Source organism: Numida meleagris, chromosome 6, assembly GCF_002078875.1.
Source record: "Numida meleagris isolate 19003 breed g44 Domestic line chromosome 6, NumMel1.0, whole genome shotgun sequence".
NCBI classification, from domain to species: Eukaryota; Metazoa; Chordata; class Aves; order Galliformes; family Numididae; genus Numida; species Numida meleagris.
In genome coordinates, this window is record NC_034414.1 from 57,408,157 (window position 1) to 57,552,335 (window position 144,179).

The window sequence follows — 144,179 nt, forward strand, 5'->3', positions numbered from 1 at the left end:
TCGTTATTGGTGTTTCTATTTTTAAATAGTGCCTGGATATTATAGCAATAGGGTCATCTGCGTCCCTGGCTCCACTGAATCGTGACTCAAACTGCTGATGTATGGGCCTATAAGAGTGGTGCAACCTGAATGTGGAAATCCGGCACCAAAATAGCAGTAGGAAGAGCCATTTTCTGGTAACCAGCTGCACATGCTTAGGGTGGAACCCTGATGCTCCATCCCACAACTGCTTTATGGACAGAGTTGTTCCGCCCTGGCTTTTTCCTCATGCAGAAGCACAAACGTGGTTGGGATAAGGCAGCTGCTGTAATGCCCACGGGCATTTTCCAGTACAGAGCCCTGAGCCCCATTCCCATGCATACATACTCTGGGGCAGGGGACATCTCCAGGGATGCAGAATGAACCATTGCAGAAAAAGCCCCATATTGTTCTGTGATGTCCCCAAGTAGTAATGGCCTCAATGAGAGGATGAGAGGTAATGGCTTCAAGTTGCAACAGGGGATGTTCAGGTTGGATATGAGGAAAACAGATCTTCTCCAATAGAGCAGTGCTGCACTGGCACAGCTGCCCAGGGAGTGGGGGGGTCACCATCCCTGGAGGTGTTCCAGAACCATGGAGATGTGGCACTGAAGGACATGGGCAGTGGGCATGGTGGGGTTGGGTTGGGCTTGGGGATCTTGGAGGTCTTTCCCAACCTCAATGATTCTGTGATTCTATGAGTGCAGCCTCAGAGGGTGGTGCACAGAAACCAGGTTGACTCACAGGTCAGGAAGCTTTGTTCCAACAGGAGGTTTCATTTTGAGCAAAATATCTGTGCTCTTGGCTTTTCACCACGGGGACAGAACCGCAGCATTACAGAATAGCTTGGGTTGGAAGGGACCTTAAAGATCATCCCATTCCAACCCCCCCCAGCGAGGATTAAATGAATGGCGAACTTACACTGGCTGCTAAAACACGAGCACAGGGAGCTTCAGAAATCACGTTTCAGCGAGAGCAAGGTGCTGCTTGGGATTCAGGGGCAGCCGTGCGGGATTACTGTGCGACCGACGGGATTATCGACCCATTAGGATTTCCTGCCCCTCCGCTATCCAATTACTCAGCTCCAAATGCCTCTGCCTCCTGCCCACGCCTGTGCGAAACCGCTTCCCATTGTCCTGCAGGGGAGACGGCGAGCGTGACCCTTCAGGCTTATTGCCAGGCATTGCTGAAAGCAGCCTGGATTTATCAATTTGCAGCGAAGGCGGGGAGGGCACCGCTGCGAGGGATGGGGCAGCAGCTTTAGATGGAGCAGCGAACACCAGCGCGTTTCCCAGCCTAGATTAAGAGGTCTGCTCTCGCCGCGAGGCGCTCTGTTTATTGCGGTGACAGCTGCATGTGTTTGTGTTAATATTAAAAGGGAAAGGACCATCCAGCTACACTCATTCATTAGGAGGAGTATCGCAAAGAAGCCTGCTCGGGCTGAGATTACCTGTTTGCAAGGGATATCTATCGCTGAACCAAAAACTAATTACGTGGTTCGCTGGTTTTCCTCTCCCTTCCTCTCTGCCACAAGGCCCCCGAAAAGCCATGGCAGCACTTGGCGTTTGCAGCGCAGAGCTGGAACTCATTGGGATTCACACCGTGAGCACGAGGAATCAGGGCTGAGTGCAGGGCTTTGGGATGGGGAAAGCCCCGGGTGGCCCTTGGACCTCCTCCCCATCACTGGGGATGCTCTGGTGTGTCCCCCAGTGGGCATCACAAGGCTCAGCATCCCCTTGGCACCTCAGCCTTGGTGGGTGGGTGGGTGCGTGCTGATGGCTTTGGAGGAGTGAAAGTGAAATGGATGTTTGTAAAGGCTGGGAGAAGGTCACTGCAGGCATCCATCCCAGCACAGCGTGGCTGCGCATCTGCATTTTTTTAATGGCATGCTTTCATGTTCGGAAGTGTTTAAAAATGCAGATTTTGACCTAAAAAGGGCTGGAATGGCTCCTTGGGTGTGCATTCAGAGAATGTTTGTCTTTTGAGTCCAGAAGAGCTCACCCGGTGTGGCTGGGCAGGGGACTTGCATCAGAGATGGGGATTTGTAAGGGGAAGTCACAGCAAAGCCTGCAAAAAGGGAATGGGGAAAAAGGGGGGAAAGGGGAAGGAACGGGAAAGGGAAAAGGGAAAGAAAGGAAAGGAGAAAGGGAAGAGGAAAGGATAGGGGAAGAGGAAGGATAAAGGGGAGAAGAAGGAAAAAAAGAGAAAGATAAAAGAGGAAAGGAAAATAAAAAAAAGGCAAAAAAGGGGGAAACTAGGGGGAGAAGATCCCCAATGCCCACATCCCACTGCACAGCCCCTGCTCTGCTGAGCACGTGCAGAGCCAGCTCCGCCGAAGAGCTGGCAATGTAGGTCAGAGCCATGCTTTAAGCATCTTTCAATATTAAACAAAACTCAGGCACTGTGAGTAGCACATCTGCAGGGCTTCCTGCTCCCCTCCATTGGCTCAGCGTGGAAGGCAGCAGCCTTGAGATACACGAGTGAAAAGCTCCCATGGTACCGAGTCTCACATCTGGAGGAGCATGAAGCAATGGTAACCTGCTTGGCAAACAATTTAAATTGTTCACAAGGTGCAGCATCAGGTCATGTGGATGTGTTTTTGTGTTGATGCTGGAAAAACCAAAGTTCCCCTTCTACATAAACTATTTCATCAGTCTGAGGGTCTCATACCCTCCCCAGCTCTGCTGCTTTCATATTAAACCCAAGCCCGAAGGGTCAATCCTCCAGGAAGGATTAGCGTTCAGGGAGCACAGGGCAGCTGGGGAGTGATGCTGGCACCAAGATTTGGGTGGGAAAAGACCCAGATGTGAGTGGGACAAGACCTGGATGCATTTAGGATGAGACCCAGATGTGGACGGGACAAGACCTGGATGCATTTGGGACAAGACCCAGATGTGGATGAGACAAGACCTGGATGCATTTGGGACAAGACCCAGATGTGGACGGGACAAGACCTGGATGCATTTGGGACAAGACCTAGATGTGGATGGGACAAAACTTAGATGCCCTTGGGACAAGAGCTCTCCAGGGCTGCATGGCCAGGGGGGTGCATGGTATCTCCTCACTGCTCCCCACTCAGCATCCCCAGCTGGAATAGCTTGTCAGAAGGGGTTTCAGATCAGATAAATCCAGGCTCAATTTAGTGCCTGTTACACTCTGCAGGGAGAAGGATGCCCCTGCCCAGAAAAATGCACTCGCCGGTTTTCATCCTTTTGATTTATGGAGCTTCTGGTTTAAGAGATGTTCCTCTCCTCTCCAAACGAAGCCGGTGCTGACAGCTCCATCCATCACACAGGCTGTCAGAGGCCCAGTGCTTTAAATAAGCTATTAAAGTGAGATCTAGCTGGTTAACAGTCATAACAGACCAGAAATCAGAGAGTTTGCTTACTTCAGTGCTCGGCCAAATGAATTTCCTTTTAATGACCGGGACCAGAGGGCACAATGGCTGCGGTCTGGCAGTGGGAGATATTCCTGGCTATAGCCCTATAAACAACCATCCACAGTCAGGAATTCCTCTTTTTATTGATGGCAATGTCTAATTAAAGGGCTAATTAATGGGCTCCAACACCCATGGCGCTGACTTTGAGACCTTCCATGGTGGTGGGAGCAGCAGGGGAGGACACACTGCAGCCCTCACTGGGTAGGCATCCCTCTGGAATGCACTTTTAACAAAATGAAGTATTTTGGATATTTCCCCTTCCCCTAGAGCTCCAGTGTTTTGGCTTCAGTGATGGTTCCTGCTGTGTCACAGCTCAGCAAAGCCCACCACATCCAAAAAATGACCGACATCAGCAGCAATGTAGCATCTTCTCCGTTTTGTATTGTTTTTCTCTTAGCTCACCCCAGAAAAATCCAAGCACTTTGTTAGCAAGCTCACTGTCCTTGTCATCTTTTCCCTTTCAATTCCCACCAGCCCGTGTCACCCATTCCCACCCCACCATCCATCTTGCCCACCTCCTCTCCTCCATCAATGTCCCAGCTCACATCACTTTGCCTCCTTGCTGTACCCAATCCATTCCCAAGGTTGGAACACCTAGAAATCACTGGCATTTCATTGCCAGCAAGGGGACTTTGCTGGAGCCGTTCTGCAGGGAGAGGTCCCACCACCACAGAACACAAGGGGGAATTGGGACCCCAACCACAGCCCGATGGTTTTGCCTCTGGGTAGCTGATGCCTCGAGGGAAACCTGCCCTAAAACTCCTGTTCTGATGGCTCTAAGCCACCAAAACAAAGTGCTTTGCATCTACGAGCAGGTTTCTCTCACCATGCATGCAGCAGGAAGAGCACTGGGGCCATTTGGGGCACCTAGGTGTCTTGATATCTGAACTGGGGCCCTCCTCCCGGGTAACAGAGAAAGGATGAGAGGCAATGGTCTCATGTTGCACCAGGAAAGGTTCAGGTGGGATATTAGGAAACATTTCTGCTCCGAATGAGTGGTGATGCACTGGCACAGCTGCCCATGGAGTGTTGGGTCACTGTCCTTGGAGGTGCCCAAGAGCTGTGGGGATGTGGCACTGAGGGACGTGGTCAGTGGGCATGGTGGGGTGGGCTAGGGTTGGAGATCTTGGAGAGCTTTTCCAACCTGAATGATTCTGTGATTCTATAACGATTCTAATTGCCATCCCCTCGGCACTGATTACATCATTATCTGCCGCGTGCTTTGCTCGGCAGCCCTTGCAGGGAGTGAGGGAAGTCACATCCTCACCAGGATTCAGTGAGACACAAGGCCCTCACCCGCTTCAAAACTAGTTTGTAAACAGGGATTTTGCTGGCATTTGCTCTCAGCCAGGTAATGCTTCTGGGCAAGGAGTCAAGCATAGATCTGCTGTCTCACAGCATCGTCTCAGAGCCTTTAATCTGCACTGACACCAAAAAAAGCAGTTTTCCTCATTCTGCTCCTGCTGCCCAGGACTGGTACCACCCTGCATGCACACAGCCAGCAAGAAATGGGGAAAAGGCCGTTTTATGGGCTCCCAGCCCAGTGCTATGGCATGGGTTTTGCATGGGTTGGCAGCGGGGGGAGGCTTGGGGCTGACGTGGGGCAAAGCCATGGGATGAAGGCTGTATGGTTCATCCCCACACAGAATTTTGCCCAAGACTCAGGAAGAAATTCAGGATTTAGGATCATCACAGCCTGCCAATATCTCTTATTATAGCTATGGAAATCTAATTCCTGGCCAGCAGGAACATCCCCCTTTCCCACCTCCCTGGAACCATCCACCAGCAATTTCCAGGGGCTCCTCACCCCACTGTTGGCTGAACCCCCCCCCCCCCCCCGAAATGGACAAATACCCCAAATCATGGCACAAAACGAAGGCCATTGGCTCTTTTTGGGAAGGATGGGGCAAAGGGGATGAGTTGTGCCCAGCACCGAGGGAAGCTCCGCAGACAGTGACGAATGGGCAGCACGATAGGAAGACACAGCCGTATTTATTACCAGTGGTCATTTCTGACAGCAGCGTGCTAATAAGAATACTAATGGTCATTATTTCTTTAGGAGAGGCCTCATCCATTTTTAGCAGCTTGTTGGAGCACAGTGGATGGGTTTTGTAGGGGCTGTTCCTTGCAGCCTCCAACACAATGAAATCTGAGCTCCCCCAGCTCCGGCGCAGCGTTATTGGGTTCTCAGAAATCCAATTGTACCACGTCCAATATTGAGAGTTGATTAAACCTGATTTGAATCGACAAATGTCTTGGGAGGGTGAGTGGGAGCCGGCTGCGAAAGGAGGGGGAGCGTTTAATAAACAGGCTTCAGAGATAAAAATCTACTTTTATTCCAATAAAACACCCACGTCAGAACAGTGAAGGCTGTGTGGAGGGTCGAAGAGAGGGAGAAGGAAGTCTCCAAGACACAGAGAATTTGGAGCTATCAGGAGCACAGGAGATGAAAGACAAAAAGCAGGTGGGGAAGAAACTCCTTTGGTTCAAGCCAATGGACCACAGCAACTAAAGCACAGCCAATGCCATGGAATTGCCTGGAGGCACGAGGAGATGTCCCCACTCCTGTCCTATCCTAAAGAGGAACAAGCCTTCATCCAGGGCTTGGATACAGCTCTTGGGGTGCTGAAACCAAAGCCCCAACAGAAAATCGGGCATCAGTGTGATGTGATCCCCGAAGAGACAAAGGCACCCAACCACCCTCTGCAGCACCTCTATGCCCCTGCGCCAGCCCCACAGCCTCTGTCCTGCCCCTTTCCACCTTCTATTTGTGCTCCCCTTCTGATGAAGCTGAACACCCCTCCCACCTGCAGCCTCGCTGCGTGGTAGCGGTGCCGTAAATCCCCGCATCCCTCTGCTGTAGGGCTGCTCGGAGCTGTCAGAGCCGCCTATAAAACATCCCCCCGTGATTTAGGGAGCGGGACGATGCGAAACACAGACTGAGCGTGCCGCAGTGCCCGAACCCTGCGGCATCCACGGGGCCAGAAGGAAAGCTGTGCCCTGCAGGCATGAAACCAAGACCCACGCACCTGGCATCGATGGGGGAGCCCACGGGAGCCCCCAGCTCCAGCACGTCCCAATGCAGAAGGTTTTTATCACCCTAAAAAAGACACATTGTCATCTCCTGTGCAGCCGTGGGACTCCTTGTTATTCAGCCCGCGTCCGTGCCGATGGCTCTCTCCCAGGCAGAGAAAGATCACAGCAAGGGCTGCTCGACACACTCGTTGGGACTTTTTTTTTCATAAGGAGTGTGTTGTCAAAACCTACAGGCTTTTGTTCCTGCAAAAGGCTTAAAATGACTTTGACAGCAAGGGAGCGCTGGTTGAACTGTTATTCCCAGCCATCCTAAAGGGATAATGGTTGGGTACTGGGAAGAAATGCTTCCCTGAAAGAGCAGTGATGCACTGGCACAGGCTGCCCAGGGAGTGGGGGTGGCACTGTCCCTGGGGGTGTTCCAGAGCCATGGGGATGTGGCACTAAGGGACGTGGGGAGTGGGCACGGTGGGGTGGGCTGGGGTTGGGGATCTTGGAGGTCTTTGAGGGAGGTCATTATCATGGAGGTCATTACAGAATCTCAACCTTAGAGATTCTGTAATGATGCTGTGGTTCTATGCAAAAGGCGTTTTCAAACAAGCTTTCCAAACTGTAAGTGCTTTTTCTGTCAGCTGTTGTATCCACAGGGCAGAGATCTCCCAGCTGGACCCCCCATTTTCTATCGGATTGTGAAATGTAAGGCTTTGCTCAACCCCAGCAACAACATTCCATGTTAACATCACTTTGCAGCTTTAAGGGCAGGCTTTCAGAAAGCCCACACCAAAATCCCTGGGAGCGAAAGGGAAAATTAAAGGCATCTTCAAGGAATCCCAGCAAATGTTGAGCACAGAGCCCCAGGGCTCAGGCTTTGCACCTCATCCGAGGAGCACACCCCATCCCAGCGTGCCTTGTGGGAATGCTGCATGTTTCCACACAGTGCAGAGCCAGCACACTCGGTCCGACCCCAAATCCCTGCAGAACTCAGAGAGTTCGCTGCCAGGGGGAAGAAAGAGGGAGGCATCCCATGTCTGCATCCCATAACTGCAGCACCCGGTGCTCGCGGGATCCCACCCACACAGCTCATCGCTGTCTTCTGTTTACTCCATCCCATGATTCCATTTTCCAGTCTCCAACTGTCTCAGCATTTTTAAGCCAAAGCAAAGGCCCCCTTTTTATTATTTTTATTTTTTTTAATTACTCATAATTAAGTGATTCTTGGCAGGGAGGCCTATGGAAACAGCATTATCCCACAGACAGGCAGTCAGTTAGGAATTTCCTCTCGGCCTCCCGGCCCTAAATGCATCTGGAAAAACAGATAATTGCTTTATTTACTACTGCAAAGTATTTCCTTGCTCACACAGCCCCTCGCAGCACCCTGGGACCTCACTCAGCTGTGCTGGGCTTTGGTTCTTCATCACAGTCATGGAACACGTTGAGTTGGATGGCACCCTCCAAGGCCACCTGCTCCCATTCCCCTGCAGTGAACAGGGACCCATGAATGTGGGAAGGTTTTCTTGGTGTGGGTGCAGGACAAGACCCAGCAAGGGGCTGTCCTCATCTGCTCTGGGCAGAAAGTCACCTGAATTGGAGCAGGATTCAGCCAACAAAGAACAAAGAAATGCAAAAGCAACTGGTTCCATGGGGTGGTTACGCAGGAAATAAGCATTAAACAAACGTGCCCTCCTTCTTAACGGGACAGTGGGGTGGAAATCAGTCCCCAAACCTCTGCTGAGGGCAGTTTGAGCTGGTGGGAGGTGTCCCTGTCTATACCAGGGGCTGGCACAAGTTGGGACTTAAGGTCCCTTCCAACCCCAACCAGCCTATGGTTCTAAGAACAGGAAGTCTTGCAGCTGGTAATGGGAGAGGGTGATTGAAAAACAGAGCCAGACTTGACCGAAGAACAAGGCATGTATCATTCAGGACCTGTTACCCCACTAGCCACCAACACAAGTCCTCCATACTCAGCCATCAACTATCCATCGTCCCCATTCCCACCATTAGCAGCATCCCCCAGTGCTCAGCCACAGCCTTGTGTTTCCATACAGCCTCCAACACAGCACAGAGATTGGTTTTTGGGAAACCAGCACCTCACCAGAAAGAGGTAGAGCATATACTTTGGGTTTTCACCACGCAGGGACTCTGGCCAGCTCACAGGAGGCAGCTCAGCATGCATAGCCCGACAGCAATAGGCAGGCAAGAGGAAGAAGGCAGCAGGAAAAATTGAGTGGGGACCCAACAGAAACCCATGAGCCAAATTCAGGTGTCCACCAGCTTCTCTGTGCATTAAGAGATTTTCTTACTTCAAATCCAAGAAACACCTGGAGGTGTTCAAGAAACATTGAGATGTTGCACTAAGGGACATGGTTTAGTGGGGTAGTGGTGGTAGGTGGATGGTTGGACTGGATGATGTTGGAGGTCTTTTCCAACCTCGGTGATTTGGTGATTCTATGAACCACTTGGAAAAAACTCTGGGCTTTTGAGGAAACCTCTGGTGTTGGCTGGCACGCACCTCCCAGAAGCAGAGCCATAGCAGAACCATTTATGTGAAGATCTGGAGGGCTCTAGGAAGAGCACTGAGATGTTCTCAGTACTTTAATTCATTTGGTCATTCGAAACAAAGTTAAAAATGCCAAGGGCTGTTGCAGAACAAGATGTTCCCCAAACTTCTGCTCAGAAACATGGATGGAGGAGGGATGTCGGTTTGCAGAATCTACCAAAAACGCCGACATGCACAGGAGAGCAGGAGCAGAGCAGCAAGTTCCTGGAGCACACAGGCACAGAGCTCTTTTCTGCTGCTCAGTATTTCCTCATCCCGAGCCTGCATTCAGACATGAGATCTCAAAGTTAAAGTGTTAAAAGAATAAAGATGAATCAGGCTCAGACAGCTCCGACATCTCTGTCAAACTTCTGTCTGCCTTGCTTTTACATGAAAGAGATTTCTTGAGTTCCTCCTAAAAATATGCATCCGTGCAGCGATACCTTGAAAGGGAAAGAAAGGGAAGACATCACAGGTGCTCTGCAAACCTCTCACTAAGTGTACACCAATATCCCAAAGCTTTTTCTCTCCCATTCACCCAAGAGCATCTTCCCAGGGAAGCGCATAACGCTTCCATTTACAAGGAAGCCTGATAGCCAACTGGCAGGTCACACGTAGAGAAAGCTGCCGAAATCCTTATTCTCCTTTTATGATGCTCATGCCAGCGTTTTTTCCTACTTACTAAAAACGAAGCAGACCGTTCATTTTAGCTCACTTAAAAAAAAAATAATAATGAAGCTTGTGAATTCACAGCGACCGCATACAGAAAGGGGGACAGACACACAAATGTCAACGAAACACCCGATAACCATCATGGACATGAATTTCCGGAGTCACAAAGCACATTATTCCTGGAAATTGCTTTTATTTTGCCATTACGTGAACACCGCGAGAAGGCAGCTGGCATCGAAAACAAACAGCTCAATTTAAAAAATCAGGGACAGGAATAACTGAAATTTCAGGGCACTCACACCTGAATACGCTCTGTACCTTGGATGCTTAAGAATCCTCAGAGGTGCAGGGTTTTGTTTGCTGAGGAATAGAGGAAAGGGGATGAAAGAGCAGGAGAAGCGGTAGTATTTTCAACGCTTTCTTGTTAAAGTTCTTCATATGGTTTTGCAAATCCAAGTCAAGCTCTGACAACCAGTCAGCAGGGGGAAAAAAAAAACTGAAGGAGGCGATGAGAATACAGAGATAACATTTTAATTTTTTTTTTTTACTCCTTATTTTGAAGGTTCTCCCCTCCCCCCCCCTGTAAAATGGCTTGTACTTCCATGGGTACAACGGCAAAGAAATCATTTCAGTTCATTTCACACAGTGTCGAAAAGACCAGTTTTTACAAACACACCCAGAAGAGCTGCTAACGCTGCTGGAAGGTGAATGTAACTTCTCCATGCGTGGCTGAGGCTGTCCCTGTGGCTGTGTGACACGGAGAGGGAGCTTCCAGGGGCTCCTCACCACATGTTTGGCCCTAGAGAAAAACAACACCCATCCCCAAGCACCGTGATGGAAACAGAAGGGGCTTCAACAGCAAAGGGCCCTGCTGCAGTCAGTGGGGCCTAGTCAGCACGCTGCAACTTCTCAGCCTAGCAACTACGCCCTGCCCCCCAAATCTGCCCCAACCATCCGAGCTTGCCCTTTCAATTCACAATGCCGAGCGTGAAGACTAGTGAAGAGTGCTCATGAAATAAAAACACTGAGAAGAATCTCTGAAAGATGTTTGTAACTGCACTTTGTTTTCTTTGAAAAGAAGCAAGCCTGGAGGCATCTAGGTTCTCTTCCTTGCCTTCTTTTCAAGCTCCATTTACTGATTTACCTGCAGCTACGCAGGTTAGTAGAGAAGGAAAAGGAACCAGGAACTCACAAGAGGCTGAAAACTGAGTAAAGAAGTAGGAAGGATGAATCCTTGGTCAGAATACTCCAGAAGTTGGGCTGCCCACATTTACTCAGCTCCAACACAGGACTGCCCTCTGCTTCACACCTCCCTGGGTCAGTGTCCATTCTGTGGGAGCCACCCATCCACAGCCAGTGCAGAAAGTTAGCAACAACCATGGGGGGAACACGACTTGCCACCCACTGCACAACCATCCTTGACAAAAAAGGGACAAGCGCAGCTCATTTCAAAGCGGTATTTGCAGCTCACTGAGTCAAGCCAGGTCAGTTTTCCAAGCATGTTAGAAATGCTTTTAAATGACCACCAGTTGTAACGAGGGCCAGGAAAATGAAGTAGACGCGCAGGAACAGGACAGTCTGGGAGAAGCTCCTGCTTCAAGATATAAAACAGACAGCAGAAAAGTCAGTGAGCACCAAGGGGAGAGCTGTCACAGTTCAAACCAAGAGCTTATTTTTGGAGGTACACAGAGTTAAGAGTAAATCCTGGTCAGTTCTCCCTGGGACTCTCAGCTGCTCAGCCCAGCATCTCTACTCCCTGCTCAGGCTCTGAAGCAGAATCCTTCAATTCCAGGCACTGCCACGTTCACATCCAGCATTTTCCTGGGAGGACCACAGCCTTCCCAAGCCATCGTGGGACTTCCTAGCAAAAGAGACTGCTTTTTGGAGCATGAACCAGGTCTGAAAGCAGAGCAGTTACAGTCACAGCTCCTGGCACAGCAGCAGATGGAAGCAGTCCGACAGCAGCTTTCGTCTCCTTTGAGTCCCATTCCCATCCTCCCCAAGAAACACAATCCTCCTTTAATTGCTATGCCAGTACAGTACTACTACTGTACCAGAGGCACAAAGTGACCACACTTGAAAAACAATCTCGATTAAAATGCAGTATCATGCTAACTCTTTTGTACAAGCTGGACCACGGTTCAAAAAAGAACACCACTCACTACTGAGCTGCCTATTGAGACTTCAGCACTCTACCAAGAAGCTGCCAGGAAAAAGAGAAGTGTTACAGCTCCAGCATGCATGGATATGACAGACTTTTTCTGTTTTAAAGATCAGACTAGAAAAATACTTTCAACTTTAAGTTATGCAGTCAAAGCTGTTTTTGAAGCATTCCAATCGAATCAACAGCTAACAGGTTAAAAACAACTTTACAGAATATGCTGCCAGTACTTGAAATGGTATGTAAGAAACTCAACACTGAAATCATGAAATAAGCTTTCCAAACAAAGCTTGAGCGTGGTTCTCAAGATTCTCCAAACAGAATCAGTCTTACTTATCCAGAAACTACTGCTTCCAACTGAGTTAGCAGGATGGGAAGGTTACTGAGGCAAGGGAAGGAGAAATGGGATAAGCAACTGAGCAGTCCCTCATTTAATCAGAGCAGCACGCATGGCACTGGTGTGTGAGGAAAGAAACGCTACCAGCTCCTCTGCCTTCCCAGAAAACCCAGCTCTGTGGGACTCACCCTAGCTCTGAATACTGGTTAATGGCAAAGTACCTGGATTTACATACGGGGACTGTGGAATTTTATTTCCCAGATAGAAGTGTTCCCTCTTATAGTATTTTCATCAGATTGAAAGCAAAGAAATTCTGCTTAAAACAGTCTTTCAAAGGACAGTTCCCTCAGATACGAACCATTAACCTGCCTTTCACTGCACACCAGCCAAACACCGCGAGCAGACAGTGTGCTGGCACTTCCAACACATGCTCCTTTATCTCTGTGCATCCACTTTGCACAGGGTGCAGCTATACAAAGCCCTGAAGCAGCAATTAATCTGCAACAGAGAAGGAAGCAAGGGAAGGACGATGATGGAGGTGCCTTGGAACCTGTGCTTCACATCCATTTAGGCTCAAACTGAGACCATGCATGCGTGTCCTGATCAGCTAAAGCTCAAGAAAAAGCAGCTGCCACCCCGGGCTGGTGAAGCTGTTGTACATGGAACCCAAGACTTCTGCCCCCCAGCTCACAGCCATAATTCAACCGTCAGCATTTCCTGAAAGTGTGCTTTCATGGCAACTCTTGTGAGAAACAAATTTAAGTATTTCCCGAGTCCAGTAGGAAGGAGGTGGAGGTGAGACCGCCTCTCACAGATGAGGTATATGCTAAACAGAAACAACGCTGCAGTATGCATATGGAACCTGAGGAACTCGTACTGAATATAAACAGGGAAGAGGCACCTTCACATTTACGACAGAAACCAGGAGGAGGAACTGAAGGCCAAAGGCATTTCTTCCCCATCTGGTTGGATCGCCACTCTTGATGAAGATCAGCCACAAGGTTGTCTTGTGGGAGTAAGGACTGAGCACACGGAATCACAAGAGGATCTCATTGAGAAGGCACTAGGAAGAAGCACATCGTTTTCTGTTAACGAGATTCGACCTATTTCCAATCACTGAGTGGGACAAAACCGTGCAGTCCGATTTTTAGAGAAATGCTACACAACAAAACTTGTGGTTTTTTTTTAAAAGAACAGCAAAAAGCAGTAAAAAGAAAAGTAAAGCTATTTTCAAATTATTAAAATGCTGAACATTTATACAGCAAAATTACACTAAAACCAGCAGCAGACAAAGCATGTCCCACCACCGCCGGCAAGGGACATGTTAAATGTTTATAAGGTTAACTATAAAATAATTTTACAACCAAAATATGAACAGGCCAATTCAAGTATATATACAGAATATATTAAAATCATATAAATTATCTATTTATACAAAGGGCGCAAATATAGCAAAAAGCTACAGTTGATTAAACAGAACTGAGTTTGAATGATCAATTTCATCTGGAGATGTTGCAACTTTCTCCCATTTTTTCTTTTTAGACTGGATAGATTGATACCTCAGATACCAAGAGTACAGAAAGCAAAAGGTAAAAACCAAATCAGAGCTCTCATTCTGTATGAAGTGATGCTAACAGTGGGCAGGGTACATCTCCTATGAAATTCTGATTTAATTATCTCCGTAGTAAATATTTATCAGCTCCCTTAAAAAGTCAGGAATTTCAAGTGATGCACTTCAGATGTACCACCCCGATACATGTATTTGATTACATTTGAATGCTGTTTGATTTGCAAACATTTAAAAAAAAACGATACAAACACATCTCAATCTGCATATAAGGGTGACAGATGGCAGCGTGTTGAGAACTGAACAAAAATACTCAGCTGAATGAGAAAGGATGTTCTCCTCACAGCATTCTGGCTACTAAGTGAGCTTACATAACTTATTTTTAATTGTTTGTTTTTTTTTTAAATTTCAAACCGTAACAGCAGATAACCACAATCCATTGGAGCACTTCGATTCTTAAGTCCCATCCATGGGATTATACTCATATATCAAGTAAGTGCTTTCCTGAACGCAGGTCTACGTAAATACGTTCTGTATAAATTGCACCTGAACCTTCTGTTTTGCTGTAGCACTACACCCCTTACTTAAATTCAATTTTTCAAGGCTTGCTACATCTCAACCCAATGGCTCTGGGCACGCGTGGCGCAGTTAGGGCAAGCTAAGCTAAGCAGAAATAAACAGATCAGACTACACATATACAGAACACTGGCTTAAAACCAGATCTACATACGTAAAAAAGAGGTTTCGCCATATGCAAGTTAAACGGGGAAGAAAAAGCAAAACAAAAACCAGCCATATACTACACATCATGAATAGTGGACATCTATTACACTGAAAAGAAATCAATGCAAACAGGATTTCCTCAGTTTCAAGTAATCCTTGATGCCTTGTTGGCCAGCTGTGTTATACCGTAATAGGTATTTTAATTACATTTATACTCTACAATTTAGGCAGCTAATTTTTCTCTTACATATCCAATTATCTCTAGTGAACATTCACCTATGGCTGTCCACACATTCTGTTTTAGCTCCTTGAGAAACTATTCAAGTTAAATTATACTGCAAATTAAAGACAGTTACATTCTGTATGTTCCTTCTAGGTTTGAAAAATAGGATTTAAAGGCTTGTCAAAGTTTAGAAGAAAAACCTTTCCATTAGAAAAATCTCAGCTTAAAAAAATCATTAAGACATCTTTTTCTGGTCCAGGGTACTAATAAAAAGATTACAAATATACTACGATTTGACCAAGACGACTTTGTGAATATGCTGCTTTTGAGCATGCAACCCCACTGATATCTGTCGAGTTCCAGGTATCAATGTATCCCGTTCCACCACAGTTCCTCACCACTTCCTTGTCAGCTCCCCATCCCCACCCTACCACCCTATTAATAACGTTATAAAAAAAGGTAAAATCTAGAGTTAGTGGCAAAATTTTTTCACAGTAAGTTGTTAAACAAAATGTTATCGTGGTCATCGCAAAGTGATATCAGTCAATTGGGCCCTGAAAAATAAGCTTGACGCAGTTGTGTTCCCCGGACAGTTGTGTTGCACAAAAAGGGCAGGCAGCATGAAATGCATGAGTACCGTGAGGCAGAGGGATTTGGGACCAGTATTTCGCAGATTTCTCAGAGCACACGTGTCCACAAGGGGTGAAAGCGTGAGTTGGAGGACCAGCATCCACGTAAAAGCCTGCTTCGCAACCGAGCCAAAGAGGCACATAGGGGCCAATGGTTCTGCACATCGGACATTCCCGCTCGTTAGCTTCTGTGTCACTGCGATGTCCCCAGTTGTGATAGCCGTGAACATGACCGCAGCTGAGGTAGGCCCAGGGCTGCTTCTCTTCCACCACATCTTTACGGTTGATACTGGGAAACGCTAAAGTGTTTAACCCGACGGGGCACTGCGGCCTAGCAGCGTTGATCTCCTGCCGCAGAGCTTCAATGTGTTTCTGAGTCGGAGTGTGAAACAGTCCGTCTGCTGTTCTCCACAGAAGGGTGGCTCCACACAGGTCAATGAGGGAGCCATCTTGGAGGACGTTGGTCTCGTTTTCTACCTAGTGGTGGAACACAAAGATAAGCGGTCAGGTCTGAGATACCACTTATACAGAACCAACTCTGTCTGTAGATACGCCCTCTCTCTCAAGAAGTAGTTACTTTCCCCAGCATGCTAAATCATTGTGTCTTGTTATTTTGTTATGGTCCTCCATTTGTCTAAATTCATCTCTCATCTCTTTCCCTGTATTTAAGGTAACAGTAAGCACAGGTCATCTTTATTCTACACTTGCAGATGAGATCTTAAATTTCCAACTATTACATGCTATGGGAATACTAGTTACCATGCAGTAATTCCTGTAATTCTTTGTGAAGGTATCACATTATACTAACTTCTTGATAAGGTGCCCCTTCCCATGGCAGGGGCTGGAACCAGATGGTCTTCAAGGTCTCCTCCAGTCCACACCACTCTGTGATTCTATAAACACTCTCACCTCTGAGCACAGCGTTTTTTTTTTTGTCTGGTACTGACTGTCTGTATGCTTTTTATGTTTTTGGTAAGTCATCACAGATTGAAGAGGAAACCTGCCATTCCCTCAGGGCTGTCTCAGCAGGGCAGCCAGCTAGCTCCCCTGTAACTCCTTGCCCATGTGGACTGGCAGAGGGTTGCTCACACATAAGATCCTCTTTGGACCAGAAATAGCTACTACCCAGTACTGTCCTGCTACTCAAATACCATTTTTTGGCTTGTGGTAAGAGCAAAGCATTTTGCAGTAGCACGAACTCCCACAGCATACCTTATTAACAGCGAAATGCTCCTCTGCAAATACATTATGAATAAATGACAAATGCAATACCAGCTGCATGCACAGGTACATTCAAAGACATCATTAGAGTGAATTACAAGTCACATTTCACAAGTTCTGCAACCAAAGCCACACAGCCTCAGCTTCTGAGCAGTGAATCACCCCCAGCCTCCAGATTAGTTAGCCCTCTATTCAATGAGGTGTTCCATGTAAATACGGCCCAATGAGCACCGCCTAAGGGGTTCTCTTATCTGAATAAAAGCAGGTAATGATACATTTTCAAGGGATTATGCTAAGCACCTTGTATTTCAGTGAAATATTCTGATTTATTTTAATTTCAAAAGTATATAGGCCATTGCTCCCAGTTTAGTTACGAAGAATATATATTAAATGAAACTAAGAGAGACAGCATACCTACTGCCTAGGTTTACACATTGAAAATGAGTAGAAAATGCTACTAAGAAAATAAATACCCTGAACATTAAGTAGGTCACATGAAGTCATCACGCTGGCCTAAGAATTCCATGAATGACAACCAATTTGGCATTCACATTTTAATCCAGTTTAAATTCAGATTAACTGTGGATCATCCTTGCACAAAACACCTAGATGGCACAATACAGACTACAGATAAAAAGTCACCGTCACAAAGTACTACCAGCAGGAAAAAATAAAATACAGAAAACTCAGTGGTTCAAATACAGAATCCTGTATTTAATGCACTTCAGATAATGCCTTCCCAAACAGGAAAGAAAAAAGCTCTCATATGCAATGTGTTCAATTCATTATACGCTGCATTTGGTTTTATGAACCAAATCAACGAATACTGATCACATCAATACCAGCGTGCCATGTAATTTTATTGAAATGAGAATTCAAATCATTTTAGATGCAGGAAAAGGAGTTTGTTTTGGTACTGCCTGTCTCCAGGAGCGCTAACAAGGTATTTTGCTAACCATGTACAAAGGGCACAAGGTAAGCAATGGAAGTCTGATGGCAGCATTCTCCTTCCCAGACTCTCCAGACCTTGAAGAGGAAAGAACAAGAGTGCTGCAGAACCTCACCTTGTGTGAAGAAGTGGACGTTTGGTTTTATGGGCACCTCTGCCATGGTTACATATGGCACAAGTTGGCAGCTGAAGCCTTCCACTGTTGGTAAAGGCAAAGCTACCCTGCTCCATAGGAGAATACAGGAATATACTTAGCAGGGCTCCTTTCATCTTCCCAATAGCAGGTAAATCAAACAGAAGCTGCTCTATTCAAACTCGTTTTGCATACAAGCAGACTCTTTCAAGGTTTTAAGTGCATGGGGAGCTGTCTTCCGCAGTACAAACTTCCAGATCTTCCCGTGCCTCAGAAGGACACTTAACAGGTGAAAATTCAAGAGCAAAGTTTGTTTAGCATTTACACTCAGTGCTGTTTCAGGTGGAAAGAAATGACATTAGCAGAAAACCAAAGAGAATTCCGTGCAAGTAGAAACAGAACAGCAACAAGAACGTACTGCAGCACACATGTACTTCAATGATACGGGTACTCTCTACCCTTGTTCTGTTTTAATCACCAGCTGCTTTCCACTTACCAGTTTCCCTCTTTGCTGAGCAGATCTGGTCTCCCGGAGAGTGTATACATCCCCACAGACAGAGATCTCCCGCCAAACTCCAGGCTTCGACTCCTCAGTGAACCCTCCTTTCGGATGCATGACCAACACCCCATTTGTTGTTAACCCATCCATGTGGCCATCAGGATTTTTCCATTTTGCTGCTTTTTCCTGCATGCGACAACCACCCCCAGAAAGAAAGTTTATCTGTAAACTTACAGATTGACATTTCCAGATGAATTCCTCAGTCTTCAGCACCCAAAGCCACAACAGCATCTCACTCCCAGTGAGCATCAAGAACGTAACAGGCAAACCCAGAGAAAAACTCTTAACAGCCACTGAAGTAAACTTCATCAGTAAAGACAATTATCACCAAGAGTCCATGCTGGTAATAAAACTGGCACATAAAACTACAGTTACTGCTTAATACTGTGGCTGGTACACTGCAGTAATAAAAGTCTAATGACAGGATAAGTTACTAACTAATAACAAGAGAAACTGGGGGCTTGAAAATGAAAGAGGCCAAAAATTGAGTTTGCTCACATATAACATAATTAGTAGTAGTACTTACGCCGAGAAATATGTTTTTAGAAGAGTCAAATCCAGCTGCAAAAATCCTTGCTGTATACGGTGGGCTCCTGTCGCAAACAATCCTGCATGCGAAGCGGGATATGGTGCTTTGTGTAATCTGAGTTTCGTCATTGTTTTGACTCCCAGAAATAGTATCTGTTACTACAAAGTCTATGGGGCTTTCTGTTGACCTCCCAACCTGCAAATTGAAATAAGATGGTTATATAATTAGGAAGAATCACAGGAACATCACGCATTAATGAACGACAGGAACAGTGCAGGATCTTTCCCGTGCTCCTGTTCTACTTGCAGCTCTGCTTTGCAGTGTTACTCTCAAATGCAAGCTGTAAGTCATGTCTCAAGGAACACATCCCATTCCTTCCTCTGTATCACAGCTTGAAGTAGAAAAAAATATGATGAGCTTCTCACAGAAAAACCACCAAGGCAATACTAACAGAGACCTAATCAAAAGTTTGCACTTCAATTTTTCAGTGGAAGTAATGTGATTGCCAGAATACCCAACAGATAGAGTTTAGAAAAACACTTAATATACGAAATTCTGATTTATGAAACTTGACAGGTTCAATCTAATAAACTATAAAGCTGTTTTCCTTCCTTCTACAATATTACCACCAACAGGCTCCTATTTCCCACCCAGCGTAGCTCCTGCTAAGAGCCAGCACTGACCAGCAGCAGGAAGCTGATTCATAACTTTTGACTCTAATCTGCATGCAAAGTCTCTCAAAGGGTAATCAATAATGAACATGAAATTGATGTTCTTAACAAGCTCCTGCCTGTCGCAGTCTCTCCAACAGATCACTCAAAGCTTTTAAGATGCAATTAGAAAACCCTGGCTTATTTTCTTGTAAAAGATGCAAGCGTTCGTGCTTAGTCTTCCTCCTACTTTACTCATCTGTCAACATGAAATCCAAATACATCCAGATATAAGCATGAAAACACATATCCCAAGATTTTGCATTTTTAAGAAGCTGAGATTTAAAGTAAATTTTGAGCAACAAAGTAAGGCTGCGCTTCAGGACTCTGCACAGTGCCATATTTCTCCCAGCTACTTCCAACAGCACACTATGAATCTTGCGGTTGATGCATCAGACAGCTCCTGTTGTCTGCACTATAGGTTGTTGTTAAAAGGTGTACGAGCCAGGCCATCAATCTGCTAGTAACTACTGTCAGTCAAACCAAGTGCTATCAAAAAGCCCTCGCTCCTGAGACAAGGCAAACCCGGACAACCTGCCAGCAGACAATGCAACCGCTGTAGATTCTCTGACTCAGTAGAACACTGCTCTGATTATAAGGAGAAGCAGACCATGCATTTTATGTTGTCTGCAAGAGAAATACAATATTCATATGCAATATACCTGCTTCCTATATAGACCTGTAGATATTTAGGCTACTGGCTGCACACTGTGATCCTTATGGTGGTACTAGCAGCTATAATTGATCCACTCTTGTCCAAACAGACCCTGAAGGAGCAGCTTCTACTCCAACTTGATGCATCACCAACAGATTGCACCAACTCTTAAAAACCTTTTTTTTTTGCAACATATAGCTGATAAAAGGTACAACTTGCCTTTGAGAGACAGAAAATGAAATGTCAGCACATCCTTCCTTTTAACCAAATGAATATACTTCATCTAGATGTCACTAATACAACAGTTCCACAGTAGCATTTGTGCTCAAAATTCACTATGCAATTACATAAAGGAAAAAACATACAACAGAAAAATAAATGTAAATGTAATCTGCATGGCTAACAAATAATGTGTGCATGCACAGGGGATGGGGCTGGAGTATGTGCGTAGTGTTATAAACTAGTTTTCAACTAATAGGTTATACAGAAAATTCTACGGAAATTTCAATGTCACTACTGAAAGTATCAAGAAATTGCATGATTAGCCTAAGATAGTACACGTAATCAGGGGCCTGAGGAGGGGCCCCGAGCCTTAAAACAATCCTACATCTTGCATTATACTTCCCTTTCCAGCTTCTGTATCCTTACCACTGCTCCACAGAGGCCAGGAAAACAAACTCCAGAAGAAAACAGCAAACTCAGAACTATCTACTCAAGCAAGGATTGATCAGCAGTAAAGTTTTATCCTACAGATCAACACAGACAACTATGAATTTGCCACCGTGTGAGACAGAGCAGTGTAAAACAGCCCTCCAGCAGCTACTCTGACAACCCACAGCCTGAATATTGAGAATAATTAAAGCCTAGTGGCTTGCCCAAGTAACTGAAGCCTCTTCAGCTGCTGTCTGAGAATACCTCGAGCAGCACAACATTGTCACAGTCTACCAGACTATTCCATTTCCCCCCTACATGGCTATCAGACCCTTTAGGCCCATGTTTGCAGCGCACTGAAGGAGGCTACAGGCAGAGGAAACATGAACCAGCATGCAGAGCTCAAGGTAAAGCTGAGATCAAGCCACAGCATGACAGCCTGCACATCATGGCTGCGCTGAGAAGACAAATTTGAACAACACAGAAACCATGACCCTGACACATGAGCCATCATCCAAGGGGGCACCAGGAGGACTGAGACGCTCTACAAACACAAGACTCATCTCAATACGTTTTGTTAATAAGATGGGACGGGTTGGCTTGTAACAGGTCAAACTAGTCACGTAACTACAAAGGTACGACCGACAATGGCATGAACCGCAGGCAGCGTCTCAGAGGTGAATGCGTAGGGAAGCAGAAATGAGAGCTTTTGTGACATTCCACTAGGCATCTGAGAGCTGATCCAGGCCTGCAAACTGCAGTGAGAAGTGCACTGCAGTGCCAGCTGGTGCAGTAGGTCTCTAGGTCAGTTCAAGCTGTCTCACTGCATCACTCTGTGCAAGTTCCTGCTCTGCTGAGCATCAATGGATCCCAACAGGCACCAGAGGAAGCTATGTTAGCTAGGCTGTCCTACGCTGAAGCAGACAATTCCTCTCCAAGCTAAAATCCTGGTTGAGGTTTGAAGTATCCTTAATTAGCTTCCTTGCCCTACTGCCTTAGACAAGCATCACCTGGACTGCTGTCTGTTGAGCAGGGCTTTACTTCAGAATGCTAGATTTCATTCGTGACAGCTGATCCCTCCAGGTAATTCTTTACTGACATCCTTCCCCAAAGTAAAAGCTGCAGATACCACTACATTAATACACAACCGAGGGAAGAGCTATCTATACAATACAACCAAAAAAGCAGCTGTTCTGCTACTCTTCACTAGCACGAAGAATTCTTTTATTTGCGTTAGTGTACACAAGAAGTAGAAAAACTCCAGCTTTCCAAACGGGCTTTTCAGAATTACTGAAATGTGGAAAAGCTTTACTGGAGCTACGCAAAGCACAGAAGCCACTACGCAGAAATAAACGTCAACCAGAAACTCAAAAGCATGGGTTATAATTTCCTTTTACCAAAGTTCTTCAGATCACCCCCAAGCAATCTTTTTTTTTAAATCACGCAGCAGCACATGAAGAACGCTGTTTCTTCAGTCTCTCTTCGGACCAAACCATTCCCAAAAAAACACCAGGAAAACGTTACACAGAGCAAAGAACAGAAGCCCCAGGAGGAAAGAACCTTTTCATCTTGACAGAGCCATTTCCTCTTCTGTCAACAGCACTCAGTTGCTGACCCTTCTGAATTTGAAAGACTCAATGAGCAGGGATAACAATCCATGCTAAGATGCTCTAATTACAGAGGTCACTGGCAAGACAGACCCAATTAGTCTAGATTGGAAAAGGTTGTGCATCTTTGTTTTTTCCTCCAAGCTTGAAGTTTCCACTGAATTGATGCTCATGTACAGAAATAAGCATCACATAATAGCTAGCTTAGGTTACCCGAATATTAGATGGAGACAAATATCCATATGTGGGTAAGTGAAAACACACTGGATATTAAGGTACTTAGCTTAGTGGAACTCAGCACAGGTTCCATTCCTTCTTTCTCACCCCACGTTCTACTCTCACCCACTTCTTAATGCAGTTACTTGATGAACTGGAAGCTGGAGTGGGCAGGAGGGTACATGATTTTTGCTTATTCATGAATTCAAATGGACGCCTCATTCCTTTCTGGTACTATTTGTACAATCACTAGTGCCCTTGCAGAAAAAGCAGAGTACAATGACAGCAGTGAGGCAACAGAGATATTAACAGATGCTGGCACTGGTCTGAGAAGAACGGACAATGCAAAATTTCAAAGGGCTCTCATATTAGGGCAACTGCATTCGGCCACAAAAATTCCACTCAACAGACAAGATGCCCCGAAGAATACAAAGCAGAACTGTGGTTTCTTACATTGCTTTCAAAAAATAAAAAGGACTGAGTTGCATAGAGACTTACCTGAAACATGTCTGTATCTTTATCGTGCGTGTACTCCACTACAACCGTCTGATTTCTGGATAAAGTGTAAGAGATACTGTGCTGACCTTTACAGCTGACAGCCTGTTGAATTAAAAAAGAAATTATATAGTTTCCACAGAAATATCATAACCAAATTCATTTTGCTATGTAAAAATCTTTGACTATCATAGTTTTAATACAATGCTTGGTAAATAAATACAGGACTTTTTGTTTTAATAGAAAATCACACGCTGCACTCATCTGCTTTTAGTTTTAAAGTACTCCCACCTACCATTTTCATGGTTCAGACTCCAAACGCATGATTTTAACTCAGAAATTACACCAAGTTCCTAGGCTTCAGAGGAACTTAGCCCCAAAGATTGGGCTTCTAGGGTTCTCCACTTCTTTTGCTTTTTAAGCAAGTGAGCAATTTAATTGGTTTCCCATTAAAAGTGCCAGGACTTTGGAGGTAGGAGTGTCGTTACAGTTGAGTAGACTTAGCACTTACATAAATCATGAGGAAGAGTGCGCACTTCCAACATGTTTTTCCTCATTCTAGTATTTCTTATTCCCTGCCGAAACTCATCTCTACAGATATGAATGCAGCAAAGACAAAGCAGTACTCCAGCATTTAAAACAAGTCTACGAGAGGGCACCTCCTGCTACTTTGCTCCATTTGGCTAAATCTGAATTCTTGTTAAGCCTTCCTGGGTTTACATCTGTACAGAAAAACTGTACCAGTCCAGCAAGTACTTCCAGAACAGAGACATCACTCCAACACAGGAGCGCTCATAGCTCTGAAAAACACCCACAAACCACAAAGCAAACAGTAAGAAACCCATTTCCTAGCTAAATAAAAGCACAGTTGTCACAGTAAGCAGGGGTGGGACACAGCAATCTTTTCGGAACCTCTGAGACTCGCACAACATTTCTGTGCCACTAATGATTGGTTCTCAAGCATCGGATTAATACCTTATTATGCAATGTCAAAGTGTAATTGCACTCTGTGTACAATGCAAATGCATTAAAAAAAAGCTTCAGGACAGTGGAAACCCCACTGAGAAACGGTGCTTATTGGCTAACAAGGGAACACACGTAAATATAAAGTCCCTATAACGGCACGTAATTAGGAAAAAGGTAATGATTTACTACTCAGAAAACACTTGCAGAATACTTAAGTACTGAATTAATAAGTAAATTAAAGCTTTCTCCAGAGTCCTGCTGAAGGGGGTTCATTTTCTAGAAGACATTCTCTCAGTAGCTTTGATCCCTTATGGGGCTCTTCACCTACAAGATCACAGCTGGGGTGGGTAAGCAAAGCAACCAGATGCATTCTGCTCATCTGTCATCTCACAGAAGTCCTAAAGTTCCTAATGCTACAAGTGCTGAACAAATCATTAGAAGCATTACTGAATGTTAGAGGTATCTAAAAACATCGACACGTGCACTGAAAGCCTAGTAAGGGAGAGCAAAATTATTGATGCGTGCATTAATAATAATGCTGCCAGTGTTTTTTTTATTTTTTTTGCAAACATGCATCTGTGGCAACAGATGAGAGACTGCTTTACAACATGCCTCTGCTGAAAGCTCTCAGCAGCTTCGTCACCTGCTACAGCTTTAGGCTTAGGTGCTACTACCTGGAGGCAAAGGATTGGGCAAGACGGCCTCACCTAGTCCCACCCAATCGTTTGTCTGCAAGCAGGCTTTTCACACTTCAGAGGTTCTGTGACTCCGAGCAATAGAGTCTAGTTCCCCTGTTTTAGTTCCAGCAGGGATAACGACCGCTGAAAAGTGAGGTAAACACGTTTGGTGATCGGCGGTGCGCTAACAGATTCTAGATGTCTCGCGTTAAATGGACGGTCTGTTTGGTAATAACCATTACGCTGACGCACAGTGTGTTGCAAGGACTCGCAGCATCTGGAGATGCAATGCAAATGAAGTCACCACCACTTTGAGACCCGCCAGGAGCAAAGCATGCAGCAAGAGCGTCTCCTCTTTGCTGTCAAATAGGCAAACAGTGGGATCCCATGCCCCAAGCTGGTCTCAGATGCCTAGAGAGTAAAAATGAAACACAAGAGCAAGAAGAGACCCTTACACTTTGTATTTTAAGCATAATGCTGTAGTGATAAACTTATACTCACATTATCAGACATTTCAAGTATCAGAAAGTAATAACTTTCAGACAAAATTCATTTGTTTCTAAGAAAACTGGGTGGCAGCTGAAGCCATCACAGGGCACAGCCCCATCAGCTGCTCACCTGATGGTCCTGCCTTAAGCTCTAGCCAGCTCATGAGCACAGACCACCACCAGCATGCTGAAATTACCAGGCAAGGATGCGTGCCCTAAGCTTATGTTCTTCTCAGACTGCAATTTTTAAGGTGCAATGAAAACAAAACAGGAAAAGTGGGAAAGTAAGAAGCTCCAGAAATACTTAAGGTCATGTCCTCATCAATAAAACGTAGGGCTCAGATGTGCTAATAACTCCCATTAGGTCACCCATGGTTCAGCATCTTCTCTGAAATATTAGGGTAGGACGTAAGAGGGAAAAAGAAAGAATACAGATTATCTTTTCTTCATTTTATTTCCCCCCCTCTTTGCCTTCCACTGTTCAAACCCAGTCATTTCCAGTGCAAAAAGCCACGCTTTGTTTCCTGGAGTTGTGTAATCGTTTCTCAAAAAGCTGAGACTATTACAAGCAATGTTCCAACCCATGTCCTTTCAGGCTACTCAGCACCAACAGTTGCTTCAATTCGAAGGACGTTTTACAAGTATTTTAATTGCTTGTTTCAAAGCAGTTGAGTAATTGACCACTTCTAGCTAAAAAGAAAAGTAGCAGTATTTCAGGAACAAAACTCAAGAACTGGCACAATGAATTACAAGCACAGGGCAAATATCTTAATAAAGCAGCACTGTGAGTGGAATGCATCCACAGGCAAAATCATGAAGGATCTCGATAGCTTAAGGAGCTGTAGAACCACAGTACTACCAGTCCCAAAAGAGCCTGCAGATTGATTGCTCCAACCCCTTTATAATTCTTAGGTTGCCACTAATCACACAGCTCTGGTAAGTTGTGCTGGAATAAAACCCCACCTCACAAATGTCCATAGCCTGTGCTTGCCAAATAGCTCACAAACACGCAGCTCCAGGCTGGCCATTGCATATACCACCTCTCATCCAGCCAGAATGCTGCTGGGGAGATGCAGGCTAGATTCATCCTGCTGCCAACACAGCTGGTTTCATGTGGCTAGCTGTCTCAAGCTGCTGAATTCAAGTAAACCCTTCAGAGGAAGGGGACGGAGTGGGGACTATTTGACAAAAACTCCACAGAGGAAGAAAGGGAATAAGTAATAGCAGCAGGACATTTTCCACAGTAATCCCACTGCCAGCAGCTCCGTGCCCACAGTGGGAATGAGGGATTTAAGAAGTCCAGCTGCCAAATGAAAGGAAGGGGAAGACTGGGGTGCCATACTCCAGATGGCATGAAGGCTTCCCCAGCATCTCTCCAAGCTGGAGGAGATGTTTGTGAGAAGACACTCACTTCCATGAGACTTTCAGCTGCAGGACAGCAGGCAATAGCTCCAAGCTCCTGCATGATGAAGCAGCTTATCTTAAGAGGAAACCTGCTCCCTGCTGCTCAAAGGAAAGCCTGCAGTTAGCTCGGTTGTGCAGTGCTCCCACAGCCTCAAAATTTGCATTCCAGTGATTTAAGGACATAAAAACTACCATATATTAACAGAGACTGAAGAGAGGTGCCTATTAGGAACCTCACTATCCCACCCTCACTCTTAATGTGACCAAAGTAATTGAACTTAAATCAGAACTTGGCAAACTACTTTGCAGCAGCTCCTCAAGCTTTCTGTTACTTCCCCCTCCCATGAGCTAAAATTATGCTTGGCCTTGGTTTTTCCCCTGCTTCCATATCCACAGTTTCCATCCTTGCTCCCTTCTCTCCAGCTGGAGAACAAAACCTCATCACAGCACTCTGCCCTCACAAGCAAAGCAGCAGCTAAAGGCTACAGCTTACAGACCTGCCAGGTCTCAGAGGAACCAACATCCAACAGTGCTTCCACAGCAGCAGTGCAACACCTCAGCCCACCCAGAAGGTCCCAGCCCACCCGAATGCTTTGCTCTCCCTCCGGATCCCCAGACACGCAGCTGCTATCAGTTCTATCATCATTTTGTGAACTGAGAAAGTCAAATGCCCTCAGCCTACACAGAAAAACACCTAGCAGGTAAGGGGAATAAGAAGACACAAAGGTTTCATTTAAAAAACAGTACTGCTCAGAACTCTCCTTTTGCTAGCCAAATAGAGAAAAAGGAGGGAAAGCACCAATAAAAAAGCCTTCAGCAGACAATACATGTGCCCAATTAACAGTAGCCATGCACACCGCCACCTCCTCTGCAGACATACAGCATTACTCAGGAGCGAGACACTGCTGCAAGTGTCACTCCTCCCCTAACCACGGATGGGGCACGCGGCCTATGTCCCAGCAATTAGCAGAGGGCAGTACCTCTGTAAACAAGCTTTAACCAGTTCCTGTTGTGCAAGGACAGGCTGATGTCAACACCACTCCAGAAATACCTGTATGGACCAACAGGACACCATAGGTATACTATACTGCACATACAGTAGATACCCTGCACTAAGGATCAACCCCAAAGAAAGGCTTGCAAAGTGCAGGTGTTTTCCCCCCCCCCAGATTTAAATGTAGATCTCCTAGCAATATACCTACAAAATTATCCCAGAGGGGTGAAATTGCATGGGTTTATCACTCACCATCAGGCAGATGTTCCTTATCTGGGAGCATGTGCTGGTGTGCCACAGCCCCCCCCAGCACTGACATGATGAAGTTGCTCATTTTCCATAGGCACTTTCAGCCCAGCAGTTCAAGAACAGGTCAGAAACTCACAGCATTAAGTTAACGCTGCCATGCAATGAGGTCAAACCTTCTGCATAAGGAGTATGTCTATGAATCAACTGGAGCAGCAGATCCTGATATTCTCACAGCCTTTAGGCAGCTGCTGCTTACAGGCAGCGGGTCTAATCCACTGCCAGCAATGGATATTTTGCTGCTTTCTTTGCTCTGCAGACAGTATTTTCAGGAAGAAGAATACATGATCTCTGCATTTGGAACTTGAAGCTTCACAGTTCACTTGTGCCTAGCCAGCTCCCCAAAGATCAGACGAAAGGCACAGCATTATGGTTACCAACTCTCCTGCACCTCAGCAGAAGGGAAGCTGAAATCCATTAAGAAAAGAGGCAGCTGTCTCGCAGGAAGGGCTGCTCCATTAGAACAGGAATCCTAGTTGAGTTAATTAGGTTGGATTAGGACAATAAAATGAGTTATGGGAACGCTTTAGTTTTCTTTGTTGGTAGTCAAGCTGACCGACACCACACTGACGCGTGTAAAATTAATGACAGCAGTGCCTTCATGAGTTAAACGCTTTCTTCCTTGGCTGCCAGCCTTCAATTTCTTTCCTAAAAGAACACAAACACTCAGGGACATCAGACAGAAGTTCTTGCAACTGAAAAGGAAAAAAAGGAATCATTTTTAAAGGGAGGAACCCAGCGCACTTCCACTGGATTTCTAGAGGAGCCAACAGCCATTGGGTTATCATGAAAAAAAAACACACCGAGGGCCCCTGATCATGACACCAAGGATTTTGCCCATATCAGAAAATTGTATCCACTTCAGAAGCTTCCCAGCAAATTGGGACCATTTTCAATTCATGTAACGTTAACTAAAGACTGTCTGCAGTTTTATTCAGTCTCAATGTAAAGCCACCGGTAATTGTCCAGAATTACTGCTTCTGTAGCACTGTATTTCAATAACTCTGGAAATTTACACTGACCTCTAGCTACTGATACAGCTATTATATATAATTGTCCCCCAGCCTTTTGCAGAGAAAATAAGAGACATTATCATGGAAATCTCCCCGTGCCTGCATCTGCTCCCTGCAAAGCTCCGCACAAACCCAGCTTTCAGCATTCCCCTTTCCTTGGCAATAAGTGCCTGAAGTACAACTGCAACATCTACGGCCACTTCTGAACACCAACATTAACACCTCCTCTCGCTCACCAACATGAGTCTCAAAGGCCGAGTGTCACGAAATGGTTAAAAAGAGCCAAATGCAGGTGAAGAAAAAGCTTGTCACCACGAAGAAATGAACCGAGTTCTGCACATAGCTTCCATACACAGCACTTAGCACTTACTGCCAACAATGATTTCAAACACATACAGGTGCTGCAGCTACCTACAGGAAAACTGTTCCTTCAGCACACACTAAACCGAATACAGCAATGCTCATCTTCTGAGAAGCACCAAAAACATCAAACTCCGTATCAGTTTCAGGCAGTTGTGTTTATTCAGTGATCTAACAGCCACGAACAACCCAAACTGGGATTTCTGCCAGTTAAAGGAACAGTTTAAACCTCTGCATGTGCGGCACTGTTTGCAATCCCACTGCGAGCAAATAAATCTCCACACAACGCGCAGGCCGCTGCTGCTCAATTCACTAAGTGCAAGTCAGTCCCTCCAAAACTCCAAGCACCCAGGCTCAGCGCCTAGGAAGAAACAAATTCCACTTGGTTACTTACACTGAAAGCTTTTGTGGCTTCCAAACGCTCACATTTGTTTCCTATGAACCCTTTCATGCTGAGCTTGTACATTTGAGGGGGAGGGGGGAGAAGGGACAACACATTTGTATACACGGAAGCCATCTGCTCCATGTGCACATGCAGGGCTGTGCTGCTGCTGAATTGCCATTTATCAGCTCAAGAGGCAGACGTTACATGACCTCATCCTCCATTTGTTGAATTCAGGCTTGCGTACAATTCTGAAGTTTCAGACAACAGTGCAGATCGCCCTTTCTCCAGAAGGGGCATGGAAGTATCCCACTGGAGCAGTTCTCTAGTTTGGGTGCTGCAACAAGCAAGGAGGTGGTGATCGAAGAGCATCTCCAGGTGAGTTTGTTGTAAAGGTTGTCGGTGGGTGTTGACAGACAGCTGATCACACAGAGTCCAGCACCTCTGTGCACACTGTTATTCCAGGCAATACCACAGGGCAGGCTATTCCTATGAAAGCAGGTATTCAAAATGCATTGCTAGGGCATTCACTAATCACACAGACTGATGCCAGATGGCCAAAACCATCCTTACTGCAGACCAAGTCCTACCTTGACTCCTAGGACTCCTGAGCACATCTGGTAAAGCAACACAAGTTCTGCTTTGTCTGTCAGTGCATTAGAAGCAGCTTGAAGGAGGAGGAGCTTTATACTAACAGATGCAGCTATGCTATGTAGTGCCCCAGGAGCTGTTTGAAAGTCACAGGTTTCTTCTGATTGTTGTGAATCAACACCTCACCTGCCTAACCTAGGAAACATTTTCCTCCCATCTGGCCTTTTTAGCTTTCTCTACCCCTTACAGACCTTTATTTTTTCCCCTTCCATCTTCCTTTAAGTGTAGATTAAGTAATACTATATTGCAGTGATCTTTCACACATCTTTGAAATCAAGTCTGTAAACACTCCTCCCTTAGTCAGCTTGCTCCATCTCCCCTCCTCCATCAACACCAAGCAGACAGCTCAGATGCACACACAGTAAGGTGCAGCAGTGCCAGATCACCCACTCACAGCATCATCACTTACCCCGAACTCCAGAATGCTCCTTTGAGCAAATTCCTGCCTGCACATTGCTCCTACACTCTCTATTGCAACTTCTTCAGAACTGCCTGCTGTATCCTGCACTGACTACAGCATACCTGCTTTGGAAGCCCAGGAAAAGGCACGTGTTTATCACTGCCCTCTACTGAGTTTTGTCTATTTGATGTATATATCACCTGGCTACCAAAAAATGGTCCCTGTCTTCCAGGACAGATATGCACACTCCTTTAAATTTTGCAGTTCTTATACTGGTAGTCAACAGTAATTATTCACAGTTAGAAACAGTCACCTCACAGTTTCTCATTTACTCTATCACACTGCCTTTTCCTTACCTTAACTGTTCACTACAGGGTATATGAGACATGGCTTCATGACAGGACTGGGGAGGTGAAGCCGATGGCTGAACTTTGTGATCTTGGAAGTCTGCTCCAACCTTGATGATTCTATGATTATGTCTGCAAATCCACCTGCTACATCACAGGTCAGATTCCCTGCATCTTCTTTCTTCCAGTTTTGAGGAATGGTTAAGATACTTTTTGGAACACACATCTGTTCCCATTTCAGCTTCAAGCGACCATGCAGTTGTGTCACTGTCTTAAAGGAAAATGCATGGATTTGCAATGTTGTAGGTTTGTTTTTTTTTTGCAGGATATTTCACAGTCATTTGTGACAAGGAAACAAAACAGCCCAGAGAAGCGGGACTAAAGTGTTGAGCATATTATTGTCAAGACATTGCTTTTGGAACAAGGCCTCGTTTTTCATACTGAGCATTCAAGGTCCTCTATCTGCAACAAACAGGACAAGATGAGCTGCTATGATCTCAGTAGAAATAAAAGTTCACCGCCATAGGCAATAATACTGACCCCAAAAATCACTGGCTACTCTAACTAAGGGTAGGACTTCTGAAAGTCTTCAAGCCTGTAGATTTAAACACGAAGGCATAAATATATTTTGCTACAGCAGCTGGAGCACATCCCCCAAAACTCTTGATACACCCACAAAAGTGTTGGTAATTAGAGAAGGATGCAACAGTGTTTGTAGCTGAACATTCTGATGCCAGCAGTTTACAATTCATTTATATACACCAGAAACAAAAGCAGCAGATGCTTGGCTACACTTATGTATTTGGATATGCCAAGCGCACAAAATAGTCAGAAATTAGAATCTTTAACTAAAAACCACAAGAAACAGTGATAAAGTCCCCTCAAGGGCTTCTATCAATACATAGACTGAAAGATTTGTACACTTAGCACATCGGCAGTGAATGCTTCTATGAATCAAAGCACCCATGAGCACCAATCTAAGCCTGCCTGCCAAAGGAGAGCACATAATAACAAGATGAGAAGCTGCATATCATTCTGTAGCTTCCAGAAACCATAAATTCAATCTGACACAAATCAATTTTACATTAAGACAGCCAAAGGCTCTCCAGACAGTTACCTTAACAGACCTGTTAAGCAGCTGCACAAAAATCTCTCAGGAGAAAAAAAAGAAGTTAACTCTCGCCAAAAGGCCATTTAGTGCTTATAGAAAGCAGTTATGTTTTATAGAGCCCAACAAAGGACAGAAGTTGCTTTCTAGACTTCACACCACAGCTTGAGTTTTGTTGTGAGAGAAAGCACTCTTTGTGCTTTCTGATAGAAAAAAAATCTGACTGCTTTTGGGTCAGCTTGATACTCCTACAGAAACTGCTGTGATCTGGACTCTGTAGTGTTTCTCCTACCACCAAAAAACCCACAGAACACCCCAGCTGGTACTTGATCCAAGCTGGGCAAACACCACTGACAGCAGCCCTCCGAGGAAAAGCAGATTATCCCAGCCTTCAACCCATGCATCCTTGCTGCAACACGCTTTGGGGGCAGCAGGCACAGAAGGGGTATGCCCTTCAGATCTGCCCCAGCTTCAGAGGTGGCTCAGACCAGCAGGCTCTTAGTGTATGTTCAGATCCTAATGCTCAAGCAGAGGAAATAGCACACCAGTTAACAACATGCATCTTGTATGCAGGAAAGGGCTGCATTTCTTTTTTTTTTTAAATCCCTATGATCTTACAGTAAGAAAAAGTAATCCTAACCTTTACAGTTATCAGTTATACACATTACCAAGCATCTTCCTGTGTAAAGTTCAGAACTTGCATTCCTTATATGCAACTCAGTACATTTAGAGAGCCCACATACTTGCACTGCTTGCCCAAGCTGCTGATGTGATTGAAGCCATGAAGTTAACACACCAGGAGAGCAGTGAAAACACAACTCCGATCGATGCTGCTCCGCAGGAGCTGCAAAACTAACCCCCTAACAAGTGGGAAGCAAGGAGCTTTCCTCACTGTTTGTGCAGCTGCCAAGCTCACATCAAACTGTAAGTGGCTGTAAGCCCCTCCAGATACATACAGAAAGGACAAGCCTGGCCCTTGGCCTAAGACTTTGTATTCAAAAAGAGTTACCTCAGGAAAGAAAGCCCCTCACTGCACACAGGAGATGGCTCAACACTGGTAGCATGGAGCAGCACTGCCTCTGCAGCTGCTAACTAACGATGGTCAGAAGGTAACAGGTGCTCACAGCATCCTCAGGTACCAGACCCATCCTCAGCCACTCACCCGAGCTCTGAGAAGGTGTTAGCAACCAATCTGGGATTCATTTATCAATGTTTTGTCACTGGATGTCATGCAAGAGTCCTACAGTCCAGGCTAACAGATTCACAAAATAGACTCAGTGCTTGTGCAGGGAGGTTCAGCTGAATGCCAGTTAAAAAGCTTACACACCTTGGCCTATTTACCAACTTCAGCATGAAACACGAAGTGGGGAACAATCCAAGTATCAACAGTAAGCGAGAGAGTAAAGCAAGTACAAAGGAACCGTCTGAGAGCACGTGAGCCAATGTTTGCCATGGAAGAGCTTTGATATCAGAGCAGAACCAAAGGACTTGCACAGGTCAGTGCAATGCAACCAACCTCTGCCACTCAAACAACACACACCCAGCCCACCAAAGCACATCACTGCACTGACCTGAGCTTTCAGCTCCATTTCATAACCTCGGATGTGAAAGAGTAATCAGGGGGCAATCAGCACCCAGGAAAAAAAATCAAGCCTGAAGACAGATTGTTAGCAGAGTAGCCACATCTGTTTCACTGCTGTCAGATAAAGACCACCACAGCCCATTACTATTCTGAGCTGGCAGCAAAATCCCTCCCTCTATAGCTCTGGAAAGGAATAAATTGAGATTACTCGAGATTGTACTGAAGGATGTTCTGCAGCACGACTCCCAGTATTCACAGAAAGTAATTAGAGGATTAGTAGCCTCTATTGGTCTCAGTTCCTGTTATTTTCATTGTGTTCTCAAATCCACATTTTCTATCATTTTCCAGTAAAATTGATTCAGACGAGGAGGGAGGAAAATTTATGCCCCCATAACATTTAAATACATCATCCCAGCTTAAAACAAATCTTTCCAGCTTCAGCACTGAGGAGAAGTAACGTTGGAATCTGGTTTCAGTCGGCTGTGCTGGATGCACTCATGTCAACGGTTTACGGGCGTTAGGCCCGATTCCGTGACAAAGGGGACGGGGGACCCAAAGGCCCACGTCCCGGGAAAAGGGGAAAGGGGAAAAGGGTAGGGAGATGGCCCTGAGAGCAAAGAACAGCGGCAACAATCTGAGGAGAAACAAACTAATTTACTAAATAAAATATCGGAATGCAAAACAACACACTATAATACAATATAATTACAATTTAAGCTGATAAATCCAACACAGAGAGAGAGAATGTCCCAAAATCAAGGTAGGCCTTACTCTACTACCGACGATAAGACGGCTGGAGAGCGAGGTGCTGCCAAGACGAGAGACGGCGGAAAAAGGGATGAGGTCTCGTGATCTGCAAGTTTTTATACTGCGAGCTTTTATCTTTTCCCTCCGGCTGGAAAATGGTAACAAAGGAGCAAAGTGCCGTGGGGACTGTAGTAGTCCTTCTCTTCTGAGAACTAGGTATGTCCACTACATGATGTTATGATGTGGAATACCAATAACCGAAAATCACAAAACCATGACAACTCACAAGCAGGAGTTACCACTTACCTCTTCCGCAATTTATTAAAATTTAAAGCAAGCTTTACAGGCAACTTGCTTTATATTCCTATGTAACATTAGATAAGAGAATGTCTCATCAAATGTCTCATGCAGTTCACTCAGCATGGTTTTACCACTGATAAGACCCACGTCCCTCCCTCCTCAAACACACACACACACAGCCGTCCTTAGAAATAGGAGAGACAGAATTCTGTCTGGTACAAACACATTTCTCCACGTGTACGCTTAGTGATAAAGCTCAAGTCATTCTGACCCTATGCTCAGATAACATCTCAACCCTCCAGGGCTGGAAGTAATAAAACATTAAATACATGAAAAGGCACAGCACAGAATTGAAGCTGCAGTAACCAAGTTATGGTATACCTCACTAGTTCTATGGGAAATGGCAGCTAGGTATACTGGATTTCAGGATTTTTTTTTTTTTTAAACACTGAATGGAACAAATGCTGAGTAGAAGATACTGCACTACAAAACACTCTAGAGGCCTAGAGTGTAAAAAAAGGCACTGGATATGATTAGGGCTATAGAACAGCAAGTGCTTCTGTACTTAACACACAATACTGTCTGACTGCCTGGAAGAAAGATGATAAATGACAACAACTCTCTCATATTTAAGAATTCATACATCTGAATATTTAAGCCACCGTCAAGCAGTTTTAGTAGCAGCATTTGACACATTTCAGAGTTAAGCCATGCCCTCATCCACAGTTTTCCAAGTTTACTGATAGGCAGATAATGGGGAAAAAAAAAACATAACCCCACCCAGCTCCCTCATCTCCAAGCTCTTCCTGCACCGTAGCACAACACATGCAGTGTGGGGTGCAAGCAAGACTTGACCGTGTCCCAACCTCAGTGCATTTAACCTGCAGCTCTGAACTTGCAAGAGATTTTGCTCCAAGTTTAGTAGCTTTGGTACCCACCACCTCACACATCCCTGAGGAACTGAAGGGTTTGGAGGGTGATCAACTTCGTCCACACAGTCTGATATGAAGCTCAGTCTGTCACCCGCTCGCATTGCAGAGGCTTTCAAGCTCTTCTGGCACATTGCATGAATACATATTCAACTACAGACCAACATTTGCAGAAGTTGGAGCTTTGATGACTCCAGCATAAAAACTACAGTGTTCTGAATCACACAATCAATGACTAAGTGTGTCTGCTGCAGATAAGAACAGAAGATTCCTTTCTGCGTGCCCTCTGCCAAAAAGCCACATCCCTGCCTTCCTAAAACTGGTGCCTAAAAGCATTCCCAGCAGTGCACAAGTTATCTGCACCGCTCCTTTCTTCCGCTCCCTCTTCCAGACTTACCTGCCCTTTTTGTGCCACTAGGCCAACCACCTAGTAACACTGGACTTGGAAAACATGTGTAATAACATGTAATTTATGTCTTTCGTATACATTAAATATAAAGAAAAATATTGAAATCGCACTGTCTTGGATTGAATTTCATCACACATTTGGAACATCTGGATGCTATCCAAAGGAATCCTGAAGGACACTGAATGAAGTCAGCTGGGTGGACTAGGAAGCAGCTACAGGGGCTCCTTGGAGCAAATGTTATCTGCAATAATTGATCACATTATCTACCGCAGACAGTAGAAAAATAATGAATCGGCTTTAAGTCAGCAGTGGCAGCGAAGATCAAATTGCTGAAGTGAACAGCCACCTCTTATCTGAGCGAAAGAAGCAATTTAAAAACAGTTAACATGGGAAATCTGCACTGAAACCAAGCGATTCTTTCACCAAGTATGAACTTAAAGCTACAGAAAACAGCGGGACAACAGATAAAACAGCAATCCAGATCAAATGCCAGATTATAACTAAACACAATACATTTTTAGAGCAAAGATAAGAGAGAAATCCAAAGGAAAACATAAGCTCTTCGAAGTCAGTATTACTGAAGGACGCACTGAAATTTGCATTTAATAAAATGAGAACTGAAGGCAGGTTATCAGTTTTCATAACAAGCGCCCAACAAGCTCGCACAGATTCACCATTCCCTGAAAAACACAGACCTTAATAACATCGTATTGTTGGAAAAACACAGACCACACAGACTGCAACGCCAAGAAATTCTTTTCATGTACAGCTCGTACACAAGCAGTTCGCTTTCTTTAAATGACTGGTTCAGAAAACTAGAGCAATAACCCTCACCCAGTTCAGCTCTACACACATAAGGAGGGATGTCATTGTCTCAGTAAATGAATGCACTCCCAATCGATGTTACTTATGGCCTCAATGTCTTGTCCAGCAGATGGAAATAACAACGTATGTATTGATTCTCCTATATTGAATCTGTGATCATTTCATTCCAGAACTGAGTTTTTCCTCCAACTATCTTATTTTCCACATAGGAACCTCAATCATTATTTTAGTCATCCTGTATTAAGTAATTAAGAACAGTTTATCACAGTATCTCATTCTGGCCTCTTTGTTACTGCACATGGCAACTGATTTAACATTTGCTATTCAAGAGATTCATTCTCTTGAGTTAGGTGAGCCAGGAGGGAAAACAGGGATTTAAAGCAATTGGCAGATGGTAGAGCCAAAGATTTACGGCAGATAAACCATCTCTTTACACTACATACAGCATCGTTCCAACTTTTACTCTTCCACAGATTAAAAAAAACAAACTTCAGTTCGAAGATGTTTTCGGCACGGGGAATTGTTAATGAGCCTCTACAACAGTAGCCGATAATCACTTCAATCGCAGCTTTGTTGAGGATGCACTGCATCTGCTTTGCCTAACGAAGCACCAGAAAGAAGAATCTGACAGCTGAGACTTGCTCTTCATCCCTGAAGGCGCGGGCTGGTACCTCCTGCCCCGCAGTACGATGCCTCTGGAGGCAGAGCTGAGCTGACAAGTCACACGCGGGCAATAAAGCCAGCATCTTCCTTTCATCTTCCAAGACGAATGCTTCCCAGGTTTTCCACCCACACTGTGGTGTGTGTGCGCAGATATTAAGTCTCTTCTCCCTCTCTCCCCAAAAGCACTATCATTTTCTACGCCTGAGAAGAAAGGGCCCTCTGTTTTGATGCTCGCTCATGCCTTCATTTGTTTTTACACCATCCATTACCCTCCACATCCAGTTTCACACGCTGCAAGCAGTGACTGCTTTAACACACAGGAGCATCTTCCACCATTGAAGGCAACACTACAGTTACTGCACTACAGCTTCACCCTCCGCCAACAGACTTGGAAGGAAACAGTGCACTCCTGCTTCAAAGTAACCAAAAACCTTGGAGCAGGTAGGTTTCTCCAAAAAAGCCCTCTATTTTCATTAACTCAGTTTTAAAAACCAATTATTTTTAATCAAGCCCAATTTTCCCCATAGCAGGTATCTCCCAATTCCATCCTGCAGTCCTCGTAGTGGTTTCTAAGCGCACTGCTTGGTTCATATCTTTCACAAAGCTGCTCCAGGCCAATTTGTTCACGTCAAGATATTTTAAGTCATCTTCCTCGGGAGCTTGTTCCAATAGTTGACTCTCCTCTTAAAAAGCTTCCCATTTGTCTTCAGCACGTAGCTCTGGTTATCTACCCCCCCCGCTAGAGCAGAATGCCTTTCAGCCTCTCCTGTGCTCGTGGCTGCAGGACGTGTGCTAACAGAGCTCAATACTCTTTGATACAGAAAGCAAACCGTGCTGCAAGGAGCAGCGGCAGCAAGCTGGAACTGGTAGGTAGTTCTGCAGTTTAGAAGCAAATCTGCGAGCCGCTTTCTGCCATGGAAACTGCAGTTTCTCCAGTAGCTGTGGTTAGTAACTTCTCAGGCAGCTCGCTTCAGCTGCCAATTTTCATTTGATGCCACGCAAGTCAGAGTCTCTCCATTCCCTCCTTCAAATCATTTTTTCAACTCCTGTTTGCATCCTCCCCAGTTGGTATTTTTTCATCTTTTCAAAAAAATTGACATCACAACAGATACAGTCTTTCTTGAGCAGCCTCATCACCACACAGTGTGATGCCACCATTCCCTTGCTCCCACTTCCCTTCGTATCCAAGCCTAGAACTGGATCACCTTCTTGACTGCAGCTCCAGCTTCCAGGATACAGTCCCTATCACAATAGATACAGACCCTACTGAAAGCTTTACCTGTTCAGCTTTGCTAGTAGTTTGGTTACTGATTTTGTCAGATTAGAGATGGGGTTTATGCTTTTTTTTTCCCCTCTTCAATTTCATATGGTACATTCCAAGCAGCAAATTGCTTATCTCTATGGAATCCTATTAGTAACCGGCTCAGGAAATTAAGTTTCCCTGATTATTCCTTGGGATTAAAATGAATTAATAGTCATCTGAAAATGGTTAAGATATTAAAACCACACAGTGCTCCTTCCTATTTCTCTCCTCTTCGTTTCCCATAGCAGAACACAATTAACTAAAGTTAAAGAGAAAGGCCAATGTAATACATAGTTAACAATCAATCAACCTACCATTCCTTTGCACAGCCCTTACTTCAGTGTCACATAATACTGTGTAACAGAGACAGTTATTCTCTCTGTTAAAAATAAGGAAGTTTCTTCACATTTCCCCCGTAACAGCATAGTTACTGCTACCACAAGGTAGGTGAACCACAATAACTGCCTTAATCCTATGTGCAATAGGGCATTGATGCAGTCAACCATACAAGTGTGCATGCTGAGGTCCTGCAGAAATCAGGATGTTACTGATAAAGAAACAGAACTGTGTTGACCAACAGCACGCCTGTCCTGGATGCAGAGCTCTAATTCAAGCTCTGGTCCCTAATCACCCAGTTTATCTTTTCATACTCTTAGCAGGACATCAGAACTCTACAGAAATCCCCCACTGCAACTCCCCCAGCACTGGCTCCCTTTGGCCACTTGGGATTCCTAGCATCCCATTACAGGTGTTTTCCTATTACTTACTCAGTAGACTAGGATTCATTTTACAACCCTCCTGTGAATGCAGACTGTGTTCTGCCTTTTTTCCCCTCCCCCCAGATAAAAGCAACACACACTTGTGAACAGGGATAAAAAGATGCTGAAGAGTTGCTGTGCAAGCTTTACCATTCTTACTTTCACTTGGGAAAAGGAAACAGCCAAGCTCTCACCTGTTTCTAATAAAGTTAACGCCCAATTACTTGACTATAGGAAAGATGCTTCAACAGGGAACAGCTAAACAGATGAGGAACCAGACTATGGCATTCCTGCTATGCTCCTGACCCCTTCCCCAACGAAGGATGAAGGCAGAGTATTTTAGGATATCGCACTCCTTTCTCTTCCCCAATGCCCTTTCTGAAAGTTCTTTTGTATATCAACATTTCACTTATGCAAGTTACAGAAATGCCACAGCAAGTTTCTTCTCAGGAGGTGACTTGCAGAGATTCCTTGCATTATTCTGTAGGCAAGGAAGGAATTTCTTTGGACTAGAATCTGCTGTATAAATTTCTCACATACGCTACTTAACACACCATGAACTGCTAACCCAGGTGCTTCAAGGTGTCTTCAGCCTAGATGACAATCCCACACGCCAATAAAATTCGGGTCATCCTTCACACAGGAACAGAACCATTGAGGTTGAAAAGACCTCTAAGATCCCCAAGCCCAGCCCTAACCCATCCCCATGTCCCTCAGTGCCACATCTCCACAGTTCTTGAGCTCCTCCAGGGATGGTGACTCCACCACTTCCCATTGAAATTGAACAGGAAAAGCATGCAGCACCAAAACATTTAGTCCTCACTTGTCAGAGTACATCTTTTTTCTTCCTTCCTCCTTGCCAGGAGAGCCTAGAAAGCAGGCATTCGCATAGTACCAGATCCATATATTGACATATTCAATGCAAAACAAGCTCTTTGAAGAAAAAGATTTTGGATAGAGCTCCTTAATCACCGCTACGTCTAAAAATAAGTATTGAACAATAGCTACATTTATTTTTCAGACATAGACAAAGAACTGTAAATTGCAGATTGCTACTTCAGTAAATTCTTCCGAAAAGACCAGGCATTCCTTCCAAGTTGCTACAAATGTATATATGAATCAAGTAGCTGTTTGCTTGATTTGTTCTCAACCCTTAACTGCTGGCAAAGATACCACCATACACACTGCGGAAAAAGCCTCACAAAAATATGCAAGCAAAAAAGAACATTTCAGAGTCACCAAAATCATAAAATGAAATTCTAGTATGGGTTATATGCAGTTTAATCATTTAAAGGGTCTTGAAACATCAGGTATCCAGCTGACTTACGATCTTATGCAGTGGAAAGTACAATCATCCGACCGTTTTGGTTACATCATGAAATACAATACAATACATCACTGAAGTCTCGTGCTGAGACTCAAAGTTTGATTCAATAGCTAAAATGTCTCATTAGAAAAGGTTTACAAAGTACCATAAAAAAAACAATGCACTGGAAACACCACAGCCACAATGCATAAATACTTGCCTGAAAGCTCTGAAGTAACTTGCCCTTGGGGGAGCAGGTTATCAAATCGAACTTCAGGTGAGCCTGCTTAAAGACACTACCCCATCACAAAGTTGTCTTTAAAGCTTAAGTTTTCAAGGGTTAAAGCACAAAGTACCTGTCAAACTGTATTAATCAATGGTAGAAATACACCAGTCTGAAGCCATTTCAGATATGCACTTGTCCCCATCTTTTCTTGGTAGTGGTGAATTGATGCAGCAATACAGTTGATACTGTTGCTACACTGCTATAAAACAAGTTGATTTAAAGACTAGAAGCTCTGCTAGAACTTGCAGATTCTCTGTTGTAAGAACAGCAAAAATAGATGGCTTGATGTCCGATCTGTAGGTATTAAACACTGCATTTCTGCTGAATAAGTCCCACAGCACTTATGGAAAAGTATGCTTAGAACAACAACGCATTTAAATCGTAAGACTGAGAATACAGATATTCCTCCCGGAGGAAGAAAGCTGGGCTGTTACTATGAAGCTTTTCCAGTGCACATGCTACAGGAGAAACAAGATGAAATTCTGTCCAGATTTGGAAGGACTCGTTTTATTTGTGACACGAGGAGATCACAACTCAGCACGCTGCCATTAGACACACAGCTGACTGACACTTCCTGCTCAGACAGCCTTCCAAGCAAAATAACAGCCTCGAGAAAATGATAGCTATGAAGGAGCTGCATGGATCCTACATTTTTCCCTTCGGTAGCAAAAGGCCCCAGTACCAAGAAAAATATCAAGACAGCAGAAGAGCTTGAAGTCAACTGCAACGTGTAATTTTTAATGCTTGCCTCCGTGCATCTCACACAGCAAAGCACATGCAGTAGTGATTTTCACTACGAAACAGTCAAATGATGAGATAATCCAGTGCAACTAATACTCTAATTAGAGATGTAATTACAGAAATATGTTTACAGCTCCAAGATCCTTCTTCAGCCTCCACAGGAGGGCGAAGCAGCAGCAGGGCAACCAAGTCACCTTCCAGCCTGCAGCTTCTTGCTTTACAAAGTTCACGTCTACTTATTTACAAAGATTGAAACCCAGAAATTCTGTGAAGGTTTTTGGATTTAAGCCAGAACTGGCAGCATTCTGAGCTACCTTCACACACGCGGGCATTGAAAACAAGCAAGTAAGAAAACAATTTGTAGAGAGGCGTCATTACCTTCCAAATTATTTTTCTGTACATGCTATTTTATGCAAGTACTCTGCCAACACACACCCTTCCCTTTCCGTTGCTACGTTGCCATATTTTGTGTTGAAAGACAAAGGAAGAAACTTGCCATGGCACAAACTAGTTTTTAGTTTTGCCAGCTCTAGACAGGGGGTAAAAATAAGACTCAAATGCTAGAATCACAGAGTGATGGATTGACATGGTGCTATCAGTGGTACAAATGATCACAGGGACACATCAAGCCTCCAATCCTGCGCATCCCAGATAGTTTTTCACCCATGTACTCCAGTAGGAAGAAGGTTCTAAAACAGCAGCGGGTGCTAAGCACAGTGCAAGTATGTTTTATGGATTAAATGCAAAGCAAGAAGGAAAATTCTCTTTAAGAACCTCCAAGTGCAGTTTTAACATTTTTCTTTCCCAGAAGGAAACGTTCAGTGGCGTTTTTCTAAAGAGCTCAGCAAAAGCACCTCAGAACAAGAACCACATCCTCAGGACTCCTGGTGCCCCTTGCTGTGACAGCAGGGCACTGAGCAAAGCAGCTCCACAGGTAATGGGCAGAGAGGGGAGCAGGGAGGGACAGTGACCGCAGAACGCTTCCATCCATCCTTTCAAACCAACTCATTAAATCAGAGGGCACTTGACCTACATATTTTCATAATATGCACAGCAGATTATGTGGAAAGGGAAACAACATGCTGCAAGCTTATTTTTTCACTTTATTCCTGCATCATATGTAATCTGGTCATAAAAAAAAAGTTACTGGAGCGCATTCTTCTAAAGCTGCCGCTGTCAGATCCTGAATGCCAGTTATTTAAGGGTTTAATGCAACAGCCACCCCAAACGTTAAATGCTTTATAACCCTGGCAACTGAAAATCTTGGAACTCTCTTCCAACCCAGCAGCTGCACAGCAATTCACGCAGAGGCCACATCAGACACCCTGCCCTTGCCCTCCTTACACATAACTGCACACCCCACAAGCAGACACCCTGCCCCAGATGGGTATCGATTGCAGTTTCTGCGAAAAGCACTTTATTATAACCACATTCCCTGTTTTATAAGGTTTCCCCACCCCCACAGAGTGCGTAGCATACACTCAATGTATGAAACTATTAATAGAATGACTGCAGCAAGGCGCAAGCATCACTCAGAGCCAGACCGTGCTGACCATGCCAAGACACCGAGCACACTTTGGGCCTTTCTGCTCAACATGCAACTGTTTGCACAAAGTTATGTCAGCCTCGTATCAAGGAACCATCTCATTCCACTTCAAGTCTTCTGCTGGTCTTCATAAAAAAGCATTTCAAGACCACACCAGCTCATTAACTGGCACTAAACGAGCAGGTTTAAATGCAGAGATGCTTCATGAGAAAAGGTTACAACTGCTTGCCTTCCTCCCTCTGGCTGTGAGTTTCCTACTGTAGGAACAAGGTGGGTGTGGTATTTAAGACTAATGCAGAAACAGAACAAAAGTGCATAAGCAGCAAACCATCACAACAAAGAAACACAAACACTGGTCAGTCATTGAAATGGGACTAACCATCCTTACTGTAAAATGAAAGCTTCCTCATTTGGAAAGAAAAAGCTACCTTTTAATCTTAATTGTCCTTCAAATACATTTTGATACATAATCTGAGAAGTTACACAAATAATATATGAAGTTATGTACCTGCATCAAGCATTACCAAGCACTCTCTCCTTCCTGATAGTGAAGCCCAAGAAACCCAAAGCTGAGGCAAATCCTGAAGCAGAGAACAGACTGACTCAGTAGCTCGGGTTTGTGAACTTTCACTACTGCTAACAGCTCAATTAGCAAAGCCAGCCCTAAATCCAGACAGAGCTATGCACAATCCACAAACAGTTCTGGCTATGACATTTCCTTGCGGAAGACTTCCTAGACTTCAAAGCAAGGAGTATGTGAATCATTGCAGCAGTACAGAAAACGACTCTGCAGATGTTCCCCGAGTGTTTGGCAGAAAAATTACTGCGGGACAACAGATGACATGAGGCTCCCCAAAATGCCAAGCAGCCACTGCTTCAGTTCCTGCTTCAGCTGGAGGAAGATCTGCTATGGGAGCAGCTGGGTTGCTACAACCCACCCTACACACCTGATCTCCACTGTTTCTATCTCTGAGCACAGTGTATGTTGTTTTAACCAGGGCACAGGGGCTTATCCAGAGCAGAGCTAGGCAGGACTGTTAGACTTACAGCTGCAAGCAAGTCTCTCTGGGTATCAGATCTAATACACTAACCATCCACCATCAACACAGTAGCTAAGCACAAGCTAAAACTGAAAGTATTACTGCTTCATGAAAGCGGTAGTGTTTGCTTGTTGAGGCAAAACCATCATTTCTCAGCATTTGCATAGCCCGCAATCCTACCTGAGGCAAATGTACTGCTTGCTACATACCAAAGCTTTTTTTTCTCCCCTCCGAGATTTGTTTGAAGCCATCCAATCCTTCGGCCTAGGAAGCTGCCTCTGCACTCCTGCTTTAAAGTATGTGTTTGAGTGCTTCTAAGGCTAAATACGGTTAGCTCCACTGTCACGAAATAGAACAGCTACCACCCGAGTCTATAAAAACCTCAGCACATTCATTCATCCCTCTCGTCATCCGCACCTGGTAGTCATACACACCTACCTATATGCACACTCATTATGCTTCATGTTTAATCAGACCATTTTCTACGCTGAATTCCTGAGCGTTAACTCACAGTCTAGAAGAATAAAAAATAAAATTGGGGCACTACCTCTTAGCAAGAAAATCTTCATCTAGGAAAAAGTGACCGCGGGAAGGGGAAATTCCTCCTTGAGGTGAGGGAATCAAGCGATGCAATGCCACTGCTTTACCCCTGCTATCATGCAAACGTTGATTTTTCAAAGCACTGGATGGTGTTTCACAACAGAATTTTATAACTGGCAGGCAGAGGCACAAAATGAGGCAAACTGGAATCGAAGCAACAACAGAAAGAGGACGTCCACAGACTGATACAGAGAGAGTAATCCCAGAGCACTGGGGATTAGCAATAAAGCTCGAACGCTGCAGAGTTTGTATGGGAGGGGCAGACTGATCTATGAGGGTTTTGTGATGCTCCTCACACCCACTCCTTGAGAAAAAGCCTTCTGAACTTGAACATCTGGAATTAAACCCCCACAGCAAACAGGAAGAAGGGCGTTCTGCCAAAGGATTTAACTATCAGATCGTAAAGGAGTTTTGTTCAACATCCAGTATCAGAACTGAATGCACCGTAGGTCAAATAAAGAGTGTGCGCTCCTGTTTAAAGAGCCATCTATCCAAATTTTAACATTGCCATTTTTATATCCATTGATTTTAAGCCACAGATCTTTTCTGTCAAGAAATCCAATATTCTTTAGGAAATGACTGAAGTGCTTTCATTTTTTCCCCCCTCCAAAAATCCTTAAAAATGCTTCCACAGCACAAGCCATAAAAGCAGCTTACTAAAGAATCTATGAAACATACATCGCGCAATCTAAAAGCGGTACATTGCATACATATTGACAAAAAACACTCCTGGAGCGAGGTCTTCAATGACTGAACGGGGCTACCGTGACTCAGGCAGAGTTTTCACCATCTATCTGAGACCCTACACAAACGTACACATCCAAAGGAACTTAGATGCACAGCTTCTCTCAAAAACCCTTTTCTCTTATTTCCCACGGAGAGTTTATTTTTTTCCTGGAACTTTTGTGTTTTTATATGCAGCACAATGACACAGTAATACTCTCAACTCCAGTAATGTGTTAGTATAGTACAAAGAGACTAAAATTTAACATTAAAGGACAGATAGTTAACAAGGAAAATGTATTGAGACCTTCTCAGTTGCAGTTAAGACCGTAACTGTGACATTTTAAGAGAACAGTGCTGTCTCCAGCAATAAATTGCAAACATTGTTTTGACTTGTATTTTTATTTATTACACTACAACAGCAACCGAGTCATTTTTTGTAATTAAACACCAAAGAAGAGCATTTGAGAAAGCTTTGAGGAGGAGGGAGAAGTTAGGAAGAACATTAAGGGCTATTACAAGTTTTGCAATCCAGCTTTCCAAAGCTGGTTTTTCATTTGGAACAAAACAAGAGCAGCTGCCCATGCTGAAGCAAGGTCAGCTTTGTTCCTGCCTGCCTCCCACCTGGACCACCAAGGCACTGCCTCATTGCTGACCCTCAGCAGCGGAAGATTCTTTGGTGGGCTGAAGCAGAGAGAAAATGGTGTGCAAGCCTAAATGTTAGCATATGGAAACAGGGAGGAAAGGAGGAAAGCGGTTCTGTGCTCCTCCATTGATTGGATGAAGTTTTTAATGTCGTATTTACTATGAGCCACAAACTCCCACCCAAAGTTGACTGGGGCATCCTGCAAGTTTGTATGGGTTTGCAAGTTTTTACTGGTTTGCAGTCATCATCTTGTTTAGTATTTCCTCCAAACCTACTCTGGTAGAAGAAAATTAAAGAACTGTAAGGTTTGAATATATTAAGTACATCACTATCAAAAGCACACCCTAAAGAAATCCCATCTACATTAGTTAACCATTATTATTCAAGATTTTTTGACTATTCACACGCTTCATTGGCAAATAGAAAAACTTTTGTTTTAGTAACACTCACTGAGCATTCCCAAACCTCAAGCTCAAAAGCCACACCCTCTCCCTCACCTTCTCTCAACCACATTATCTCCTTAATTACTACTACTTCTTAATAACCTCTTCTGGAACTCTGGATTCTGAAGGAGACTGTACGTCAAGCAGATGGATAGCCAAAATACCGGGAAGGAAAGACCTTCAAAGAGAGGTCAGTTGTTTACCTGTGCGATCAGCTTATGTCCATCCAACTGTCCACCCAGGGAGAGACTCCAAGCAAAACTACCCAGAGAACCAGCTGTGGGGAAAAGGCTCCCAGGCTCAACACTCAAGCAAAGTACTGAAGGACGGCTTTCCCCAAGTACGGCATCAAGACTGAAATGTGAACAGAACGTCTAGAATTGAACATGAGCCGCCAGCAGTGTGCCCCTGTGGCTGAGAAGGCCAATGGCATCCTGGCCTGCAGGACTGAGGAAGTGATTGTCCTCTTGTATGGGACACCGGTGAGACTGAACCTCAAGTTTTGTGTTCAGTTTTCGGCCCCTCACTACAAGAAGGGCATGGAGTTGCTTGAGTGTGTGAAGAGAAAAGCACTGAAGCTGATGAATAAATTATAAAACAAGCTATGAAGAGTAGCTGAGGGAACAGGGGCAGTTTCATCTGGAGAACAGGAGGCTGACAGGAGACTGCTCTGTAGAGCTGCAAAGAGGTTGCAGAAAGGAGGGTGTTGGTCTTCCCTCAGATGACAACTGATGAGATGTGAGGAAACAACCTTAAGTTGTGCCAGGGAAGTTTTAGATTGGACATTAGGAAGAATTTCTTCACAGAGAGGGTGGTCAACCACTAGAACGGGCTGCCCAGGGAAATGGCGGAGACTTCATCCTTGGAGGTATTTAAGAGGTGTGTGAGCATGGTTTAAGAGGCTCATGGACATGGTTTAGTGATTGGACTTGGTTAGGTTGATGGTTGGATTTCCCAGGGAAGTCTTGCTCCCAAAGGCAGCATGCAAGGCCAACAAAGCAGCACTTCAGGGCAAGCCCAGACCAAGGAAAATCCCAGTTCAGACACTGGTCCCATTCTCCTGAGCAAACAGTCAAGCCAGGCTAGTAGAGTTAGATTTCTAGGGGGAAAATGAAAACTCAGCTTCAGTGAACCAAAGCCAGGTTTTCAGCTTGACAGGGAGCAACACCCCTCCTTGCTTGCTGATATCAAAGAACAGTGAAGAAACCATTTATCATTCCCTGACTACAGTGAACTCAGCATAGGACAGATCACTCAGAGCTCACACTGATGTATATAGTCGGAGGAAAACTCAGTACTGTACAACTAAGCAAGCTGGCAGTGTTAGGCCTATAATTAGCTTCCTCAAGTCAAAGTGATAGGCATCTGCTGTTACTGAATTAGAAGGCCAAAGTATATATTACCACGAGCATTATCTCACACGAGGCATCTGCAGAGTCCTGAACTTCCTGAAGTACTGGCAGAATCACAATGGACAGGAGACATGTGCAAAATTTAAAAGACAAGTCTGTACACAACACATGGTCTTGCAGGGAGGTCATGTCAGTACAACTATGACGCAGAGTCAATGGTTAGACAAGCTTGTTTTCACAGAAGAGCAGCTCATGGGACAATCCCAAAAAGATCACAACCATGTGGAAGCAAATCTTTCATGCTAAGGAGTTCTGAATTGTTCCTATGAAATCCAAACACAGATAACACCTTCTTTGCAAAAAAGCTCTGAAGTGCTGAGAGCATCCAGTGAACAAAGCATCACTAAAGCACTTTGCTATAGCTACATCCCTTCAAAAGAGGTTATCCAAATAAAGTAGTCCATTTTCTCCCTAAAATCTTTGTGAGATCCTCAGTATCAAGTAGAAGTAGAATCCCGAAGTGAAGTAGTCCTGCATCTTCAATAAATCATGAATGCTTCCCAGGGGCCTAGAAACAGCAGAAACAGGAATCTCGTAGCCTCACAAGTCACTCACCCCCCTAGTACTTAATGAGCAGATGAAATTAATTACTCATTACACGTCATAAAGCACCCTCCACAAAGAAGTATTTAAATTTCGTTCTTGCCATCAACAAAATCTCGAAGAACTCTGGAAAATAAGTATTTCCTGATTTTTAAAAACAGAAGTAGCAGTGCTTTGCTTCTTTGAGAAGTTTCTGTGGGCCCATGAGGCTCAAATTGCTTCCTGTGTTCTCAAAACAACTGCTCCACTCAACAGCCCCTTAAAACATAGGAGCCTCATCTACTGTTTGAGGCAGTTCCAGCTCCTCTGTTCCAGGACAGCTGTTCCATATTGCTGTGACTAAGTACATACTACCTTATTTTTCCAAAATACAATGCTCCCTCCATTTAAGACAGTTTCCCTTTATAGGACATTACAGTTTGAGATACTAAAAAAAAACGGAACATTATTAGCTGCATACTGTCCTTTCACTGCATTCTTTCTCCCTCTACATGAAGCAGCCTATGCATATACCAGCAACAAATACGTTAGAAACCATAAGCTTCACTGAAGGTGACAATACAGGAATAGTATGCACACTGCCCTATGCTTCTTCCCAGGTCCAGAACACTGGTTCAAGTCTCAGGCAAAGACCAGCTCTGTGCAACACATGCCATAAGTCTACATTCTGCAGCATAGAATCTGACCACCTCCCTCTGCAGATGCTTTAGCAGTGCTAAGCTAGTGTGGAAGTCATACTTTGGGTTTCTGTGAAGTTCTCCCATGACACAGATGAATAAGTGCATTTCCAAAACAGTAGCTAGGAATTCCTATAGTATAGATGCTACCTGCCCCAGGCACTTCTAACTGTTGTGTACAAGCCCCTGTCAGGTTGCTCATGATTACACTGCAGCACACCACAGCCAAACACCTAGAAAGCAACAGCAGATGCAACAAAGCTGCAAAGGGTCTGGAGCACAAGTCTTATGGGGAAGGGCTGACAGAACTGGGATTGTTCAGTCTGGAGAAGAGGAGGCTTGGGAGAGATCTTATTGCTCTCTATGGCTTCCTGACAGGAGGCTGTAAGGCACAATGGGGGTCAGCCTATTCTCCCAGGTAACTAGAGACAGGACAGATAGATAGCTCTGGCCTCAAGTTGCACCAGGGGAGGTTCAGGCTGGATTTTAGGAAAAACTTCTTAGAAGAGTGGTCAGTCATTAGAACAGGCTGCCCAGGGAGGTGGTGGGTCACCATCCCTGGAGGGGTTCAAGAATTGTGTCAATGTGGCACTGAGGGACACGTGCAATGGGCATGGTGGTGATGGGTTGATGTTAGTGGTATTTTCCAGCCTTAATGATGATTACACAGTCTCATTTGATCCAAAAATCAGTATTAAGTTCCCCTTAACTTTTAAGAAGCCAAGACTAGCTGAGTTCTCAAGACAAACACTTGTAAGACCAAATTCATTTTACTCTGTACTCTTAATTGCCTTGAATAAGAATGTAACAAGAGAGCTTCACTACTACACTAGATGGTCCTAACTATCCATTCTACATCTGAGATGAGCAGACAGAACATGCAAAAAGCAGTTAAACTGGAAGAAGTTAGTTTCAAACAAGTTATGCTGTGTGAAGCTAAAGTAGTGAAATGATCTTTCAGTAAAATGATCGGCTCTGCTTCCTGCAGTGCAAATCCTACTGGTAGCTTCTTAACACAACCCTTGCATCCAGTGCACCTTCCTCTGCCTCCAAAGGACAGGTGAATGCAAGTAGAATCTGCTCTAAATATCGATTTCTAGCAGATGTAGTTTAAACAGTTTACAAGGAAAACATTTTCTGATCTTCTGTCTACCTTCGAAGGAAAAGCATGAAAGCAAAATCAACGTTCAGTTATAAAAAATAACTGTAGTCTTCAGCAGTTTAATTCCCCTTCCCTTACTGAACATCTGTTTTTTGTTAGAAAACATTGTAAAGAGATTTTCCAAAATCTTTGACATGCATTCTGCTCAATATGTCTCAAAAGCTTAGGCAGAAGAACATCAAACCAAGTGACAGTTGTTATTTATTAAGCAATACAAATGAAGTTGGTATAAACATTTTCTTCCATCCTACCATTCCCTACTATTTGGGAGAGCAAAGGGGTATGGACTTGCACACTACAGTGATCCAGTGGTGACGCACTGGAACAGGTTGCCCAAGGAGGTTGTGGATGCCCCATCCCTGGAGGCATTCAAGGCCAGGCTGGACGTGGCTCTGGGCAGCCTGGTCTAGTGGTTGGCAACCCTGCACTCAGCAGGGGGGTTGAAACTGGATGATCTTTGAGGTCCTTTTCAACCCAGGCCATTCTATGATCTCATTTAATAGAAAAGGACATTTAACAGTGAGGAAACCATTAATCAAGCAGATGAGCCAGGGACTCTGCACAACTTGGGACTCTCAAGACACATATGCAATTAAGTTACTTTGGAACAAATTAGTGCTCCACAAGCTGATTACACAATAAATAAGCCCTACAAGAAACAGAGAAGCCACTGATGGACAGCATCCTCCTCCCAGCAGCCAAGCTCTATGGCGCTCATCCAGAAGGAGCACCAAAAGATCCAAAAGGATTTTCAGCCTTTTTACTCAAAATTCATCAAGTACATCAAAGCAGATACAATAACCTGCTTTAGATAAGCAATCACAAGAATCCTATACTTTCATTTTCTCTAGCCACTCAAAGCACAAATTGGAGCTCTCTCTCCTGACCTAATAATTACTTGTATAGCTGCCTTTTGTTCTTTTCCAGTAGCAGCATGAAACTTGATGTGAGCTGCAGGAACCCAGCCAGCGACTATACAAGCTGCTGTTGTGATAGCACAAGGCAGAAGCCAGCTCGGCAGGTAATTGGACTTCAAGTCAGAAAGATCTTCCCCAGTCAGCTTGAAACAATGATTTCAGAGGGAGGAAAAAGTACGTTGTCTTTACCTACCACAGGTTGCCAAAGGAAATCTTTTATCCTCAGACAGACAGATAAAAAATGAATAACTTAATCAAGATGTACCTTCACAAAAAGCTATTATGGTCAGATTTTTTGTTGCACTCTACAGCGATTCAAAAGACATTTGCAATCCTCTATCAAATCAGCATTAATAACCAACAAGAAAGATGCACTTAAGTATCAAAACACAACATCCACTTGTTAAAAAGGAGTATTTCTAGTATTTGCTTGCTATATTCTACTGCCCAGTGAATGAAGCGCTTCTGCAGATCTCACATAGCAAGTAAGCTAACTCAGCAGCATCCTACATACTGCTACAATAGAATTTATTCCTGCTTTCAGAGTACTCTCATGGAATCCTGTGGGGCTAACGTCACCCCCTTAACTCTTCTGTACAAATCAGATTTCCAAATTGCAAATTTCAAGTAACTGAAATGCACACAGAGCCATTTATTCATTTTTCTAACCTATGCAACCATGAAAGCTGTTCCAAAGCATTAGAAGCTCAAAGAAATCTAAATGCATAAATACCTGGAGTCATGGGCAATTACATCAGTTAAGGGTTCAGCATCGCATTGTTAGCGCCCACTGCCAGCACCCAGGCAGGATCAGGGAAGATTTCTCCCATGGTTCCCCAAAAAGAACTCCAACTGGCAGCATCCAACAAGGACTTACTGTTGGCTGCAATGAGGAGGAAAGAAGGGCAAAGATCCACCTGTGCTTGAACAGAGGGAAAGCTAACAGCCCACTGAACCAACAGATGGGATATGTATGGGAAGATGAACATCTCTGCTTGGCAAAGATCGGGATCATACAGTCTGATTTATACAGGGCACATTCATCCATTTAAGAGCTGCAAAGACACACTGCCTCAAACATTATTCTACAGAGATATTAAACTGTTTCTGCTTTCAGTTAGACGTATCTACCTCTCCCCCTGCCAGATATATACACACTCACTTCTTTGTGAGTAAATAAGCATCCCTCTCCCCCACCTAAAAAAGCAAACAACCCCACACCAAGAAACCTCCTGACCTCTATTTTAGCATCCCATCATTTCCAGGCCATTACTGTGAGAACTTATACCCCCCCCCCCCCCCCATTAAGTTCCACATTCATCAGAAAATTGCTGCATAAACAAAGCCTGGGCCTGGGTCTGCTGGTGTCTGATACTAGTTCCACTACTGCACATTAAAGCAACAGTTAAACTAAGTCAAACAAACTTCTAACATAATTAAAGGTTAGCTGTAAATAGCTCTAACATCTTGAAAATAAAAATCAGCAATCCTAGCAACATCACGATGAGCTACGAGCTTGTACCTAAGATTTGGGTAGCGTAGTCAGAGCAAAGCTGTCATTGATCACGTGATCATAACTGGTGACAGACTTCTTTGTCAGGAGACCCAAGTCAATGCAAGTAATGACCTTTCTAAATAAAACCTGAATGTAGAACTGGGGAGTTAAGGATCCACCTTTTCTGCGTGACCTGATTTTGAAACCAACACAACACAAACCAGAGACAGCCTGAGAATTTTACGCTTTGATAACATCAGTTTTGACCCTGCTGGGAAAGCTTGTCTCAAACAAACAGCCTCAGTTCTGTGAAACATGGACAAAACAAAATTCCCTGCATGGTGTCTAAACACAGAGTTAATAAAACACGTTTTGAAGTCAAGTGCATAATGCAGAATATGAATGCATATTTTAAGTATAATCTGATAAAAGTTGTGACTCGTGACCTCATGCAATGCATTCCTCCAGAATATACCCATTAGTAGGCCAAACAATTCTGGAGGTGCTGAAGAAGGTAATTTAGGAGGCAGAGTGACAAAAGAAAAAAAACAAGCACTTCAGGGGGAAAAAAAACAAGAGGCACTGATTCATATGCAATTATCTCAGCTAGATTTGCCACCGAAACCATTGCTGCTCCAGCTGTCCTTGACACCTGCACATAGCTGGGACAATAGAACATGACAAGCATCCTCTCATGGTCTACTGCAGTGTGTCAGCCTGAAAACTAACTTCAAATCTGTGATAATGGTGGTTCTTGAGCTGCTGCATTAATGGAATTAGCACAAAACCACTGTGGCACCTTATTCAAGCATCCGTGCCACTGCAGTGACAGAACAGAGACAGTCAGTGCTTCACCCAACACCAACAAGGCACCAGCACCCGAGAACAACATGCTTCCTTCTAGTCAGATTCATTTCACGTGGTGACGAACAAGCAAAATAAAACACAACTTGTATCTGAAAAGCTGCAAGGGAGGAAACTTGTAATATCCTGTGCAGTACAAGTTCCCACTGTTTTTCTTCCCTAAGTATTAAACTGGAAGACTGAGAGCAGAAGGAAAACTTGGAGGTCAAGTTGCATATTATTTTCCAAGAACAAAGCTCTCTATTCTCTACCTCCCAGTGTTTCTGGGATCATTTACAGAAGCCATATGCAGAAGGCATTCCTGGTAAAACAGATTTAGGCTCTGATATTGACGGTGTCAGAGAAGCCTAAGAAAGTGTTTTAGAATGTAAACGTCCTTTCAGTGTATCCGAAAGAGCGCTGAAATCCACTGCGTCACTGTTCTGGCACACATCCACCAGCCTTGCCCCAGACAACAGTATAAATACACAAAAGCTCTTTTATAAGGGTTCAGAGAAAGTGCAGAAGAATACATTCAACCTGACATACCCACCTGAATCCAGATCCTCAAAGTAAAGACTTGAATGTCTCATACCCTGTGCTATGTTTATAAGGACATAAATTTATACAGCATATTATATCTGCACTACCTTCACAATACAGATGAACGTTAACCAGACACCTTGCAGTGTCTGTCAGGCCTTTAAATATTTTGAAAGTCAAGCCAAAATACAATCTGAGGTCCAAATGCTTTAAACTATCCACTGTTCATGTGTCTATTTCCATTGACTATGTAAAACACTTTTTTTACATTTATTAAATTTTAAGAAACAGCCCAATGTCACCAACATACACACAGATACTACAGGCCTATTTTAAAATCTTGATGAAATCAACCTTCAACTCACAAATACTTTCATTTCAGGAACACAAACAGTGGCAAATATCTACAGAAAGTTTTAATCCAAAAGACTACACATTCACATGCACTATGCAGGCACTGTGCCACCTGAACAACAACAAACTGATGTGGTATATTTTGATACGTTTAGATGTATGCTACTGTGCATAGCACAAAAGAACACCTGTGTATTAAACAATATTCTTCATTTAAGTTAGAAAGTGCACTTCTGAGAACAGTAGATTGTGTCCCCATCAGCTGATACTGATGGTAAGAAGTACGTACGCTTCACAAAACTATTTGAGTGTAACCACAGGATTCACCTCATTTGGCCAGAACTCATCAATTTTCCTTCTGGTGCAAAGGGTTTAGAGAGGGGGTAAGATGACTTTTCACAGCTTCAGATGCATTCTACCAGCAGAACCTTAATGCAGACAGTTTTACGTGTTAATATGTCACTATAATATATTCACTGAAATGCTGTTCTTCCTCTACACTAGGCCTCAGTGAAAACATGCACAATATTATTAGCAATACATATGAAAGGCTCATAGGGATCTCCGAGGTTTTTTTGTTTTGTTTAACACCACCTCGGTATCTTCCTGAAAAGGAAACTCATACAAACCTTACATCCCAGTGAAAAATAAATGTACTTCTTGGAAACGCATTACATGACTGTTCTGCGTCTCAGATAAGACAGTTAGCTTTCTGAATAAGGGCAGAAAGGTCAGATTAACTCATACCTGAGGTTAAGGACTACTTTAAATAAGTAACTGGATTAGAGATCCATATCTCTAGAAAGAAAATCCACTATAGACTTTCCAAAGCAAGCATCTGACTACCACAGAACAAACCTGCAGCAAGGTGAGTCAGGTAGCTGCGATACAACCCAGGGACACCAGAAAATAGGATTTGCCTCTGTCATGTACCTTGGATGCTTGAGGAGTAGAAATCACGTGAACAGTGCTGGGCTTAACTCCATTCGCTTTAGGTCGCTTATAAAGGGCGAATCTGCTTTTCCTGCGTCCTCTGTCACCATTAGGGAGGGAGCCATTATACCTGGAATTGAACAAAGAGTTTGGCATTAAAGCATCAGCAGTTTGAGATACAGAAAAGGAAAGCAGCGATTTGGTCACAATATCCTGACAATTTCAAACATGTGGTTAAAAAACAAGTAACAGTCATGCTAAGCTTTGCAACCTAAATTACTACAGGCACCCAAACGCTCCTTTCCTGCCAATGGTTGGTGACCTTATTAATGATGAATAAAAATTCAAACACAAATGATACAATGAGCTGGCCAGCAACAGAAATAGTTCTTTACCTTTAGAAGAAAGAGAATTTGGTAGAACATATTCTAAACCTCTTATTTAATTTCATGACATGGGGAGTTTGGAAAACATCTTTGCACTGCTATTCCCTTCCCACAGATCATGCAAGAAGGGAGAAGACAAGAGGGGAAAAAAGGAGCAATTTGGGAAAAACTGAAGAAATGCAACTTTAGTCACATAGAATGATGTTTTATTTTTATTTATTAATAATGAATCTACTCCTGGAGGCTTTGTTTAATGAAAGAGGATACAAGTGTTTTTAATTTATGTGAATCTAGTAAAAGGCTAGTTAACAACTGCCTTTATCAGTAACCCAGTAACCTTCAGTACTTTCATCTCTCGCAAGACAGAAACCCAGTGGATAAGTTATTCAAAGATGCATTAAGCCTCAAGAGGATAATTCCTTCCTCAGGGAAGGAAGGAACTGGAAGTTTCTTTGCAATCCAAGGGCAATGAAATGACATTTCTCCCTCTCCAAAGATTTAGGAAGGGTAAAAGCTTCTCATCACAGCACCTCCACCTGTCACATTCCTGCTCACTTTCAGGTGGTTTGTGCCCTCAAGACTTGGCTTCATGCAGAGATGCCTCTTTCACACCTGATCCTCAGGCTCCCCCTTGAAGAACTACAGCTGCAATTCCACTTACAGATGCCAGCAGTTTTAGTGGTGACGTCTATTCTATACTGGGTCATCTATTTCTCCCCAGCAATTTTTGTGATTAAAAGCTAACATCGCAATGAGGAAAACCATCTGAAGAGAAGGAGGAAGCTTTAAAGGGGATCAGCTCCCTAGGAATCAAAAGAGGCCAAAAAATTAGAAATCATTATCTGTTTAGAGTTGCACTTTAAAGCAGTCCAGCTCTATATCCACCATACTATCTGCAGATTGAAACAGCTTGTTCAGAACCCCACAGAAGGCTAATCAATGGTCACTCACTGCTCAGGCTGTAAGAGCAATCCTACAGTTGCCAACTAGGAAAAGCAGCGCAGTAACCCAGAATCATTTTTCATGAAATTACCATTTTGCATACATAACTAACCCGTTTGCATTACAAGAAAGTGCGCTTGGAGGGATTTGAATTTTTTTTTTTTTTTTGCAAAGGATGGGAAAAGTGAGGCAGACAAAGGCACACAGTTTGCCTGCTAAAGCCCTGGAGCCCTGCCCTGCAGAAACCGTACTCACTGCAGCCAACAGTCACCTGACAGCTCGCAGCAAAACAGCTTCAGCTACTCATGGGCAGTATCTGGGGACCTAAGACCTGAACTGCAGCACTGCTGAACATTCCTAAGCAGATAACAGGTTTGAGATTATAGTCTCAAATTTAAGTGCTCTAGAACGTAAAGCCAGACGCGAGGAGTATTTTTGATACAGAATCCCAGAGAGCCATGAGAAGTGCAGAGCTTCAGGCTGGGTTATGGCTCAACTTGTTCTCTCCCACTCCTGTTTTCACAAGGAAGATTGCTGCGTATCTCTGGAATATTAACAACAATTCCCCAACACAGCAGAAAAACCAACAGAAATAAACCACTTAGTTCACACCAAGCCTATTTGTTTTTGGAAACTTAACTCTACACAAGAAAAGCAGAGCTCAGTTAACACAGCTGATCCTTATCTCAAAAGAATTTCTAGAAAAATATACCCATATGATCCACAGGTAACAAACAAGCCCTCAAGGTGTGAGTGATTTGATTCTGCAACTTCAGTCTTCTTGGATGCATTCATGTACTGTCTTTCAGTGACACTATTACCATGATCATGTCTCCAAGTCTTACCTTTCCTAAAGGCAATATTCCTCCTGCATGGATTTGTGTAGGGAAAAACCACCAAAAAAGCAGTAACTCCTGAAGAAGTCATATGAGTAGCATCATTACTGGCTTTACACTCTGCAATTAAATTTGTTGTGCTGGTACCACTGTTAAACAGGACTGATTTCACGCAGTTTTGCTGAAATTTAAAACCAGACTTGGTAGGGTTATCTTGTTTGGCTTTTCTCATGGTCACAGAACAATCAGCTGGAAAAGGCCACTTGATTTCATTTCAGGGGTTCCCCCCCCCACCTCCAGCATTGAAACAGCTTTTAAACAAGAAAAGAAAGAAGGCACTCAAGGTTAAAGGCCTTTTGGAAACTAAATGGGAAGGAAACGCGAGCAAAATGAAAGTTTAATTCATCCATCATCTTAAGATGGATTAAGACAAGTTTTCACGAAGGTTTTCTTTGTGCCAATTTCTAAGTTTCCTTTATGTGAAAGGGCAGGAGGATTTGAGTACGCACAACAAATAGTAAAAGCTAATTATAGATTTGTAAGTTTTATTTTGATGTGACACTAGTAAAGAAGCAAAAGGACGATTACAAGGCATTCCTATATGTTTCGTGGGAGAGAATATAGCATCAGATTGGAGCCTTCTCTCCCCACAGCCAGATGCACCTGGCTGTTCTAGGCCAGGTTTCTCAAGCTGCTCACCACAAACGAGCCCTCCCCATGGCATTGGGGCCGCACCTTGCCTTGCCCCTGCCTACGCAATCCCCAGAGCAAGTGGATCTGAATGAATGCTATCAGATCCTCTCAGGCCCCACAGAACCTTCTCATTGACCTCACAAGAACCAGACCCCACTAAAAGCAGGAATCAAATGTTTCCAGCCAACAAAATTGGAAGCAGGCAGCTTCCCGAAGAGCAACCATGCATGAGACCATCCTGACAGACACATGGGTTTAAGGCACTGTCCATGGTTTACAGGCATTCGGCCTGGTTCTGTGACAAATGGGGTGGGGGGCCCACGCCCTGGGAAAGGAAAAAGGGAAAAAGAGTAGGGAAATGGGACTAAGAAAAAAACAGTGGCAACAATCTGAGGAGAAACAAACTGATTTACTAAATAAGATATCAGAATGCAAAATAACACACTATAATACAATATAATTACAATTTAAGCTAATAAATCCAATACAATGAGAGAGAATGTCCAAAAATCAAGGTAGGCCTTACTCGAATACTGACAATAAGACGGCTGGGGAGCGAGATGCTGTCGGGTGAGAGATGGGAAGAAAAAAAAAGGTCTTGTAATATGTGAGTTTTTAATCTTTCCCTCTACCCAGGAAACAGTAACAGGGGAGCAAAGTCCCCTGGGGAATGTAGTAGTCCTTCTCTTCCGAGAACCAGGTACATACACTACATGATGGTATGACGTGGAATACCAACAACCGAAAAATCATAAAACCATGACAGGCACTCTTGTTCTCCAGGTGTCCCAAGTGTCCAAACAACACAGGTGCTTGCAGCAGCCCTGTACTTTTTCCAAGTGCCTCTCAGAGGCAGCAGCACTGGGACAATCAGCATTGTGAAACTTCTCGGGATAATTACCTCTGTTGATAGCGCTATTCCTTGCAAATAAGGGAGCGGTGCTGGCATTTGTTACGGGCATCCTAACTAACAAAGCCAGTTTCCAGCAGATTTACATCAAACCTTTGAGGACTTTGGTATACAATGACATGCAAACTCCGTTAAGTTTTTCCCAGGGTTGGGGTATGTCATGGAAGCCTCTGCTTTGCGTGGATGCTGTGCTGCCTGGAGAGCAAGACCGCACATGCTGTCCTACACAGTTCTAGCACTGTGCAAGCTCCTGTTTTCCACAAGCCTTGCAGGAACCTCCTGAACTACTTCAGATCAGCAAGTTCTGAACATGGGATGGCTCATTACATAAGCCTTTTTTACATCCCCTTTTTTTTTTTTTTGGCTTTCTTCCTCCTCTTAGAAGGAACCAAGCTTAGGCAGCACCTAGGAAAGTTTGATTTCAACTCAGGAAAGTCACTCCCAAAATCAGGGATAACAGCTACAAGTTGCCATACACAGAAGCTGCCACATGCCACCAGTTTTTGCAATGCTATGAAAACGCTGAAGTGTCAATAAACTGAAATACTTCTCAATACCTACACAACCTACCTCCTAGGAGGCTACAAATGGAAAAGGCAGTAACTGCCACCGGTAATACTTCGCTGGCCAAAAAAAGAGTACCCTCAGTTTTCCCTCACTATTACTGACAGTGCTACTGCAGACATATTTTCAGAGGCAAACCATCCCATCGCACAGACTCAGCTTTGAGCAGGCAACAGATGTTACAATGGCTCTAATTTATGAGAAGAAAGCATGACTTTCCCCTGCTGAACAACAAAGCCACAGAAGCATTAGTGACAGCTCTCATTATGAGGTCAGACTTGACTGAGTTTTTTCTTTTAAGAACATTCTGATGCCATATTTGGTATCACACAGTAGTATATGCTCAGCACATACCAGAAGTCAGTCTGGGCTTACAGCATGCTTTTTACCATCACTGAACCAATGTGGGCCAACACCACTGCCAAAAGCAGCAGTCCCACCCTTCACTTGCTATTTTGTCCCTGCCTCAGTGCAACTTCTCTCCCTGGTTCACACACACTGGAAATAAAACCAGATTTATGCTTTAAATTTAGTTTAAACCACATCAATTCCTCGCTCTCTGGTTCACTGCAAGGCCACAGAAGCATTTATATCAGCAACAAGAGGAAAATGGCACAGAGAGTGGGAGAAAAAATTCCTTTGGCAGCACTGAGAGCCTATATTATGATATCTACAACATTATAAGTCTAAAGATATATTATTTGCTTTGGCAATAGCCAGCATCAGGTTTTCACAACTATAGGCTAAAGCCCTGAGTAGCTGGAAAGCCCTACTCTGCTTGATCATCCCATTTTTCCTCTCTTGAACCAAGATTAGAAGGGAAAAATCCACATGCTAGTTTACATAAAAACACAAACAGCTTCCACATATGGAATACTGACTGCAAGATAGATGAGCTGGTGAGGTGCTGGCACAGGCTGCCCAGAGAGGCTGTGGATGCCCCGTCCCCGGAGGTGTTCAAGGCCAGGTTGGATGGGGCCCTGGGCAGCCTGGTCTGGTATTAGATGTGGAGGTTGGAGGCCTTGCCTGCAGCAGGGGCTTGGAGCTTGATGATCCTTGAGGTCCCTTCCAACCCAAGCCATTCTATGATACTATGATGCTATGAACCTACAAAGCCTTTTAGGTAATTCCACTGACAGCATTTCATATTCTTTACATCCCCCTCTTCTATCATACAAGAAAGTTCATTTTGAACATAGAACTGCTGTACTACTTCATAGAATCATTTGAGTTGAAAAGGACCTTAAAGGTCATCTAGCCCAACTCCCTGCAATGCACAGGGACACCCACAGCTCCATCAGGTGCTCAGAGCCCCATCCAGCCTGAACTTGAATACCTTCAGAGACAAGGCATCCACCATCTCTCTGTGCAACCTGTGCTACTGCTTCACCACTCTTATCGTAAAAAACTTCTTCCTTCAATGCTCTCTAAATCCCCTCTCTTTTAGTTTAAACCATTTTCCCTTGTCCTATCACAACAGATCCTGCAAAAGAGTCTGTCCCCTTCTTTCTTGCAGATCCCCTTTAGATACTGAAAGGATCGAAAGTACCTTGAGTGGTTTGGTATTTTCTTCCTTTTTAAGAAAGAAAATACTTACTAATTTTTGGCAGTGAATGCAAGACTGTTTCTTGAACACTGTAATGTTTCACAAATGACAATGGGGTACAACAAAGCCCTCTAATACAGAGGGCTGTGTTCTGATGTTCCCTGGACATCAGAAGAAGGATATACAATCACCACCATCCCCAGCACAGAAAGTCCAGATATTTCCACTCTTGAGGTAGATCAGCAAGCCTAGGGTGACCAAAACATTCTCTTTCGTCTTCCGAATATGCAACCTTCCCTTTCACATTGAGTCTACCTTTGGCAAAGCATATGGTTACTTGTTGGTCACTGAACAACAGAACACAGAGCTTGACAGAACTTCAGAAGGTCACCCCAGCCATCCTCAACTTGAAGACCCAACCCAAGGCATCCTCAGTATTCCTGCTTCAGTCTGGAAAGCCCACTCCTCCCCACCTTATTGACAGTGTTCTGCATACCTTCAGTGGTTGTGTCCTAGGATTTCAACATCTTTTGATTAAAAACTCACCCATCCATTCAACAAGGGAGACCCAAATCAAAGCAAGTTCCCTGCACTTCCTGCCAAGGAACCTAAATAACCCCTTCTGGTGTTAGAAGATTTGATTCCCATCTGATTTTTGTTTCTTTCTGAAGAAAAAGATTTTAAGTTACAGCAATAACTGAAGTAACCTTCAGAAGAATTTTTGTTACTGTACCTTTAGCAACAAGTACCTCATGGGTAAGCAAAGAGCTTCCATCCCTCGTTTTAACAAGAGCCACTGCTCCACAACGCTGGCTCTGGGGTTTATGCAGCCACAGAGGAAGTCCTGAATGAAAGGCCCATTCCCACCTCAGCCTCTGCTGGCTAAGACATCTCTCCAGGCATAAGTGCTTCCTGATCATCACACCAGCAGTACAGGTTAATAAAACAGTCTTCCTGTTGAGCAAGAAAATCCAAACCAGCAAGTCTGGAAGTCTCAAATAATCTCATCTCTTTCCCCAATTAAGGGGATGTTTTTGCATCTGTGAGCTTGATTATCCCTGAGAAAGCTATGTTGGAATAGTTAATTGTGGCTATATCAGCATTTCCCCCCCCCCAGTATTTGTTCCCATAACTCGCATTTGGGAAGTCATTTTACTCCTGCAAGCACCTTAGAACGCATTCCCTTCTCTCGGGCTTTCAGAATACCCAGTGTTCACCACAAGCCTCGCTTTCCCATCATCACGTTGTAGCAGTGCCGCCTCATTTACTGCCACTTGTACAGTCCCAGAGCCTTCTAACAGGGAAATGCAGCCTGACCTGGTAGCTCCTCCAGTTGTTAGGTAGACTGTCAGAGTAAAGGCTGAGTTGGCATGACTTGCTAGGGATTAGAGGTGATAGTTTTACTTGTCCGACTACTTGGATAGCATGGTATAGATATGGACCCCTACAAATGCTCTTCTACTACACTCCAGAAGTAACTCCTAATTGCTCCTGGTACCACTAAGAACTTAACAGACACCTTGTCTAAAAGCTATATATGCCAGCCTTATCACATTTGTATGGTCAAATACAGCCAGCCTCTCTTACAGATCAGGATAAGAAGCATGGCTATTCACACCGTGGAAAAGTCTCTCAAAGCCACCTGCATCACATCAGATATGCTAGAACCTCCTTCCCAGGGTACACAGATTAACTTGCGCCTTATCTCCTGACAACACTGCAAGAAGTCACACGTGAAGTCGCAGGGTTCTCCTGGGCGACCTCGCTTCTCCTTCAGCATTCTGGGAAAGAACCAGTTGTTCTCCTGGTTCCCATTCCTGGCTGAGGCAAGGAGCCTCAGCTCCTAGCTCCTGGCTGCTGCAGCCTCTTCCCAATTCCCCCACACCACAAAGCCATGCAAGGAGCTGGCAGGCTGTCGTTCACAGTAATTCACAGGCTGGCTGCCCAGCCAATACCCCTCCACACATCCCCATTCACCATCAGCAGGATTTCACAATTGTAGCAGCTAGAACATAATTAAAAAACCTGTTTAGTTTTTTTTTTTTAGGACAGTAGTTAGGCATCCTCCTGCAAGTTGTGCTTACATAGTACAGGCAATCCAGGCAGATACACACCTGATCTACATGCATTTCTACCTCTAGGAAAAGAGAAAAGATGCTCTTGGCTTGCAAGTACAATGTTAATCATGTAGTGTAAATAAAGGAGATTAAAAGCAGTTCTTACACATCCAGTTTCCTTCCAAATTCCCAAGCCCCTCTGTTACTCTGATACTCTCCCAAGCACTGCTACGGAAAAGAATTCCACAGAGCAAGTAAATACAGAAGCAAAGAGGTAAAAGCAACATGTCTCCAGGTGAGGGGTACAGGAATCAGTGCTTTATCACCACAACTTTTTCTAACATATGAAGACTGGATCCCATCAGAAGCCTGGTTTTGAGACTCATACAAGCCATCTGGCATTTCTCCTGCACAGGGGGGATCTTACTACAGAAACTTCTTATCACTCTGACCAAGTCTTGCCTGCATGTGGTTTGCTATTTGTCCCAGATTGCATTTCTGGAAAATACTGTTGCTTCTACTCTTGGGAAAGCAAAGACAGAAGACCTTTGTCATAGTTTTTGCAAGACATAGGTTCCTGTAGAAAATTCCACTGGCATTATAACCTTAGTTTAGCTATTAAAGAAAAATCTTCAACTGCATGTATAATTAACAAGGAATACCGCGTTTCAAGAAGCAGCAATGGAAGATATTGGTTGCACAGGCTTCTGTAAGATGCCCGTGCAGACAGCACAGGAGTTTGATTAAATGCTCATACACCTCACAAGCCTGAAGGAGCATGCTGATGAGCTACCAGAGCCTCGGGATGAGCTTCAATTAAAGCAGCCTGACAGTTTCAAACAACTTATTAGCTGAAAACCTACACAGACAGCCCAGTTAAACACTACAGCCAGAGACAGGCACGATGTAGTCACACCCACAACGTGCGTTTCTTAGAAGTCATCCACAATCATTTGATTAATAGGGAAAGAGAGCAGCTACCTTTAAAGAAAGAAACACCACAAAAAAAACCACAAACATTTAAGACACTATTACCCAATTCTAACATAAGTAATACACTAGAAGAGCATTAGAACACAAAGGGTTTTCTTTCTGGAAAGCAAAGGGTAAGAGAATCATTTTTTTCACATAATGACTTCCTTAACAATCCTTACTTCCAGCATTTTCCTGCTACCACCTAGCACTCATTTAACAAGGAGGCAATTTTGTTCAGTGCTTTAAGCCCATCTTCAAAGCTGTCAACTAAAACCATTCACCAGCGCATAAAACCAACAATGCTAGCACACAGCAAAATACAGGGTATAAACTAATTAAGTTCATTTCAAAGCATGCTTTTTCACTAGCTACAAGAGCTTAAGAGGTGGGGAAAGCACCATGTTTAGAGAATCCTCTTTCCAACCCCAAATCTCTCATATTAGAAAGCACCCAGATGAATAGCATTTGCTAACTATAATCTAGCCAAATGCCACTGAAATTATTCGATACAGCATTTTATTCAACTAAATACAAAGAGACACGGTACAAAGTGAGAGCTAGCTTATGCTGTGTTCAAAACAAGTCAGATAAACACAAAGTCTCATTCAAAGGAAAGTGCAATGCACAGCTGGGTTTTGAGGAAAGGAATAGATGGGGAAAAGGAGGAGTGTGTATCCAAAACACCGCAGACTTAGCATCCACACATTTCAATATGGAAACAATTTACCGTCCCCTCAAATAGGGGATTAAAAACAGCTGGAAGTTTCAAAATTAAAACAAACTAGACTTTATATAATGCAAGGGGATGAGACATCATGGGACATGCCCGCCCTGCCACACCGAGCATGTTCCCAACCTATTCGGGCTTCATACCTACCTGAAACTGCAAAAGCAAACTGTCCAAACTGGAGTCTGAGGAATGAATAGGAACACCACCACGTGATGTCTGAAGCTTCACTACATTAAGCATCACAGGAAAAAATGCATTGACTCAAAGGATCATCTGGGCTGTTAAAACAAATGCACGATTCAAACGAATCATTTTCTCAGCTACCAAATGCTTTCTTTAACACACTATCAAGGGCTATTTGACTGTTCACATTTTTATAAGCTGAAGTGGTAGCTGTCTTATTATTTCAGTCCTCCTCTAAATACAGGCAGCTGTAATATTTTTCTGATTGCACAGACAAGTAGTTCCAGGGTCTGTTACTTACAGCATTTTCAAACACTCAAGCACGACAAGAATCTTTTGAGGCTCCTTCCAATATCATTAACCACAGAGAAAGAAAACTTACATCCATTTTGTGAACATAGGTGTTCTCAGAGGCAGCGTACTCAATAGAAAGTGAAGCACTCAAGTCTATAGAGCATCAGGAAGCAGCACCAGCTACACCCAGAACAGCTACAAAGGAAGTGAGCAAAGCCCATTCTTTGCTAACAAGTGCGTACATACCTTATTAAGAAAAAACAACAAAAAACACACTACAAGAGAAGTTAATTCTTCGTAACCAGATTTAAAGAACTACCTGAAACCCACCAGTGCCCCCCCAAGTCTTAAGATACCAGACATTAATAGCACAGTAATACAGAAAACTGGTCTTAGATACTTACATTCTTCAGACTTAAAACACTCTGACAGCTTACTAATTCACAGCATCCTTGGCTGTTTGCTTTTACCATAACCTATAACAACGTTACCAGTCATGGCTAACCAATAAGATTTTGCAAGGCTGTTAAATATTTACTGCTGATTGGAACAACAAACTGGGATCTATATAGTTTCTGATGGCAAAGTGTATCAGTTTTACATTTAACTGCAAAATTCTTGAGCTCTTTTTCTTCCCTTAAGAGAGCTTCTTAAAGTTCTACAACAAATAAACGCTCAACCTCTACATAAGCATGATCTCAGAAGACAGCCCCATAAATATTTAGGAGGTACAGTGAATGTGCCTGCACTCACTGAGAATGAATCGAAGTCACACAAATGATGTATGCCTGAAGTTTTTCCTTTCTGGAAGCTCAGAGATTCTGGTCTCCAGAAGAATCCCACTCCACAGCTTTCTGCAATCCCATCAGTGACCAACTGAACAAGAGCCCTGTAGTATCAGCACCCTGATGGGAAGGCACTCCACTCAGTGATGCACAGAGGCACATGCTTGGCCAGCCACAAGTTAACAAAGCAAGACTGTTCATACACAGATACAAGCACAGAAACCCTAAAGCCACGCAGCAGGCTTGCCAGCAGTCAAATTTCCTGGAGGATCAAAGTTTTCCCATAGTTCACACACAGTGTGAATCCAGCCTGCCTATTTCTGGTTATCCTCCAAAAGCTGAAGTTTCAGGAAACCTGCATTTACACGTTCCAACAGATATTAAGCAATGTGCACAAATGACACAATGGTCTGTAGAACTGAAACCAAGTTTAAAACCACATATAGTTCTCTCTACCTTCCCCCCACCCCCCCCTTTTTGGAAATTCATCTCTTTTTCTTCACCAATACCCACAGACAGCATACTAATACTACTCTTGTTCACCAGCTCTTACAAAAAAAGCCACACCATATGTTTGTCTTTAGATATCTAGATTTCTTTGATTTCGAAGGCAAGGGAGCACTATGCATGAGGACCAAGCAAACAGGATCTGTTTCATGCACCATCTCCCAAATTACAGGCTATAATTCCAAACAGTATTACAGGACTTAGAAGCAGCATCCGCAAGCCAAACGGAAAGGCAGCTGTACAAGTAAAGCTGATGAGCCCAAGACTGAAGTTGGAAGTAGCTTCCCCAGCAATGCACATCTGACAAGAGCTAGTTCAGAGATACAGAATTCAAGTAACCCATTAGAGCTGACTGGCTCAAGAGATTCCCTTTTGCCCTCACCAGTTTTTATACCTGACACTCCAACAGGGCACCTAGGCCATAAGATGCTGTTTTCAACTGAACAGAGGAGCGTATGATGCTAACAAATGCCTCATCACACTGCTCTGCTAGCAGATGAGGATGTACAAGTATATATCTATACATAGATCATATGCTTGTATATATACACGTTTTGCAGATACCTAAACTTTCACCTCTTCTCCTTTGCCTGCCTAAATAGATTGCATATGTGTTAGAGAAAACAGAGTGCATTCCTTTGTTACCCTGTCAGTACACTTGTAAAATCCTATCTGTAAAGTTCCTGTTAACTATTTTTACCTCTACAGCTCTACCATAAGCAGAGGACAGAGCTTCGGCATTTGCTTCCATTATGTAGAAGCCTCCCGTAAGAGAAGCCATCACTCTACCACCTCAAGGGGTAGCAGAAAATGGGGAAGTTGTACAGAAATACACTGCATCAGCCTGCTTTAATATCTTAAGTCGCTAAAACTTTCAAGTGCATCTTCTGGAACTGCCCATTATAGCTTAACAAGCCTGAAGACTATTAAACATTCACATGTGGGCAAATCCCAAGCAAGCCTCTCCTCTTGGATTTTCGGCCTGATTTACAACCACTTGGGAAGTGTGGCTTCTGCCCTCCAGGAAAACTTAAGGTTTATATTGAGTAATACAAAATACCTATCTGAGTTTTGAACTGAGCTCATACACAAGAGGCAGAAGCGCGAGGCTGCAGAGCTACATGGGACATTATCTGCAATTCCCAAGACAAAGTTTCAGACTGTGTTCAGAATGCCTCTGAAAAGCTGGTTTTCTAGGAGAAGCAGACACACTCTGCCTCTTCCAGAATATCTTTTTCCACTGGAAAAGCAGAGAAGAGCGGACAAAGCAGAAGAACGCATCACCACAATATCTTGGTTCTATATAGAAAGCTCCACAGAACACTTTAGGCTTTTCTAGTAACCTATTAGCAACCAGCTATTTCCACCCAAAGGCTCTTTTCCATTTACAATACTCTGATTTTCCTCCACAGCCACCTGGGATAGACCTCAAGGCATGGCCCAGGCTGCCTGCAGGGATCACAGCACTTCTGCACTCCAGTTAGCCGCAGTGACGATGCATCTGGGTGTTTGCTCCCATTCACTCAAAGCTGACATTGCACAATTATTACAAACAGTAGAGGTGAAGCCACAGTAGCAACAAAGTGAGGAATCAAAACCAAGGTATTTCATAGGCTAAAGAGCCAGCAAAGCTTGATTTCCTCTGGGTAACATGACTTGCAGTTGGATTCCTTCTTTGTCTACTAAGGTGACAGCTCCAATTGAAGTTCTTCTGCAGCTGTGAGGCAGTCAGAGTCACGTGGATTCCCTGATGTCTAACGAAGCAGGGGGAGTGGGGGGCTGATTTATGTCAGAGAGTCTCCTCAACAGAGCACAAACAGCACTGAGAGGCTTTGGAATAAAATCAGTTCAATGACATCCTTCATTTCCAGTTACAGACTACAGCCTCACCTGCCACTACCTCTTTCAATAAATCACTGAGTATTCATCAGAGGCAGATGGAAAACGACTGCAACGCGGAGCTAATAGTGCCAGCAGATTGAGGATGAGGCGTCCTCCAGCAATGAGACTGTCTCTGCAGCAGGGGAGCAGCAGCCACCTCGCACATTGCCTCCATCTGTCTGGGTCACCATCCCCAGCCTCACCACCTGACTCTGCCCCTTTACAGTTTAAAAGAGGCATCAGACCCTTGAACAGCCTTTCCCATCTCACCTAAACACTCCAGAGGCTAGGAGTACAGAGTTACGATGGTCAGTTTAAAACAGGCACCTAATTTCTTTAGACTGTACCTACTCTTAATTTGCTCCAAGACAAACTGTGTATGCAAACAGCCATCGTCCAGATTTTTCCCCCTTCCAAAGGGGAAAAAAACAAAGAACAGAAAATAAAAAACACACATGATCTCATTTATTTTTGAAATGTGACTGTCCATTTTTCAGTGTCGCACTGTGCATAGCTCTATCCATAACTGCAACTACCCCTTCTCTAAAGAATGGCAAGAGCGTGTGCTAAGAACTAGGAATGGGAGAAGGAAGAAAATGAAAAGTTTCTATTTCAGACTATCCCTAACCAGACTGCTCTCAATAAGCCAGCCATGAATACAGGTGGGAAATTGCCTTCATTTCATAAAACAAGACCGCTTACAGTCACCTACAGGGTTCACCTACCTCATGCACAAGAATGGTGGCAACAGAGGCCAGCATCAAGTCAGTTAGCACATCTGTTCTTAATGAACAAGCTGTTGCTTTTACAAATGAATACACTTATTTTTTGGATATTAAAAAGCATCACGTGTGTGCCAGCCACTGATCTCCTCATTTAACTCAATTGTTTTGCTCCCTTGACTTACGCACGACAAACTGATTTTTAATGCATTTCTCTGACTCCACACAGCACAAAGCATCTCACTTTTTACCATCTGACATATTCATAGCCAACTTCATCAGTTCACAAAACCAAGACGGCTGTTTCTTCTCAATTGCCATCTCTGCCCAAAACTTACAAGTCAGCCAATATTCTTTCTGGCTGGGATCTGAATAGAGCCTGCAGCTGGAATCCAGCCAACCCAAAATCCAGTTCCTTCCTTCCTGCCTGCACCGGCTACAGAATGCCCAGAGGAGAAAGAACAAATCACTTTTGCCACAGAAAGATCAGCTTACCCTTTAACAAAGGGTTATTTTACACTATGCTGAGAGATTTCCAGTAGGTAAAGCTTTATTACGAACTTCTTGGAGAAGACTGGTCTAAGGTGCAAAGTAGCAATACATGATCAGAGGCCATTTCCTGAACTGAAGTCACATTGCACATAATAAACCTTGAGCTTGACTTAGACCTTGCTAGTCACTTGAACTCCAGCTACGCTTACAGAAGGTACTGTACTTTCTATTTTGTAGCCTTCCTGAATCCTTAAATGGAAAGGTATTTGCTATATTACACTAGCCTCTGCATACTGGAAACTCACAACTTGAGTGCTATATATCTAGTTTTACTGCAAGCATTACAGCTGGAAATGTGATTGTGCAACCAAAGAGATAAAGCAGGGCTGAGCCAGCAATGTAACAGTATTCCGTGCTGCAACGCTTAAAGTAAGGCACAAAACAGAAGTCAAGTGTATAAGATATTCTGTTCTGACAAGGAGACAGTGAAAATACTGGGGGGGGAAGGCTTATTTACCACCCAGAATGAAAACAAGGAACACATTCACAAATGCTTTGGGGAAAGCTCTGTTAGTGTCTAAATGGTCGCAGGGGTTCACTTCCAGACATAGTTATTTAAGAAAACCTTCTGGAAATGTTGAAAAAACAAGTGTACATCCCTAAAAACAAGTGAGTAGCTTGTGTTCTGCACCCCAGCAGCCTGATCAAGACGTCCTAAGAGCAATCTCACCACAACCTCTAAGATCAAAGCACTACAGCCTGCACAGATGCTGACCATGGAAGCATGCTCCTGGAACTGCAGGGATAGCCAGCACGTCCCATGGGCAGCTGGCCGGCTGGGGGCATGTGAAGGAGCCTCTCATCTTTCAGACTTTCCCTGGGTCCCATGAAGATGAGCTAAAGACAAAAAAGGAGTAAAAAAAGCCATGCAAAACTGATCTGTTCGGCTATTGCCAAACTTCCTTCCCAGATTTAGTTCTGATGGAAGGAGTTACTCAGCTGCTCATGTCAAACTAAGTTCGCAACCTCTTGATCTGCCCTAAGATCAATTTGCTGGTATGTTTTGGCAAAAACTTCTGAGGTATTGACAGTCCATTTAATGAAACCTTCCATCAGAATCAGATTAGGGAACACTTACATATGAGTGTGAAGTGTTGTGCTTGAGTCATCTCAGTCCCTTATGTACACAGACTGGGAGAACTCCTTGAGAGCAGCCCTGCGGAGAAGGACTTGGGGGTCCTGGAGGATGAGAAGCTGGACATGAGCCAGTAGTGTGCACTCACTGCCCAGAAGGCCACCAGTACCCTGGGCTGCATCAAAAGAGGGGTGGTCAGCAGGGGGGGGGGGGGGGGATTGACTCCCTCTCCTCTGCCCTCACGAGCCCCCATCCAGAGTACTGCATCCAGGCCTGGGGCCCTCAGCGCAAGCAAGACACGGAGCTGTTGGAGTGGGTCTAGAAGAGGCAGTGAAGATGCCCAGCTTAGAGGGCTGGAGCAGCTCTCCTACAAAGACAGGCTGAGGGAGTCAAACTTGTTCGGCCTGGGGAAGAAAAGGCTCTGGGGTGAACTCAATGTAGCCTTTCAGTGCTTAAAGGGAGATTATAAACAGGAAGGAGACTGACTCTTTACATGGGCAGATAGTGATAGAACAATGGCTTTAAACTAACAGAGGGGAGATTTAGGTTAGATATTAAGAGGAAATCTTTACCCAGAGGGCAGCGAGGCCCTGGAACAGACTACCCAAAGAGCCATGGGTACCCCATCCCTGGAGGTGATCAAGGCCATGGCTGGGGTCCTGGGCAGCCCATAGCAGGGGCTGAGTAGGCTTTAAGATCCCTTTCAACCCAAGCCACTCTGTGATTCTACGGCCACGTAACTGTTCTACCAGCAAGTACACAGACATGCAGAAGGCCACAGCCTGTGACAAGAGGCGATGCACTAAACCCATGAATTCAGAACTCTGTGATGTACTGGGAAACTGTTCCAGCAAACATGAAAATGGAGAAAGTAATTCAAACATCTTACGCGTTTGTTAACGGAGAGGTAAGGACTATTACTACGAGATAATGAAACACATACAGAATAAAAGATTCCTCTTCAATGCCAAACTCATTTTGGAACCCAAAGACTGAGTTTCACAGCTGCTTGCCCTCAGGGGTCCAACGTGGACTAGAAGGAAGTCAAGTTGGATGTACAGCAACATTTTGATTTATTAGTCAATGTTCCATTAAAAAAACATGGTTATCCACGGAGATGGACAGCATCCTGCCACAGGATGTATAGGGAAGCACAAACTACAGCTTCAGTATCTTTCAGCAGTTCAGTCTTCCTACGAAAGAAGCACATATGCACATTACTCCTGTTTCAAAGACTACGACTACACCATTACTAAATCAGACATCAACAATCAAAATAAAATCATGCCGCTCCATGTGAAGAAATACAGCTGTGCTTATATCAAAGTTTCAGCCCATTAACTTCTGTGTCTAGACTAAACAGTTCTTTCACTCTTCCTACAGGCACGTGCTAGAGAGTTTGCACATTTGGTCTCCAGTTTATTTGTAATACGCAAGAGGAGAGTTAAGCTTTTAGATGCTTCAATTTGTTTTGTTTACTTTCTACAGCAACTAATTGCCTCCACAGTCAGTACCACTCTGTCCTTGACATTTATATGCCTTAAGAGGATGCACCCCATATGTCTAAAGCTTACCTATTTGTTTAGGCATTACTCTCCAAACCGGATGGCTTTAGTTAAGTTCTTTCACGACAATTTATCAACTTACTGGATCCCAAAATAAAAACAGCATACATATTTCAAGGTGAAGAGTCATCTGAAAGCCTACTAGCCACATCAGTACAGTTGAGTGTAAAGACTGCCTTCCAAAAAGCATTGTTTAATCAATAAGAGAAAGATTATGCCAACATTTCTCCTTTGTCCTCAATTCCTTCAGTGTAAGAGCGTTTTGCAACAGCGGTTAGTTAACATTACAGCACTCAGAGTGCAGAACTGTAATACTTCTTGACCTCCTTTTTTAAAGGCACCATCAGCTGTCTTTGTTTCCTTGCCTGTCCCCATTCATTTGTGGGGGCAGCAGAACAACCTGACATTTGAAGCAAGTTTTTGTCTCACTAGGTGACTGGCTGCTTTTGCCTCTACTTAACACAATCAACTGCTACAGTCAGTAACGTAGCTATAATATAGTTAATGTAAGCAATAAAATGTGACAGATGAGTATGAGGTCAGGATATGCAGTGTACTTAAGTCCTACTGTAAAGATGATATTGTTAAATGGAAGGGGGAAAAGATCTATCAGCTGAAGTAAATCACTTGCAGAAGCACAAGACATGGCTCGCTCGGTTTCCCTGCCATCAGAGGTACAAACTGCTGCTGACAGAAGTGTGCCTAACAAGTCCTCAGCAATCAGCACTTTTCTACCAGGCCTAATCAAGCTCAGCTCAAAACTACTTAGTTTTTAATGAATCAAACTCCTCAGCATTGAGGATGTTGCCAGCACCCACTTTCGCAACTGTTGCTTATAATCTTTCTCACCTATATAGCCTCTCTGTTGTGAAACAGAGGAAAGCTTTTAGCTGAACTGTTCTCTCTTCATCCTGAGCTAATAACTGCCACTATTAAGCAGCAGCATGCGCACTTTGGGCTGACCTCACAGGACTTCACACTCTGGCCCTGGAGGAACTGAACAAAACTTAAGCACAAAACTGCTGATACTTGCACGCACTGCTCAGAGGCCCCTCTATTTTAGGAACAGAAGTTGTATTAATCACATCCAGAGCTGCAACCAAGCAATGCAAGTCCACCATCACTTGGCTCACATACTGCTCATAACATGGTTGTATTATTGTATTAAAACCCCACATTCTGCTGCCACAGAGCGCTTCAGTAAGAAGCCTTCCAAGACTTTGAATGTTTCTACTACTACTGTAGCGTGTGTTGTACAGCCATCAACAGGAGCACAAAGACTCTGTGAGATAGCACTTGCTGTCACGTTACAAGGCTGAATGCTGAAGTGATGTTACAGAAGGGGCACAGTTGAGTGGGAAATGTGATGGGGTGCTCCAGCTGAAGAGCCAGGCAGCACTACTCAACCACCATTCCCCTCTCTCAACATGCTTATCTGCATCTTTGGAAGCCCCTACTGCACTCAACTGTGCTGCCTGCTTAATGTGAACACTGAGACCTCTTCTAGGCCACTAAGAAATAGGATTAAAAGAATCTAATCCCAAATGTTACTTACAAATTGGTCCCTCCAAAGTATCCAAAGGGCATGCAAACCCAGTAATAATCTGCAGAAAGCTACACCAAGTAGATGTCCAAAGCATGTGATATAAAATATGGGCTAATAAAATGAGAATTGTCACTACTCAGCAAGAGCTGACAAGTAGCTACCAACTGAAGAAGAGAGTTTCACACCTCACTGAGGCTAAGACCTGTTAAATAGGTAAATAAACTAAGTGAGCCCTGGTACAAGTGACAGACATTTACGTAGTCATGGAAATAACCCTCTCATCTAAATCAGGGTGGCCAGACTCTTCCCTGCTAAAAGAATACGAGGAGTTTCAGCAGAAACAACCTGGGACTAGTAGAGGGGACAGAGAGACAGAACCAGTGGAACATCCTAGCTTCTACTTAAAGGTAAAGGAGACAAAAATCTGAGCAGCATCTTGCCAAAAGGAAAAAAAAAATCTAGAGGAACCCTTCAAAACAGCAGTAACATTAAGGTGACAGAAGTGAAAAGCATGTTGTTTATGCTGGCATTCCCATTCCTGATCCTCAAGGGTTAGGTTTGGTTAAGCACGATGTAAGCTTTTCACTGCTGACCTTGGGACAGAGTGAAAATAAACACCAAGTGCATTTGTTCATAGAATTAAAAGCATCCTCAACACAAATGAGATTTAGCATATCAGGCAACACCCAGTACACCTGGAAACCTGAAAGCAAGTTTCTGCACGAAGCTAGGAGGTTGAACCGAATCCTCCTCAATTTGATTTGCCTGGCTGACCAGGGGACAAATGAGCCACGAGTAGGACTGCGCACAATAACCAAGCAACCCTAAGCAACACTCAGAAACACTGCTACTAGACAAAGCAAGACTGCAGCCACACAACATATCCTTGCAAGGCTGCACACCCACACCAGTCACAGATACTAAGAAACTGAGAACCAAAACATGAGCAGGCAGTATCAACAAGAAAAACTGACACAAGGCAAGGGCTAGCCCAGCCTACCTCAACACCTGTTGCCTATAGGTATGTCTACAGTATTTTGTAGAAACAGTGGTAAAACTTCTCTGCTGGCACTCTCAGCTGGTAAACCCCACCTTCAGCAAGGCAGGTTGGCTCACACTCACCCAGCTTCTCGTTAGCCTGGAGTACACAAAATGAAGGATGCATCTTCCCAAAGCAGCAAGCTGACATATGCTATCACTACCAAGAAATAATGATTAAGCAAGCTGAAGGGCAACATTAGCTCCATAATAAGTGAGCATAAAATAGCCGTAAGTTCCTAACTTAGGAAAAATCTCAACCTTGCAATCAGAGTTGAAAAACAGCCTGCTGTTAAGATGGAGCATGAAGGAGCTTGAACAAGATACTGCCTTCAGTAGCAAAAACCAAATCTTAGTAGCCTAGAAAGTCAGTTTAGTTTTACTGGCATTTGTTAAATAATGTGAAAGCCCACTTACATCTAATCTACCCATTTATAAATTTCAACTGAAAATGGAAAGCTAAGAATCCCCGATTCTGCCAAGGTAGGAAAGGAGCAGTCAGTTGCCTCTACACAGAAAGAGAGCACAACCAGGTAGAGGCAACAACGCCCTCCACGTAACAGACTTGTTTACTCAGAGCAAACAGTCAGGTTTTTTTTTCTTAAAATACGGAAAACAGTCTTCTGCTTCTACATGTGCAACCAACTGCCTTACACATGCCAGAGGGAGCAGGACAACTTCCCAGAAGCACCTAATTTTCTTCTTATTTTTCCATAACAAGCGTTCAACACCACACAGATGTTTGTTGCTCTGATTCGCTTTGTTTTACTTAGGTTCTAGCTCCTCAAGTCTCAGATTTCTGCTCCCCAGTTTGATACCGATATCGTGATGCTGTGAATAAAGCCTAGAGCTGAATACAGCTCTGCATGCTGAGGAAGTCAGAAGTACCCCAAGGAATATGACAGTCACAGAGAACCAACTCATATGTTTTCTTCCTTAGTGTAAATGAAGCGGAATCTTTCTCTACCCAACCATACACAGGCTTTCATTGAAAGAAAAAACAAAAAACAAAAAAAACCACTCAAGTCCATGAATCCTTCCTGAAATATAACACTTTCTACTATTTTTTCCTACAGTGTTCTATTCGGACACAATACTTCTGGTGTTTGATTAACCCACCCTCAAGCTCTGAGATGGCACTGATTGCATACTCTCAACACACTGCATATAAGATGTATCATACAATAAGCAGAAAACAAAAGGTCTCCACTGTTCAAATAATAATAATGAAGATAGTTTCACCAGAACAGCAGGCTCCCAGCTAGGTCTGCTGAACCAAAGGATTCTCAGAGATAATTGTGACCTTGAATATACTTAACAGGTGGCTACCGTTACTTGCTACGCTGTCCTTTAAATGAAGCCTAATGCACATTTTAAAATAAGGTCCCAAAGCAGAGCCAAAGTTATCCAAGCAGTTCCAATAATACATCTACACTGCGCAGCATAGAAAGTTACAGAATCACTAAAAGCCATAGGTTTGTATCAAACAGCAAATCATGTAAGCACAATGCAAATCCTCAGCAGAATGCCATAGCCAGGACAACCCCCCCCCCCTCTGCCTTCAGCCCATCAGCAGAAGCAAACAGATGCCAAGGACAAGCACAGATGCTACGTTGCTTCTGCCTTCAACAGCATTATTGGCACGCTGCACCAGCCCCCCTTGCTGTGCAGTTCAGGAAGATGAACAAAAGAGTTCTAAGAAAAGCCAAACAGATAATTTAACAACTGGAAACGTGCTTAAACGTAGGAAACACTTAGAGAACTTTATTTAGCTCATCAAGAAGGTAGTGATTAAGGAGGAACATGGAGCAGTCAGAACAAGCCTGTATGAGAAACAAGAGTCTAAAACTGAAGGTCTCTACGATTAATACAAAAAGACATGTTTCAAATCTGAATTGCTCATACTATGGAGCAGTCCATCAATGAGAACGGCTTCCTGAAAGTTATCGCAGCATCTACCACCATAAACACAGATCAGAATTTCATATTTTTTCAGAAAGTTAGCTTCAAGCAGAGCTACAGCATGTCTGTTCAGAAGGGCGTCCAATGGCCTTCATTAATCCAAGCTCACATAACTCTGAGGCTCCTCCGGGCAGCACAGTTAACCAATTCATTGATTTTAATGGCTGTACTCCGGAAAATTTATATGTAAACTGCCGACAGCCATTTCAAAGTGACCCCTATAACAACACCAAGTGACAGCCCTTAGTTTTCTCTAGCAAGGTAAATTTGATCGGATGCAGCAAAATCCATGAAGTCTAGGAAGACCAACTTCTCCTCAACAAACTGCAGTTCCCTGCTAATGAATACTAACAAACACATCTATTAGCTAAGTGCGCACATGTAAAGGAAATATTTTCTACCAGAAACCCCACCCAAAACTCCCAAGAACTGGCAGCAAGAAGTTATTGCAGGGGAGTTGGACCAGATGACCTTTAGAAGACCATTCCAACTCAAAGGATTCTACGCAATCCGGCCTCCCTAACATCAGGGCCAAAATCCTTCTGTTGCCACAGATCTCTGCCACTAAGACTCACGCTTCCCTGGTATTCCTGTGCCAGCTTAACTTATTGGATGATAAGATAATGTAACAGCTCATTGACACCACTAAGAAGTGGAAAAGTCTGCTCCCCTCAAGGGGTTGGTTTGGTTTTCTCCAGCACAGCTCTGACCCCTCAGCTGCACCGTATGGGAGCAGCTACCAGACCAGCCAACCAGCTCATTACATACCCTGACGCCCTGCTGAGGTGCTTGCTACTGCATTCAGCTTCTCCTTCACAACTCCCTCCAGCCCCATGTTCCACAAAACACTTAATGGAACACTGCTCTGAAGGGACTTCAAATAAAGGCTTTAAAAGAAAAGAAGAGACTATGGATGTTTCCACTTCATCAAAAAAATCCACAGCCCTCTGCAAACAGATGATGTTAGGAGCAGATGCACACAACCAGATGATCTCTTCTTTACCAGCCATCTTGACCTGTCTGGCTTGATTTATATAAACTGCTTTTGCTCACTACAACGCAGATTATGTAAATCTCAAGAAACCCTCAACCGAACAAGAACTGCCACACCACTTCCAGACGAGCAGCCACACTCCCTGCGGAACACAGGAACGCGACCTGGTGGGAGAACCACCTCCTGCCAAAGGAACATGTTCCCCTCGATGTTAACACCAGGTACAGAAGAACCCCACTGCAAGACTGCTAAGGCAGAGCAGGAGCAAGAGATGAAAGTTTCATCGCATTGAAAAGGGAGCTCTCAGCAGTTCACCAGGTAGGCCAATTCCTTTGTTCACCGTCATCCCCCCACCCCCCCATCTAATTTGGAAGTCTTACAGCTCAAGACAGAAGTTATTCATCAGCATCATAACCCATGCCTTTTTTTCCCCCCTTCTTTTTTAGAACTATGCGGTATCTCAAAACAACTTCTTAAAATTAGCTGTGAGGTCATTCTAACCGTTTAAATCAAGCAGCTCTGACAAGAGCTGCAGTGCCAGGCTTCTGCAGTTTACAGATCTCTGTTTCACTTTGACGAGAGCAGATTTACACTGCCTTAATTACACGGAACTCCAGATTGTAGGCTTTTAATACCAGGCAGGTATTAATACATATCTTTTTAATGCTACTGAGCAGATGCTTACTCTGCACTGAGAATTTCGAGTCGCAAACGTTGAGTCACCAAAGAAGAAAACAGACCAAGTTCGCCTCATTTACAGCGCTACAGATTAAAACCCCTCATAGGAAACGCGGCCATCAGCTCCTAAAGCGTCCAGCAGCGGCTCTTTACACACCGACCTCCGGCCCCCCCCCAAAAAAAAGAAAAAAAAAATGGAAAATGCCATTACTGAAGTCACCGCATTGCCCGGATTGCCCCCGTCGCGTCTGCTGTTCCCGCATCGCTGCCACGACGTGCCCGGCGGAGGGGAACCGGGGCAGCCCGTGCTGCGCATCGCTGCCGGCCACAAAGGAGACACGGGGACACACGGCTGCCAGCCTGCAGACTTCTCGCTCCTAATTCACGCTATAAGCACAACAAGACGCGTGTTTTTGGGACGTCAACCCCCCCCCCCCCCCCCCCCGCCAAGGTATAACCCCGGAGCAGCCGAGCCTCTATGAGAAAAGCTACGCTCCGTCATGCGAAGTTGATTGAATTTTATTGGCGCGGCAGCGAGGCTCGGGACCTTGGGCAGAGCCGATAAGCGGAGATCGATGCGTTTCCATACGAAAAGGAAAAAGCCACACGTTAAGATCAGCGCCAAAACATCTCGTACTTCTGTACTTCCAGCTGCGGCTAAAAATAGGGGAGCGACAGAAAGGAAAACGCTTCCAGCTGCGCACAAAAACCCCTCCGCAGCGCAACAGCACTTTATGCACTCTGATGTAATTAAAGACCCAGCGTTACACCGGGTGATAACACCCCATTGTTAGCCGCACAGCCGAGGTCACCCTCCATTTTCACGAGGGAAGCGGCGCGCATATTTCTTAATTAGATTTAGCTGGAACGCGGACGCTTCGCCCTAATTGAGTTACTCCAACCGGAGCCTCTCAGCCCCCTTCCCCTTCCCCCTCCCCGCTCTCCCCCCTCCCACCCCTCACCCTCAGGACGGCCCGACCGCAGCGCTCACCCCAGCACCACCAGCTCCCCGTACTTGACGGGCTCCTTGTTCGGGGCGCAGTGCTCCTCCTGGCTGGGGGAAAACATCGGGGCGGCCGCCGCCGAGGTCACCCACCCCGGGGTGCAGCTCCCGAGCGGGCTCCGCGCTGCGCCCCGCACTGAGCCGGCGGCCGCCCGACGGCGGACACTACACTCCGAGGGGCGTACCAAGTTCTGGCGGCGGCGGGGGGGGGGAGAGGGGAGGAGCCAAGCGGCGCCCTCGCGCCCCGCTCGCATTCGCCGCCTGCGGAGGGGGCGCCCCCGCCGGCACCGCCCCTTCGCCTCGCCGCGCCCTCCCCTCTCCTCCGGCAGCGAGTGGTACGGCCCGGCTCTGTTATGTAAACATAGAGTAAAGGGGACGGGGCTGCTCTTAAAGGGGCCGCGCTGAGAGTTAGCCGGGGTGGGATCGTGCGGGAGGTGGGAGTGTGTCTCCAAAGGGCGATGTCCGAGGTCACCACACCGGGGAGGGGGAGGGCTGGTTTGGAGCTCACGCGTGGGTCTGGGTCACCTGTGGGTATGGGTCACAGTGGGGCTGTGTCACCCACCTCTGGGCCCAGAGGCTGCAGTTCCCCACGTGGCCTGGCTCACCCGCTTCCATGGGATCATTGCACGGCACCTCAGCCCATCCTGGATTCAGCGCTGTGGGTCAGGCCTCCAGGCTGCAGGGACCGGCCCCGGCCCCAGCAGGCCTCGTGCAACGCCAAAAACAGGATAGAAAGGCAAAAACACTTCCCGTGGGCTCACACCTCTGCTAAAAAGGCCATAAACCCAAACTTAACATGGGCTCATATTCAGCGCTGCTCACACCTCAGCTGCCCCCAGCGCGGCCTTCCATTCCCTCCAAACCCAGCAGCAAACCCACAGGAATTAGCCCCAAAACAGTACTCACTCAGCCAGGCTCGAGGTCTCTGCACCAGGAGCGTGTTACAGAGCAAGGAAAAGTCATTGCGGCCTTCACCCAAAATCTTCCCTGGACAGAGAGCGGGAGTGGGCCCAGCTTCTCCTGCCCGGAGCTTTCCCATGGCTGAAATCACATTTAGCTATTAATTTTCACAACAATGCTATTTTTCTGCCATTTCTGGTGAAGAGGTGAAATGGAAAAAGCCAGCCAATCTCACAGGGCTGCGGAATGGAGATCTTCCCAGGGGCTGTGCGAAGAAGACAAGGTTTTATTAAAGACAGAGAGCTGAATTATTACGGATTTATCTTCTTTATTGCCCTAACAAAATAGAAAAGAAAGCCGAGCTGTAAGTCACTGTCAAAGAAAACAAATACAGCCTGGAAAACAGTGAGAAAAACAAACCTCCTGGCTGCATCCTCTTTAAGTTCTCCCCCTTCTCCCCCCGAACACAAGTCCTTCGTGTTCACTTTGCTTTCGCACGGCATAAACAAACTTAAATTGTCTTCCAAGAGGCGCTCCAACACAGTTCTTAGCTCAGGTTTCCTGTAAGCCCCAAAGCCCTGGATCAGGTTGGGTTTACGGCATTTTCTGCTGCCCAACGACCACCTCATGTGGGAATGGAGGAAGGACCTTGAAGATCTGTTTTAGTCTGTGTTTTCTTCTTTCTTGTTTTCTAACACTTTTTGGTGACTTTCTTACTAAAGGACTGGTTTACTTACTGCGTCTCCCAAGGACCTACTGCTCCCAAGCACCAAAAACCTGCTTTTAAGTTTCTGATGAGAGCAACGAGGTAGAGACAGGGCAAGGAGCTGCCCCACGGCTCCACGTCCCCCACAGTTGCAGCCTCAGCACTGACACTTCCTACAGCTCCAAACATTCCTCTTTGCAATGGGAGCAAACAAACCAGAGCTACATTTCTCCCTGAATCTACTGAAATAATGGAGAAATGTATCCACAGCCACATTTGCACAGGGAGGTGGTGGAGTCACCGTCCCTGGATGTGTTCAAAAACCGTGGAGATGTGGCACTGTGGGACGTGGTCAGTGGACATGGTGGGAGTGGGCTGGGGTTGGGGATCTTGGAGGTCTTGTCCAACCCTAATGATTCTATGATTCTGTTATTTTTAAGCTCAAAATATCTTGTGCTCTCACCTTCAGGATGTCTCTGTGCGGCAGCTTTTTTTTGGGAGCATCCCCCAGCTTTATCACGGCAGCTGCCTGGCTGAGGTGCAGCTTTCAGGAGGGATATCCAGCAAAGCCAGGGGGGCATTGAAATCAGTGTTCAAAAAAGAATTCCAAACACAAAGAAATAGTGCATACCCATTTGTTTTTAAAGTGTAATACAAAAAATATTTTAAATACAGGAAGATTAATAAGGCTCTAATTCAGCAAAGTGCTTACAGATGTGCTGGGCTCAGAGTAAGTACTTCAGCGCTTTCATGAATTGGGGCTTAGGGACCGAGCTTGAAATATAGAAAATGTACTGAAAGGCATAATTCACATTGTACCTGAGGCTTGTGTTGCACACGAAGCTGATGGGACACACATCAGCTCTGGTGATATACAGGTGTACAGGTTTCCGTTGCATCCCTGTGCAACACCATGCTGTGTAATGGTCTTGATTCACAGAAACACCTAAAATTTAGAAAGGGAAATGACATGAAGAAAAAAGAGGAAGAGTGAAAGGCATGACATGATTTCAAGTTTCACGGCAGCAGCTTAAGAATGAGTTACAGGCTTGGGCTTAACACAGAACACTCCTTGCTAAAGACCCTACCAGATTTTTACAAAGCAGGGTAGCGAAGCAGCAGAGTTGGAAAAGCAGCTATCAAATCTCAGCAGGCAAAAGAGAATAAAGCATAAACAGCATCGAATACAAAACCACAATAAGAAAAGCTAAAAGGATGTTACGGAACTGTTTGCCAAAGGCGAAGGATTTTAAAGAGATTCAGATATGACAACACTGAACAAGTCAATATGGATTCATAGGGATGCACCTGATGAGCCTGATACACTGGGGAGAGGGTAACAGCAGCTTCTGCAGACAGAAGTCAAAGTCGGTAGCATGTTCACGCCCTCTGAAGCAGCCAATGAACATGATCCCGTATCTGGATCTCGTTTGAATTTTGCCACATAAGGGCTCTCAAAGAAATAAAAGTAGCGTGAAAAAGGAAAAAAAGTATGTCATGGCTTAGTGGCTGGCTGCAAGAGAATATGGAAGCTTGAAGTTCTCCTTTTCGTGGTGGGGAGAGGTCACTGCTGGGACGTCGTGGTGCTGTTGGAGACCTTGGCCGGGCAGCTTGCTGGTAATGGAAGAGTTTGCTGAGAAGCCAAAAAATTTAAGCTGACTACAAAGAGTCAGCAGAGGACCTAGCAAGAAAATGTCCAAGTAAAGTACATAGAGAAGATGACCTTAGCCATATCTACCTAATGACTGGCTCTAATTGAGCTATTATCATTCAGGAAAGACATCCTGAGATTTTACAGTCACTACAGGTCCTTCTCTTGCAACATTAGCCCAGAGATCAACAGAAGTCTAAAAGACAAATAAAATGTGCAGAGGAGCTCTTGTACTTAAAACACGTCTCTTCTTCCAATGTCATGTGTACTTCTGAGAAAATCTATTCTATCTCTGGACGGATGGTCATCATCCTTCTCCACTGGGTAGGGCTAAGGGCATTGCTCTGCTCTGTGCCTCAGCAGCTCTCCCATCTTCCCTGCAATGAACAGGGGCACCCACAGCTCCATCAGGTGCTCAGAGTCCTGTCCAGTCTGACCTTGGGTGTCTGCAGGGATGGGGCACCCACTGCCTCTCCCAGCAATGATGCTCCACACTCAGGAGCAGCCGTGTCCGCATCTATAGAGATACGTTCATCCAGCCCATAAATCTGACAGACCTCACCCAAAGGACATGAGGAGAATCCCAAATCAATGCAGGATATAAAGATGGGACGCAATGGGAGCTCTGTTGTCTCATAGCAGCAAACCTCAGACCCAATCCTTGCTCAGTTTGTAGCCACTTAAGGATTTCACCCACCAGCAATGTGAGAACACCCACAGAGCCACTTAAAACTAAAGACCATTTTCACATATTTCTGCTACAGAGAATGAAATGCGGTTTAGAAATTATTGCATATTAAAAAGGAGAGCAGTCCCCCAGCTGCTGTTCCGACTGCAGAGATCCAGCTGCAGATATCCAGCATCCTGCAAAGCTCCAGCTCAATCCCATGAGTGTGACTCTGCAGCAGGGTGCAGCTCCCACACCCCTCTCACCCTGCATAGTTTTATCATGCTGCCATGTGCACATGGTCTTACAGGAAAAGGAAAACAGCATTTGGCTGAGAACTGTAGGATCTATGGTTAATAACTACTCCGGAGCTCAGACTTCCCCGGCAGTAAGAACTCACAATTAATGTTTTCTCCTCTCGTTAGGGTAAAGAGGGCTGGGTCGTAGCTGGATGTGTTAAAAGCAGCATTTGGTCTGCAAAGTATATTCATCAGCGAAGTCTTATAACTACCTCCTAGCACCTGATATTCTTTTCATTACTGTAATTCAGTAAGTGAGCGCATTGCCAGGTGCTCCTGGCAGGCCTCCAGGCTGCCTTCACCCTAGCGACGGCTAACCTCGGCGAAGGGCTGGAAAGCCCGAAACCTTGACATCCGAGCATGAGAAAGAAAGAAGCGAAAACAAACAAAACTCCACCAAAACCAAACAACAGGCGGGCACAGATGTCAGGAAGATGCAGCAAAAGGAACAATGTCTTGCAACATCCTGTTGGGTCGATGTGCAAGTGCAACCCCCAACGCTGCCTTCCTCCCAGCCGTGGGAGCCTGTGCGGTGCTGTGCTCGCCTCTCCCACGCCTGCACGCCGTGGGCAATTAGGAAGTCGTTAGCTCTGTAAGCTGAAAGGATCGCTGTTGTCAGGATCGGCCGAGACGCCGGTTGAGTTGTCATTATTATGGGCACTTTAGCAGATGGATGGCCAAAACTGTATTTGCAGCAATAAGGTAATGACTGAGAAATGCAATTCTGGTGGCCCCCTGATTGCTGCTGGCTTTCACTGGCATCATTAGGAGATGAAGATGCTTCGTACCTCAGCAGACAGTGCCTTCCCTTAACAAAACGGCTGAGTTATTTCAGAAAAGGGTGAGAATTCCTCACCTTTAGGGCCAGGAAAAGGGCACAGCTGTATGCAGAGGTTTGCCAGTTACCTTAAGCTGGGGAAGATCTTGCATGAGAACTGTGGAAGAAGCTCTGAAAAGACCACAAAACTTTCTTCTTCTTTTTTTTTTCTTTTTTTTTTTTTTTCTGTCATTAAGGGACACAAGATAACTGAAAAGAGGCTTTGAGCAGAAAGGAAATCAACTCGGATTCAATGCTAACCGTTAGTGGTCACATATACAGCATACATCCAGCCAAAAATATGTTATGTAAGGAAGAACAGGCAACCTCTGGGCTGGTTTAGTGGGCATCATGGTGATGGGTTGATGGTTGGGGAGGTGATCTTAGAGGTCTTTTCCAACCTTAATGATTCTATGATTCTATAATAAAAATCACCGTCTGCCTTCTGGAATGAAGAACACACAGTTTCAGATGGTTTAGTCAAAATAAAGCATCTGGTCATTTTTTCATGATAGGAAAAGCACCTGTATCAATCTGGATAGTGAGGGCTGTGGAGCTGGTGGGACACCTCCCATGGGGAGAATGACGTCTGACTACTCCAGGCAGCATTCACAGCCCCTGCCCAGCTGATTGAATTGTAGAAACGTAGAAATATAGAACCATTAAGGTTGGAAAGGATCTCCAGGATCCCTAAGTCCAACCTCAGCCCACCCCACCATGCCCACTGCCCACGTTCCTCAGTGCCACATCTCCATGGCTCTTGAGCACTTCCAGGGATGGTGACCCCACCACTCCCGGGGCAGCCTGTGCCAGTGCCTGACTGCTCTTTCGGAGAAGAAACGTTTCCTAATATCCAACCTGAACCTCCCCTTGTGCAACTTAAAGCTATTACCTCTTGTCTTATTGTATGGCAAAACACCAAAAATGCCTTCAGGAAAACGCTCACGGACCGTTTTCTTCCCTGCAAGCTGCGAAACCCTCTGCTCCCTGGCACATGACGGAGCCGTCGATGGGAACACACTGACATCTTCCCGAGGAAGAACAGGATGTGACAGCCCTGCGGGAGTCACGCAGCGGTGTGTTCGCGTGGTGTTGGGAACAGATGGGAGCGAAGCCACGGGGAGCTGCCTCGCTCCGGAGTTGGCCCAATGTGTGAACCAGCAGCGAGCTGGACCCAGGGCTGCCCCATCTGCAGCAGCCAAAACCTCGCTGAGCTGCTGCCTGCTGCCCCTGTACATCTTCACTTTTGCCCATCAATAACTTCAGGATGCAAATGGGGCACATGGAGGCTGGAGCCAGCTGAACAAAGGCAGGAGCCACGGGCAATTCACAGGATCAGAAACAGCAAGAGGTTCTCATTATGCAGAGGTCGCTGGCTGAGCGCGGTGCTACATTTAAATATTTCAGTGCGTGCTCGCCTGCATCCTCCCTGCAATGCCTGTGTGTGTATGTGTGTGCAGGAAGGAGCTCCTCCGGGTAGCAGCAGTGTTTTGGGTGAGATAAGGAACAAACAGAACAAGTGCAGATGCCCCCACTTTGCACTGCGTGAGAACTTTAAAGCAGACCTGAGCATCTTGGGGGCTTTCCTCCCTGTGCTTGCTTACTGATGCTTTGAGCCCTGCATAGTCAAGATAAATGCTTCTGCATCCCCAAAGCCATGTGGGATCCATGCTGGCACTAATAGATGCTGGTCACAGGTGTTGTCCCCCAAGGGTCCATCTTGGGACCGGCGCTCTTCAATGTCTTTATCAATTACATGGACAGTGGGATCGAGTGCATCCTCAGCAAGTTTGCAGACAGCACCAAGCTAGTGGTGTAGTTGGTACAGCAGAAGGAAGGGGTGCCACCCGGGGGGACCTTGACAGGCTCTAAAAATGGGCCCACAGGAATTTAATGAGGTTCAACAAGGCCAAGTGCGAGATGTTTCACCTTAGTCAGGGCAATCCCAGCTCTGTACAGGCAGGGACAAGACCCCCTATCCCTCAAAATACCCAAGGCCAGGCTGGGTGGGGCCCTGGGCAGCCTAATCTGGTGGGGGGCAACCAGCCCAAGGCAGGGGGTGGGACTGGGGATGCCCTGAGGCCCCTTCCAATCCAAACCATTCTGTGATTCTATGATTCTGATGCACCCACAGGGCACCATAGCGTGCTCTGGGTGTCACATCCACCACGGCCATGCCATCACCTCCCCTGCACCCACAGGACACGGCTGGCACAGGCAGGGCGGAGGGGACAACGTTGGCCATTTTTTCCCTCCTACTCCTCCTCTTTGCAAGCGTGCAGCAGTGAGAGGGGACATTGTCAGCCCGCTCGTGGGAAGCACAAAGCGGTGGCTGTGCCGACCTCCTTATAAAAATTCAAGGCTGTCCTCCTTTTTCCTGGAGGTTGCAGCGTTTTCGCACACACGTGTCTTTGTTGTGCCCCCACCCTGTCCCAGAGCCCCCGCAGCCAGCTCAGTCCTGCTTCCCACCCAGAAAACAGCCAGTTTTGATATAATCAATCAAGACAAGGGCAATGCGGGAGAAATTTTGAAAATTCATTTCTGGGAAAAAAAAAAACAAACAAACAAAAAAAAAAACAACCCCATCAGTTCTGTTTCCAGCAATTCTGCCTGTTTGAAACTTCAGCTGGGAGCGCTGGCAGCTCAGTTTCTCCCTGGATCAGCCCCTCGAAGCCTCTCTGTTCTGTGAGCATGGCAAAGGGCATGATCCTGGGTTTCCCAGGAAACTACTTTGCAGGTGAGATTTGGAGATTTTCAGTGTAATATATTCTCTGCAACCACTGAGGCCCCTTGGCTGGAACTCATGATTTTTCCCATGGTGAGGATGGGTACCCACGAGTACTGTCAGTAAGTATGGAGCTGAGCTTTATCCTTTAGCCACAAGCAGGATTAAGGCCCAAGTGCTCCTTCCTGCCAAAAACTGGGAGAATCATCCTGTCATAACCGATTAATATGGAGCTGTGCTGGCACTTGGCAGCAAACCACCAAACCCACAAAGTTGTGTTTAATTTGCTGTTGGAGGACAGACTGAGTCTTCTTCGCTCAATCATCCCGAGCTGATCTTTCAGCACCCGCCCTGGAGAAAAGCCACTGTGCAGCTCTCCATCTCCACACCCCATCCTGGGCTCACCCAGATGCCCCAGAACCCCAGTCCCCAGCTTGCAGTGGCCCCACAAGCGTAGCAGAGTGGCAAGAGAAAGCAAGAACAACCCCAAGAAAAAGGGCTGGGGGGATTTTTTTGCTTCTTGCGGGGTTTCTTTCATAGAATGGTTTGAGTTGGAAGGGACGCTTAAAGGCCATCTGGTCCAACCTCCTGCAGTGAACAGGGACACCCACAGCTCCATCAGGTGCTCAGAGCCTCTCCAGCCTGACCTTGGGTGTCTGCAGCGATGGGGCACCACCACCTCTCTGGGCAACCTGTGCCACTGCCTCATCTCTCTCATTGTAAAAGACTTTTTCCTTATATCCAGTCTAAATCTCCTCTCTTTTCATTCAAAACCATTTCCCCTTGACCTATCCCAGCAGACTCTGCTAAAGAGTCTGTCCCCTTCTTGCTTAGAGCCTCCCTTTAGGTACTAAAAGGCTGGTGCTAGGCTTTGCTTGGTGCTTTCCCGCTTCCCCCTCATCCAGGATGTCATTTTTCTCTTTTCTATTTTTACCCAAATCCTTGACATCTTCGAGGCAGCACCCTGGAGGAAATGGATTATCCCAGTAGTGGCATTGCACTGCTCCAGCCCCAAGAAAACTTCTCCTTCCCAGGGCTCACCGCATTCCTGACCTGGTTGCAGCCCTGCAAAATAGGAAACACAATGCCCATTAGCTTTGTTCAATAAAACTTTGTGATTAGTCACCATATCCTTCCCGTACATGGGAAACAGCAAGAAAGGAACATCTCCTGTTGGATTTGCACGTTTCAGCACACACAGCCTGGGAGACCCCACATCCTTCCATCTCATCCTGGGGGGATCTCTGCTTGCTCAAGGCCAGGAAGCTGCTTCCCTGCATCCAATGCGTAATGACATCGCAAACAGGACACAGGGATGCACTGAGTTGTTTTGCAAACTGCAATGGGACCACTGTTGGTGTTCATTTTGACCCATGCTTGCTGTATGATCTTGATGTTTCCATCATGTTATTCTGCAGCTGCAGGGCCCAATACTGTTTTTTTCCCCTCGTGGTTTTTTTTTTTTTTTTGCCAATTTTGATGAAAAATCAGCTATTGGGTCCCACTGTTCCTTTGTCTAAAACAAGCAGAGATGTGCAGAACAACCATTGCCTGAGGAGCATTTAAAGGCAGCACCAGGAGAAACTCCAGAGCAGCTCTGCAGAGAGCTCCCACGTTCCTGAGATTCCTCTTCCAACGCTCCACAGACAGGCTCACAGTTTTATTTGCAAAAACTGGGAAAGCTTCCAAATCTGAGCCTGTAAAGCCTTCCACTGAAAAAAAAAAAAAAAAAAAAAAAAAGGAAATAAAAAAACCCAGGAAAATCACATTTTCCTCCACTGTGGAATGAGAGAGGCTCACAAGTAGCAAATCCTCTGCAGATGTGCCCTGGTGCTGCAAGCACTCCCCACTGACATGCTGCTTCCCAGCAAGGGTGCGTGGCCCAGGAATTCAATCTGCAAACACAGCACTGGGTTGTGTCTCTTCACCAGCAGGGAAATCCAAGGTGGGAACATGTAGTGCATGCTGGAAGCCCTGATGGAGCAGGGCCCCACGGCTGAGCTCTCCCACCCGCCGTTCTCACTTCTGTCTGTATCCATCCCTGTACAGCTGCTAAGTTTCTTGAGGTGAACATGCACCTAGGGGTCAGGTCCTTGCAGCCACCTTCATTTCCCCTGCAACAGAGAACAAAGAAAATGGAAGGCCAATGGCAACTTGGCTTGTATCAGAAATAGTGCAGCCAGCAGGACCAGGAGGTGACTGTCCCTCTGTACTCTGCACTGGTGAGGCCACACCTCAAGTGCTGTGTTCAGTTTTAGGCCACTCAGTACAAGAAAGTCACCACTACAAGAAAGACATCAAGACCCTAGAGCGTGTCCAGAGAAATGCAACAGAGCTGGGAAGATCCGGAGGACAAGACTTACAGTGACTCTCCCACATAACAGTGATAGGACAAGAGGTAATGACCACAAGTTTTGCCAGGCTGGGGTTTAGATTGGATATTGGGAAAAGTTTCTTCTTGAAAAGAGCAATAGCTGCACTGGCACAGGCTGCCCAGGGACTAGTGGGATCACCGTCCCTGGAGGTGTTCCAGAACCATGGAGATGTGGCAATGAGGGACATGGTTTAGTGGGCATGGTGGTGATGAGTTGATGGTTGGACTTGGGGATCTTGGAGATCTTTTCCAACCTGAATGATTCTATGATTCTAACACGGACTCCGGACTTTGTAACACACTTGGGTTTTGTTCCTTCATGTTTTATAGAATCAGAACTGTTTAGGCTGGAAAAGACCATTAGGATCATCAAGTTCAGCCACCAACCTACCACAAGTTCACCTCTAAAGCATACCCCTAAGTGCCACATCCACAGGACTCCTAAATGTCTCCAGGGAGGGGACAGGATAGGAACCACCATAGAACCATTAAGACTGGAAACGACCACTAAGATCGTCTGTGCAAGTAGCCTGTCCCAGTGCTTAACCACCCTTTCCATGAATAATTCTTTCCTACTATGCAATTTATTATCTCATCAGAGCTCAGGAAAGACATTGACATTGAGAGCACACAGCTGCCCTTCTCCTAGTGTGCCTCACCTGGCCAATTTGTGACACCAGCAGGAGAGAAGTAAATACCTGACCCCATGGACATGACATGGTTTTAGCCTAATTTGAAACATCCCAAACACTCCCTTGGTTTCCTGGTGTGATTCTTGCAGTAATCACCCTTCAGATTGATCTGCTCCAGCTTTCTGCAGCCTCTCCTGAAGGATGGGAATTGCTTCAGCAAAGCAAGGCAGAGGGGTTGCAAACTCTGCAGCCCAAACTCTGCCGGGTCGCTTGGCCTCACCATGTGAAAGCACAAACACTGGTGAAGAGAAGCCTGGCAGACCCTATTTTGCAGGTGTCAAACTGTTAGCAATCCACGCCGAAGTACCTTGCAAAAAAGGAGCAATACCGTTAAGTTCACAGCTTTTCCCAATCCAATCTTCCACTTTCTGTAGTGCAGAAGCAGCCCAGCACTGAGACCCATACTCAGATTTGCAGTGAAGTGCATTCATTCAGTTGTCAGTAAGACCACATTTGCCCTGCAGATAGTCCCAGTTAGCAGTGGGTCCCTCGCTGGGCCATGGGAAAGGACAGATGTGGTCCTGGCAGAGCTTGGCCCCAGAAGTGGGAGTTGTTATAGGATCAGTTTGGAGGCAAGATGGAAAACTTGCATTTTTGCTGCATGGCTCTGATCAGACAGCACGCTGCGTGCCCAAAGCAAAACCCATGCCACTGCGCTCTCACATTGCGGCCAAACCCTGCTGAAGATGTTATCAGGAAAGGGAATTATTTGCTACTGGAGAATGTACTTGTGCCTCGCAGCTATTTGGCTGTACAAGTATGTGGAGCGTTGCTGATAACTCACTGAGGGAAGTCTGGAAAATGGATTCTGCAACGAGATAATTCTGCTTGTAGACTCTTATTTTATGTATTTCAGTTTCCTTCCTCCCTCTCTACCACTCCCCCTCCCACCTTTTTCCATTTACATCTAAATGGGATCTTTGTTTTCTCTGAGTCAATATTTAGTCCCTTGTTCCCCATTCAAGCCTCCAGAGCTCAGTTTCCCAGAGCAGAGCCCTTCCCGGGGGAAAGCAAGGTCTGAGCAAGGTGCCAGAGCTGTGCCCTGCAGCTCCTTTGGGTGCTCACAGTCCGCTCATGACAAGAGTTTTGCACATGGATTTGTAACCAACTGAGCCAAACCTCCTTATTCCAAGCACCCAGAAATAAAAGCCACCTCCCATATACCACTATCAATGGTATTTGATATTATGGAGATCCAAGACTACACCCACTTTCAGCGCTGATGACACCAGCAGATGGAAGTTCCCATAACTTTAGATATAAAGACACTTCCTTTAGGCCCTTCACAAGTAAGGATGTATTTCCAGCTAATCGCTTCAGATCCTCTCTCTGCAGATCCACGCATTAGCTCCAAGTACAAGGAAACCTGTCCATTAATGAATTGATTTCCACTGAGGCACCAGCCGCTCATTGCCCACTGTTGTCACACCAGCTGATGGGGCTTGGCTGATGCACAAGACTCCAGCACTCCTGATCATTGCTTTTTCTTGCTTTTTGCAGTAATGCCACAACATATAGGCAATGTTTGCTTCTGGGCTTGTCTATATGCAAAGGAATTATTGGCTTATCGGCAGGCTGGAACACAAAGCACCACTTGTCGTTATTTTGATGAAAGCCTCTCTTAAGGCACATACTCTAACTAGATCTAATTTATGTTTGTAAATAAGCAGATACAGCAAGCAGGAAAAAAAAATAGGTCTTTTTTAGTCTTACACCAAGCAGCCACACAGACTTGTGCTGAAGCAAACACAGGTTGGGTTACAATCTGTGAACACAGGAGGTTTCCCAACTGTAGAGCCAATCATGATTTTTCAGTTCCACCACATGGAAAAGCTCATGAGGTGCAACATCAAATGGACTTCACCCGACCTCATGCACATAACCGCACGCACTCTGGGTGTTTGTTTCATTTGCCCCAAGCCCATTTTGCCCTTGCTCAAGTCAGCCAGCAATGGGACTCCCAGCCTACTGCAGGGAATCTGCTTTGGCAGGGAGGTGGGACTTGATGATCACCAGAGGTCCCTTCCAACCCCTACAATTCTGTGATTCTGTATGGCAGGAACTAACTTATCTGGGAGAAGTCACCAAAACATCCAGGGATACAGCTCCTGTGTGGGGATAAGGAGGTTGCAAGCACCATCTCAGTGCCTGCCTGCATTGCTCAGCAGAAATGTCTTCACCTCATGAGTCTACAGGAAAATAGAAATAATGAAGTGTCAAGCAGAAAAAAAGATTTGGTTTTGGCATGAGGACACCAAGAGATGTCCAGGGCATGGGTGACCCCACGTTATCAGCCCACGCTACCAGCAGGATGACGGTAGGTTTCCCTGTGACCAGAAAAGAGCAGAAAGAGTTGGGACAACTGAGGTTGGGATGGTGGCCAAGGAGCTGGGGAGGATCCATGAGATGCCTACGTAGGGACACCTGGTGGATGACTGTTGGAGTCTTTGCTGTGAGCAAAGAGGATCCTGGTGGAAAGAGGAAAGAGCATCAGCACCTTTCAGAGTGAAAAATGGGGAAAAAAATAGATCTTACACCTTCTTCCCATGGGGAGATTTGTAGCAGACTGGAGGGAGATACACCCACCTCCTTCAACTGAGCTCTCCCAAGGACACACACGCCTACTCACACATCTTTATAGGCACGCATATCTAATTTTGACCAAAAGTAACAGATGATATGACCTACGAACTCTGGGCTGGCACATGGACCCAAGCCCTTTCTGCCTCCTAAGCCACTGACTGCAGCAGGACAGTTTTGCATCTGGTTTCAGTGTAATTCTTCTGCCTGCTGTCTTGAAAACACACAGAGATTGAATTATATAACAATACTGTTTAAGCACTAGCAAAATGCACAATTTGATTAAACTCAGCAATGCACCAACTCAGAGATCTAAAAAGACAGCCATGTGCATTTTAACAAAGTTAAAGCCCAAAGCTTTTCATTTCATCCTAATGGATAGCAAAGGTCATTCTCCATTTGATAAATGACGACAGCATTGCTGCATTTGTCTTCTGGCTGGCAGTGCTGGATTCCTCTGAAGCTCGTGTTAATGAGATTCCTCCTACCACAGAAACGAAATCCTCCAGTGAGGCGCTGGCACTGGATTTATTGCCAAAAAAACACCTATTCTGCATGCACACAACAGGATAAATGCAACTTCCCATCTTGCTGGAGAGGTGCCCACAGCAAAAGTGTCCTGATGGAATGACGTTGTCCGTGACATAAGTCCCAAGTGTGGGAACTAACCCTGTGATGAGACATATTTCTTTTCCCCATGACTCAGCTGAGCAATATTTTTCACAACGAAAACATATCAGCAAAGAATTAAAGTGTACATCCAATATCTGCCCTGTGGGGATAGTGCTTAAAATAGAGCTATCAGCTGGAATCCAAGAGGGGTGATATTTATTTTGCTCGCTAAACCACCTGGCAACACCCAGAATCCATGAGGTTCCCAAGGTGGACAGTAAATTAGCAGAGCTGCAAGCATGTGCTTAACGCTGCTCCTGCGTCCAGTGCAGTGAGAGGTGAATGTATGACAGCTGGAGGAGATATGAGACATCTCTTCCAAGGGTGAGATAGGAGCCATGGGGGAAGAGAGAGACCAGAGTGCAGTACAGGGAGTGAGATCCTGCCAAACAAGAGAAAGATAAGAAGAAAGATATAGGAGAAAGACAAGGAAAAAGACAAAGGAAGAATTTATTCATGGAGAGGGTGGCCAAGCACTAGAACGAGCTGCCCAGGGAGGAGGTGGAGTCCCCGTCCCTGGAGGTATTTAAGAGACATGCAGATGTGGCACTGAGGGATGTGGTTTAGCGATGGGTCTGGCTGATGGTCAGACTTGGTGATCTTGAAAGACTTTTCCAATTCAGAAGATTCCATGATCCTATGATTCACAGGGCTATTCTGCAAGTAGTGGAGGAACAGAGCCAGGGGGGAGCCCACTACACAGTCATCCAAAAGGCTTTTTATACTTTAATCTCAGCATCACCAGCCCTACTCTCCCCAGCCAGGACACCTCATGGGCAGCAGAAGATGCCAAAGAGCCTGGAGCCACCCAAAATATGGCATCTCTGGGAAAGTCCCTTGTGGAGCAGGACCTACAGCATGAAGGGCACAGCACAGCCAGTCAGGAGCAGGAATGGTTTAAAACAGTACATTTATCACCTCACCCTGCTCTCTCTGCATCTGCTTTTCCACCCTCTCCATCACGACTACCGTCTTTCCAGGCTCTTTGCACAGACAGGACAACAGCGGAGACCTCACACTGCCATCATGCAAAACCCCATAACTTCAAAGCCCAAAGCAGCCCCAGTCTACATGACAGCCAACACCAGGCTGAACATTGCCCCAGGGAACCAAACCACTCCACGGCCCCGTATCAAAGGGCACGGAGCTGACACATGAGGGATGCCCAACCCACCCCATGCCGGGCACACACAATGGCTACTTTCATCACGGCCTCCAAAAGTCACCTCCTTGGGCAGACACGTGGCCCCTCTGCCCACATGACTGCTGCCAGACAGACAGGACCCAAATCATATTTACTCCTTTAAGGCTGAGTCACGAGGATTTTGCTCGGACACGGGCTCCTTACCCATCACATCCAGATGGATGCACTTCTTGGGGATCTTCTTTACCCTCCCAGTTCCACCTCCATGCTACCTACAAGGATGCTTCATCTCCATCCAGGGCTCTGCTAATAAAGCACACAGCTGAGCTTGGATATGGAGCTGTAACGGTGCCTGTGACTCGTTAAAGGTTATCACGGCTGAATTACTCATCCCGGGGGGCAGGTGGGGGGGAAGCAGCTGACTCACATCGTGAGACCGGAGCCCTGATTTTCCCCCTGGCACAGGGTTGTTATGTGAGCACAGGCTGTGCTTTTCCTCCAAAACTGCTTTTTTTTCAGGTCTAGTCTCACCCAGTGAAGCTCTGCTCCTGTGTAAAGGGTCAGGGAAGAACCAGGATAACAGCAAATTAAAACAAAGCAAAGAGTCCAGATTTCCCCTTCTGATTCACTCTGCACGGCTTTGATCTGCAAGCAGAGCTGCCTAAGACAGCATGATATCTGCACATTGAGTAAGGAATCTTGGACCTAGCCCTGCATTTTTGAGGCTTGGTTTGAGTTTTTGCAAGAAGCCCCTTGCAGGTATTTGCAAGATGTTCATCCCTCGCTCTTCACAGCAGAGATGCTCTTGCAGAGCCAGCAAGGATGGGAAAAGAGGGGACCTACCCAAATGCCAAACACCCTGAAACCTGAACTGCTGGAAGAGGATTCCTCTGGTTCCTCCCCACTGACACTTCAATATGCAGCACCTCTGGCAGCCCATGGTGCTTTGCGTACCCCAAGGGTGCCTGGTTCAAACCTCTTCCCAAAATTCCCCCATGCACCGCGCATTCCATCCTGACCTCTGCTCTCATCTTGCTCTGTGCTAAGGGAAACACCAGCTGACACGCATGTACTTAAATTAAAATAAAGTCAATAAGGCTCTTATCACAGCCATAAACTCACCAGACTCCTCCACATGCTGGGATGGGTTCAGTACCCAAATCTCTGGACCCAAATGCTGTTTGGGCAGCACACGAGAGCAGGCTCATAGGAACTGTGAACGGTGAACCTGTGAGGTGCTCGTGGCTGGATGTCACCAGTGCAAGCAGACAAGAACATAAGTGCCCATCTGATCTATAGTCTGGGGGAGATCCCATAGTCCCACACATCACATTTTGGGGGTTTGAATGGTTTTCTCTGCAAGTGCCTCCCTCGCTGCAGGAAAAATCAGAAGGAGAAAGCCCATAGTGGGCACAGGGAGAAAGCAGCACAGCCTGTGTCCCAAGCATAGAACCATAGAATCATGAAAGTTGGAAAAGACAACTAAGGTCACCATCCCCACCCACCCCCACCATGGCCACTGCCCATGTCCCTTAGTGCCACATCTCCACGGTTCTGGAGCACCTCCAGGGACGGTGACTCCACCACCACCCTGGGCAGCCTGTGCATCACCACTCTTTCAAAGAAGACATCATTCCTGATGCCCTTGCCATTGGCACAGAAGGAGGGGGACTGTGCCCTGAAAGCACCAAGTCCCCGTGGTTCCTGCAACCAAATGAAAACATGGAGTGCATCACTAAGGATGGTGCCAAAAATGCTCCAGCTGGAGTCGCACCAAGTGACCCCCGCTGCACAGTGATTCCTCCTTGCTTTTATTTACTACAGGACGTTTTAAGACTCAAAAACATTCCTGGGGATACTGTAACACCCTGTTTGCATCCATGGCGTGCCCTCATCAATGAATCAGCTCTTTCTTCTCACCCTCCACAGCATTGCTTTTTTTTTTTTTTTTTTTTGCCTTTTTTTTTTTAAACAGGTTAAAGTAATCACATAGTAAAAGCCTGGAATCCGACCGCAGGGAGCACAGAAATATTTGAGCAAGCTGTTTCAAATCAGGGCTCTGACTTGCAGAACGGCCTCCTCGGTGGAGGCCGTGGCTGCTGCTTGGAGGTTGGTTCCCCAGTCCTCCACGGAGAGAACGAAATTCTTGAATCCTCCTTTTTTCATGATTTTTTCCGTATCTTGCCCCGACCTGAGGTATTCCACACGACCACCGCTGCTGTGTGTCCATGGAAGGAGCCACACAGCCCTGAGGTGACACCAAGTCCTTCCCACAGCCTCCGTTGCCTCCCTTTGTCCCCTGCCTCCATGCAGCCAGAAGGGCCAAACCAAGCCCCCTGCCCAGTGAGGGCCAGAGCTCTCTACTTTCCAAGGTAAATAATGACTTTAATTAGGAGCTATGCATAATTAACCACACCAAGCTGATGACTCAGCTGGCTGTTAAAAGACCCCGCAGCCCATTTTTTTGTTCTGTATTGTTTTTGAGTTTTCTCATCTCAACTCTCTGCTCCGTGGACGCTGGTACAGCAGGGTGACACCGAGTCCTTGGGTCCCTGAGCCACGATGGAGAGATGAGGGCAAAGCACCTAGCACAGAGGACGGCCAGCTCCTGGAAATGAGATTATTGCTGTCCTCATTTGAATTTTAAAAAGCAAACAGGCTCTGTTGGTTCAGACATTACATTTAGGCTGGGGGTTGTAAATAATGCAAGCCTTGCTCTTTTTATCAGCTTGCTCGGCAAATCAATTGGAGGACTCGAAAAAGGATTGTCATCATAAACGAACGAATTCATTAACGCCCCTTGTTTGCCTTCGTGTTTTAATCGAATGCAAAGCAAATACAACAGGCAGTGTGCACCGAGACAGGCGGGACACGGATCTCCTATGGGTTTAAATCCTCAGGGAGGAAAAGGGAGCAGGACCTTGGGGGTGTTGCATCTCCCATCCCATGTGTATTCCAAGGAAAAGGAATTCACCTCCTGTGTACCTTATCCAATGCCCCAGTTCCTGCCGGGTGGGTCGGTGTCTGGCTACTCCCCTTATCCATCTAGAAAGAGAGATGTCATTGGAAGCACACACAAAGCACTAAATGCGAGAACTGCATTTCTTTAAGCATTTGTGTGCCCTCCAACAGTCTTACCTTTCTATGAATCACTCCAGCCTCACCAGGACAGCTGTGCTGGTGGTGCCATGAGCTGAGTAATATGCTATTTGGCAGCCAAATGGGTTCCTTCATAGACCTTTGGATGTGCGGAAGGGGAAAGATGCAGAGCATCATCTCCCTTTCTGTCATAGAATCATAGAATCACTAAGGTTGGAGAAGACCTCCAAGATCACCCAGTCCAACCGTCTACCTACCATCAGTATTTCTCCACTAAACCATGACCCTCAATACAACATGTACACGTTTCTTGAACACCTCCAGGGTCAGTGACTCAGCCACCTCCCTATGCTGCCCATTCCAGCCCCTAACCACTCTTTCAGAGAAATTTTTCCTAACCTCCATGGTTATGAGTGGTTTCATGGGGCTTCCAGCTGGGACACACCAAGAGCTTGCGTCCCCCCCTCACACAGATCCTGATGCCTCCAGGTCCAACAAAAGCCAAGCTTATTTCAAGCATGCTTCTCACCAAGAGTTCTTACATAAGCTCCAAACCAGCCCCAGACCAGCAGTCATAGAATCATGGAATCATAGAATGGTTTGGGTTGGAAGGGACCTTGCAGCCAATGCAGTTCCAACTCCCTGCCAAGGGCTGGTTTCCCCCACCAGATTGGGGTGCCCAGGGCCCCATCCATGGCCTTGGCACCTTCGGGGATGGGGCACCCATCACTGCACTTCTTCAGTGCATCTCCTTAGTGTTCACCTCACCATGTCCCTGGTACAGCATCAAGATTACAGTATTTCACAGTGTTTGCAAGTTATCCAGATGCCTGCAACCATGGCTGGCCACGGGTCATCACTTCTGATGGACTTACAATGTTAAAAGTGGTGTTTTCACCCTACTTTCTCAGCACCAGGAGTGACCCTTGGGCTCCTTCACCAAGTCCCCCTGGCACGGCTGTTCCATGGGACTAATCCAGCCCCAAATAATGCCAGTCTCAAACTGAGCCAAAACCAAGCTCATTTGTACATATTTATCACAAGAAAAAGAAAAAATAGCCGTTCACTGATCCAGAACATTCATCTCTAAATATTTACAAAGCATTATTTATCCGAACGAAAGAGACATTTTTCCACTCAACAAACCAGGCATATGGTGGCAGCGGGCAATAGGATATGAATTGTGCAGCGTAATTCTAAACAGATTTAATGCCAGCAATAATTATTTTTAATCAGACGGCAAGTTCCCTGGGTGATAACCGAGCATCTCGCATTTGCAAGCAATTGCATCGGCCACACATTGTTTGATGCTATTTGTTCCAATATGCTTGTTGTGCCTTTTGATATTACAATGCAACTTTGCCCCTCTCCATCTCCCTTGGAAAAAAAAAAATTGAGAAGGAAAAAATAAACCAAGCCCTCTGTCATTTATTTCAAGCATGGCTTTTAATTACAGCGCTGTGTTGAGATAGTGTACAAAATATTCTGGGCTGGATGCCTGTTTTGCAGACTCCCCGGCTGCTGCTTGGAGCTGCTGGGCAGAACAGAGTGAATCATTCCCAAATCTCCCACTTCAGCCCATACTGGGGAAAAAGGAGAACAACATGTACCGACCGAAAGTGTTCAACAAAGAAAGGCACGGGAGGGGGAATTTTGCCAGGCTTGGGGTTTTGAAGGGGTTTGGTGGATGGAATCCGCTGCCCCTTCCTGGGATTTGCAGTGTAGGGTCTGCTGCAACTCAAGAGTTCCCTGCTTAAGAGAATGATGATTGGGGTGTAACCAGCACGAGGACCTCATTGCCTAAACCTGCACCAACACACTGCGAGGGATGGTCCTGGAACCAGATCAAAAGATCAAAACTGCAAGGAGACGAGGAGCAGCAGCATGGAGAGCTCACAGGGCAGTTCTGGGATCCAAAAGGAAAACGGTTTGGAGCCCAAAAGGAAAATGTTTGGGGGTCCAAAAGGAAAATGTTTGGGATATAAATATCCTCCCAGGGCTCTGCTCCTGTCTGCTGGTGTATTCCCCATAAATCAAACAGGGCGAGTGCTGGAGCCAGGAATCCAGCAGGCTTTTCATCTTCAGTGTGGGGACTGCTAACAAAAAAACATCTTCACAGAAATCTATCCCCTGCGTGCGAGAAATGCTCTAACCTGCCTCTAAACATGACGGACATTCTGGTTGGTTTAATATCCCTTCCAACCACCAGCATTCAGGAGAGATAAATGAGATTTTGCTTACATCCACAGAGCCTTTGCGCTTTGGCCTGGCTTGAGCTGCTGGCATACACAGCCTGTTCTGACCAGAAGAAAGCTCAAGGAGGATCATCTTCAGCCTCTGGAGTGATATCATCAGGCCCAGGGATTGGTATTTTATGGGCGAGATTATCTGGGGCAAGAAAAATGCAGTGCTGCTCCATGCTGGGGACGCGGCCAAGCATGAGGAGATGGCTCCTTGTACACCATGGCTCATGGCGGCTCTGGGTGCTCGGGGTGGTTTTGGAGGTGCTGGGGAGGATTTCTCATCCAAACCTGGGTTCGACCATAAGTAAGCTCCAGGGGACAGCCACCTGCCCACACGTAGGACAAAATGCATGAGTCTGGCCAAAGCTTCCACCAAATGCACGTTGGCCCCTCACTACAAGGAAGATATTGAGGCCCTGGAGCATGTCCAGAGAAGGGCAGCGGAGCTGTGAGGGGTCTGGAGCACATGTTTTATGGGGAGTGGCTGAGGGAGATGAGGTTGTTCAGTCTGGAGAAGAGGAGGCTCAGGGGAGACCTCATCACTCTCTCCAAATACCTGAAGAGAGGATGTGGTGAGATGGGGGTCGGCCTCTGCTCCCACATCACAGTGATAGGAAGAGAGGTGATGGCCTCAAGTTGTACCAGGGGAGGGTCAGACTGGATATTAGGACATGTTTCTTCTCTAAAAGAGTGGTGATGCACTGGCACAGGCTGCTGGGGAGGTGGTGCAGTCACCATCCCTGGAGGACTTCCAGGACCGTGAAGATATGGCACTGAGCTCAGTGCGGATGGTGGGGGTGGGCTGGGGTTGGGTTTGGGGGTCTCGGAGACCTTTTCGAACCTGAATGATTCTGTGATGATATGACCTCAAACAGCACGCAGCCCCCAGAACCACGTGGTGGATTTTACAGCACTAAACGTTGTAATTATTACCAAATGTACTGGCTCTGGGCACAGAGGTTGAACAATGGTTCCTCATGGCTACTATCAAAGCAGTGGTACACAGAGCGCAGCACTACCAGCAGTTCATTATCCCTCCCCTGCCCTAATAGGACAAGCGGCTGCAGAGAAAGGCTCATTCTGGGGAAAGCTCACAGGATCTGTTCATCAGACTTGCCCTTTTCTAATGAGAGCCATCTAATTTACATGCTCATTTAGTACTGAACGCAGCCATGCATCTTGCAGCACCTTCCAGGTACATTATTCCTGTATCTGAAATCCAACCCATTTACAAAAACGTTTCCCTTAAACTGTAATTAGGTCACAGTGACCCCACATAAGCTTTATCAAGCCCTTTGTGTCTGAACAGCACAACCTCAGAAATGCTTTATCCCAGCACCTCCATCACGAGGTTGGGTGTGTTCCAATCCCATGCATTAACAGATCTGCAAGCTTTGTCCGATTAGCAAAACTGAAAAGCCTGAGGGGGGAAAAAATGGAAAATCATTCCTAGTTCTGTTCCTGCTGCAGAACAAGCTCTCTTTTCACCTGGGAAAGCCTTCCCTTGCATGACCCTTTCCAAAATCCTACATGCAGGCCCTTGGGATAGAATCAGAGAATCATAGAAGCATTCAGGTGGGAGAAGACCTCCAAGACCCCAACCCCAGCCCACCCCACCATGCCCACTGCCCATGTCTCTCAGTACCACATCTCCATGGCTCTTGAACACCTCCAGGGATGGTGACCCCACCACTCCCTGGGCAGCTGTGCCTAGTGCATCACTGCTCTTTCAAAGAATAAGTTTTTCCTAATACCCAACCAAAGCCTCCCCTGGATAGGTCCTACACTAGGACCTATCCCAAAACACAACAAGTTGGCTCTGTGAACCATCAGTCAGGAGACCCTCAGCCTGCAGGAAATATTCAGTCTGACTAGGGGGGAAAAAGTCCTTTTTTCCCATTTCTGGGCTACTGAGCTGGAACTGAGCCCATTTCTGGGCTACTGAGCTGGAACTGAGCCCATTTCTGGGCTACTTTATAAACCTCAGTTTATAAAGCACTCATGCAATATTGTCGTTCCAAAACACCACAACAACAGCATCTCAGAATGGTTTTGCTCCCCTGTGCATCCTTCTCCCATAGAAAAGAATATTTTTTCAAATGCCACTTGGAAAAAAGTCAGAAATCCTGTGGGGCTGTGAATAGCCACCAGGAGCATGCCCTATAGAATCATAGAAACATCAAGGTTGGAAAAGACCTCTCAGATCACCAAGTCCAACAGTCAACCTATCACCACTATGGTCACAAAACCATGTCCCTCAGTGCCACATCTAGACCCCTATGCTCAGAGTCACCCCATAGCCCAGCCCCAGAACCAGCAGCTCAGCTGTTCCCAGCTCTGTCCCTGCTTGGGAGCTGTAGGTTTTTCTGCTGACATCGCCCTTCTCCTTCAGTTTATTTGCTCCCCACCCTGATGTTTACATTCCTGCTGTATTTATAGACAGGCATCACGTCCTCTCCCAACCTCCTTGGCCAAACACAGACGGTGTTTTTCGCGTCCTCTCCTAAAATAGCCCCTTTTCCCCCAGCCACCCCAGCAGCACGGTGCTGCACCTGCTGAGGTGTCAGCCCCTCTCTGGGGAGCACAGAGCAGACCTTGGGAACACACTCCCAAAGGGGCTCCTGAGCAGGGAGCACTGCCAGCACCATCATTTCCATATGGGACACTCAGGTCAGGGCTCTAATTCCCCATTAGCTCATTAGCTCACCCAGCAACCCACACTTTACATCTCCAATTACTCCCTCTTTCCCCTTTCATCCCTGCCTTGTGAGCTCTAGGAAAAAAAAAAAAAACATTATCCTGATGATTAGCTCTTTTTTTCCCCCCTTTTCAAGCCACTGCCATTCTCCAGGCAGACGATGCCCCCTCCACCTCCTCTGTCCACAAAGGGCTGCCCTAGGTGTTGGCTGCAAACGCTGTGGGGAGGAACGCTCCCTCCGTTCCGGGTTATTATCTCGGTAGAATGCCATACATTATCCAGCAATCTCCAGCTGAGCAGGGGGGGGCTGCGGTATCACCGTATCAGCCTGTATGGAGCGAGCAGATTGCTTGTCTCGTGTTTCTGCCCGCAAAACCAACAGAAAGCATCCACTTGGGCTGCTGAGAGTATCCCGGTGGAAAAAAAATCCAAGCGAAGCGAGAGCTGATGGTGCAGGATTTGTCACAAGCACGAGAGGCAGCTCCGAAAGGCTCAGAAAGCACTGGCAGGGGGTTGTAACCGGGGAGAAAATCCTCGCAGCCCTTAGAGGATGCCACGTGCTGCTCTGCTCTGCATGACCGCAGCGCTTTGTGAGCAGGACTCTGTGGGACATTGCTCACACGCGTGGCAGAGGAGGAGGCTGAGTTTGGCAGCAGAAGGCAGAGTTCAGTGGGGCATGGTGCCTCTTGGTGCCAGGGGAGGCAGGAAGCCCCACTGTTCCTCCTGGAGCTCCAAAATGCTGCATGGCTTTAAAATACGTCCGATTAGAGCCCCAGAACCATGGGCTTTTGCTGGGATGAGTTGCCGCTACCAAAGGTATTGCCTTGCTGTCAGCAATTTTGGAACCCCCTGGGCAGCACGGGGACATCCCAGCTTAACCCCGTGCGAGTTGTTTCTGGGGTTAAAGAGAGAAGCAATTTGACATGCCTGGGGTAATCGATTCCTCCACTCAATTAGCCTTGCAGATTTAAGGAAAAGACGAAACTTGCTTCTGGAGCAAAAATCACCAGCAACACCAATGCAGCTGCTTGTGGAGGCCCATCCCACAAGTCCCAGCTCTGTGCTCTGGTTTCTCTTTAGCAGACTGAGTAGTCTGTGGGACAAGGGGCTGAGACAGCACGATGTCCTCAGCAGCAACAGCACAGCCCAAGGCTCAGAGCGACCTCGAACATCAGCCACTGATGCCATGCTTCTTGCTGGTTGCAAAAATGATGCATCACCGCCCCAAAAATGATGGCTCATGAGGGTCTGCAGGAATGCAGCAACTGCCCTTGCTCCATCCTCCGCAGCCACAAAGCTGCCATCCCTATTGCACAGCCCCACGCTGCAGCTCTTAATGCCCTGCAGCACCACAGAGCAGCATTTCCCCTGGACTATGTGTGTTTGACTGTGATTGCTCTGCTCCTTCCACTTGGAGAAGTGGTGGGAACCCCAGATCCCTCTCTAGGAAATTCGCTTTTCCCGTGTTCATCAATGTTACCACAGCCTCAGATTAAATCAGAGTTCAATCTCACGCCCACGGAGGGGGGAGGTGGCTGAGGATGCATCTCCTGGGGGTTTGAGGTGGAGAATGAGAACTGCTGGGCTGAGTCCTGAAGAACCCCCCGTGTTCTGCTCCATGGCCAAAGCCAATTTGCAAATCTCTCTTTTTTCCCTCTTAGGAGAAACCTATAAAAAACACTAGTCCATACGCACATATACCAACCGCTACCATCTGGGAACAGCACCTTACTACAGTAGATTTATCACACAGAGAAGTAAGCGCAGTTGTCAACCTCTGTAATACAGATGTGAGCTACGGTGCAGATCTAAGCGCAAAACGCTGCCCCAGATCCCCTAGTAAGCTGAATACTGTCAGATTTCTCATGTGCATATATTTCTGTTCTCTTTTCCGAGCTGTAATGAAAAAGAAACTGCGAGGCTGAAGGAAAAGGAGCAGTGCTGCTCCATCTGGAAAGAAAAGAGATTTTTCGTAGCAAGTAAAACCATGCAGTGAGTTCAGAGACAGTCACAACCAGGGAGCTGCTCATACCAGAGCTCGGCCTGCATGGGGCTGTACAAGACCTTCTCCACCACTGGAATAATGCAGAATTTGGGGTCCAGAAGAGCATTTCCAGGGAATGAACTGAGTCCTGGGTTCCAGATTCACATCTGTACTTCACTTTAATAATTCATTCTCTCTCTTCAAATTAGGGAGGGCTTAGAATCATAGAATACCGCAAGTGGAGGAGACCCCATAAGAATCATCAAGTCCAACTCCTGGCTTTTCTGAACTCTCTGATGGTTTTGCTGCGCAGCGAGCAGCATGCTGTCCCAGTGTCTTCAAACACAGCCTGGCTCAATGGGAGATGACACGTCTCTGCACTGAGCCCCTGCACATGACCAGAGGCCCAACTATTTAATGAATTTATGTTAAAGCTCTTTTTACTGGTCCATTAGCCACAAGCACGTACACCAGATACATTTCTTGTGGCTGCTGGGCAGTGGGGACAGCCAACTATCTGCCCTTGGCTAGCAGCTGCAGCTCTTTCTGCCCAAATTTATGCCAGCTTGGCAAATAATCCCATGATTATTTCATTTGTTGAGTGGCTGTGGCTGAAAACACAAAGAATTTTGTGAAACAGAGGCTTTGGAGAATGACACAGATCTGCTAGGTGGACAAGGACGATTGGCTGCTGTTGGGTTGCATCTTGGATTCCCTCCAGGTCAACCTCAGAGACTTCACCAGAGGCCCCAGGAGAAATCCCAGCACAAGGGACATGGTCACCAACCAATCTTTGTCCTCAGCAGGGCTGGGCTATCATCCCACACCACTTAAAAAGGCTTTCTGAATGTTAAATCCGGGGATTCCCATAATAGAACCATAGAATGGCTTGGGTTGGAAGAGAATATCATCCAGTTCCAACCCCCTGCCATGGACAGGATTGCCAGCCACTAGATTGGGTACCAGATCAGTCTGCCCAGGGCCTATCCAACCTGGCCTTGAACACCTCCAAAGCCAAACCACAGAGCCTGCTATGAAAATACACTGGGAGAGTTTCCAAGGATGAGGAATTCCTTTTGGCATGAGTCCTCCAACGAACTCGGGCACTCATAGGAAGGCCACTCCCCAAGAGGGCTCAGCAGCAGCGAAGCTCAACCCAGCCCTCAGTTATCTGGGGTGGCTGCAAACCTTAAGCTGGGAGAGACCACCCCAGGCAGAAATCAGTCTGCTGGGTGCATCCTGAGAGCAGCAAAGTGCTGCTGGTGCATGCAGCCGGCTTGCCAGCCGAGCTCATCCGTGGCAGCAAGGTGATGGAGATCTGCATTAATTGAATGGGATAAAATACTGTGCGCTGATTTTAAATATTTTTCATTCAGGGATAAATTAGGCTTTAATTAAATGGTGTCATTTAATGCACTGCCCAATAGATATGGTAATTGCTTTCTTTTTTGAGAGGCAGCATGGTTATAACTACTCAATCGTAAAGTGCTAGTGACACTAATCCAACCTGGTGGATGTACAGATACAGCCATGCTATACATCACACCCTAGCAAGGCCATACTGGTTACAACACCCATGGGTCATGCATACTCTCTTGCCCTCCTGTTCCCACTCAGGATTGAGCCCAGATCTCAAGGGCAGAGCTGTGGCTCTTGGTTCCTTCTTGGCACCAAAAGCAGAACGTGCTGGGGATACCCTCCTCATGGGGCTTGCCTTTGAGGATTCAGAATGGAAAAGGGATGCCTCACCTTTGGCTGTGCAAAAGCACCAGTTACACCAAGTTACACCAGTTACACCGAGTACACCAAGGGCAAGTATCCCTTCGGGTTTGTGCTTTAAGTGTGGCACAGGGTGCACCCCGCTTACCTCCAATTGCTCATGGCCGTCTCCCTCTTTGGAAAACCCATGGCTAGAAGAGCATTTCCCAGAATTTTAAGGATTGCCCAAAATGCCCCTCCCTTCCCACTTCTGGATGCCACATCTCCCTCCCTCTGCATCCTGGCTCTGCTCCCTGCTGGGTTAATTCCCCTCGCTCCGAGCTGCCCTCCCTTTCATCCCTGATTTAATGAGCTAAGTCGTGGTTAATGATGCTCCTCTTTTAAAGCAACAAAAGAAACCGGGTTAATATTCAGGGCTGCTCTCTCAGGCTCCCTGCAAACTCCGTCTGGAGCAGATCTGCCACGCGATGTGGCAGGTGGAGTGATGTACGGTGCGGCCATGAATACACCACAAGCATTCTGACGGTGCAGCCAGCACCCCAGCACACCAAAACTCCCACGTCTACCACTGCTATTTTTTTTCTCTATTTCTTTTTCATTTCAGACTGAAATAAAAATACATATATATTTTTGCAAAGAGTAGCTAGATACTCGTGACTACATGTGTGCAAACACACACGCCACAACAGGTAGTGGGGTGTTTTTGCACCTAGCAAACCTCCAACATGACATTCAGGGCAGCAGGACCGAAGCTTGTAAGAGGTGCTCCCAAAACAAGCAAGGAGCTGTGGTGTGCACTGTGCTGACAGTGGGGGAAGGATGGAGCAGCCCTCATCGTTAGCTTCAACAAAGCACACATTTTTCTGGCTCTAGAATACACTTGCATATTTTAACTCCTATCTTCTGTTCAGCAGCTAAAAAGAGACTTTCATTCCCGTTCTGGCTGCTGCGTCGCCGTTCCCATTCATGGGCTGTCACACAGGCGCTGATCCTGCAGCCCCATAATGGGGGAAGTCGGGGTGAAGGGATGCCCTGAGCCCCTCCACAGGCAGGTGGGGTTCTGCAGGCTCCAGGTTTTGCAATCCCGTCACCACAACGCTGGCCGCGAGGAGGGAATGTCAATCAGCACGGCAGCTAAATTAGCTTTCTGCCCACAGCTTGTCCCAGGAATTCTCACAAACAGAGATATATTTGTATTCGGCAAAAGAAAGACTGTAGGAAACTATAAATGCTACCCATCACCCACAATTAGAAATAAGCGAGGACAGAATCAAGAGAAACTTTCTATTTTCACGTCCTTTCTCATAACAGACTTATGTATATGTATGTATCTTCATATATTCAAGGACTGTTTTAAAGCTATAGAGTATACATCTACATGTACAATGTGTATACATACATTTTTATCTATCTATATCTACATAGAAATAGAGATAGGTAAGTGCAGATACAGATACATAGACATAGATGTAGACACAGACAAGATAGAGGTAGAGATGAGAGAGAGAGAGAGAGATGATAGATAGAGATAGGGATAGGGATAGAGATAGAGATAGAGATAGAGATAGAGATAGAGATAGAGATAGAGATAGAGATAGAGATAGAGATAGAGATAGAGATAGAGATAGAGATAGNAGAGATAGAGATAGAGATAGAGATAGAGATAGAGATAGAGATAGAGATAGAGATAGAGATAGAGATAGAGATAGAGATAGAGATAGAGATAGAGACAGAGATAGAGACAGAGATAGAGATAGAGATAGATAGAGATAGATGTAGATTATAAGGTATTGATAGAATGATAGACGAGAATCACAGAATCATTAAGGTTGGAAAAGACCACTAGGATCATCTATTCCAACCATCAACCCATCATAGAGATGATAGATACACAGAAGCAGCCCAAAGAAACAGAGACCCTACTGGCCTTGCCCAAGCCCTGGCACACTGACACCCAAAGGCAATTTAATCCTAGTAGTTCATCTCTTTTTGGATTTGTTTTTATATCTTTATTCCATAAAAACCCAGCTCTGGGAGTCAGATGAGCCTTTCACAGTCGCAGCTTTCTTCAGTAAGACGACCAGAAAAGGCTGTTCAAACGAAAATCACACATCCCATCTGCTCTCCACCAAGACACAGGACGCTCAGAGCCCTAAATATTGCTCGGGGCACCAACCAGAGCAAAACCAAAAAACACTCTGAAACAGTGGTGGATCCCAGGAGCAGGTCCCTACAAAACCCGAAGGGCCAACACATGGCCCCAGCACCCTTCTTGATGCCTCTCCCACCCTTTCTGCTGAAGGTGCTTTCACGAGCACTAAACTTACCAAAAACACCTTTATAAAAACCTCATTTGTTTGGAAAGTGTGGGAGGTGAAAGGTTTCTTTAAGTAGATTTAAAGCGAAAACCATTAGCACTGCATTGTTCATTCAGTTCCTTTACTCATGACAATAGAACAAAATGATCTGATCTAAGCAAAACTTCTGGTTTCATAGCAACTACGAATATATATTTTTTTGGTGGGGAAATATAATGCAAATCAGTGCTTATGTGCATAAATTTTGACTGCTTTATTTCCTGTACTCACGTCTGTTGAAACAATATTAAAACATAATTTAACTAAATGGCTTCCTGGAAAATAATAATAATAATAATAATAACAAAACCGCTTTAGTTTAAAAGTCCAAAAATATCAAAAAAAATCTTCTATGATTAAGTTGTTAAAAATAATAACAGTGTTTAGCTGTTATGTAACACTTTGCGTGAGAGTTCAGATAACTTCTTGAAGACAATTGGGTGCATCAGACCTCCTCCAGTGCTGGGAAGCAAGAGCTGTTTCCCTTCGGAAACCAAAAATAAGGTTCCAAAGCATCTTCTATGCTGAAGAGTAGACATTTGCACCAAGATTTCCATCCCCAGGCTACGATGCCAAAGAAGAATGGTGGCAGGTCCCTCTGGCCTCTAAATTTGTGCAAAAGTCACAGAATCATAGAATGGGTTGGGTTGGAAGGGACCTTAAAGCCCATCCAATTACACCCCCTGCCATGGGCTGGATGTTCCCCACCAGATCAGGCTGCCCAGGGCCCCATCCATGGCCATGAGTACCTCCATGGATGGAGTATTCACAAGTGCTTTGGGCAATCACAGAAAGTATCTACTTCTCCCATGCTGTGCCGTAGCTTGTTGCTCCAGCACCCAGCAGACCCCAGGGACAGATAATTGTTTTAGAAACAAAAATATAAGTTTCTCATGCAGAGGTTTTTAGCCTCGATCTTCAGGCACATGTCATCACTCATCTTTGAACATGTGGTCTTCAGTCCAGCCAGTCAGGGAGGTAATAGTTAAAATATAGGTGATGGGAAGCAAGACAAGTCATGATTCATGATTTCTGGGCAGTACATGCATAAGCTACTTAACCGACCCAACATCCCAATCAAATAAAATTTGGCCAGTCTAGGTTTTGCCTTTAATCTTCTTAATTTTCTGCAAAATAAAGGAAACCGTTCTTTTGTGGTAATCAACTCTATGAGTTTCCAGGGCTCTTTTATCAAAAATTCCTCCCGCAGGCTTCCACTTCTGTAGTTTCCCTTCTCCAAGTGGAAAATTGGGAGTTTCACTGCCCTTCCCATGAGAAAAATGCTCCTGGCATTTAATTTAAACTCGCTTGCTGCACTTCAAACCCTTATTTCTTTTCCTGTCCCTGATGAACAATGACAGAGAATTATTATCACACAATATAAAATATTAAACACCTGTTGTAAATATTGAATTATATACAAATAGAGCCTGGCAAAGATAATACTCAATACATTGTTTACATTGCTACTGATTAATATTGGAGATTAAAATTAATACCCACATAATATAAACATCAACATGCTTTTAGTGTGCAATTAAGCCGAACGATTTCATCAGCACAAAATGTTCTCATCCTTGCAAAACAAGACAAACTAAAACGCAAGTCGGTCTGAAAATATCACCAAAATCAAATTCCCTGCTGGGAGAGGTCTGGATGGTGAAAGATGCTATTTCCACTTTGGAAAATCATTTTACCAACCTGGAAGGAGCTTGTTCAGAGCATGACGGATGCTGCAGCATCCTCTGGTCTTCTCCACCACAATATCCGTCTTCACCAATATAAGAGGGCCATGAGAGCCAGTAGTATTTTCTTTCCCATTAGATGGGATGAGTTAACGCGATGGCTGGGTGCAAGAAACATTGAGTTGTCCTTTGGCATGGCTCACCTCTCTTGAGATCTCTGCTGGAGCGCCGCAGGAGGATCCAAAGTGGGCATAGCCCCATAGGTTGAAGGAAAGATGATGAGGAAAACAGAGCCCAATGAGGAAGAACTGAAGGAAACTGAGGAAAAAAGAGAGAGGGGAGTCTTCCCAACAGTCCTCAGAGGCTGAATGTCCCCTCGGAGAAAGGAGTGCATGGTTCTCCTTGTCTATGACGGGTAGGATGTGATGTGGTGGATTGAAGTGCAGCACACTTGGGTGACACTTGAAGAAACCTTCCTAATGACAAGGTTAATTAAGGACAGGTATGGATTAGCTTGGGAAGTAAATGAGTGCATCACTGGAAGCGTTTAAGAACAAGTTAGGCAAGTGTGTAGGAACAATGCATAGAAACGTCTATCATTTCTAGCCAACAGGAAACATCATGACATGTTTAATGCTATCAGTTTTCCATGATTGCTCTTATCCTTGGTTTTTCCCTTCCCAGGAGTCAATCCTGATGGATTTTAGCATCTGGGAGCTAAGAGGTGCACTGGCTCCCCAGCAAGCTCCCAGAGGCCAAGCAGCACGAGTGCAGACCAAGGCCGGGAGATGCCTGCAGGGAACCCCCTTCCAGACATCCCGTAACCCAAGGGAGTACCACTCCGCCTTCAGGACCCGCACCCAGTGCCTCTGCAGGGAAGGAATGAGATGGAAAGCCAAGAAGAAAAAACGTGGGCATGTAATCAGGTGGCGGCACGCGCCCTGGTAGATGAGTGCGGTGACAAAGCACGCCATATGTCCCAGCTCCGATGTAAATCATCCTCGGGTGACATCGTTATGGAGCATATGAGAACATACACAGCTCCCTTATGCTTTCTCCCTCCTTCCTACGCACTGCCAAGCGCTATATAGCTAAACACGGCTCACCTCTGACATTGCATGGAAGGGATCTGCTGCATCCCCAAAGCTCGGAGGCTGCTCACCCCGCATCTCCTGGTCACCCTTAAGAGCCAGACAAAGGCCATGCAGTGGGTGCACAATGCAGAGGAGACAACCCATGCTCAGTAAGTGGCTTTGGATGCTCCCTGCCAGAATGCAAGGGATCTGGGTGCCTGGGCATTCAAAATTTGCATCAGCAACCCAGATGATCAACTGAAGAGTGCATTATAAAGTGTGCAGATATCTCTGGGCTGGGAGGGCTGCAAGGCGTCTGGAAGGCAGACGACTAGCAACGATCTGAATAAATTCACAGTGATAATTCTGAAGGAGCTAGACCAAACTTGGAGAAGTAAAGAGCTGCGTTTGGGATGGATAAATGCAACAGCCAAACTGGAGAACAGCTTTTGGGGAGGTGTATAATCCCAAATAGAGCCTGAGGCTGTGGAGGCCCATGGTGGATGCTGACGAGCAACCAGATGCAGTCAGCCCACATGGGGGGGATTAAAGACTCTTTCACCATCCACTATTAAGGGAAAAAAAAAAAAAAAGCAAAGGTTTTATCTACATTACCCAGAGACAGTGATAACTGGATACATCCTGCTGCAGATTTTGCAATAAGCAGATTCACATCAGTGATCAGACACGAAAAAGGGGCTCCTGGGACTGGCCACAGCTCTGTGGCTGTGTGCCTTTGGGTACTTCTGACCTCCTGCATCTTTCCAGAGATGAGATTCTTTTATTTTTATTCATTTTATAAAATTTCTGCAATGGACACATATTTTGCTGCACCTTTCCTGGAACAGCTGCATGACCTCATTCTTCATTCAATCACTGCTTTCCATGAATTTTTGCGATGTTCTTTTCCAAGCCACTCCTCTGGGGTTGGCTTTTCCCTTGGGTGGGTCCCTCCATCCCCAGCTGAGGGCTGGGCATGGCACAGGGGAGCAGGAGGTGTCCCCTGAGCAGGCACCGTACCTATTGTTCTCTGCATCCGCTGCTGCCATCGAGGGAGGAAATCAGCTTTATCTGAAGCAAAGAAAGACATCAATTAGGACAGTTATCAGGAAAAATTTCCTGACAATAAAGTAGCAATGCATGGGAACAGACAATGCAGGCAGCTGAGGAAACAGCCATATTTTTAAGAAAATAGGTGTATGGGAGATGTTCTCCACACGCCATCTCCTCCAGCGTTAGCACCTTATCCAACTGATCCTCTCCCAGTCTTCTTGCAGGGTTCCTCCTTTCTGGCCTCACCCTGACCCTGCGAGGTACAGGAGAACATTTGGGTGAGGTGAGCTCCTTGCCATCCTTCAGAAGCTGTTCTCAGATGGGGAAGGTGCATGGTGGCAACCACTGCAAGCCCACCCCAGGGGGCTGCTTCTTTACCGCCGTGCTCTGGAGCCCACCCAAGCACTATCCGTGCAGGGAGCCCTTACTAATGGGAAAACCACCTGTTCCTCCTTTTCAAGGAGAAAAAAAAAGGAAAAAAAAGTGTTTTTCTTCTGCTAGCCCCAGCAAAGCAAACAAACCGACCACCCAAAAAGTCCCTTTTAACCAAATTACCCCTACGGAATAGAACGTAGGAGAAAACAATGTGCCACGCACTGCAGGTTGGCACAGAGCAGAGCAACTCGCTTGGCTACCCCAGTGCCTGGAGGGGATCATATTTATTTATTTGCTGAGGAGGGGGGGGGGGGGGGGAAGTACTGAATGATGAGATCTGGTGCCCACTTGGCACCAAGAGGCACCTTGCACCTCTCGAAGGTGCCAAAAACTGCTCCTGGCATACTCTGCTCCCAGCATCCCTGCCCTTCCTGTTCAGCATCCCCATTTCATACTGGACATTGGGAAAAAATTATTCTCAGAAAGAAGAGTGCTACATTAGCATAGGCTGCCCAGGGAGTGGTGGAATCACCATCCCTGAAGGTGTTCCAGAACCGTGGAGATGTGGCACTAAGGGTGCCACAGTGGTCAGTGGGCATGGTGGGGGTGGGCTGGGCTTGGGGATCTGCAAGGGCTTTCCCAACCTGAATGGTTCTGAATGGATCTATCTGCTAGCAAGCCCATAATAGTAACACAAGTGCTCCCGGTTCACACTGTGTAGAGGAGCATCTGTCCCCTGAGTCAGTCAGTCCCTGATATCCACATCCATATCTCTCCATTTCAACCTCATGAATGCGTGCTGCTTGTTTCCAGCTGGCAAAATAAATATGTCCATTGCCAGGCTGAGGCTCCCTGGGGCCTTGCAGGGCTGGCTGGGCAGCTCGTGTCAGGGAAAAACACTGGCAAAGAGACACATTTTTGGTTACTGTGCTTGTGTTCGAAGTTTCTATAGCTACCAAAAGTGAGGGAAATGCTCCTCGTGCACCACTTTTGAGTGGAGAGGTGGGAAATAGCACACATCAGAAAGGGGTTTTGATTTCCCATATTTAAGCAGTTCTCACCCTCTCCATGCCCCGTTGCAGGTGGGACATTTGGCCATGTTAGTGATGCTTCACAGAGCTCAGGGATCAGATTGCAGGGGCAGATGCCACACAGATTCCCCGCAGGGCGGTGGGCAATGGTGGCCAGGGAGCCCAAAATCAGCTGGGGAGCAAACAGGCTCGTGGTCCTGGGCACCAGCACCATGTGCTGCTGGGCATCCTAGTTCACATCCTTCAGAAATGCAAAGCCTACATTTTTTCCTCCCTTTCCCTTTTTACATCAGTCCTTCAGCATGCACACACACAGCATGCAATGGATAACCTTTAAGTCAGTCGTATTTCTGCCTTCTGATACTAGGTAATCCAGCCCTGAGAGCGGGAGGAAAAGGACCAGAGGAAAGATAAAAGAGGTAAAACCTTCCAAAAGCTAAAAGCTCCCCTCCGGGCCCCGAGACCACCTTTGCATTCTGCTGCCTGCATCTGCAGCTCGCTGCAAAGTGGTAAAATCTGCTTTCCTTCTCAAAACAACGAGCCAGTCTTTTCCTTGCACTAAGGAATAATGCACGCTCTGTTATACACGGTGCTGAAATTGCTCCAGGGGGACAGAGGGGTATGCAGGCCCGAGATGATGGATTGGGTGTGAGGACCATTTCCTCAATGGGGTTCAGGTATTTGAGTCCTAGCAGTAATAGGACTCATTTTGTTTTGGGATGGAGGTGTTTCTGGAGGCGTTATTTAGATCCAAGGCATTTCTTCTCCTTCTGCCAACTGCTGGGACACAGCAATCCAGAATGATGCGCTCACATCACTCTTTTTTCACATTCTTGAAACAGTGCAGTTGTTTTTTCACCATGCACACGCACATGTACATAGATAGGCTGGTCCCTCAGAACTTACGAATTAAGAAAATGAGAGGATCAGGAAGTCAGAGGCTGGGTTCACACAAACATCCAGAAGTTCAAATATTTTCCCAAAGCTGGTCTGAACTTTGCATGACCTTCCTTGGACCAGAAATGTGAAGCAACCAGTGTTCCTCGGGAGATTACCAACACGTCATGAATCTTGCAACGCCTGCAGCATCACCAGCAGAAAATGCTTTTCCTGCGGCATCCAAGTGACCTTGTCTTCAGCTGCTCACCAAGACCAGGAGGGCTGGGCCCTGGGTGATGGTCAAATGGCAGAAGTTGCTTTGGATGGCTTCCAGGTGGATGTCATCAGAGAGGTGTGGCCAGCATGGCGAGGGAGGGGATCCTGCCCCTCTGCTCTGCACCGTGAGACCTCACCTGGAGCACTGCATCCAGATGGGGAGTGCTCAGTACAGGAGAGATGTGGATCTGCTGGAGCGCGTCCAGAGAAGGGCCACAAAATTGATCCCAAGGATGAAACACCTCCCTATGAGGACAGGCTGAGAGCTGGGGCTGTGCAGCATGGAGAAGAGAAGTCCCTGGGCAGATCTGAGAGCAGCACTCTGATTTTGTTGCAGGTGTCCCTGTTCATTTAGGAGTTCAACAAGAGGCTCTTTACAGGTCCCTTCCAGCTCAAATGATTCTGTGTCCTTTTTCCATTATGTGGCCTTCAGGCATTTCTCCACCTATTTTCAAGAGCCAGGACACAGAAAGAAAGGAGAAATTTTCCTTATGGAGCAAAGCCACCTGCTCTGAGCGCTAATTTGCCAGCATGGATGGCCATCACCAGGACACTGAAGGAAGGCTTGAATGTGACAAATGCACACCATACATAACACTTCTGCAACTCCTGCAATGTCCCGCCCTGATTTATGCCCTCCCTGCTAGATGCTGTGCACACATCCAGCTGTGGCACACCTTTATCTTTGTTACAGGATCAGTCTCCTCCTGCAGCAGGGAGATGACTCAGTGCTGAGCCCAAGCACTGTGTCCTGCAGATATACCCAGAGTCACAAACCACCCAGAAGCAGCAATGAACACGGGCATCCTGGTGGATATTATTCTGTCTGCTTATTGATGCTACATGATGTTTCATGGCGTTAAGATCACTCTGCTTCTTTACTATATCCCACAAACCAAACAAAGCCACCTCGGGTCAGTGTTTTAGTCATAAGTTGCTAACAGCATGCAAATTTTTTTGCTGTTGCCCCTAACAAGCAATTTGCTACTTCTGCTGTTGCCCACAATGCCAGAAGATTAACAATCTCTCCCCTGGGTCTGCAAATTCTCCTTTTACCACTGAAACTAATTACGCCTTTAACCACTAATGCTGCTGGAGGAGAGCTAATGAGTTGCGAGGCAGTGGGTGTTTTTATCTCCTGTGCACAAAAAGCTACAGCAGCTCAATGCACAGCACCAACAGAAAACTTCTGCAGTAGCCATGAGCTGCCTTGCCAAAGAGAAAACCATGAAGGAGGAAAAGCCACTGCTCCAAAGCACCTCCCCCTGCTTCCATCACCTGCAGTGCCAGGGAAATGGGATTGGTGGGATGCCCCATTGCTTTAACACCCCCAGGGTGCTGCCATCCTTAATGAATTAATGTTGTTAAATCCTTCTGAGATCAATTGGGAAATGCTGTAGGAGAGGCACTTTTGAAAACAGCCCCCTAAACAACATTTGTGCATTCTCTTTTCTTCCAGATGAGAGCAGTCTGGAAGGAGATAAGCGGGTCACTGCCCCTCATGGAGGAGGAGCTGGACACTCAGCCACAAATCATAGAATCACAGAATCATTCAGGTTGGGAAAGACCTCCAAGATCCCCAAGCTCAAGCCCAACCCACCTCCACCATGCCCACTGACCATGTCCCTCAGCGTAACATCTCCAAGGTCCTTGAACACCTCCAGGGATGGTGATCCCACCACCTCCCTGGGCAGCTGTGCTAATGCATCACCACTCTCTGTGAGAAGCAATTTCTCCTAATACCCAACCTGAACATCCCCTGGTGCAACTTGAGGCAATTCCTTCTCATCCTAAAACTGATCATAGGTATTGGTGGTACTGTCAATCTTGCATTGGACCTTCCTCCTCAAGCGGCCAATTTGGAGTCTTTCTTGGACCAGCTGGAGAACATCACCAAGGCACTCAGCATGAGCATTTCCAGTGGTGGATGCCTAAAATTCTTCAATCCTCTTTGTATTCAGTGTAGCAGTAGGATATTAATAGCTATTCTCAGTCATACCTCAGCTCATGTTCATTCACTGAATCCTGCAGAAACATCTCCATCCTTGGAGACACCCAAGGTCAGGCTGGATGGGGCTCTGAGCACCTGATGGAGCTGTGGGTGTCCCTGTTCTTTGTGAGGGAGTTGGACAAGATGGCCTTTAAAGATCGCTTCCAACTCAAACGATTCTATGATTCCTTAAGCTCAGTGAAAGCCAGGGCTTGGCCCAAGCATGGAGCAGGACAGACCCCAAAATGAGCCCTACTAGATAAGGTTGCACAGACATACTTACACACTTTTCAGCTCCCTGTCCATCCCCTACCAGGATCAATTTGCATTCACATCCACAATTCACTGAGCATCTCGCTTGTCCCTCAACAGGTGATTTCCCTGCATATCACCAGTTTTCAACCGTATATATTTCAATCATATTCATGATGTTAATTATCCTCACACCAAAAGCAGCAACTTCTCCATCACAAAGCAGCCTCCACAGCTGTTGGTCTTCCTGCCTGGTTCACGAAACTCCTGAAATCCTCTGCAACCAACTTTCTACGCCTTTTCCAGCTCCACTAGTTTGAGGGTAAGAATATTTTTACATTGTATTCTTTGATGGATCATTCAAAGGCTTCAATAACCACGTTTCAGGTTTTGTAACCTTTCGTGAGCTCTGCCTACCACTCGTGTTTTCATCTGGGACTTTCTGTTGCTCAAAAATTCCTTCATAAAAGCATTAGTTCCTCGCTCCTGGGTTGAATTCATGGCTGGAAATTGTCTCTCTCTCTGTGTTTGTAAGCTTTTTCTGCACCTGGCATGGGCAGACTGCAGTTCTCTGCACCCTGGGGAGAAATCTCCTCTGCAAGAACATCCCTTCCATTGTTATGATGAATTCTGAAGGAAGAGAATAAAGCACGTGGTGGAGGCAGGTAGGAAAAAGGAGGTCAGCACACTTCAGAGACTTGACCAGCTCTGGCAAACTTCTGGGTGTGGAGCAGGGAGCATTTGCAACGGAGATGTTGCTGAGGGAAAGCTGTTTTCCCCTAATTTTTCCATCTCCCTTGCCTTTCTCGTGTCTGGAGCAGAACTTCAGGCTGTTTCTCCTTTTGAAAGCACACTGATCCCCTCCCAGGTCAGCTAGGGAGCAGGAGGTGAGAGCCCAGATAGGAACTCAGCTGCACCTCCAGGAGATGCTTCCAAGATGAACTCAGGAACCAGGACCAGCACTACCAGCACAGATGCATACTTGGTGTTTCACACTGACCATGATTTGTCATCTCCCACTGCAAATGTCTCCCGGGGCTCCTCAACTTCCAAGGTGCTGTGTGTGATCCAGGGCAAAGAACACAGATCTCATGTTGGAGGCTGAAGACTTTGAATTATAGAATCATAGAATCCTTAAGGTTGGAAAGACCAATGGGATCTTTGAGTCCAACCATCAGTCTATACCTGTAAACCCTCTAGACCATGTCCCTCAGTGTGACATCTGCTCTTTTCTTGAATACCTCTGGGTACGGTGACTCCCCCACCTCCCTGGACAGCTTGTTCCGCTGCATTGTCACTCTTCCTGTGAAGAAATTCTTCCTAATATTCAAACTCTTACAGGCTGTTGTCCACTTCCCTCACCATGGGAAACCCATGGGGTTTCCCTCATGTAGTGCTCAACCTCTGCATTTTCTGGGTGAGGTTTTAGCCTGGATCTGCGCCTCTCACCCCAAGGTGGTGGGAAGAAGGAGGAGAAGGAGAAAAGCAGGAGTTAAACATTCAGACTCTTCATCTCCAACATCAAATCCCCTCCAGGATGAGGAGCCAAAAACACATTTCAAACCAGCAGCTGTAAAAGTTACAAGGGAAGTGACAGATGCTCAAGCTGGGACCTGCATCTTGCAAAGCCTTCTTAGACATGGTGGGCTCTCATGCCTCCATGCAAACCTTCTTCTGGTCAAGGAATGCTAGCTGGACAAAAAAAACCAAACTGTTTCTGGGAAAGAGTCAGTGGTACACATCGTGACTGCATGCTATCTGTTTATTCTGTTCTACAGTGGCAGCAAATGTACAGAGACAGAGATGCTTGACCACATAGTGAGAGTTTTTAGAGCACATGATGGTAAGCAAACCCTGCAGGCAGCTGCATCTGAGCAAGGCCTGGCTGAAAAAGATGACAAAAAAAAAAAAAAAGCAAAACTGATTATTTTTGCCTGGAGAGGTTTGTTTTCGTCTGTGTCTCCTTTGAAAAAAAAAAAAGAAAGAAAAAAAAAAAGAAAATAATAGCGTATTTCAGGGGTGAGGAGGGAAGAAATACCGAAAAGCAGTTTTCCTCTTTCTGACAAGACCCATGACAGCTCAGCCCGGGAGCAATGCTGGTGGGCACCCTCAGGTGAGACATCCCATCCCATCCATTCCAAGCTTTTAAGCCAGAACTCCCACAAGGCAGCGTCACTCGCTGATGGGGAGCCAGGCAGGGACATGTGGGGACACACTGATGCTCACACCTCTCAGCCCCTGTGCCCACCTCCAGACCATCTCTCCACCACAATGCAGCCTCTCCTCATGCCGTTTTTCCTTCTTTCCCAAGCCCCATTGCCCAGCTCTGGCCCTTTGGCCAGGTTCTTCCTAGTTTCATTTGCTTTCCCATTGTGTTTCCCCTTCAGTATATCCTTCCAGCTTCAGACACTTGTTTGCAAGGTGCCACATTTCTGATTGCTGCCATAAATCCTTGAATCCTTTGGGCTGTCTGGTCTGGTGTCCTTGCCCATGGCAGGGTTTAGGATTGGATGGGCTTTAATAATAGAATTATAGAATCATAGAATCATTCAGGTTGGAAAAAAACCTCTAAGAACATCAACTCCAACCACCAGCCCACCCCCACCATGCCCACTGCCACGTCCCTCAGTGCCACATCTCCACAGTTCTGGAATACCTCCAGGGACAGCGACATCACCACCTCCCTGGGCAGCCTGTGCCAGTGCATCACCACTCTCTGTGAGAAGCAGTGCTTTCTAATATCCAACCTGACTGTCTCTTCCAGCCCAAACCTTCCTGTGATACCATGAAATCTATGCTGGATGACTGCACTCCTCTGACCCTAACCAGAGATTGTCAGGCTGCTGATCCTGGACCAAAAATGCTTTTTTTTTTTTTAAATATATATATATATATTTATTTTCCCTGGAGTTGTATTTCATCAAGCAAAACCCACCCTTGTTTTGGTGGGGGCATTTGTTGGGCACAGTGCAGGGGTGGGCTCTGCAGGCAATGGGCCATATGGCCACCGTGGACACGAGGTCTGTGTCCCCTCTGGGAGCCTGCAAATAAGACACTGCAAACGTTCCACCTGCAAGGAGAAACTGGTGACACCTCTGTGCTGTCTGTGACCAGGACTACACAGCTGTTCCACAGATGTTTTTAAAGCAATTGGTTTGTCTGTGCACTGGAGAATCAAGATGGGAGAAAAGCAATTACAGAGGAGTTTGGTATCATATTATGGATTGCTGCTGTTAGTGTTATTGCCCTCTTCCCTTTGAGCATTATTATACAAGAGCCAAGCTCTCCTGGAATGTCAGCAAGCACCACACACTTGAAAGTCCGGCCCTGCAGTGCCCTGGAAATCTTGTTGATTGCTGTGGACATTACACAAACACAGGAATCCACAGCAAGCCTGCCCTCAGGCAACTCCCAGCCCTGAACAGCAGCAAACGAGAGGCAGCAAGGGCATCCTTCCATGTAGCACAACCTAGTCAATGTCACAGAATCATCAACGTTGGAGAAGACCATTAAGACCATCTAGTCCAACCATCAAATGTTCAAGTGGTCCTTCCCTTATCCTCATTCCAGGGTCACTGCGTGCACTCTTGTTTCCCTGTATCCTTAGAGCAAGTTCCGATGTTCTTCACTTGGGATAGAGGAAGGTGTCTCCTTGCACATCCATCCATATCCAGAGCTTGTCATCTACCTTACTAGAGATAAACAACGTTATCTCTAATAATTCTCTCCAGAGTTATTATCTCTAGTATCTCTCTCCAGAGAGACCTAGGCAGGCTTGAGCAATGGGCCCAAGAGAACCTCATGAGGTTCAACAAAGCCAAGTGCAAGGTCTTGCACCCGCATCACAGTAACGCCCCCCCACCCCCCATCAGACTAAAAGAGGGGAGATTTAGACTGCATAGAAGGGAAAAGTTCCTTACAATAAGGTTGGTGGGGCAGTGGCCCAGGTTACCCAGAGAGGTGGTGGTGCCCCATTCCTGGAGACACCCAAGGTCAGGATGGACGGGGCTCTGAGCACCTGATGGAGCTGTGGGTGTCCCTGTGCATTCCAGGGGGTTTGGACCAGATGGCCTTTAAGGGTCCCTTCCAACTCAAATGATTCTGTGATTCTATGATTCTACAGAAAAGCCAAATTTCTACTATTTTTCCACCAAAACCAACTGGAGGATACTTCGGGGCTTTCCTGGAGGTAGCTTACACAGAAATGGCAGGTCTCATTTTCACATGTAAGTCTGGGGAGGTACACAGGGAGCTAGTGCCAGCGTAGGAGAGCTCTACTTTCAAGTACCCAAACTTCAGGAGAGATCAGAAGTGCTGGGCTTCCTCCAAGCCACCCCATAGCCAGGGTGGGAGTAGTGGGGCCAAGCCTGCTGCTTGCCAGCCCAGAGACCTGCTCGTGGTTAATGCTTCCTCCAAATTTTCCCTCTTTGTGGGCTGCATAGCACAAATGACTGTTGACTTCACCTCTCCATGGGCCTTGGGAGGTTTGAGTTTTATGGCCTCAGAAGACAGAGCTCCTCTTGCAGCAGATCTTGCTGCCTCCTCAGGAGTTATATTTGCTCTCTTTCCTTTCTGTTTTCCTTAAGCTAAAATAAAATGTCCCAGACTGAAAAAGAAAGAAAAAAAAAGAAATAGGGGGAGCATGTTTTGCTCCTAATGTCTGGACAAACATATCACATCCCAAGCCTTAAATAGAGCTAATGGGATGAGTCAGTGCAAGCTTGCTGGGATGCTGCAGCTGCAGAAGCTAACGAGAGAACAAGGCAACAGAGCCTCCATGGGGACAGCTGCTGGCTTCAGACTTCTATTTTTTCCCCACCAAAACACAGCAATCGCGTGCGAAGAAGTCACCCGCTGTGCACTCCTCCTGGGAAGGTGTGCTCTGCCTCAGCTAGCAGCAATGGTTTGGCCTTTTGGCCGTGGAGGAGTTTGAGGTTGTTTTTTTTTGCTTGGTTGGCTTTTTTTTTTTTTGCTACCTCAGACCACCTCTCCCCAGATTAAGTGAAATGCTGAAATGTTTTTGAGGGCTGAGTTACGTCTTCCACTCGCTGCACTTAGGGCTGGCTGGTTAACCTGGTGTGTTCTGTATCAGCTTAAGAACTGAAGATGCTGAGAGCACAGGTCCTTCCTTGGGGCGGGCACCTCAGTGGTCTCAATCGAGGAAGGAAGAAGCTCTCCTTGGGCTGCAACCATGGCAGAAGTCAGGGTAGCTGATTTCTACAGCAGATTCTCCAGCCCGCTTTCTTTCACTCCTCCCCTGTCAGTCTGAATACACCAAGGACTCCTAGCCAAAAATACAATCTCATTCAACCAAAAAGCATATTTTCTACTACACAATAAGGTGACATTGGATACCCTTAGCACCAACAGCAGCCCAAGCCACAGCTTTCAGTACAGTTTTACTTCTGCAATCAAAGTTACCTGTGCAGGAATCACAGCCTCAAGAGACGTGGGGACAAGCAGGAGCCACTCCTCCATGGATCATCACATCATTCACACTCTAAGCCAGTCCTGCACTGTCTTACCTCTGTGACTGTGGCTTTTTATTTCTGGGGGGCTTTAACCTTCTTCCAAGCTGGCCTTGCAAAAATAACCTCCCCCCTGGAAGGAAAGTAGCTGCTTCTAATTTACTATTCGTTTACTACTGGAATTTAAATCACCTGCTCATGGCTGAGTGTGAAGGATGCCTTAATGGCACTGACTCAGCTCCATCCAAGGGGAAAAGCCTGGGAAGAACAAGCATAGCTTCCATCAGTCCCAGGGTGAAGCTATTTAAGGGCAAGGACTTACCCAAGGAGAGTCCCCCAGTGATCCCCAAACTGTCCTGGCAGCCTGCTGGCTGGGTAAGACACATCCAATGTGATAGTGAGGAACAGGAGCCTTCAGTCCATGGTCCACTCCTACTCCTTGTATTTGGTGCAGCCTCACAATGTTGTCTTGAAATAAAGTGATCTTTTATCGGACATTTCCTTCGTGCAGCTGTCATTGCACGCCTTAAAGGCCAGGCTGTAAACACAGAGCAATACATCCCTGATCACTAATGCGTTTCCAAACAGCGTTCTCACTTCTCTGCTTTGCTTTTCACAGCTCAGATGACAAAATGCTGATGTGAGCAAATCTAAAATTAATCATCTGAGTGTCTCACAGACTGCCAGGTAACGAGGGCAGCTGAGAATCGTTGTCTCTGCAGGGTGCACAGACCCTTGAGGACTGCTCATCTCCTCCCTCCTCCTGGCCTTGCTTATGGGTTTGGTGCTCCAGGACTGGAGCAAACTTCACGTCCTTACACATGGGCATGAAAGGCAGAAAGCGGGCAGCATGTCTGCCCCACACGGATGGGCAGAAGCTTGCAATATTAACACAGTTCTTCCTCTGAAACAGGTTTTGCCCCACCATGCCCCATCCCTATTCCTCCTTGTCGAGCAGCCATGATACTCCAGGGGGATTAAAGGATTTTACACGAGCTCTGGGGCAAGCGTGATACAAATCTTCTGGAGTTCAGAGGCACTTTGCATTGACTCAAACCAGAACCCAGGCCAGTTTCGCTCCAGGAATCCTTACTGGATTGCAAAGTCCTTCGGGCAATGGGGACTGTTTGAGCTGATAGGAAAGGCTTTACAAGCAGGGATTAATTTGCAAGAACTGAGAGCTGGAGCTGTAAGCCAGGGCCCTGGCCCAGCATGGCAGGCCTCTTTCATTGCTACTGTTCAATAATTATTTGAGCTATGGCTGCGTTTTCCCAGAGACTGCCCTGAAAACCTGTAGAGAATTTGATCTACAGCTTGGCACAGGGTGTGCTGCTGCCTACCTGCAGAAAAACAGCATCTGCCTGCCAACAGCATGGTCTGAATTCATTGGAGTTCAGGCTGGAATTCACAATGTCCTGGCTGCTGAGCCCACATTCAGCTTAGTGGGCACTTTACTAGAAGAAGGAGGAGATGCTTTTGCTATAGTTGCTGTCTTTTGTTGCTCTGAGAGCACTTCTACTGGAGGTTCTTTTCCCATTTCATCCAGCCCCTTTGCTCTGGTAATGTTTTACATCCTGTCAAGTGGGTGCCCCATCCCTGCAGGCACCCAAGATCAGGCTGGACGGGGCTCTGAGCACCTGATGGAGCTGTGGGTGTTCCTGTTCACTGCAGGGGAGTGGGACCAGATGGCCTTTAATGGTCCCTTCCAACCCAAACAACTCTATGATTATAAGGTTCTATGATAATACAATTCCATGATTCATATCGGATCCCAAAAAATGGAGCTGTTTTTGGGGTTGTAAGCAAAAGGGGAACGTTTCTCTGAGGTCAGTGATATGCATTATGCTGTGCACATCCAGCAGGGAAGAGTGGGGTCCTGGTGGCCACCAGCCCCTGCCCAGGTTCCAGGCAGACCACCACCCACATTCCCACAGGTTTTCCAGCTCAGGAGATGAAGGACGTGACTCGTGACAACCAGCAAACATTTGCCAAAGCCCACCCATCCCCAGCATCCCAGCCCTGCGTAACCACTTGTGACCCTGAGTACGCACAGTCAGAGTCTGAACGAGGGGCCTCTGCAAACTGGATGACTGCACAATTGTGATCACATCGTGGGATGTTTCTTCTGCTTTCGCCTTCCATGGATACTGTGCCAGGACAACTCCTTTCCAGCCATGCTACTCATCCACCTGCTGAGAGCACTTCCTCCAGCTTTTCATGCAAAGGATGCTGCAGATGGCATCCACCCAGAGCCTGCACAGGCAGTGTCCCCCTGCCTTTGGCATCCCCTTTTTCTGGAGTTGAGCAGAGGTTAACTTTCAATCGGTGCCTCAAGTGTCTTCATTAGAGGCTCCTCTTTGGTCAGAAGAAGTACTGCAGATTGGATTTGTTTTGTCTGAAATGATAAATCCAAGAGCAGGGAGATCAGCTTGAAGCCTTCCAGTTTGGAGGCCCATATCTCATAAACTCCTAAAACCCTCTTTTCTCCAGCCCAGCTAGATCCAGCACATTTGTTACTAGGCTAAGATCCAGCAAAGAGTTTTATTTTGAGTGCCAACAGCAAATTTTTATAACCACAGAGTAAACCTTGAAATATGATATGTTTAGATAAGCGATGGGAATGCTAAGAGACTCTCAGCAAATTGAATCAAGAGGTGTGAACAGTTCTGCTTAAAGGACATTCAAAAATAATAGCACCAGGGCTGTGCTGCAAGTTCCAGGAGGAAATATGATAGAGGCAACAGTCAGCAGACCATAATAATGCTGGTTGAATTATAGCTCTGCAAAGATGAGCTATAAAGGAGCAAGAGGAGGTGCATAATGATCAATCCTGAGGCAAGGGCAAGATCCTGAGAAGCTCAGACCCCAGAGAAATGCCCCCAGCCTGCCTAACTAGGGCTGCTTCCACAGCATGAAGGGAGAGAAATCTCTTTCCCCTGCACATCCATGTCAAAGCAGCCCTATGTATCTCAGTGCATTTTTGTCCCGCATTGCACTGGAGCAAGTCCTGTCCTTTCAGATGAAACGCTCAGCCCACACCAGCACCGAGCTGCTCACCAGCTACAATTCTATGCTGAGCGTGCAACCTCCCTGCCCAGGCAGACGATGACCTTGCCAGCTCAGGGCTGAACCACAGCTGCAGCACAGACCCAAGCCCAAGCCCTTGGCAATCTGAGTACCCCAGGGAGCTGTTGCAGCCCACGTCCTCAATCCCAGCCTGTCCTCTGCTCTCTTCTCTGGGGATTCAAGGTCACCGCCTTTATCTTTGAGGCATCCCATGGTCAGGCTCCGAGCCAGATGAGCAAACCAGTAACAAGCTCCATTGGTGGCCATTGCTTTGTGCATTGGGCAGAGCTCAGCTGTGCATTAGCACTGCATTCTCACGGGGGTCATTGGCGATGGGGATGAACTCCTCCAGGAGCCATGGCAGACCTCCCCATCGCGTGCAAAGGGCACTTTGCTCACCTCGGGAAGGCAAAACAACACATTCTCAAATTAACAGGGACAAAACAACACAAGCGGCTGCTCAGGCTGCCCCGGAGGAGAGGATAATGTGACAAACCCCGAGCAGATGCCGGCCACCTGGCTCCAGGCACGACCCGCAGCAAGCAGCTCCGTGCTGTAAAATAAAGCCTGAGCTTCGACAGCCCAATGCTTTCCCATTACACTGATGTGACCAAAGGGAATGCGAGTCGGTGTCACTTAACCTCAAATTCAGGTGTACCTCTCTCATCGTGGCTAATATTTCAATGGAAGCCCCACGTTCCCGGGTCAGCGTGATGATGGAGAGGGCTTTGCTCTTTGTTTTACAACCAATTCCAGCCCCCGAAGCCTGAACTGAGGCTGAAACAGAATTTCTTAGTTTTTTTAATAAACCCATATCCTGCATTCAGACACAAGGGTGAAGTGAAAGCCACCCAAAATTGCCCCGTGCTTGGCTCCGAGTTGTAGTGAGATCCTCTCCTGGTACCGAGACCCTGCCTCTCTGTCCCAAGCCTTGTGTTGATTTCCATGGCGAATTTTTAAGAGGAATGAACCCGAGCCAGGGTCTCCTTTCTATTTTTATCCTGTTCCATCACTCCCAGCAAGAACCAGACAAACAGCCCCAAGAAATGCCTCAGAAAGTCTAGAGGACAAAAATAAATGCCCAGACTGTGGTTAGAGGGGCTGAGCTCGGCCGAGCCAACTTGGGCTGGAAAACAAGCAGGCTGTTTTCTTTTAAAATAACTCTAGTGCCCGGAGATGCATAAATGCCATCCCATGGCTCAGAGCAGCGAGGCAGGAGGGAACAGTGTTGGACAACCACAGCCTCAACGCACACGAGAGTGAAGCTCCTCTCATCTACACGGAACTTCTTTTTCTCCCTTTCCACATCTTCCCTGCCCTCCTCCTCTCTTTAGGTCCGTATCTGGATGTGCCAAAAATAAGCTCGGAAATCCTGCTTTCGCCAAACTCCAGCTGCCCACGAGCAGGGCTGGGGAGCAGATGTGGGACACGGTGGCTTTGTAGTAATGCAGCCCAGAAGAGTTGGCTTTTCCTCCTGCTGCACCACAGAGTTTCTTGCCGACCTTATCTCCGCAGCTGCTGAAATTTTGGAGGTTGAAATAAATCAAATGGATATGAAAAAGAAAAAAGACAATAAAGAAAACTGTGGTTTTTCCAGATCCAGTGGAGGCAGAGGGTCACTGCACTGATGCCCTCCGAGCCAACACTGAATTTAAAGACTCGTGGCAGAGATGGGCTCGAGGTAGGAGACACACAGACCTATGCAGGGCACAGAGAGTATTCCAGAGACAGCGTGATCCTTCCAGGGTGAGAAATCCAGGTCTGTGGATGGGGTATAGAATCACAGAATCACAGAAACATTGAGGTTGGAAAAGACCTCCAAGATCCCCAAGCCCAACCCACCCCCACCATGCCCACTGACCACATCCCTCAGTGCCACATCTCCATGGATCTTGGACATCTCCAGGAACGGTGACCCCACCACCTACCTGGGCAGCCTGTGCCAGTGCAGCACCAAGAAGATATTTTCTAGAAACCAAGATGAAGGAGCAGAGGAGAGAGGAGGCACCTGCATGTCTTTTGTGAAGAAAACAGGATCATTATCTTGGTAGATCCTTTGCTGAACCTAGGACCAGTGAGCATGGAAATCACCCTGAGTAGTGACAGGTATAGCTATACCAAGCATGTCCCTGCCTACCTCTAAACATGCTCTTGCTTAGTACCCAGGATCTTTGAGACAAAGTCGTAAGGGATTCAGGATACTGGCTGTGGGTCAAGGCTGCACACCCCGGTGGCCTTGCTGGCAAAACAAACTCCTTCTACTCTTTGTCTGCTGTAAATGAAGCCACAGCCTGTCTAAACTCTTCTGTGTTCTTGGCGGCTCTTAAGAAATTCACGCAATCCTTAGTAGTCAAAATAATGAGATTGTCTCCTAATGTGAGATTTCCTTTGCGGGATAAAGTACACCTAAGGGCTGCTGATGTAATTCTCTCATACTAAGCTGATTAAGTGCTGAGGAGTTAGAGCCTTTTATAATTTTATTACATTAGATTCCAGAGATGAAATGAATGGAAATGACCAGACGCCGAAGGAGGCAGAAATCTGTGTCCACAGATTGTAGAGACTATCAATTACATTCGGCCAATATAGCTAGGTGTCTGCTAGAACAAATCTAATAATAGAGTGCCCGTCTGTTTGACAACATGGATAAACTCAGGCTATTGGTATTGTACAGCACTAAAAGGAGAATTACAGGCAGGAACACAGAGAACAAGTAAAGGTCGTCAGATCCCAAGGATTCATGCCGTCCATCCAAGGGAGCTCAGTGGCCATAAGTACTGCTTAGCAACTGACTGCAGGCTCTTATTACCTCTACTAATTATCTGTGGTGAAAGATGAAGGTTCGCTGGGCTGGACAGGGGACATACCATGATAAATCCACCATCCCTGCCCAAAACGTCTGAGCTGGATCCGGCTGGACCACAGCTGCATATTAAGGTAGTTATTTGGCTGAGAGCGGGGAGAAATAAGGATTGCACATCCCCCTGAAGAAAGCTCAAATATGTCCCCAAATCAGTGCGGAAACAGCAATATCCTTCTAGACACAGGTATATAGACATGGATTTGACATTGGGTGATCTGACTCCTTTCAGACATCCCAATCATTTCAATGGAGTGTCATACACAAGTCACCTGGGGATGGCGATGATGACAGAGGCTTCTGCTACTCGAGCTCCTGCCCATCTTCCTTCCAAAGGTGCAGCTTTGGCCATATTGGCCCCACGACCTGGTCTGTAGTCACTCGACAGGGTGATTTATGCAACTTCCCAACAAAGCAGACAGCGTGAGTCATGCGACCTAATGTACAATATGAAATTCAAGGGATATTCATGCACCGATGCTTTACATTTTTCTCTGGGCACTGCTGTCAGCAAAACGCTCCAGTATTCAGATGAGGGTCCTATGAAAGGTCAAATTGAAAATTTGCTTGCATATCTCAACAAATATTTGTGAACAATTTTCCCCATTATTCCCTCAGCTTTACATGTGGCCCATTCAGCAGAGTGGTCCTTCTCAGAATGTGGAGAGGGATCGCAGCGACTTAAAAACAGCCTGGCATCAATTAAGGAGCTGACTATTCAAACACATTTTCTGCAAGCAAAAGTTTATTTGCTATATATAGATAAATGCTACCAGTGGGCTAATTTGGAAGCATTGTTGATTACCCATTGTAATGAGGCTTATTACATAATTAAAAGAGTTTTCTCCTAACTGCATTTTCCTGCTAATTAACATTTTATGCCATCTACAATGGACACTTTGGGCTGCATCAAAGACGTTATTATGCAATTTTATCCTAGGAGCAGTCTATGAATTATTAATTAATATTAAATCTGTTGATTAAAGGGTAATTTGTAAGCAAGCCAGTCATAACTAATAACAAGCTCGGCCCATAAGTGTTCCCCTGAAATAAGCTCCAAAATAACATGTGCTAAAGAAAAGGTTAAACAAAATCCAAAGAATTTGGGAGTGTGAAACATGCGGGAATGGGGCAATTTGTTTATGAGAACCTCTGATGTTTTTCCAGAAATTCCATTTGCTGGTGTTTCAATTAAATAGAGTCTTCTAAGGTGCTTTGTCATGTCCCAGCAGGATGCACGACGTGAAGTCAGTGTAGTCCTTGTTCTTTTTGCACTTCAAGCAATGACCACAACCTGGAAGTCTGGGTCAGAAAACACCCATAGGTGGAGCATGACTGGAGGCAGCGGATGTTGGCTGAGATCAGAGGGCATCTAAAGACATGCCTGTGCTCATGCATCACCTTAAAACATGAAACGTGGGTCACACTGCCTTCCTGGTGGTCATTAATACAGTTGCATTCGTCTACATAAAGGTTCAGAATGTCTACTGAATCACAGAATTATTAAGGTTGGGAAAGACCTCCAAGATCCCCAAGCCCAACCCCAGCCCACCCCACCATGCCCACTGCCCATGTCCCTCAGTGCCACATCCCCACAGTTCTGGAATACCTCCAGGGACAGTGATCCCACGACTCCCTGGGCAGCCTGTTCCAATAACTCGTGTACTGGTCTGACCAAGCCACCAAAATGATACTGGGCAACATCTTGTCTTGCTGGAGTCAGGAGCAGACTTCCTTCAACGTCAGCCAATATGTCATCTGATCTGCCCACCAGGGGTGACTATCACCTCACACCAGGCCCCATAAACATGTTTCCACACCAGCTGCTCCCCTGCACATCAGCTGTGAGGAAATGGGAGGGCTGGAGGAAAACTTGCATTTGGCCTTATTTTATAGGTGAGGAAACAGGCACACGGGGCTGGTAGAACAGGGTTTCAGTCCCTCTCAGGAGGCCAAAACAGGACAATGGAGCGAGTCACCCAGAAAAGTCACACTCAGGGCAGCAATGAAGGCCAGCACCCTGCAGCCAGGGCTCATCCATCACGTGCTGTCCCAGGGCTCAAAGACAAATGCACAGCCCCAGCCCCAGCATCTGCTCAGTGCTGCTGCAGCCCCTTTGTGCTCTGCACTCAGGCTTGCATCAGCTGCGTCCTATCTTGACGTTGGCAACACTATAATTGTAATAGTAGCAATAATAATAATAACAATAATCAAAATAATAATCATCAAAATAATCATCATCATCACCATCATCATCTAGCAGCCTGCTGATGTGTGTGCTGCAGCACAGGGAGAGGCAGCCGATCTGCTTTTTCTCCAACCTGTCAGTCTTGCTTGCCAACACGAGCAGGCTGTGGGAGTACCGGGGGTTACCAAGATGTAATCAAGCCCTTGTGCTTTAATTATAATGGGGGAAGCAAGGAGGGAGCACAAGGGGGGGTGTTGCAGCCCCAACTGTGCAGTGGCTTGTGATGTGTCTCGCACGCAATGTGATCAGAGTGGCGTGAGACGCAGGTGAGAAAAGTAGCAAAATGGGTCAAAAATAGAAAAACAGGTCAAGCAGACGCTCCAGGTCTTGGACCTGCACAGATGTCTTGGATGGAAAGGGCATCTCTGAAGACAAAATCAAATCCAGCATATTCCAAAAAAAAGGTGAAAATGGCCCGGGTTTCTGGTTCAGACAAATCCCCAGCCCCAAAGGCGACTGCCCTGTCCACCCTCACTGCAAGAGCTGCTCATACGGACTCATCCATCCCCTGCAAGCCTGTGCCTGCACACAGCCTGGCCGGAGGCACGTCATTAACTCCTCGCAGGAAAGCTAACGAAGCCCAGCATCAATTAGTCACAGTCCTCCTCCGAAGAAAAGTACACAGAGAAAATAACTGTTGGAAGCCCTTGGATACAGAGATATTTAATGAGAGCAGCTAACTAGAGAGACGTGTAGGAAGAAACAGCCCTGTTTACATCAGCCTTTCTCATTATGTTTCCCTCATTTTGACTTTTCCCATTATTCTGGGAGACCTGATGCAGAGCTCCCTTTGGTCATGCCATTTTCCTTCGCTTCTGCCCATCAGGGCTGCAGAGGGAGGCATGCAAACATAGAATCACAGAATCATTCAGGTTGGAAAAGGCCTTCAAGAGCCCCAAGCCCAACCCCAGCCCACCCCCACCATGCCCACTGCCCGTGTCCCTCAGTGCCACAACTCCATGGCTCTGGAACACCTCCAGGGATGGTGACATCCACACTAACTGAATGCACCCAAAGGCTCAAACCAACCCGTTCCTTTTTAATGCCATGCAGACACAGAGGGCGAACTCCTCTCCCATCCCGGTAGCTAACACTGTGCCGTATTTCCTCCTCCTGCCAGACGACGCTGTGCACTTTCTGACCCGGGTTGTTGGCAGAAAGCCGCACCACCCTATGGCTCGTAGCATTTTTTAGTTTTTTAAATAAACATATTGCATGTGAGAGCCTATAAATATCCAGGCAATTTACCGCAGATTTACCGCTCTCCATTTTTTCTGATCTCAGCGCCAGAGCTCCAAGTTCAGCCCCCAGCCAAATTAATACACAGGGGTAGCTTTGCATGTCAATTAGAGCGAGAGGGTTATTCTCCGGCCTGACCTCTGATAGCAAGTGCTAATGCACTACAGAAAAATACAGTGATTTATCATCCAAACTCCAGCAAGGAGCACTTTTTCCTATGAGAAGGGTTGGCAATAACTTACATGATGCAATCCGTCATTTCTTGGCCTTCCTCACGAGGGCATTTGTGATGCTACGTCCAAGTGCTGCAGGACCAGCAGCAATCAGTCCCAGATGGTGATTGAACTCAACATGTTATTATTCATTTTATGGTAGTAGTTTCGTGGTCATGGAGCAAGACCCAGCCATGGAGAATCAAAGAATCGTAGAATCATAGAATGGCTTAGATTGGAAGGGACACTAAGATTGTCAAGTTCCAATTTGATTGCTGGAAAGGACATTGGTCAAGGAAAAAAAAGTGAACTGGTGAACAGTTATGGCTGGAAGCATTCAAAACACAGTTTTTAAGCAATCTCACTGCCACGTGTGCATATTAGAAACCAAGGGGCAGGTACAGCTATGGCACAGAGATGAGATGCTGCCAACAGCAAGTGACATGGCTTGAGTGATGTGGTTTAGTAGGCATGGTGGTTGGGGTTGATGGTATTAGTGGTCTTTTCCAACCTTAATTTTTCTATGATTCTATGATCAGCCTCCCCTGAGCCACAAAACCTCTCCCATGTGGGACTTGGTCATGCCTTTGTATGCCATCATCCACCTTGCTGGTGAGCATGGCTGGGCTTATGGAAGGGCAAGACAAGCAGGATGGGCTCATGTCCTATAGCTGCAAGGAAAAGCTTCCAAAAAGAGAGGAAAAAAAGAACCTTAATTTTCCACTTTTCCTTTCCTGTTTTTTCCTTTTCTTCCCTGCCTTTCCTCCTGCTTCCCAGAGCCCAGCACAGATAGTCAACAGCAACCTGTCCCCATTGGGTGATGTGGATGAGAAGGACGCCACGAGCCTGGGAAACATTTCCCAATACCTGCTGCACAGGACATCCCCACCACGAAGCACTCAGCAGAAATGCTCCTCAGGAAGCAGCAGTGGGAGAGGACTCACAAGCAGGAAGGGCTGTGTCCACGCGTCGCTTGCTTCCAGGAGCACACCACCACCCCAGGTGCCCTTCAGAGTGGCTCAGAGCCTCATTTGCCTTTTTTCCCCAATTGCATATTCATCTGCTCAGCCTGTAAATCCCTGGAGCCTCGTTTGTCCAATTAGTGTTTGCTGAGTCTCTCAACACTGGCCAATAATAGGCTCTTCCATGCGCTACTGCATTACCCGAAGGAAAATTACTCGGCGGCTGAGAGCTGAGCATCTCAGTGCCACGAGGAGTGGAGAGGCAGCTCGTGCCCTTTAGCTGCCCTGACACCAGCCCTTGTGGGGGTTATTTAAGGAGACCCTTGCTTGTTTAGTGGGAAAAAAAGAGATGCAAAAAAGCAGCATCCAGATACAGGAACAAGGAGAGCCTATCACTAAGGAAATCACCCATGCTGGGACATAGCAGAACTACAAAGCTGAGGTTTTCTTCCCTCTAGGCTGACATTCAGGCTAGGCTTGTATATATTCCTTGACAGAGGTTTGTGAGCAATTTGACCTGTGCTAATTCTTCACCCCAGCTGGGAGCGTGCGGCACGCCAGAAATCAATCTGCTCGCTCGATTCCTTGTCCGGCTGTCTGCAGTTCCTTAGGAAGAAGCCAGCATGTCCTTCCCTGATTTATCATACAACTGCAGTAAGTGTATTTTATGGTTTAGGGCATATACTTTCACGACTCTCATTATTTTAGACTGGATTTAAAGCAAAAAAAAAAAATGCGTCGTAGAAGTGTCTTTCTCCAGTGGAGTCAACTAGCCCTTCAGTTTAAGCCCGCCTCGTGACTTGGAAAGAAGGAATTTTGTTTGTCAGTGTAGAGTAAGACACCAAGATGAGAATGTAAGTAAGTGCCTACAAAAGGTGTCTAACATAATTGTGACTGCAGTTGGAGTCTACAGTACATTGCTTGCTCCCCAGAATGGGATGGATGTGCTGCCTTTCCCAGACTTCCAGTTCACACCCCTAGAGAAGACTCTTCCCTTGGCTCTATTTTGGCTTTACACAGGGGTAAGGGAGAACAGCATTGGGCCCGGACCTGCTGGAAGACCTTCCATCCATGAGCCAGCTTGGTATCAAGCAAATTCAAAACTTCATCCAAGATTTCACTGGGCATTGGGCTGAACCCTATTTTTCTTCCTCAGAACTGGAAATCAGTCAAAACCAGAAATACTTGCCCAAATTTCAGAATAAGCTGACATAAAACTGAGAGCTCAGTTTAAAGTAGAGATTGATCCAACCATAAACTCCAACATCTGTGCATCCCCACGGGTCCTCTATGTGCATGAACACGCTGGTGAGTTCAGCATGCTCTGCTGCCTAACCTCAGCTTGGGTGATTCTGGGATTCCACTTGTGGAGGTTCTCATTAAAAGAGAATTTTATTTAATCATCATGGGGGATAGCAACATCTGGATATGTTCCCCATCACTTTCAGGATCAGCCCTGAGTGCTGATCCTGGGGATCGCTGCTGTGCTCCAAGCAGTGAAACCAAGGACAGACTGAGGACTGGGGACAAACCCATCCTCTGGCTTTTAAAACCTTATTTCCAGTTGGTACAGACAGGGAAGAAACAGCTCTAAACTTAAAAAGACATCTCAAATTAGCAAACATGAGCCGAGCCACACTGAAGGATTAAATAAAATAAGAGAAAGGCTGCCAGTGCCTGTTAACCTGCCCAAGGCAGGGTAAATGTTTGCACACTAGGTCTATTCTGCTCTTCCAGCAATCATCCCTCTGTCAGCTCATGAACCAGGAGATTTCACTGCCCAAACGTGCTCAGAGTTCTGCCTTCACCACGAGTTGGAAGGGACCCTTAAAAGCCATCTGGTCCCATCCCCTGCCATGAACAGGGACACCCACAGCTCCATCAGGTGCTCAGAGCCCCATCCAGCCTGACCTTGGGTGTCTGCAGGGACAGGGCATGCTCTGAATGGGCTGAATCTCACTCCTGCAGAGGCAAATGGAGGAGTGCCCAGCATCCACGTGTCTAAATGCTTGTAAAAGAATTGGCTGTTTTAATTCAGGATCCTGCCACATTAGCTGGGAGGAACAGCAGGACAACAGCAACCTCCCCCCCCTCCCCGCCCCAGGCAGCAGGAGCTGCCCCGCTGCTGCTTTCGGAGGCAGAAAGGAGCTGCTCTGCTCTATTTCTGCTGTGCCATAGCAGGGAAAAGAGGCCACAAAAAAATTCCTGTACAATCTAATGGGGCACACACATATCCGCTCCCAAACACTCTTCCTTCAGCAAAAAAACAAGACATCTGCCTTTGAACTGCACACTCAGCATCGTACAGCGATTATTCCTCATGAGCCTAAATGGGCGCTGAGTGAGTCACGACTCCATTGTGGAGCCGTTTTCGCTCTATTTTACAAATATTTGCTCTCCAGAAAAAAAAAAAAGCGTTACGTTTGTCACGCCAGCAGACTGCATCCTTTGTGAAAGGAGTCTCATTGTGCACGGGGAAACATCTGCTAAATGCAGAGACACAAAAGATCTCGACAAGCAAAGGCACACATATAGAGCAGGGTCTGGACATGCTGCTCACCAGTCATGAGTTGTGTCCCGACACAGATCCCAAGAGCCGCCCATCTCCCTCCAGGCTGCTCCAAGCTAAAGCTGTTAATTAGGTGGGTTAAACGCTGTCATCATTAGTGTCAGCCTCAGTTCTGGTAGCCAAGGAGGAGAAGCTGAGTGTGCCCGGGTTGGATCTAATTGTTGGTTGGTGTCATGAGCCCATAATAGATCATAGACACAGATCCTGAGATGTCGGGCGCTGTTGTAGGCTGAGTGTGCACCAAAATGCTCGGGGAGGTACCAGCTCCACGAACCCCCTGCTTCCAGGGTGCCAGCATGTACCCCAGCTCCTGCAAATTGCTTGAAGGACCAAGAAAGCGATGCTGTCCTTAGGATGGGAACAACGCTGAGCCCAGTGGGAACAGCTTTTCAGGTAGCCCAAATGACCCAAGCATAGAATTCAACAAAAAGCCATGGAGGCTTACAGCCAAAATTTTTTTGCAAGCAATTCCAACAAGGACCAAAGCAAACAGGTTCCCATTCCCAAAAGCTCTTTATTAATCAGTTCTTCATTAGGACAGCTCTCTCCAGCAGACAGCTCAAGTAGACAGCAGTGGTGCTGGTTGGGATGGGAGGCTCACCAGTGGGAAGTGGGATTGCATTTGCAGGATATTCCCTGTGGGACACATTTGTATTTACATCCCATCGCGGACAGGAACAAGGCCAGTTCCTGGAGCAGAGTGTTTTCCACTCTGAGATAGACAGAGGTGGACAGAGCCTGGGGCTGTGCTTTTCCTGTTATGTGACCAAAGCTGTAGGTGGGTTTCTTTGTGGTTTTTTCCATCCCTCTCTGACAATTCAGGCTCATCTGAGTGCACCACACCTATTCACTGGGGTTCTTCACCCTGACTTTGGCATATGCAATGGGCATCCATTTGCTTGTGCATGTACCGCAGACCAGGAGGAGTTTCACACTGCTCAGAAAGTGCTAGCTGGCTGGAAGGGGCTGCACCAAAGAGCCCTAGGAGCAGAAGGAAATGGCACCAAATAGGAAACCATCAGCTAAATTCCCAGCTCGTATACGCAAGCACAAAATTCCAGCTAGTATGCACAACCACACACCCACACCCCTCTTTTTTTTCCACAGCATTTTTCTATGCCATTACTTAGGGCTTCATTCGTGGTGCATAAGAAGCAACAGGTAGCTCTTTGAAAACCCATTCACTTGGCATCTTCATCCATATTTCAGACTGCTGCCCAAAATGACAGCTTGGTATGAGCATGGAGTACTGCTAGTATGGTCCACCCATCCCATCACCAGCTCTGGAGGTGACCAAGGCAGATGGCACCACTCCTGATCACCATGGGGTTGCAGGAGATAAGCCAGGAGGAGAATCCAGGTCCACCACCAGGTCTTCTGCATGGGGCTGAAGCATTTTAGTCCTATCCCATAATCAGGAGACCAAGCAGGGTGGAATTAAGCTGTGTTCAATAAGGATAGCGTGCTCGCTAGCAGATGATGGCACTCCCAAGATATTGCAGGGCCACCCAAGAGGACCCAAAGCCCTGGGAAGGTGATTAGCAGCTGATAAATATGTTGGCCGTGATTTGTCACTTTGCATGCAAGGAACTGAGCTAAGAGGGCATGGACAGGGAGATGTGGGGGACTGGGCCAGTAGGACTCAGTGTTTGCCACCTCTACTGACCATGTGCTTGATGCATTTGGAATGCCTCCTGGTGCTGCCAGACACAGAGGGATCTGGGTTAAGCACTGCCTTTCTTTTTTTTTTTTTTTTTTTTAATTAAAAGCAGGAGCATTCCATGATGGATTATAGGGCTTTAATGAACATGTGCCCTGCAGCCAGCAGAAAGGCATGGAGAAACCTCTTTGCTAGAGGGTAGTAAGGCTTTGGAGCAGGGCTTAGGGTACTGGAGGGACCCTCCCTGGAGGGCTTCAGTGCTCAGCCAGACCAGAGGAACCAGCAAAATCCCGTGCATTGTGTTGAAGACCGCACAGCATCCCACTTCACCAGCCCTGCTGGGGCCCATGGCCAGGTGTGTATGGTTTGCTTTTGAAGAACACAACAAGGGGTGATCTCTCCTCTGGTAGCAGCAATCCCATGGCCCCGAGCCAACATGGTGGCACATGCCTGGTGCACACATAGAAATTCCCACCAAAAACACTTTGTCAACAAATCTGGACCAAAGGAAGCTGAAGTAGCATTGAATGGTGGTGATGGGTTGCTGGTTGGACTAGATGAACTTAGTGATCTTTTCCAACCTCACTGATCCTATGATTCTATGAATTTCCCCAGAATCTGAGTGCTGGCTCTGTCAGGTCTCTTTCCAAGCCCCACACCAGCAGGAGCAGGGTTATGGGAACCAGAACAGCCTCAGAGAGCATCGCCTCACCATTAGCATGTGCACACCTCTTACGTAGGGCTATGAACCCCAAAATACTCTGTGTCCCAAAACATACAGCTGCTAGGGCAGCCAGCTCCATGGGACAGACACCGTGGGTGTGGACACATGAATCACTGAATTGCTGCCACTAATTACCATTGATATTGATGCTGTTAAGAGAGCATAAGCCTGTAATTAGAAGCAAGAGGAGGAGATGGATGGGTGGCAGGGGAAAGACTGGAAAGCACAAGATGCAGCGGGTCAGCTGGGCAGGCTGGAGAACATTTGCAACAAGAAACCTCCACAAGCATCTTTAGTCTGGATCCTCTAATTGGGAGCTTGGAAGAAGCCTTTTCCATCTGTTCTGAATGAAGGAGGGCCAGGGGTACCCAAGCTGCCCAGAGCCACATGTGAGGGATGATGGCTGGCCCTGACATCAGGTCCTCTACAAGGATTAAGGGCAGTGAGACACAGGCCCAGGTTGCCTGTTAACGTGGTGTATGCCCCATCCCTACAGCCACCCAAGCTCAGGTTGGATGGGGCTCTGAGCACCTGATGGAGCTATGGGTGCCCCTGTTCATTGCAGGGGAGTTGGACCAGATGGCCTTTAAGGGTCCCTTCCAATTCAAAAGATTCTATCATTCTATGATTTCCACCATCCTTCATTGCCAGCAGCTCCTGGACAAAGGACGGGTATCATGGCACGTCCCTGCCCACTCCATCTCCTGTGCTTGCTCAGCCCAGCAGCCCCAGGGGAGGATGGATTTCCATCACCGCATTCAACTCTTGCTGCTGATTATTGGTTAACATCGTATCAGCCATCAAAGTTCCCATGAAACCAGTGAATAGGACACAAATTGCAAATTAGTCTTTAATTAGAAGCTGGCACCTGCCTTCTGACCAAGAAATACAATGAAGATGTCTATATGTTGCTATGGCAGTCCAGCAACATAGATTTCTCTTTTAGGACCCTTTGAAGACAAATTTACTCAGCACTATAAACTTGTATGCCAAAGTGATTAACACTTTAATGCTAATATCAAGCCGGACCAGTTACACACATTTTATTCATTAGAAGGCATCATTTTTCAACTGTGTCTTATCAGTATGTAAATGAGATTTTGACTCGGTCGTTGTCTGCTCCCAAAAGCACAGCCAAAATGAATTCAATTAATGCGATTTACATCCCAATGTGACACGCGAGGCTGTGCGGGGCTTGATAAGGCAGCCCAGATGGGAGCTGGGCCCCCAGCCCCGCCGTGCCGTCATTTCCATCTCGCCAGTTTCACTCCATGGAGTTGAGGACATAAGGAAGAGAGTGGGAAAGAGGCTCAGCTTGGCCAACTTGAGCCCAAACCTTATGTTCTCCTCCGTGTTCCTATCAGAATTATAGAACTGTATGGGTTGGAAGGGACCCCTGGAGATCATCCCATCCAACCCCCATCAGCATCCTAATCCTGAGCCTCCTGATGCTTCCTAATATATCAGTAATCGCAAATAACTGGTTATGGAGCCTCCAGTTCTGAAAATTCATGGGCAGAGGGTCCAAAGATGAGCCATGAAGGTGATCAAAGGGAGGGGGAACCTGTCCTGTGAAGACAGGCTGAAGGAGTGAGGTTGTTTCACCCTGGAGAAGGCTCAGGGGGGACCTCATCCTGGTATTCCAGTGCTTACAGGACAGCTACAAAAGGGATGGAAGCTCTCTCTTCGTGAGCTGCTACATGAAGAAAACACGGAGCAGTGGGTACAAGGTGGCTACAGGCTGCCCCAGGAGGAGTTTCATCTTGAGATGAGACAATTTTTTCTGACATATTTTTTTTTTCAAGCATTGCAACAGTCTCCCCAGGGACATGGTAGGATCACCATCACTGGAGGCTTTCAAGATGTGATTGGACAGGATGAAGGATAACCTCCTCCAAGCTCCCTTTTCTCAAAGGAGGTTGGTCCTGACGCTCTTCTGAGGTCATTCCCAGCCTGGGCTGTTCCATGGTTCTATGACTTCCAACTACACCCCACCTCCCAGCCACCACCCTGCTGCCAAAGCCACTGAAACAGCACTGAAGCCAGCACAGGGTTGCACTGGGGTAACTGAGGACAAGTTAGTTCAGCCTTTCTCCCCAGTTCCTGCAGAGGTGGAACGCAGCTGCCCGAGCAATTGGCACAGCAAGGTCCTGGCTCTCCTTGCTCGCCTGTGGCACAGCAGGCAGTCAGCTCCAGCAGGGATGATGGCAAATGATGCTGCTCCACCAGCATCCACCCTGAGACCACTAAATAGGGTTCAGTGACTCTCCTAATGCAAAATGCAGCAATTTGCCCAAAAGAGCTACTGATGCATTCAAGAACACGCACCCCTGGGAGAACGACAGAGCCATTTCATAAAGTGGCTGAGCTTCATCTACAAATTAAATAGCATTCTGTGCCTCTGCCTTTGCTGGGAAACTGCCCAGATGCCATGTGGCAGCAGCCCCTCGGCTCAGTGGGGGCACAGGGCTGACTTATGCACCACTCTACGAATTTCCTTGCGAGGGAACAAGCCCTTGCTAATATCTCCAAAGCAGGCAGTATTTATAGCTTTGTTTGTTCAGTGCTGCTTGTGTCCAGGTAAATCACTGGCATCTCCCCTGACCTTCGGAATAAATACAAGGGAAAGGTCCCTGTCTGTGTGCCAGCAGAGCCTGATTTACAGCTGGGCAGTGGCAGGAGCACCGCACACACCACCAGTGCTTGCAGAGGCACCATGTGCTACTTTCCCAAGTGTTGAGCCACACATGGGGACAAACCAAGGGCACAGCGTGGCCCCAAAGCATGCCCCTACCCCATCTGCACCTTGCCCACCCCATCCGTGGATGCTCGTGTCTGACCATGCCTCCCTTCTCCATGCTTGCATTGTGCAGGGTGGGAAAGCTTTTCCATATCCAGCAGCCAGCGAGCTGTTTGTTACCATACCTGTGAGCTGGCTTAACATTTTTCCACAAAGAGAAACTTTCCGCAATAATTTTTTGTCGTAACAGTTCAACTGTGGAAAGAAGCAAAGAGGAAAACAAGTTCCCGCAGAACAGAAGTGCAGGAGGGGCTGGAGCAGCCCCTGGGACCCCAAACCCAAAATCAATTCATGCTAAAAATTCCCCTGGGTAGGGCCCAAAGGACAGGCAATAGGCGAGCTCACATTATTGCTGTGCCTTAATGAAGTCGCAGAATTACCTGCTTATTCATGCGAATTCTCTGCGACTGGCTTAAGTGCATTATCTGGTACGGGACGTGAAAATAAACAAGCTGGGTGCCTGGGGGAGATTAGCAGAGGGAACTCAGGACCCTGTATCAGAACGAGCAGCTGAGGTGCTTCCAAATATCCCGATTAACTCCCAGATTGGCCCAGCATTAAGACAATACAACAGACACTTATTGTCTGAGCACAGACAGTAACAGCCTCGTGCATGGCTGGGGACAGCCCTGGGGTGAGGGAAAGGCAAGGCTGGGAGGGAGGGACCAGCTGATGGCCAGGAGATGCCAAAGGATGCCCACATTCCACCCTCTCCTTGTAAGCTACCCAGCGGCACCAGCAAAGCCCATGCATACACAGAGCCCAGCTTCATTTGTGCAACCTCTGTTATGCTAAAATCATTCAGGTTGGAAAAGACCTCCAAGATCCCCAAGCCCAACCCAACCCCATCATGTCCACTGCCCACATCCCTCAGTGCCACATCTCCACAGCTCTGGAACACCTCCAGGGACGGTGACCCCAGCACTCCCTGGGCAGCTGTGCCAGTGCATCACCGCTCTTTTGGAAAATAAATGCTTTATCCAACCTGAACCTCCCCTGGTGTAACTTGAGGCCAAAACACTGACAACAAGAAGTGCCACCCTCCTGATCTGAGAGGATCTATCAAGCTCTGTGCACCAGCATCAGTGCAAATTTCCATTTCTCCTTCCCACACTACTGGAAGCTTTGAATGTGAAGCCTCCATGGCTTGTGCCATCTCTAAGCCCCCACTTGCCCCAGCACACAAGACCATGTTTTGCACCAACCAAACAGGCTCCAAGTGTTTGCTTCAGAGAAGTTTCGGTGCTCAGAACCAAAGATCCACACCAAAGCAACCTCCTGAGCATGGTTTGTGCTCTGCCTTTGGGAAGCAGGGATCTGGGCAGCGTTGTCGCAGTGAGTCCAAAGACCCAAGTGGGACAGACCTCATCCAAGATCCAAAGTTGGCCACCAAGGCCCTGTCAGCCTCAGAGAAAACAGGTGCACAGCTTGCCTTGTCCTGTGATAAGTATGCAAAATGGGTATGTGCACCATCCAGGACCCATCTATCATCAAGGCAATGAGCTGAACAGAGGGATTTGCATGCAGGCACCCAGGGTTTTCTTCCTTTGGTTGTTGGTGGCCTAAAGTCCACAGGTGTGAGCAAGAGGAAAGGGATCTCCAGAGACGAGAGCCATGCGACTGGGCACTGGGAGCTGTGAATGGCATTGAGAACCCCACAAATCTCATTAAACTTGACTCTCTTACAAAAAAAAAATTATTTATTTATTTATTTATTTATTTATTTATTTATTTATTTTATTTATTTATTTATTTATTATATACATGTATTTTTAAAAAGGTGATGTAGGCGTGCTTGGCTTGAGGCCGGGGTTTGAAGGGCAAGGGGAGATGGGGCAAAGGAAGCTCGGCACAGCACAAAGGGCAATGCCATCACACAGCATTCGCTCCCCATTCAGACCCTTTCTGCCATTGGCTTTTTAGGGCGGATGGCGTCAGTCTGAAAGCAGAGCTGGGGCACTCCCAGAGCACATGGTGCAGATGGGCTCATACAAAACAGACGAGCAACACCAGCTCCAGTGTGCAAAGCAATTCTTGTTCAGCTTCAGGAAAGAGGGGCACCTTTGGAAACATGATTTTTCCATGTGTTATTTTCCTATGTGACAAGGCTGTTGCAGGAAC

At 46.1% G+C, this 144,179-nt stretch overlaps 1 protein-coding gene across 2 annotated transcripts; it reads right to left on the reverse strand.

Annotated features, from left to right (window-relative positions):
* On the reverse strand, positions 9,875-80,478 carry PELI2 (pellino E3 ubiquitin protein ligase family member 2). 2 transcript variants are annotated; one of them, XM_021401506.1, is made up of 6 exons: positions 80,298-80,478; positions 55,886-56,015; positions 23,067-23,168; positions 18,727-18,924; positions 18,138-18,326; positions 9,875-15,815 (listed from the first exon to the last, which is right to left on the reverse strand). In XM_021401506.1, the coding sequence occupies exons 1-6, from the start codon at positions 80,372-80,374 to the stop codon at positions 15,249-15,251; spliced, it is 1,263 nt and encodes a 420-aa protein (XP_021257181.1). In that variant the 5' UTR covers positions 80,375-80,478; the 3' UTR covers positions 9,875-15,248. The 2 variants fall into 2 exon arrangements, with proteins under 2 accessions (XP_021257181.1, XP_021257182.1); XM_021401507.1 differs by lacking the exons at positions 55,886-56,015; positions 80,298-80,478 and adding an exon at positions 26,606-26,626.

What these genes read in the sequence shown, in the direction of transcription:
- PELI2 (XM_021401506.1), bottom strand. Translation starts at nt 80,374, where the DNA reads ATGTTTTCCCCCAGCCAGGAGGAGCACTGCGCCCCGAACAAGGAGCCC. An exon ending in CTACTCCTCAAGCATCCAAG is followed by an intron (nt 23,169 to 55,885) that starts GTACATGACAGA and finishes TTAATTCAACAG; the next exon opens with GCTGTCAGCTGTAAAGGTCA. An exon ending in AAGATACAGACATGTTTCAG is followed by an intron (nt 18,925 to 23,066) that starts GTAAGTCTCTAT and finishes TTCAATTTGCAG; the next exon opens with GTTGGGAGGTCAACAGAAAG.